Source organism: Anolis sagrei, chromosome 6 (assembly GCF_037176765.1).
Source record: "Anolis sagrei isolate rAnoSag1 chromosome 6, rAnoSag1.mat, whole genome shotgun sequence".
NCBI classification, from domain to species: Eukaryota; Metazoa; Chordata; class Lepidosauria; order Squamata; family Dactyloidae; genus Anolis; species Anolis sagrei.
In genome coordinates, this window is record NC_090026.1 from 111,983,193 (window position 1) to 112,127,371 (window position 144,179).

The window sequence follows — 144,179 nt, forward strand, 5'->3', positions numbered from 1 at the left end:
CATAAGAACACATTGTTCCATGACATGCTATGGATCTGGAAGAGTAAGCCAAAATTAGGCACTCGGGACAGTAAAAGAAAAGCAGGGTGGGGACAAAGGCAAAACCCAAGAAGTTAGTTTCTTCAAGGGAGAGAACCAACAGCTTGCAATCAGTAAATAAACCATACTAGAACAACTTAGGTAAAGGTTTTCGCCTGACGTCAAGTCCAGTCATGTCCGACTCAGGGGGTTGGTGCTCATCTCCATTTCTAAGCCAAAGAGTTGGCATTGTCCGTAGACACCTCCAAAGTCATGTGGTCGGCATGACTGCATGGAGCGCCATTACCTTCCTGATGGAGCAGTACTCACATTTGCATGTTTTCGAACTGCTAGGTTGGTAGAAGCTGGGGCTAACAGCGGGAGCTCACGCCGCTCCCTGGATTCAAACCTGTGACCTTTCAATCAAAAGCTCAGCAGTTTAACCCACAGCGTCATTGGGGGCTCCTCACATACATAATTTTTATATGAAATCCCACATATAATTTAACTGGCCATAACAGGGCTTTTGATTTCCCCCAATTGTGGATCCATAACCTTTTTTTCAGTAGGCCATATTGGGGAAATTGTGGATTTGTGACTGCAAACTCCTGGACCAAAAATAACCACTAAAAAGACACCAGAAAAACCTGATTATTTGGCATCCCTTTGTAATTGCCCCCAAAGTGCAAAACCCAGCAATTCTTAGATCAAATTCCAAACGACATGATGCCAATTCTGGCCACATTGGTTGGGTTCATGATGGAGGAAGGGAATGGCCTTTGTATCCTTTGCAGTTGCCTCCCCACACCATAGAATTTGTCCACTGCCATTTAAAGACCATTTAACATCTGATGATCCATTGGACCTCAAGGTTTTATTGCTATCTGTTACATCATCTCTATACACTGAAGTTCTGCCACCGCCACCCTCCCATTCACTCTTTCAGAAAGGGATGTGCCATTTGAAATTTCAAACTTATTTTCCCCATAACTTTAGAAAATCCCAATCATATTTGAGATCTGTATGATCTGCAAAAGTAAGGGAAAAAGCAAGTCTTGAATTGTGGTGGGTCTGTCCCATTGAATTCAATGAGACCTGTAAAATGTGCATTGTTATCCAAAATTTGACATGGTAGCTATGAACTTTGGGATCTCCTTGTAATTAGGAGCCCCCAGTGGTGCAGTGGGTTAAAGCACTGAGCTGCTGAGCTTGTTGACCGAAAGGTCACAGGTTCGATTCCGGGGAGCGGCGTGAGCTTCCGCTGTCAGCCCCAGCTTCTGCCAACCTAGCAGTTCGAAAACATGCAAATGAGAGTAGATCAATAGGTACTGCTCTGGCGGGAAGGTAACAGTGCTCCATGCAGTCATGCTGGCCACATGACATTGGAGGTGTCTATGGACAACGCTGGCTCTTTGGCTTAGAAATGGAGATGAGCACCACGCCCCAGAGTTGGACACGACTGGACTTCATGTCAGGGGGAAACCTTTACCTTTACCTAGCAATGAAATACAGTATTATCTGAGCCTTACAATGGGGCTGTTAAGGAAGCAAACGTCTATTTACTGAAACTTACTGCCTTCTCACTCTATAACAACCACAGTAATCTGCTAATGGGATAACATTCTTGCAAGAAAAGTTTGCAAGTGGGAAATATTAATGTAATATAGTTTTTTGTGTTCAAATAAAGCCCCTTTCAAGGACAAATCATACATCATTCCACAGATTTAGGGTGGGGAGAGAGAAGGACCATCTAGTCTAGACTCCTACCACACACAAATAAACAAGGCACTCCCACAAGAAAACCACCCAACCACTATTTAGAGACCTCCGAGGACAAAGAATCCACCTCTATTCTACTGTCAACCAGTTCCTACTGTCATCGGCAGTCTCCCATTATCTCTACCTTCTGCACTAACCAGAACCCACTTACTTCCAATGGACGGAGACGACATATTGCCTTTAGTATATTTCAGCCATCTACATAAGTGGAGAGGAAGGGGGGTGTCTTAGTTCAGACTGCAGCAATCTTTATAGAAATCTATAAAATCTAAAATTAGGAGAATTCAGGGGTATTTTAAATTACTTGGTAACATAAGAACTTCATTTTATGTAATCAAGATTGCAAAGAGTTCATTTCCCACCCTCTCCACTCCAACAATATTTTTTCTAGAGGAAGGTTTCCTGGTTCACCACCACCAGGCATCCTGCCTCTCAGAGTGACTGATTAACACCAACTTCCTCATTTTTCGTTTCCGTCTTTGTTAAGAGGCTCCTTTCCTTCACTCTGAATAATGTTCAGTAAGCAATGGGCATCCAGAAGGCTGCACAATTTTGTGGGGTTGCTAGCCAAAAATACTTAGGAAGAATGCTATTTTTGGAAAATTACTGAGATGTTGCTGCATTGGACATTAAATCCAAAAGGATGATGCAAACAGTTGCCATTAGAAGATTATTGCTGAAACATTTACATTAGTGTTTCTCAACCTGTGGGTCCCAGATGTTTTGGCTTTCAACTCCCATAGTTGTAGGCCAAAACACCTGGGGACCCACAGGTTGAGAACCACTGGTTTACATGGTATGATCCTCTTTTCCACAGACTCGATTTCCACAGTTTCACCTACCTACTGTCACCACACATATTTGTGAGCCTCTCTAGGTCCTCCAGTGTGATTCTATAGCAGAGCTTTCCAAACATTTCATGTTGGTTTCAACCCTTTTTCGACATGCATCGTTTTGCGACACAGTAATTCAGTTTTACTAGCAAACCAGAAGTTAAACCAACTCCTTATAAGAGATACAGACACATACATAAATTGTAATAACAAAATATGTGAGGGCACAACATATCTCATGAAAAGCTCTCTCTCTCTTTCTCTCTCTCTCTCTCTCTCTCTCTATATATATATATATATATAGGGTTGCTTATTTCACATAGACTCAGAGATTTATTATGTTTAGGTGATGCACCTACACACTGCAGCTGACACACAAATGTGTCACAACATAGTTTTGAAAGCTCTGTTCTATAGTATTCTTCTGGCCAAAGCATGCTAACAAACAGCACTGGAGGACTCAGAGAGGCCCACAAACATTTCCCCTGATGATACAGGGGTTGTCCTGTACCTATCTGCCTTTTTAGACTTCCTTCTTCTTCTCTAGAAAATTAGGCACTTACATATGGAAAGTGGAGCAAAGTGTTATGGTATTATGGTATGTTCTATTTTCCCATTGTAAACTAAGTCTAAAGCTGGAGCTTTTTCTAGGAGGTACAGAGGTCCCATCTGCCTTGACCATTTAATTTAAAGTTAGCTTCAGTGGGATACTTGCAGCTTTTATTCCATTTGAGTTTGGACTCTGACTCTGACACGGGGGTTCAATTCTCCACTCAGCCACAAATATCCGCTAGGTGACATTGGGCAATTCACACAGATTCAACCACAGAAAACCCCATAATAGAATCACTTTAGGATCATCATAAGTCAGAAACAACTTGAAGTCCACAATAACAAACTTCTAATGTAAATAAATACTAGCATTCACCTGGGAGCCATGGGTAATCTGGTGATGAATATAGGAGGGAACAAAGCACTCCATGCAGATGTCTGGGCGAACCAGTGGAGGAGAGATAAAACACTCTAGTCTATTTTTGCATTCACTAGCATAGAAAGGCAATTTGCCATCTTTGGTCTGTCAGCATTCACTTGGTTGGAAAAGTGTTTTTGGTGTAGTAACTTGGGAAGAGGGAGCTTGTTTACAAGGCTGTTTCCTTTCTTCTCCCACTACTGCTAAACGGACACCACTAGAAATGTTCAGTCTTGCTGGCTTCATGTTCTTTCCCCCAATGCAATTCATCATCTGCTCTATTGCTATTCAGCGACAGCTGGCACTGCTCTGGGGCATGATTTCCACCACAGTTGCTATTGCTGGGAAGCAACCCTGGAAACTCCCCAGCACAGGCAAGGCTACTTGTGAAGCAGTTGGAAAGCAGGACACCAGAAGCAGGTGGCATGTATGCCATGGAGGATGCGACCCGTATCGAGCTTGACAAGGGACAGTGACGGGGTGTGAGTCATGTGCCAGCAGAGCAACAGCAGTGGCATATTAATTGTCACTAAGAAGACCAAATTGTGGATTCTGGAGAACAACACATAATAATAATTTTAAAAAAACCAAGAAAACTCCCTGAAAAACAGAATAAGTTTCCAGCTATGATGTTGTTTTTACAAAACTCATATACACTACAAAATCAGATTATCAAAGCAAAGTTAGAGTGCACAGATCATAAGCTACCAGACAAAGCTTTAAATGTGGCTGAGAAGTGAATATAATAACACCCATTCCATCTTTGTAAAGGCATGAATAAGAGCCTCTTCTGATTTCAGTGAGTGGGCAGCAGGCTTACACAGGAGAAGACAGTTCTTAAGTTATTCTGGTCCCAAGCCATTTAGAACTTTAAAGGTCATAAAAAACCATTGCTTTAAATTGGGGCCTGGAAACAAACCCAAGGACATGAGCTCTGCTGTAATGCTCCCAATATGTTGGTTTCAGTCAAGAGTCTTCCAGAGATTGTAGCAATTGAAGTATTATCATGCATTGATACATAAATTGCTTAAAACCTTTACTACAGCCATGTCAGGAATTCTTGACTCATATTTGAGGAAAAGACAGAAGCTTCACCAAACATGGAATTTTCTTCTAATTAAATGTGAATAGGAACAAAGTATACAAAGTGTATATACATGCTTATCTTTTCAACCACTATGAAGGTACTTATTTAATTATGTCTGAAATTACTGGGAGTTACTGTTGTTTCTTTTGCTTGGTCTCCATTACAAAGAAAAATAATGATTCAGTTATATACTTGTATTGAATAATGGAGTATGGAGACTAAGGGTGGATCTAGACAGCCCCTTTTCTGCGGGAGTTACCACTATAAAAAGGGGGCTGTCCAGATGGCAAACCAAGCATCAATCCACCACAAACCAGGAAAACCCTGGTTTGTGGCAAATTAATTTGAAAGTGGGTTTATTCCGCACCTTCTTGAAAGGTGTGAGATAAACCCACTGCTTCATGTCTGGACTGCAGAATACTGCAGTCCAGCCAGTCTTCCCTAAGTTTTCTGAGCTAAATTAGCCCAGAAAACTTGGGGAATACTAACCCACTCTTCAAAAGCCCTAAAAAGCCCCTTTAAAAAGAAAAGTACTTACCTGGCTCCACTGGAGAGCTGCCACAGCTCTCCTGGTTCTTAGAAATGACGCAACAGGAGAAGGGGGGAGGAGGAAAATCATTCCTATCCCCCCTTCTCCTTGAGAAGGGAGAGCTGTGGCAGCTCTCCAATTGAGACCGCGTAAGTACTTTTCTTTTTTAAAGTGTTTTTAGGGCTTTTGGGGAGGGGGTAGAGTGTCCAAGTGTTCTCCCAGGCCAGTCCTGGAAGGACACCTGGACACCCACCCCAGAAAGCGTGTGCTTTCTGGGGGGGGGGGGGGGGTTGGACAGGGCTCCAGGAACATTCACTTTTTTAAAAAAACACAAATGCTCCTGGGATAAAACTGTCTGGAAAGGCCCTAAATCTGTTGGACTGTAGTACCCAACAATGGCACAATGCTACTACAAGGCTAGTTTCACTAGCAGTTGCGTATTTTCAAATGTTGAACACCTAATATAGTTCTTGGTATGTCCACAGTTGTGAGAATTTGCCCAGCCACTTTTAACTATGGTGTAAACCAGGACAATTGCATTCACTACAGTTTCTTGCATTTGGCACTCTGAGTTTACTGAGAAAGATAGATCAGAAATGTCTCTATCCCAGAAAACTCAGGTCTGAACAGGTAGCGTATACGCAGCTTCCTTGATGCTCCAGCAGCTGTCCACATTTTCCCTCTCTCATCTATCCATCCATCCATCCATGGTCTGTCTGTTTCTCTACTGACAGTCTTGAGGGAGCAAAAAAGCATTTAATCTGGACATGATTCAGTTCTTGGCCATTTCGTTGTCCATGTAAGCACTGTATGTGGCAGATGATAACAAGATTCCTGATTACCGGATGTTAGCTGTAAGCCAACTGCAGCTGCTACAAGTTGGCACTATATGACTGCTTCCAACCCCACTCTGGTGGTAGGGTGCCGTGGTGCCAGATCCAGTTTTGGAGAATGTCAGGGCTGGTCCCATCAAAAAAACTTTGAAGTAAAAGCTGAGAAGGAAAGGTCCAGCTCAGGAGTTGTTCAACCAGCTTTATTCCCCAAGTGGCAGGAATCACACAATGGTTGATGCCGATGTCCATGATCACCATTCCTTGGTTTCCCCTTCCAGGTAGACGAACAGGATGGAATTATTGGAGTGGGCTGATGGTCCAATTCCATGGATCCATGCCTCATATCAGGTAAATTCTATGAACACAGAAAGTAATGTAACTTTTTTGTTATTTAATGCAATGTATGTATACTTTTTCCCTTCATTTGCACCTTGCTTGACCTGCAAACCAAGGATATAAAACTTGTGGCATGAAGTAGATTTCAGTAATTTTAGAGATTAAAATGCAAGAAAAACAATTAAATCCATTCTGTTGAATCACAGAGACATTGATTTTGCTTTGTCCTGTTCAGGTCTACTGACTTACAGTGAAATTATTGACTTAATATTGACAAAGTCATTATGTTAAAAAAAAATTAGAACTATACAGACAAAAATAGTTGGATTTTTGGATGAAAACTCAGAAATGTAGTTCAAATTCAGCCACTTATTCTTTCCTAGCAACTTTTCTAGTCACTTATTTTCTGATATTTCAAAAGAATGAATGGTTAGAGAATTGGAGGATCTTATTTTCTTTCCCACAATGCTTTAGATTACATGAGAAAAGCAGATTATTCTCCACTGAACTTCTCGACCATTGCTAATTTAGGCATACCTAACTTTGCTTAGAATACCATGCTCAGGTAGATTCCAAGTATATGTCTCTGTACATCTACTGTTTATGGCTGTGCAAAAAAAAGTATATATCAATACAGAATTTTTTTGGTAAACTCTGTTCCATGGAAGTCAGGTGGGCTCCATCCCTATTGGCTTTCCAGTGGGCAGCTAAAGTTGCTCTTTTGCTGGACTTCCGATCCTTAAAACCTGGAGTGGATGCAATGGTACTTTCAACTATCTATTATTTCAAAATGATTTTAGATCACTTGCTTCAATCACATTTAAAAATGTTTTTTCTCAAATATTTAATGTTTTAAATGTGTTATTTATTTATTTATGCTCAATTTATACCTCACTTTTCTCAACCCCGTAGGAGACTCAAGGTGGTTTGCATACGTAGGCAACGATTCAATGCCATTTATTTTATTTATTTGTTTCCTATATTTATACCCGCCCTTCTCCCCCCGAAGGGGGACTCAGGGCGGCCTAACGAAAGCATGATACGATGCTAGCATCATAAAAACAACCACAGTAAAATCAAAATATTAAAAATGAAAACATCAATTAAAACAATTAATTAAGACACACCCATTAAAATCAAAATCAAAAAACTAGTCTGAGTCAATTCATTGCCATAAGTTCTGTGATCTTCTTCCACTTGCTGCTCACTGATCAAACAGTTAGTACCATAACCAGGTCTTGATTTTCCTTCTAAAAGACAAGAAAGAGGTGGCCAATCTGATACAAGGGAGGGCGCTCCATAGGTGCGGAGCCACTGCTGAGAAGGCCCTGTCTCTCACCCGTATCAACCATGTTTGTGATAGTGGTGGGATAGAGAGCAGGGCCTCTCCTGAAGATCTTAAACTTCATGATGGTTTGTGGCAGGAGATACGTTCAGACAGGTAATCTGAGCCAGAACCGTTTAGGGCTTTAAAGGTAAAACCAGCACTTTGAATTGTGCTCGGAAGCTGATTGGTAGCCAGTGGAGTTGGCAAAATTGTTTTTAAAGTTTGATATGTTTTTAATGATTATTTTAATATCTTTATTTTTATGAATGTATGTTAACATGGCAGTTTGGAAGTGATCCTGGACTCATCGCTGAGCTTGGAACCACAGGTCTCGGCGGTAGCTGGGAGAGCTTTTGCACAATTAAAACTTGTGCGCCAGCTGAGCCCATTCCTTGAGAAGTCTGTCTTGGCCACGGTGGTCCACGCTCTCGTTACATCTAAGATAGACTACTCCAACGCACTCTACGTGGGGCTGCCTTTGAAGACTGCCCGGAAGCTTCAACTAGTCCAACAGTCGGCAGCCAGGTTGCTCACTGGAATGACGTACAGGGAACATACAACTCCTTTGTTATTACAATTCCAGGCCATTCCAAGATGTCATTGCACTATTCCATTATTCTCGTGGGTTACTAACTGAATGCTTGATCCCACATCCACATCTTTAGCTTTTTTTCTGAAGGTTGGGAGGAAGGTCGCTGATCTAAGTTCACTGGGGAGGGAACTCCATAGCCCAGGGGCCAGCACTGAGAAGTCCCTGTCTCTCGTCTCCACCACACCTGCAAAGGAGGAGGGACCAAGAGCAAGCCCTCTCCAGACGATCTTAACCTTCTAGTTGACTCATAGAGGGAAATACGTTGAACATTCCATGGATGAGAGCCAACAATGGATATCTTTTAAAATAGCCTCCCATAATCCCTAGAGAACATCAAAAGGCTTTTTTCAGTGGAAGACATTACTTAAAAAAATATTTTATTGATGTATGAAGAGTGTAGCCGTCTGAGCTCTGGTGAGGTAAGTATGCAATTCCCAAACCACATGCCTGCCCATAATAATGGATCAATAACATTTTCAATGATACCTACTTTCAAAAAAAGACGTTCTTAAAAATTAAAATTTGAAGAATTGAGAAAAGATACTTTATGGAAACTGTAATTAAGAAAATAGCTTCAAATGAAAGCCAAACAAGAAACATCATAATATTCTGGGAAAGCAATTAGTAAGAATTATTGTGTATAAAAGAATGAAGCCAGAAATAGCATGCAGATTGCAGAAGGCAACAAAAATATACCATATGGAGAAAGAGAAAACATATCCTCAACACATTAGTGTTTAATAACAAGGTAATGACAGTCTTTACAGAGAACAAATAAAATGTTTGCTTTGCATCAAGAAGCCTCTTTGTTTACAGCTAAATCTTGAAATAAAACCATTTATCTGCAGCGTTGTTCTTTTATACAACAGGTTACTACTAATTTTCCAAGGAGAGCTACGTGAGAATTAGAGGCATTTTGAGAATTACATTTTCTAGCAAGACACAAGTGTTTGAAAGACTGCAATGGCTATTTTGGTTCTGAGAAAGAGATGTGTATTATATTAAGGACAGTTATTTCATGTGGCACAGGTTTTCATAAACAAGAGCCTATTTATTTTAAAAAGTGAAGTGGACTAGAATGGTGAGAAAATCAGAATTAAATTACATGAATATACAGACAGCATAGGTATAGTCATGAGCAAAACTGTTCTAGTATAACTCAACCTCCAAACAATAATCTACACGGAAATATGCTTGAGCTACTGAAGAATTTCAGTTTTATCGAAGGCTTTCATGGCCGGAATCCATGGGTTGTTGTAGGTTTTTCTGGGCTATATGGCCATGTTCTGGAGGCAATTTTTCTCCTGACGTTTCGCCTGCATCTATGGCATGCATCCTCAGAGGTAATGAGGACCTCATTACCTCTGAGGATGCTTGCCATAGATGCAGGCGAAACGTCAGGAGAAAAATTGCCTCCAGAACATGGCCATATAGCCCGGAAAAACCTACAACAACCCAATTTCAGTTTTAGTTTCATTCAGTTTCAGTTACACAGGGAAAACTGAATGTCATTTTATGCCGGGATAGTGATCTGCACAGATACAACATTAATATCATTAGAGTATCTAGCTGCTAGATTCCCAGTGTGGAGCACATAACCCACAGGGGGGCAATTTAATTTTTAAGGAGAGCAATTTGAGACTGAGTTATTAACAGTGAACTTTTTTTGCTTTTATTATGATTTTAGGGGCTTCATATACAGCAGTGGTTTCCAGTCGGTGCTCCGTGGAACACCAATGGACCGCAAGAACTAAAATATGGTCCACAGCCTTACTACACCATTGCAATAAAAGCGACTGGTCTCATGAAAACCTCTTATAGTTCAAAGGCTTATTAAATATGATTTTCTGTGGACAAGCAGATGGTGACTACTGGATGGTATATGTTCTGTAACAGAAACTAGAGCTGATGTGGTCTACCCAATGCCATTCTCTGAATCAGCACCCCGAATAACCAAACCAAATCTAAAGTTGACCAAAAACTGATTCGTAACCCTTCTGGTACTAATGTTGGAGAGTGATCCTTGGTCAAAGTGGTCCCTGGTCAAGTGGTCCCTGGTCAAAAAAAGGTTGGGAACCACCGATATACAGTATGTAAACATATATAAATATATATTGTGATATACACATTTTAAAAATCAAAATCAAAATGTACATGGCGGTCAGTTGGTGACAATGGGGTGGGGAGAGGAAGGAATGGGAAGAGCAGTTAACTAGAGAGTGTATGAGCCCGGAAAAGTGAGGCAGCCTTCATTCCAAACACCCCATTCCTCTCAGTGTTCTTTTAACATTACAAGCTATACAAAATGTAAAAAAATGTTTTTTTGTGGACGCCATGTTTTTTGGACTCTATCATACGGAACTGGGATCAACTGTTCTTCTGATATAAGAGAACCACTGCTATTAAGTCTTTACAGCAACAGGACAGAAGATGTTATGGGAGCCCATAACATAATAATAATAAACCCATAGATCATCAGGCTCTTCATCTCTTCAAGCCTGCAGCTCACATAGGATTCAATTGGAGGGAAAAGAACATGGTTCTCTCCTTCTCTTATTCATGTACACAAGATTATTCTGCCTACCTGTTATCAACACAGTAAGTCTGAACAGAAACATATACAATTGCATTTCACGTGTTATATGCAGAGTTAACATCTCACTTGGAAACCATCTCCTTTATATTTCAAATAGGTTAAGGCACTAACAAGACAGTGCAACAATTTTAACAAGATCTATACATGATATGCTAAGAGCGAAGTTCTATTCAGCCTTGGAACTACATTTTCTTAAGCCAACAACCGGTTGTCATTAGTTGCTAATTTCCTTTATACTAAGGATGACTCATTTAATTATTCTGAACTAATTTTGTACACAATTGTTGCTTCTAGAGTAAACAACAACACTTGAGAGAATATTACTTGTCCTCACAATGACTGAATCACAAAAGAGCTATTTGGATGTGCCACCAGGTCAGAGCTTACTATATTACAGCAAAAAAGGAAAGCTCTTTATGTAATATGATTGCTCAGAATTTGTTCATGATTTTTCAATTATAGTAAAAAAAAAAATAAACCCTTGCACATTTGTCATACATTAACTAATTAATAATACATTAATAAACTTGATTATCTTTGTTACTGAAGTTATAACATCCTAACATTTTTTTGTATTTTGAAGGCTTTCATGGCCAGAATCACTGGGTTATTGTGAGTTTTCCGGGCTGTATGGCCATATTCCAGAAGCATTCTCTCCTGACGTTTCGCCTCAGAGGTTGTGAGGTCTGTTGGAAACTAGGAAAATTGGGTTTATATATCTGTGGAATGTCCAGGGTGGGAGAAAGAACTCTTGTCTGTTGGAGGTAGATGTGAATGTTTCAATAGTTTTTTTCCAACTACAATATTCACAAAACAGCGCAAAATGTATTTTAAAATACCACTCAGCTTTAATACATATTGCACATGAATATTTATTATGGGTCAAGAAAATCTCCCACTAATTCAAATTCTTTTTATAACATTTTGATGGAAGTTAAAAATTTGAGATCAATGTTTAATGGGGAGGTTGAAGAATCAAACAAGGATTAAGTAGCATTGTTCAAAACTCTGCCAAACAACTATTTGCATTAACTTTAATTAGAAAGAAAAGCAGCGAACAGCTCTTGTGTTTTACTGGAAAGAATTTACAGCCTTTTTGTATGAACCTATTGAATTCAGACCCTTCCAATTCACAAGACAATTAATATGTACTAGATTGAGGAATTCCACATTTTCAGTATTTTTCATCCAGTTTGTAACTGAAAGGAGATGAACCTACATTTGTACATTAAGGGAAAAGTAAAAAATACCAGTGTGTACTGGGGAATGTATACCAAAAAATCCATTATATTAGCGGGGAAAGTTTGTAAAATGTATATTCAAAAAATTTGTAAAATGTATATACAACAAACGTTTGTACCGTATTAGACTAAAAATGCATGATATTCGTCATGGACAACTTTTGGAGGCAAAATTATGGGTTTTAACATGACCTGTGGATAAGTCAAGAGTAATTCTATGAAGAGGTAAAAGGGGGTCAGCTGCACGGCCATTTCACCACTGCATAAAATTTCTTCACACAGATATTCAAAAAGGCCAGAAATTCCACAGGGGGGGGTCGCAAGGGGGCTTCAGAAGGGTTGCCAAAGACCATCAGAAAACACATATTTCTAATGGTCTTAGGAGCCTCTTTAGCACAGTTGTTTGAGTTCATAGTGCTCTCTGGATGTAGGTGAACCACATCTCCCCTAAATAATGGTCAATTTATCCCAAATCCCTCCACTATTTTCTGTTGGTCATGGGGGTTCTTTGTGGGAAGTTTAGTTCAGTTCTATCATTGATGGGGTTCAGAATGCTCTTTACTTGTAGATGAACTATAAATCCCAGCAACTACAACTCCCAAATGTCAAGGTCTATTTTTCCCAATCTCCACCAGTGTTTACATTTGGGTATATTAAGTATCCGTGCCAAGTTTGGTCCAGATCCATCATTGTTTGAGTCCACAGTCTTCTCTGGATGTAGGTGAACTACAACTCCAAAACTCAAAGTTAATGCCTACCAAACCCTTCCAGTATTTTTTGCTGGTCATGGGAGTTCTGTGTGCCAAGATTGGTTCAATTCCATCATTGTGTAGATCAGAAGGCTCTTTGATGGTAGGTTAACTATAAATCCCTACAACTACAACTCCTAAATAACAAGATCACACACACACACACACCCCAAATCCCACCAGTATTCAAATTTGGGCGTAAATATCTGATATGCAGAAAGTATTTTCATTCACTGGACCATTCACATTAGCATTTTCTATAGCATCGTTTATATATGTAGGTCCCATGAAGTGCAAACCTATCTTTTTATGTTACTTTTAAAAGCAAAATGTGTGCTGACAGTGCTATATAAAATGCTAATGTGAATGGTCCAGTGAATGAAAATACTTCCTGCATATCAGATATTTACATTACAATTCACAACAGTAGCAAAATTAGTTATGAAGTAGCAACTAAAATAATTTTATGGTTGGGGGTCACCACAACATATTAAGGGGTCGCGGCATTAGGAAGGTTGAGAATCACTGTCCTAGGATGAACTATGCTCTTGCCTTTCCTCCTTCTACTCAAGCGAAGGGTATGGTTCCTGTTTTAGTAAGCGTTAAGCTACAATACTCACACTGACCTGAGGATAAGTTGACTCAGGTTTTTTGGATTGATTTTCTGACTAACATTTCCAGACTTATACACAACTATATAGAATTGGTTTAGTGCCAGCTTTCAGCAAACAATGAAAACATAAGCCAAAACAAACCTGTGTTGAAGAAAATGAGAAATGTGGGAGAATAATGTGTAAACTCAGCCATTCCTGCTTTTAGCCATTTGCCCAGAAAGTATGTCTCCACAGTTCTACCACACAGCTTAGAAGGGGAGCACTACAGGGCAGCATTTGGGCAAAGGATGCTGCTTTTGTTACAGAATAAGAGCTGTTGTAGCCAAAAGAAAAATTAATCATAGCAGTTTTTTCCCACCTCACAACTGGATTCCATGGACAATTATAGAGAGAATGTATTATCTGTGCAATTGTCCCTGTTCTTACTTGAGGCTAAAAAAGGTCTCAGAAACAGGGTTTGCTGCTTTAAATTTAGTTTTAAAAATACTAAAATATTTAGTCTCCCTTGACCAATAACTAGGAAGAAAGGAGTGTGTTTGAACTTTGTGATTTGTTTATATATGTAGGTCCTATGAAGTGCAAACATATCTTTTTATGTTACTTTTTAAAGCAAAATGTATGCTGACAATGCTATATAAAATGCTAATGTGAAAAAGCTAATGCTTTGCAACTTTTCCATCTTTAGGGACTTGTTTAACTTAAACAGTGGCATATTAAACATGAAATAATTCTAATATGAGTGTATTTGTTCCCAAAGGGTTCCACGTTATGCTTCTGCCCCTGCAGTTTACACTTAATTCTTCAGAAAAACTGAAGTTGAACAAAAAAAAAACCCATTCTGCTTTTCAGAACATTTTACAGAAGTACATTTGCATTTATGCTTGTTACTATGGCAAAGTGTGATGTGAACACCCACAGCTGACTCATTATAATACTCATCTACCACCGGTAGAGAAATGGTCCATGCTTTGGCTCTGTGATCGCTTTGCAGAGGATGGACAATGGCAGTGATAATAACAGTAAATGTGGCAATTGGTATGGTCCTTCAAGTCAACTCTTAGAATGATCCTATCTTAGAGTCTTCTTGTTGAAACTTATCCAGAGGTAGTTTGCCATTGTTTTTCTATAAGTAAGAGGACTTCTTGAGGGTCACCCAGTAGGTTTCCATAGCAGAGCAGGTTTTCAAATCCCAATCTCCAGGATCCTTGTGTAGCATTGAAGCAGCTGTTTCGAAGTCTTGGAGAACCAACATCTCTGATATCTTTCCTCAACAAATCAGAAGATGAAACCATGCCTGTTAAGGTATTTCCTTTTTGTGCTGTCTTTTTGTTCATGGATCCTCATATCCATTGACAAAACTATACTCAGTTACTTTCCCTTCTTTATTTTTGTATCAAAAACTTGGGGGCCATAATCAAACAACACTGTTACAAGATGAACTTTCCAAATTTCAACCTGCATATAATGGTCACAGGCATTACAGATGGGGCATACACATCGTTGAGGTGCGTTAAATGCACCTAGTATATACACCACAAAACAAAACACTTTTATTTAGTGACTAGTGAGTGTGCAGAACTGGATTGATTAATAACTCCAGTTATGGATATCTCATTATAGAAATCTTTTAAATACATATCTTAAAGAAGCCACATTCTAAATAAATGTGTTATTGTTGAACAGCTTATCTGTGTTTCTACACTGATATTTTCTAAAATATATTTCCATTGCAGAATCTCAGATGGATTTCACCTCAGTTTCTGTTATCAGTGCTTGCATTTCTTTTATCGAATATGGCACTTTCTTATAGCTCTTCAAACGTCTAGACAAGGTTAGCTGATCTTTGCTCCAGCTGAACCAAGCACTGCAGAAAGAGTATTAGTTTAAATCAGTCTTCTGCAGAAGCCATAAATGGCATTTAAAGCACTTTAAACATAGGTAGAACTACTTGTCTCTAAGAGTTGTTCAACAGCGGATGAGTCTACCTAGGAGTCTCTTTTTGGAGGTCTTTGAACAGAGCTTGAGAGTGATTTGTGTGTAGCTCCCCCCACAGCAGGGGGTTGGAGGAAATGGTCTAGGACTCGTATTTATGTAACACATCTGATAGTAGCCTCTATTCTTGTAGCCCTTGAATAATTTAAGAGTAGTCTTATACATGAGGAGTAGAAGTCATATGTCTTACTGGGTTATTCCATTGCAAATTTAGCCACCCTAGCCAGCACAGCCAATGAAAAGCAAGTCTCATTAAGCTCAACAAGGTCTACTTATGATTAGACAGGTGTGCTCTCCAATTGGTGTGGAATATTTTATACATTTTTCAAGATACTGGCCAAATGTAACAGCCATCAATATTCAAAAAGAAAACCTAACACACTAGTGGCACTACCAATTAAGAGAAGTGTTCTATTGTACACAAATCTGGTTCTTCATGAAGAAATCTTGTTGCTCGATTTACCTGAGATGTGCAAGGAGGTGCTACCTTCCAGAAAACACAATCCATCCAGTAGTATTTTTGTTGTTGTGGATGCCTTCATTCACATGTGTGAAAAGCAAGGCCCATGAGCCAAATTCACCGCATTTTATATGGCCCTCAAAGTGTTCGGAACCAGGGCAACATAGTTACATTTATACAGTCTTACAATCACATACGGCCCTGTGAAGGCAACCATAAGATTGATGTGGCCCTTGGTGAAAATGAGTTTGATACCCGTCTTGGTTGACAATATCAAAAAAAATACTGTTCTTGTTGTGAAGACAGGTTTCTGAACAAAATGTATTTTTGAGTTAACTATTCGCAAAAGAAAGTGCTGAAATGTGAAAACTCATAAAAATATGCAAATCCTCTTGCCAAGTGAAATCATTCATTCTTGCATGCAATAACTAAGGAACAAAACATTAATCCCTGTCTAGAAATAACCATGTGTTCAAGGTGTTATTTTTCTGCCACTTTTGAAAGTTGAGTATGGTGCTATAAATTAACAAGGAGCAGCAATTGACTATTTGGTGGAATTGTTGCTCCCATTCGTGGAGGGAGTGGTCCATGACTCTTGGTAGGTCACCAAACAGGCTTTAGAGACCATGTACACACTGGAAGCTACATTTTCCATATTGCTGCACTAAACTATAGCTTATACTTGTGGGATAGAACAAGTATAAGCCTCAGGCTTATGTGCCATTTCCTCATCATTTCCTCCAATGCAACCATGAAATCATGAACACTAGCAGTATTCTGAAGCCATCCATGGTTTGGGTTCATGTATAAGCAACAAAACCCCATGCTTGACCTGCTGTCTGTCTTGTGGTTCTTCCCATGGTATGCTGTGTTTGATGTAAACATCTTAGGTTAAATTAATCTAGAATTCCCTGATCAGATTTTGACTGATTTCTGTGAGTTGACCAATGAACATTAAGCAACAGTTTTCCAGTTTCAATGTCCATATCAGCATACATTTAGGGGCCACCCTGGTTTACAAAGCCACACAAAATAGAACCACATATTAACTAATTTCCATCTGTTATTATACTTTCTACTTTAGCTGAAATTTAGGCCTAAACTGAAATTTCAACTAGAGTTTTTTTTTAAAGACCAGAATAATAATCACAAACTATGACTTGCTCAAACCACAGTGAAGACTCTCCATGGTTTGTTCTAGTACAGATACATTTCCCCCCAAAGTCTCTAGTAAAGACTGGTCCATGAGGTCCAAAAAGTTGGAAGCGATTGAACAAATAAACAACAACATCTTCTGGAGTTTTTTCATCTTTGAAGACTGTGTTTCCAACTCCTGACCTGTAGACTTAGAAAAAGATTTCATTATTAATAACAACAAAACCTTGACATTGGGCTTAATTAGCAATGGGAGATTGAACTTAATTAGATCTGTAACCTCATCTGTTGTCACCATAATTTACCTATTCTTCAGATTTCTTTCCTGAAAAATACTTCAGGGACAGATACCTGTCCTATCTCTTCCACAGAAAACACTATGGCAAATAATTCATTCAGCGTTTTTATCATGTAATCTTTTAATACATCTTCAACTCCCAACATTAACATGTTCCAGCTGTTAATGAATAAAACCAATGAATGCTTACAAATTCCTAAGAGTTCACTGGCATCTACGTTCTAGAAACATTTTTTAAGTTCTATAAAGTAATTAGTGTTGACTATGCAAATTATTCTATGGCAATACCTAGACTTTTAAGTACATGACAAGTAAATCCCTGTCACTAATCTATAGAGGAGGCGGAGGTGGCAATTAGACCAGATGAAGCCGCATTACAGATCAGAAGGAGGAATGATGCTCTAATATATTGCTTTCTAAGCAGCATAACAACTTCTTCATCATCCACCTAAGAAGTTGAGCTTTATTTTCCTTGTGAAGCCCAATACTGTGCATGCTTACTCAAAAAGAACTTTTACTCACTAGATTACCAAATTACATTTTTCTCTAAAGATGCAGTTTCCTTCTGAATCAAAGTCCCTCCAGTCCAGCCTTTAGTTGTCTACAAAGTCGCAACCAGAAATCAACTGCCACTTCCTCCAACTAATTTTCAAATACATAAAGTCAGCCCTTCACATTCACTGGGATTAGGGGCACAAGCTCTCTTGACATTGGGAAAAGCACAAGTGTAAAAAAAACCCACTGTTTATCTGAGAGAATGCATCTCAAGGAAACTCTAGGTCATCCAGAGATTGTCCACAGAATCATACTGGAGAACCTAGATATTCCTAAAGAAGTGTCCTCTCTAGAAATATGTATAATAGGTACACAGGACAGAAATGAATTGGGGTTTTAGACTTGCCTCCTATCTTCAAGCTGCTTTGCATCTCAATTAAGAGAAAAGTAGGTTTTTTTTAATCGTGTCAAAAGCGACTTGGAAACTGCAAGTCGCTTATGGTGTGAGAGAATAGGCCGGCGCAGAGACATTGCCCAAGGGACACCCGGAAGTGTTACCATCCTGTGGGATGCTTCTCTCATGCCCCCGCATGGGAAGCTGGGGCTAACAGATGGGATCTCACCCTGTCTCATGGGGATAAAATAATAATAATAATAATAATAATAATAATAATAATAATACGAAGAAGAAGAAGAAGGTACATACAAATATGAAGAAATCTGGAAAATGCAAAATGCAAAACACTCTCAAGCCTTTTGAATAAGGGCTATTCAATCTAAATAAAGTCCCTTCACCAAACTGCAATAGCAAAAATGGGTTTCCACTATGCTCCAAAGTCCAAAACTGCCTATATGGGTAGATGAGATATGGACTCCTTTGCTTTCTGATAGCTCAGTGAACACAAATTTGGTTTCATGAACAAAAGTATTAAAATATTGTATAAAAAAGTACCTCCAAGCTAAGTCTACAAAGTGTATATGAAGGCTAAATGAATGTCATGTTTAGGTTTGGCCCCCATCTCCAAGGTTATCTATATGTAAGTATTCAAAAATCTGCAGGATGGGGGAGAGCTCCCACTGTTAGCACAAGGTTCTGCCAATCTAGCAGTTAAAAAACATGCAAACATGAGCTCAATAGGTAACTACCTCAACGGGAAGATAAACAGCGCTCCATGAAGTCATGCCGGCCACATGACCTAGGAGGTGTCTACTCACAACAGAAGCTCTTTGGCTTAGAAATGGAAATCAGCACCACACCCAGAGCCGGAATGAAAGGAGAAGCCTTTACCTTTATTTATTTATTTATTTATTTAGAGCATTTATATCCCATCCTTCTCACCTCCAAAAAGGGACTCAGAAGGGCTTACAATATGCAACCATCAGGTGCCAACACAGTACATTAGAAATCACAGATACAATTAAACATAATTAAAAACAATTATAAAGCATTTAATTTAAAAACAGTTCACCGGTTCAAATCATAGTCCACTGTGGTCACTAAAACATTCTCTTTCCAATTATTCCATCTGTTGTTCAAAAGCTTGAACCCACAGCCAGGTTTTAAATTTTTTAGGAAAGGTCAGGAGGGAGGGGGCAGATCTGAGGGAGTTCCACAGCTGAGGAGCCACCACAGAGAAGGCCCTTGTCTCCCATTCCCACCAGACGCTACTGTGAAGGTGGTGGGACTGAGAGAAGGACCTCCCCGGATGATCTTAACATCCTTGGTGGTTTGTAGAGGGAGATACGTTTGGACAGGTAAACTGGGCCGGAACCGTTTATCTGTGTTTTGTTGTTTCTAGGAATTGCATGTTTGCCCTTGTGTCTGTATATGCTGGAATCCAACCTGAGTCCCCTCGGGGAGGCAGGGCGGAATATAAATAAAGTATTATTATTATTAATATACATTTTATTTGCTTATTTGGGCATCGGAATAATACTATTTGGGCATTAGAATAATAATGATACATTTTGTTTGTTTATTTGGGCATCAGAATAACAATATATGGGCATCAGAATAATAATAATAATAATAATAATAATAATAATACATTTTATTTGTTTACTTAAGCATTAGAATAATAATAATACATTTTGTTTATTTGGGCATTAGAATAACAACAACAACAACAACAACAACACATTTTATTTGTTTACTTGGGCATTAGAATAATCATCATCATCATCATTATCAAACATTTTATTTGTTTACTTGGGCATTAGAATAATAATATTTGAGCATTAGAATAATAATAATCATCCATTTTATTTTGGGGGCAGTAGAATAATAATTATAGTAATCATCATCCATTTTATTTGTTTACTTGGGCATTAGAATAATAATAATACCTTTTATTTGGGGAGGGGTAGTAGAATAATAATAATTATTATTATTATTATTATTTTGTTTATTTGGGCATCAGAATAATAATAATACACTTTATTTGTTTATTTTGGGTATTAGAATAATAATAATCCTACATTTTATTTGGGGGGCATTAAAATAATAATAATAATAATCATTATAATACATTTTATTTGTTTACTTGGGCATTAGAATAATAATATTTGAGCATTAGAAAAATAATAATCATCTATTTTATTTTGGGGAAGGCATTAGAATAATAATAATAATCATCATCCATTTTATTTGTTTACTTGGGCATTAGAATAATAATAATAATCATACCTTTTATTTTGGGGAGTATTAGAATAATAATAATAATCATCATACATTTTATTTGTTTACCTGGGCATTAGAATAATAATATTTGGGCATTAGAATAATAATAATCATCATCATCATCATCATACATTTTATTTGTTTACCTGGGCATTAGAATAATAATATTTGAGCATTAGAATAATAATAATCATGCATTTTATTTGGGGGGGGCATTAGAATAATAATAATCATGCATTTTATTTGGGGGGGGCATTAGAATAATAATAACCATCATCATCCATATTATTTGTTTACTTGGGCATTATAATAATAATAATCATACCTTTTATTTGGGGGAGGAGTATTAGAATAATAATAATCCTCATCATCATCCATTTTATTTGTTTACCTGGGCATAAGAATAATAATATTTGGGCATTGGAATAATAATAACCATACATTTTATTGGGGGGGGGGGGGCATTAGAATAATAATAATAATTCCTTTTATTTGGGGGGAGTACTAGAATAATCATCATCATCATCATACATTTTATTTGTTTACTTGGGCATTACAATAATAATAATCATACCTTTTATTTGGGGGGGGGTATTAGAATAATAATCATCATAAACATCATCATCCATTTTATTTGTTTACTTGGGCATTACAATAATAATATTTGGCCATCAGAATAATAATAATCATACCTTTTATTTTTGGGGGAGTACTAGCATAATCATCATCATCATCATCATACATTTTATTTGTTTACTTGGGCATTAGAATATTATTATTATTAATAATAATAATAATAATAATAATACCTTTTATTGGGGGGAGGCATTAGAATAATAATCATATATTTTATTTTTGGGAGGTATTAGAATGATAATAATCATCACCACCATACATTTTATTTGTCTGCTTGGGCACATTAATAATAATAATAATAATACTTTTATTTATGGACTTGGACAACATTAGGCCTAAGGGGGCTTCCCTAGAGTTCCTGAGAAGGGGAGGGGGCTTCCCTTCCTTTATCTCTCGCCCCTCCCTTATATACAATAATATATCTACTATGCTAGAGGCTGTATATTTTCAATCCCTCCCAATTTCCCCCAGAGCGGGCCCTCTGCGCCCCTTCCTCCTCCTCCTCAGCATTACCTGCCAGGCCCAGAAAACTTTTCCCTCTCCGCTGGTTCGAACGGACGCGCTGCCGTAAAGCGGGCCCGGTCTCCCTTGGCAACGAGGTTCCGGCGGCGGCAGCAGCGGCGGCGGCCAAGCAGCCACTAGGTGTGGGAAGGTGATGTAAAAAAGTGAAGAGAGAGAGAGAGAGAAGGGGGGGGAGCGAGGAGAGAGAGAGCCTGTCACAGGGAATCACACACATCCAGAGAGCACACCACCCAGTGTCGTAAAGTGTGAGGGAGGTGGGGGGGAGGGGGGAGGGAGGGAGGGGAGGGAGGAGGTGACTGGAGCGCGGAGACACCAGCGAGAGGATCATGGCGGATGGCCCCAGGTGTAAGCGCAGGAAGCAGGCGAACCCCCGGCGCAATCACGGTCAGTTGGGCCGCCAGCGGGGAGCGGGCTGCCTTGGAGCCGAGGGGAAAGGGAGCGGGAACAAGGGGAGAGAGGCAGAGAGGCAGAGAGAGAAGTCCGAAGTCTATTCCCTGGCTGCTCCCCCTGCACCGTTAGGTCCGCTACCTGGGCTGGCTGGGCTGCTGCCCTCGCCCGCCTAGCGGTGCCTCCGCTCCTTCATTCCCTCTCAGGCCGGGGACCGTTACTCGCCGGCTCCTGCCCTTCCTCCTCCTCCTCTTCCCTCTCAGTCCATTTTGTCCCTCCTTCTCTCCCTCCTGTGAGGGTTGTTTAGGGACTGAAGGGAGAAGAAGGAGGAGAAGGAAGAGGAGAGGAAGGGGAAAAAGGAAGGAGGCCGCAACTTGGAAACTTGTTATTCCCTGCCCCGAAGAGGGTCTCGGGCTGCATTGACGGGGAGGAACGAGGGAAGAAGAGCAAATAAGAACTTTTTTCTCACGGGAAGAAGAAGGGGGAGACATGAGAGGGGATCCCCCTTATTCCTCCTCCTCCTCTTCTTCTTTTTCTTCTTCCTACCCCTCCCCTCCTTCTCTTCCTCCTCCTCTTCCTCCTCTTCTCTTCTTGCTACTCTACTTCATTTTCTTCTTCCTCTTCTTTTCCTTTCTCTTCCTCCTCCTCCTCTTCTTCTCTTCTTCCTCCTTTTCTTCTCTTCTTCCTCCTCTTCTTCATCCTCCTCCTCTTCCTATTCTCCTTAATTCTCCCCTTCTTTTTCTTCCTCCTTTTCTTCTTTCTTTTATTCCTCTTCTTCTTCCTCCTCTTCTTCCTCCTCCTTTTCTTCTCTTCCTCTTCTTCATCCCCCTCCTCTTCCTCTTCTCTTTAATCCTCCCCTTCTTTTACTTCCTCCTCTTCTTCTCTTCCTTTCTTTTCTTCCTCCTCTTCTCTTCCTCTTCTTCTTCATCCACTTCTTCTTACTCCTCCCTTTCTTTTTCTTCCTCCTCTTCTTCTCTTCCTTTCTTTTTCCTCCTCTTCTTCTTCCTCTTCTTTTTCTTCTCATCTTCCGCCTTCTCTCCCTCCTCTTCTTCAACCCCTTTCTCTTCTTATTACTCCTCCCCTTCTTTTTTCCTCTTCTTCACTTCCTTTCTCTTCTTCCTCCTCCTCTTCTTCCTTCTACTCTTCATTTCTTCTCTTCCTCCTCCCCTTCTTTCTTCGCCTCGTCTTCCTCTTCTTCCTCCTTCTCTTTCCTCCTCTTCTTTTCTTCTCTTCTTTACTCTTGTTCTCCTATTCCTTCTCTCCTTCTTCTTCTTCCTCCCCTGGTCGCGCTTCCTTGCCCCCGCCCCACATCGCACACGTACGGCTCTCCTTTCGTTATTATTATGGTTATGGTTGGGGTGATTATTTTCCCCTCCCCAGGCAGAGTTTTGTTGTTGTTTGCGGTTGACTGGGAGAGCAAAGGGAGTCGGGGTGAATAAGCACAAACAGTTGGTGTGCTTCTATATCGAGTGTGTGTGTGAGATAAAATGTGTGTTTATATGTATGTATATATGTATGTATGTGTGTGTGTGTGTGTCTATGTGTCTATCTATCTAGCACACTCCCCACCCCAGAAAGAATTCTGTTGTTGTTTGTGGATTAGGAGGTCAAAGGGAGTGGGGTGAACAAACAATTGGGGTGTCAATACACAGACATATAGCGTTTATATACACACACACTCACTCACTCACTCTCTATAGAGAGAGCATACATATATATAATAGACACTATATCTAGAGTATATATATAATATAGTATATAGAGTGTATATATATAACACATGAAATATAGATAAAGTGTATCTATATAATATAATATATTATATATATATATATAATACTACATATAGAGAAAGGGAGAGAGACTATAGTTTGTGTGTGTGCACACCTCAAGCTGTGAGGAGAGGCGGGTAAGAACGAAAATTATTATTATTATATTTATATGTGTATATATATATATATATGTATATGATGAGCCCAGGTGAATAAGCACAAACACTTTGGAAATGTGTGTGTGCATGGAGAGTTTGTGTATGTATAATTTTTGAGTTTGTGTGTATAGATGAATAGATAGGGACTGAATAAGCACAAACTCTTTAGAAATATGTGTGTGTGTGTGTAGTTTGTTTATGTGCGTGTATACATTATGTATGTAAAGCGAGCCGGGGTGAATAAGCAGAAACACTTTGAAAATATAGTTATTTGTGTACCTAACTGTCTAGAAGTATGAGCGGTTTGTGTATATATGTAAATATTTGCGTGTATATATGTGTGTTTGTGTATCTAGAGTTTGTTTATGTGTTTGTTTGTTTGTTTAGAGGGGAGTGTTTGGGGGGGGGGGAGAGAGAGAGAGACCCATGCGTTGCTCAACCTTAGTAGCGGGAGGGGGCTCCTTTCTCGTTCCTCGAGGAGCGAGCGTGGCGTGCTTTGGGAGAAGGGAAAGAAGAAGGGGAGTGGAGGCCAAGCACTGTTGCTTGCTGCAGTGGGTATTGATTTTCCCTTCCCCCCCCCCTCTCTCTCTCCATGCTTATTTATTTCTTTTCGCGACGGAGGGGAAAAGGAGGGAGGAAGGAAAGCCCCCCCCCCCCGCTCCCTTTTGCGCCTGGAAAGGGACCCCTCCCCTTCTTTTCTCTTCCTCCCCTTTACTTTCGCCTCCGCCTCTTTGAGTGCCTGCAGTGCATGTTGATTTATCTCCGTAGCCATTGAACATATTGTTTCTCCTCCTCCTCCTCCCCCCTCCCCGCCAGCCTCCAGGTCTTGGCAGAAGTGTTAGAAGTGGGCTTCATTCCCCGCTTTTGTCAAAGCGGAGGGAGAGGGGGGGGGGGGGAGGCCAAGTTGCTCCCTTTCCTCGCCCTCTTCTTGGATGCCGAGGTACCTGTTTGTGTAATCATAACGGGTGGGAACGGCTTGGCCTCCTATCCCTCCTGCCTGCCTGCCTGCCACCGACTCATACCGCCTTATATAGGAAGGGCGCTTACTTTTCATTTCCCAGGGCTGCCTTTCGCCTTTCCTCTCCCCCCTCCCTCTCTGAGCACTACTTTGAAACTTCCCCCGTTGTTTGGTGGGGTTTTTTTTTGGTCCCTTTGCTCTGTCTTGGCAGATAACGGGAAAGCCGGTGACTTCATGGGATGGTTTTGTAACCTTTCTTGGCCATTCTGGAGCTTTGCGTGTGGCATTTCCTGTACTCGGTATATATGGTTGTGCGGATAGGAAGCCTCTTGGCCCAGGACCATGACTCTTTTTTTGTGCACTGGTGTTTTCTTTTCTCTCTCTCGCTCCAAAATAACTTCACCATACTGTAAACAAACAAGCAAGGGGTCTAAAGCAAGCCATATTTAAATATCTGAAAGGGTGTCATGATCAAGATGGAGCAAGCTTCTTTTCTGCTGCTCCAGAGACTACTACATGGAGCAATGGGTTCAAACTATAGGAAGAGATTCCACCTAAACATTATGAAGAATTTCTTGACAGTAAGAGCTGTTCAACAGTGGAAGATGCTGCCTCTGAAGATAGTAGGCTCTCCATCTTAGGAGAGCTGGGTGGTCATCTGTTGGGAGTAGTTTGAGTTATTCCTGCATTGAAGGGTTGGACTGGATGGCTCTTGTTGTCTATGATTCCAACTAAATATTTCAAAGGATTACTCAATGACTATAGACCAGGGGTCCTCAAACTTTTTAAACAGAGGGCCAGGTCAGAGTCCCCAAAATTGCTGGAGGGCCAGATTATAATTTGAAAAAAACATGAATGAATTCCTATGCACACTGCACATATCTTATTTGTAGTGCAAAAAACACTTAAAACAATACACTAATTAAAATGAAGAACAATTTTAACAAATATAAACTTAATAGTATTTCAGTGGGATGTGTGGGCCTGCTTTTGGCTGATGAGATAGGATCGTTGTTGTTGTTGTGTGCTTTCAGGTCATTTCAGACTTAGGTTGACCCTGAGCGAGGGCCGGGTAAATGACCTTGGAGGGCCACATCCGGCCCCGGGCCTTAGTTTGAGGACCCTTGGCATAGACCAAGGGTCCTCAAACTAAGGCCCTCCAAGGTAATTTACCCGGCCCTCACTCAGGGTCAACCTAAATCTGAAATGACTTGAAAGCACACAACAACAATCCTATCTCATCAGCCAAAAGCAGGCCCACACTTCCCATTGAAATACTAATAAGTTAAAATTGTTATTCATTTTAATTATTGTATTGTTTTAAAGTGTTTGTTTGCACTACAAATAAGATATGTGCACTGTGCATAGGAATTCATGTTTTGTTTTTTTTTTCAAATTATAATCTGGCCCTCCGACAGTTTAAGGGACTGACCTGGCCCTCTGTTTAAAAAGTTTGAGGACCCCTGGCATAGTCAGATCTTCTGATCCTCATCCTCGCTTTCTATAAACCAGGCATGAGCAAATATGGGCCCTCCAGGTGCTTTGGACTTCAACATCCACAATTCCTAACAGGCACCACATATTCGCCATACTTAACGTCTGAAACATGCATACATAAATATTGCCTTTCCAGCCGACACACACATGTTTTTTTTTTTTTGTCATGTCAGGAACGACTTGAGAAACTGCAAGTCGCTTCTGGTGGGAGAGAATTGGCTGTCTGCAAGGATGTTGCCCAGGGGACATCCAGATGTTTTTGATGTTTTATCATCCTTGTGGGAGGCTTCTCGTGTCCCCACATGAGGAGCTGGAGTTGATAGAGGGAGCTCATCCACACTCTCCGGATTCGAATCTGCAACCTGTTGGTCTTCAGTCCTGCCGGGACAAGGGTTTAAACCACTGCGCCACCGGTTGATCTAACCGTTCTGAACTACCACCAGGCTCCTGCCCCATGTTGGGTGGCATTATAGCAGGTATGGGCAAACTTGGGCCCTCCAGGTGTTTTGGACTTCAACTCCCACAATTCCTAACAGGTGCCACAACTTCACCATACTTAATGCCTGAAACATGCACACATAAACACTCGCCCACGAGTTGATCTAACGGTTCTGAACTACCACCAGGCTCCTGCCCCGTGTTTGCTGGCTTTATATCAGGTATGGGTAAACTTGGTTCCTCCAGGTGTTTTGGACTTCAACTCCCAAACTTCCTAACAGGCGCCACAACTTCACCATACTTAACATCTGAAACACGCACATATAAACACTGCCTTTCCAGCCAACACACAAGTTGATCTAACGGTTCTGAACTACCACCAGGCTCCTACCCTGCATTGAGTGGCTTTATAGCAGGTAGGGCAAACTTGGTCCCTCCAGGTGTTTTGGACTTCAATTCAACAACCGGCTGTTAGGAATTGTGGGAGTTGAAGTCCAAACCACCTGGAGGGACCAAGTTTGCTCATCAGATCTGTCTATGACATTGCAATGCTAATGCTTTGCTTTAGACCCCTCACTTGCTTGTTTACATGCGTTTAAGGTTGCGGCTCTATTACAGGTAAGTCCTGAAACTGCACCTTTCTCTCTACCTTATTGGAAATGTTAATGATAGAGCAAAAAGGGGCTTTTCTCTCTGCTGACGACACGTGTGTGACATGCGAGCCTGAACCACCCAGTCTCTGGGCAGGAGCTGTAAACATGTTTACCTGAGCAGGAGAGAAAATGGATTTCCCCCTAAAGATGCTCCCGACTATCGTGCCTCTAAAGCATATCAACAGATGCTTTGTGCCTGCTTGAATACCTTACCTTTGAAAATCTGAGGGGGAAAGGGAATCTGAAGGCTGCAGCAAATGGCAACTTGTGCAGGTAGAGAAAAAAATGGTGTGAGTGAGGTTTCTCTTGCATGCATGTCAGCCCTCTCCTGTCTGCTGCGTTCATTCTCAAGGGAGGGATTTATTTACCATGCTTGCTGTCAGTGTTTTTCCTTTGTGCTTAATATTAGAAAAACAGATTTAAGGCTGTGCGCAGCACAAACGTTCCCCCCTGCAGTATGCATGACTTGTGGAAAACAAAAGGTGTGCGGGATACAATGCCATTCTGGTTTTTCTCATGTTTGTGATTTTGGGTTGGAATCATCACACCTGTGTTCTCAGGATTTAAGGAGCATCTTAGTTGTATTATTAGGTGGTTCTAACCGTCATATAGCATTTTAACAGCTAAATAATAACTTGACTTTCCCTGTGTTAACCATCATTGGATAGGCTCGATAATAGATGCCAGATAATAGAGATTTCTCAGCAGTAGGTTCCTGTTTGACTTGCAAATGTTTACTGATCAAAATTGCTGGGGGAAGTTAACCCTTAAACCTTTGCCACAGATGGACAATTGAAATTGTTTCTCTGCCAAATCTCTGTCATAGAGAGGATGTTGATCTCTTGCCTCTGGAAGATAGGTACCATGTCTGCAGCTAATCCTATGCAATGATTTTTCTGTCATGAGATTTAAGGAGGACAAACTGTGATAAACTGACTTCCCTAACTGTTTTTTATCTCGTAACACCAAATTATGTACTGCTGTCTTAATGGAGTAGTAGTATACATTTCCTTTAAAGGGCAGATTTTAACAAAAGGATATATTAAAATTCTTTAAACAGAAATGATAGTTAGTTTTGTGTGTTAACACAGGTGTAGCTGAAATATATACGGTTTTAACTCTCTTAAGGGCCCTTCCACATAGCCTTATATTCCAGAATATCAAGGCAGAAAATCCCACAATATCTACTTTGAACTGGGTTGTCTGGGAGCCCCCGGTGGCACAATGGACTAAAGACCGACAGGTTGCAGGTTCGAATCTGGGGAGAGCGTGGATGAGCTCCCTCTGTCAGCTCCAGTTCCCCACGCGGGGACATGAAAGAAGCCTCCCAAAGGATGGTAAAACCTCAAAACATCTGGGCATCCCCTGGGCAATGTCTTTGCAGATGGCCAATTCTCTCTCACCAGAAGCGACTTGCAGTTTCTCAAGTCACTTCTAACACGAAAAAAAACCTGGGTTATCTGTGTCCACACTGCCATATATTCCAGTTCAAAGCAGATAATGTGGGATTTTATTTAGCAGTGTGGAAGGGGCCAAAATGTGTACTATGTGAACTATTTACCTAGGAGTCAGATGTGTTGAATTCAGTGAGAATTACTTCTGTGTAGAGGATTATGGTTTAAATATAATTACTGTGCTATATTCTTATTGATTGGCTAACACACAGTACTCATAAGAGTACTAATAGCCTCGTATTACTGCCAGAGGCATCTGTGGCCATGTTTAACATTTTGTGTCTGTTAGGCTAATCCTCTCTGTCAGGTATACATTTTTAAAAAAATAATGCTGTATAGCATACAATTCAGTATGAATTTACGATTTTGTGGCAATCGTTTTCTCCATCATATTGCTGTTAGATTCTGCGGCTTACCCCAATCCTTTCTTTCAGTAGTTCATGGGCAAGTAAAGTGTTGTGCTCAGGATACTTCAACTAAAATAGCTTTTGTACTTTGTACGGCTCAATTTGGAATGTGCATAGTCTATTAAATAGATTTGTAATGTAGCTCTCTGCCAAATAGGCCCTAAAGTTGTCCTGTGGTACATATACACAGTTGGGACATGACTGAGCTTCCATATATAGACCTTTCCTTCTGGGGAAAAGGGGAAATAGTTGATGTTCTGTCTGATGGTGGGGCAGGGAGCAGTGTTGTTGCAGATGTTCTCACTGACCAGATGTAGTGCTAGAGCAGACCTCTTCCTGCCATGAAAGCTCATACCTGCATGTGTATATTTGCTTGCTGGAAATATACTAAATGATTTCGGCCCATTACCAACTATCTAAAACATTATAGTATTTATATAATTATTTTTGAACATTTAAATAACTTATTTTCCATTTGCACACATTCTCAATAGACCTGTAAGGCTGGAGATAGAATTTTTCTATTTTGTTGAGTGGGATAAAGCTGGGAATAATTTTTCTAAGATTGCTAAGGGAGTTCATGACTGAGTGATGTTGAACTATCTACCAGGGCCTTCTTTTTCTCAGTCTCAAAGATTCTGAAAGATCCCTTTGCATGTTGATATAGGCAGTATGCCTTTTAAATGTAGTTAGTTTGCTATAGCCACAAAGGGTTCTTGGATCCCATGCAGACGAAAAAACCATAGATGATAATATCCCATATTCCCATATTTTTGAATGGCAGCAATGTGAACACAAACACTGCAGCATATCTGTGTTCATGTCATCACCATTTATTAATAAGAGGTGTGACAATCCATGATTGGTTGTATTTGCAGATCCGGAGGGCCCATTATACTACTATAAATTAACAGAAAACATGCAGCTGAGATTTGGCAACAGATATTAAAACTACTCTCTGATCTGCTGAGATAGCAAAATATAATTTGAAATGTATTGTCAAAGGCTTTCATGGCTGAAATCACTGGGTTGCTGTAAGTTTTTTGGGCAGTATGTTCATGTCCCAGAAACATTCTCTCCTGACATTTCGCCTGCATCTATGGCAAGCATCCTCAGAGGTTGTGAGGATACCTGCCATAGATGCAGGTGAAATGTCAGGAGAGAATGCTTCTGGAACATGGCCATACAGCCCGAAAAACTTATAACAGCCATATAATTTGTATTTTTTTTTTAACCTGTGAACTCCCTAGAGGCCCAGGTTCCAGGAACTTTGGCTTCACTGCTTCTTCTTAACCTAGGGACTTCCTTGCTCACAGTGCAAACCATTATTCTGTATCAGCTCTTATAATGACACTGGTACTGTATTTTCCACCAGATGCTTGGAGACTATCAGCACTTAAGTTATCATTTTGTACAATCCTATACATATAGGCCATGTTCTTACATAGAGTTAAACCATGGTTTAGTGTTTCGTCAACAGGCCTGGGACTTGCACGCTTTCTCTTTATTTTGGAATGGCTAAAGGGAAATTGGAAACTTCTGCTTTTATTTTAAGAAACTGCAGTTCTCATCACATCTAAAGTCTAAATATTAGTTAGTTTCAGCTAATCAATTGAAACAAGCCAGCTTCATATATATTGCCTTGAAGTTGACTTGTTTCAACCATTAATTGTTAAAGTTAATCACTATTTAAGTTTAGGATAACAGAAAATAGTTTTATGTTTGCACATGTCAGAGCAGCTCATAATTATAAACTTTCTCAAAAAAATAATCTTGATGGGAAAACTGCCTTTCTGTTGAACTTCTGTGATGCTTTATTAGATGTTGCACTCTTTCCTCACCTTTTGGACTCTTCCTTCCCTAAGAAAGTAACAGGTGCCTGGTTTTATTTTCTGTCTTTGGACTATTTTTTTTAATCCCATCATATCCCCTCTGGACTCCTCGGTTCCAACTAAAACTTTCCTCTCAATTTTATGGTGAAATCGATCCTTCCCTTTGCAAAATCCTGACACTGTTATACTATGTGGTGCGGAACAGTATGTGTTATAGAGCTTTATGACATACATTTTTTGTGTAATCTTCAACATGCCATTATTTTACAATCTCAGTTCCCTATCTATATATGATTATATTGTAATAAGGTGATGAAAACAAAATGCAGGTCTTTCAGTGTTTCATTCCACTGAATGAATTTGATAAAATGCCTGGCCTTTTTTTTTTTTTTTTTTTTTGCCCCAACAGACCCTAAGTGTGGCTAGTTAGATAAATGAGATATATAACACAATAAAATGTAAAATCAAAGCTCTATGGCCATTTACAGAGCAATTAAAATGGACAGCAATAAAATTACCACATCGTATTCAGATTTTCTGTCTGAAATATTAATGTCATGACCTATTGTCTAAGCCCTAACAAAAAGAGAGCTAGACAACTCTTGAAGCAAGAGATTTTGAAGTTAAAGTGATGCCTCTGAAAAGGCCCTTCCCTCATCCCCGTTTACTGTACCACCAGTTGGAGCAGTAAACTCCAACTGGTGGTGGATATTCAACTGAAATGCTTGGGTAAGTCCAAGCACTTCAGGCTGTGGGTTTGAAATATGGATAAAGACATTCTTCAGATAGCCTGATCCAAACTGTTCAAGACTTTCACGCGACTGTCCATCTCACTTTTAATCTTAGGGGAGTTGCATACATTGCTAAAGTATGCATTTTGCTATTCTAATACTGAAGTGTTCAATATAATCACCCATTGTTCAGATTACATTATATAAATGTTTAATTTCTGAGCCCACTCTTTAGTTTTATTTTCCTACTAGTTTGGGTACCCAGTGTTGCCCAGGTTATTTGAAAAAGTCATTTTTATTGTACAAAATGCATAAGGTTGTGGGTGAACTACAACTTACATCATGCCAGGTTAACCTTGAGAAACTCCATCAGTACTTAAAGTTTGTTATGTTGGGAAAGTTTACTCTAAATGCATCATCGATGGGGTTCAGTGTGCTCTCTGGCTGTTGAGTAAAGTACAGCTCCCACTATGATGAGTCAGTCCCCTCAAACCCCTCCAGTAGGTTGAGTTAATCATTGGGTTCTGTGTGCCAAGTTTGATCCAGGTCCATCATCGGTGGAGGTCACAGTTTCTCTGGTTGTGGGTGAACTACAACTCTCAGAAAGAAAAGTCGGCCCCCAACGCCTCCAGTAATCAAATTTAGGCATATCAGGTATGTGTACCAAGTTTGGTCCAGATCCATTGGTGTTTGGCTTCACAGTGCTCTCTCAATATAAGTGAACCATAACTCCCCCAAATCAAGGCAACCCCCCCCCCCAAATTTTTTGCTGGTCATGGGGGCTCAGTGTGCCAAATTTGGTCCAATTCCCTCTTTGGTGGAGTTCAGAGTGCTCATTGATTGCAGGTGAACTATACATCTCAGTACTTACAACTCCTATAAATCATGGTGAATTCTCCCCAAACCTCTCTAGTATGTTCAGTTGCTGATCAGTTCCTCTGTCTGCTGTATGCCATACGAAAAAATAGGAAAGGGTTAAGGGAGAGGCAGTGGGCGGGGTCATGCAAATTCCACACCAGTTGAGATAGTAAGAAACTCTGGAATGTCTGTGGTGGAGGAAACACATAAAATCTGTGATGAAGTTTTCCCTGAATGAAAACCGTCACTTGAGTAGTGGGCGGTATTGTGTTTGTGGAGGACTTTGACAGGGCTCTTAAACACATTCATGGCATCACTATAATCTGCAATTTCATTGGAGGAAGGGATTTTGGTGGGTCCTCATAGGTGGGGATCATAGCTGTTTGTGGAGGCAGGAGCTTGTCTGTGTAAGTGGACACCACAGACACACATACATATTTTCATGTGTATTTATTATGTGTATAGATGATAAAAAGAAACCTGTACTTTCTTAAGATATGGAAGCTTTACTTATTTTTGTAATTCATGTTTAAATAGAATGGAGGCATGTATCATTCTAAATTATACTGCAGAATATTATGTTCTAAAGAGTTGAACTTTTAAAAGAAAGAAGCATTTATTAAAGCATAATTCTTTTTGATTTACTTCTGAAGGAGTGAAGTATGAAGAAATGAGATTTGAACATTGAAAAGAAACCTGATCATTGCTGTTCTTGCCTTAACACAGGTGTGGACAAGGGTTATTTCTGGGCTATGCTTCCCTGCCCTATATCCAAAAATTAAAAATTGTCACCAACATGGCAAATTTTGCCTTCCAAATGAATAATTTTGGGACTTCTGAGGTTTCAAACTGAGCACAGGCTTTCCAGCTTATAGCATGATATCATATTAGAGTTCTAAAGCACAGACCTGTATTTCCCAATTGCCCTGTTTGCTACTTCAAATTCTGAGAGATGTAGTTTAGGGAAGCCAGGATCTCTCTGGCTGGGAATTCCAAAGGTGCAGCCCTAAACTACATTCCCAGAATTCTGCAGGAGCAAACCGGGTGATTTTGAAATGAGGATCTGCGCTTTAGAGCTCTAAAATGATATTGTCTATAGTCATTGAGTGATCCTTTGAAATTTTTAATTGGAATCATAGACAACAAGAGCCATCCAGTCCAACCCTTCAATGCAGGAATAGCTCAAGCTACTCCCAACAGATGACCACCCAGCTCTCCTAAGATGGAAAGCCCACTATCTTCAGAGGCAGCGTCTTCCACTGTTGAACAGCTCTTACTGTCAAGAAATTCTTTATAATGTTTAGGTGGAATCTCTTCCTATAGTTTGAACTCATTGCTCCATGTATTAGTTTCTGGAGCAGCAGAAAACAAGCTTGCTCCATCTTGAGTATAACATCCTTTCAGATATTTAAAGATGGCTATCATATCACCTCTTGTCTTCTCCAGGCTAAACTTACCCAGTTCCCTAGGGGGTTCCTCACAGGGCATGGTTTTGAGATCTTTTACTGTCCTTCTCTAGACACATTCCAGTTTGTTGGTATCCTCCTTGAATTGTGGTACCCAGAATAAGGGCTCACTTGGGCACAATATTAAAGGTGAGGTCTGACCAAAGCACACTAGAGTGATAATATTAATTGCCTTGATCTAATTGGTATAAATCAGTGACGATTTGAAGGCATGCAATAACAAATTTCTTTAGGAGTCCACAGGAAACACTATGGAGCTACTTTAGTATGTCTTGATGGTATCGGGAAGAATGCCAAAAATGAATATAGCTAATAGTCTTACACTTGTCACTGTGCAAACTCTTCCTTGACCAATCACAGTGATACACTGTGCTGATTTAGCTTTTGGCTTTAGAATATCCATTTTGCAAACATAGTAGGAAGAAAAGTCCTCAGAACCTAGTTCTGACAGTATTATCAGTATGTATGTACTGCTTTTGAACAACACTTATACAGTGATATAGTGAATGGTGAATTGTAAAGCCAAGCAGGGTAAAATATTAAGATTCCATTGTTGTGATTGTTTTGTGCTGACCAGAGTGCCATATAACGTAATCCTGGTGTTGATAAGTGAGCTGTACTGTCTTCTAACATTCTTAACAGATCCATTACTGGATCTATCAGGTGTAAGTGTGACTATCTAAATTGTAATTCTGTGCAATCTGTTAAAGCATAAATTGTTCCTATGGCAACCTCATTGGAAGAAGTCCAGTAAAAAAAAACAACCCCTCAAATCATGTCAGTGCTCAAGAACAGAAACTTTTCTTCCTTGCTATCTATAACCATGAACCATATAATGTGAAGCTGACTTTTTATGTTAGGTTTTAAGATCACATGACTAGGATTGTTCCGTGCTTAGTGCTTGCATATGAACAAGATTATTTTTCTTAGTTTCCTTTGTACAGATTTGAAAATAGGAAATATTCTGATCATGACAGACTCTTTGAAATATTTTTGTCACATTGCATAATTTTGTCATCCTTCTGGCAACTCTATTCTAAATATTTGGTGACTATAGGTTGCCACTGTACTGGGAATCTGTCACAAATGTAAGAAGAAGACGCAGAAGAAGAAGAGATGGCCTCTCTCCCCAAAGGGACTCACAGCAGTTTACAAAAATAACAAAAAATGGCAAATATTCAATGTTCCCAAAGAGATAACAACAATCAAGACAAAATAAGAAATAAAATAAACTCAATATAGCTTAGAAACAACTGAATATAATTGTATTCAAATGTTTTTAGAAGGTTAGGGTTTGGATAGTTTGATATTGTAGCTGTATTTATTGTTGTATCAGGTATTGGATGTTTGCCTTTTTGTGTTGGAATCCACCCTAAGTCCCCTCGAGAAGATAGAGCAGAATATAAATAAAGTTTATTTATTATTATTTATTTATGATTACTTTTATCCCATCCCATGAGCCACCTCATTCCCTTACCTATTTCAGTTGTGCAGGACACTGTAGAAATTAAATCATGAGAGTCTGGTTCATATTTAGGAAGTGACTTCTCCTTTTTAAATAAGATGTTTGTGTAGATTTCAGGTAGGAGGTCACATGCTTTTTGTGGGGTAGCAAGTTACTTTGACAGTTAGGTACCGGTGGGGTGAAGGTGGGAAGAAAACTGCAAAACAGTACCAAGAAATTGAAACTTGGCCTGCAGCGTGGAGACCACAGCTGAGGCTCTTCCTCTAATGACTCATCTGCATCAGGTTCAACCACAAGCAGGTGGGGTAACCTATGGAGCTGAAACCTTTCTTACTTGATTCCTGGCTGCATATCATACAGTATTTGGCCTAAGGGGTACTGCCTTAATACCTCAACCTGTTGAAGTGGTTTAACATTTGTGTAAATTAACATAAGAGTAAAGTGTGTATGTATGTTGCTTTTACAGTAGCTGGGAAACAGAATGTTTATTAAATTCATCTGTTCCCATGAGGCATTTACCTTAACTTCTTCCATCTGCAGACTTCAAATGGCTGAGGGGCTATTCTGGGTGGGGAGTAGTGAGTTTTTTGAAGACCTTAGTGGTTTGAACATTAGAAACTACTCTGGTGTTCAAGGTTTGAATCAGCCATGGAAACCTGTTGGGTGACCTTCAGTATGTCATATTCTCAACCTCAGAGGGAGCAAGGGCAAACCCCTTCTGGGGAAATCATGCCACGAAAACCCTGTCATAGGTTGGCTCTAGGATTGTCGTAAGTTGGAAGTTACTTGAAGGCACTCAACAACAATGTATTGTTTGATATACCTGTTTGTTTTTTGCTTTGAGTTTTGGTACAAGTGAACCCAATGAGACACCTCTTCCTCTTTCCTTTTCTTTTTTTGGAAGTAGTAGTTCTGGAAACAGAAGAATCTAAATATTTGTGAGAGAACTGAATGGTTTTGATGATGTGTTCTTGCCCCTCTTCTGCACCTGTTTGTTACTGCACCTTCAAAGTGATGTTAATTTTTTTCTAAGTTTTGATAAGGAAAACCTCCCTTAACTGTGATAAACTTGCATGCAGTTGTGCCTAAATGTGCAAAGTAATATGAAAACAACGAGCAACAAAATGAATGAGGCATTTACACTATACTTGACAGCTTATTCTATTAACAATTCTGAAAGAGACCCATGCTGGCTGTAAAACACTTGCTGCTTGTTGGCCTCTTAGTTATCTCTCTGAGGGCAGTAAGTAAGGGAGGGTTTTTACACAACAATCTCTAGTGGTGACTAAATTTAATGTGCTCCTTACCTTCTCATTTCTGTGTAAAATCATTTACAGTGTAAAATCATTAGGCTCCATTTGTTACAGAGTTCTGTTAAATAATAGCTTTGTCTTTACTTTTTTGTTTTGTTGAATGCATATCATATAGCCTCTGAAAATCATTTTCAGACTTCTAATCTACCTTTATGTCTTTCATAAATTCACATTCTGTGACCTACAGGGACAGGTGGGATGTTGCTTAAATATCCAGTATGCAGGCAGGTCTCAATTTACATTGCCCCATGTACAATATTTCAAATTTACAACATTCTCCAGAAATAAGGTTTTTATTCACAACACATAGCATTCCCAGTGCACCTGTGGGGAGAGGCAAGAGTGAGGAAGCGTGGGCTGCTTTGGAGTTTGGGTGTAAGAAAAACTCAACTGGTATTTTTTTTTTCTTTTTTATCTCTCTAGTTTGGAGGAGCAAGGAGGGGGAGAAAGCAACTGCAATCTTGACATTTCCAGAAGGAAAGGGTTGCCTGCTTAGAAAGGGTGTGTGTGAGGGGGAGGAAGAAAATGGAATCCTAGGGGTTTGGTGTGGCTGGAGGGAAGGGCTTCCTCTGCCTGCCCGTAAGGATAACTTTATTAAGCACACTGCACTAAAAATGTCAGGAATCCTGCCGTAACTAAAAGCTTGCTTATCACTGTGGACTGAGTGGGGAAAAAAGAAATCAATGAGAATTTTGTTCAAGCTTTTGTTTCTGTTGTGTGCTGTCAGGTTGTTTTTAATGTATGGCAACCTTAAGAAGGGTCATAGAGTTTTGGGGGAGGCAATATTTGTTCAGAGGTGGTTTGCCTTTAGCTTCCTCTGCCCTCCCCTTTTATTCTTTTTTAGTGCAGGTGATTTATATCAGGAGATGTGCTGTCTCTTCTGTTGTACCTTCTTTACCATCTGCAAAAATCGCAGCTAGGAAATGTACAGTACTGCCTTTCTCTTTCCCTTATATGCTTGTTCTTCCTGGGAAGCCTTATGAAGAGGACACAGTATAAGAACACAGTTCTTACCATTTGCTTTCTTTCTATGTGCATCTCTGAAAAGAAACTGAAAAAGTCTAGTTTACCCCAGCCAAGCCCATTTGGGTTTAGTTGTTGCTGTCTATTCTGATCCCTCTTGAAAGCATCTGACATTTCTCTAGCCAGGAATAAATGAGCACTAGTGTTTTGTGCTTTAAACCTCTTAAAATGGGTAGTGTGTTAAATAAAATTGCCAACTTTATGGCAACTTCAACTTTGTCAGAAAGCATCCCCCCACTCACCAGTTATTCCCAGTGAAATCTGCTCTCCCCTATTTACATAAGTGTAAGTTATATCTCAAGTCCAAGAATACAGCCCCAACATAAACTTCTATGCATTTCTCTACTATTCTGATAGGCAATTTGATTTCAACTAAGATGAGTGGCCATATTGAGTATCATTAGCATATAAACATCTATTCCAGCTGAAGTTACTTAAAAAGTTTGTTAAACTAGCTGTGAAAGAAATAGGGTGTGGGTTTTTGAAACTCACACTAGCTCAAGCAGAACATCCTTGTACTTCATATGAAATCTTAGGGCTCTTCCACACAGCTCTATATCCCAGAATATCAAGGCAGAAAATCCCACAATATCTGCTTTGAACTGGGTTATCTGAGTTCACACTCAGATAATGTGGGATGTTCTTCCTCGATAACCTGGGATATAGAGCTGTGTAGAAGGGCTCTTAGACTCACTTGTTGACCCTATGTAACTATTTGCAGAGAGGGTAACTTTTAGGGATAAAAGCCTGCTTAGTTCAAGTCTCCATCACTTTTTATAATCAATATAGTAAAGTAATTGGAATAGAGCACTGATAGTGAAGTACACTTAAATGAGAACGGTGTCCCTCTCTGCAACACTTTTTTCAGTTCATCTTTCACATCTGCAACCTCATCTACTAATATGTCGTTGCCTTTGATTAGAGCAAGATCAGAGTGAAAATAATTCAGTGCAACCTGAAACAACATGCTTCGTGTTGTTTCCTGTGTATCACATTTCTTCTCCCTCACTTCCTCAATTCAGAGTGAAAGAATTTAACTTTTCCTTTATTACTCACCATGTACTCAATTTATACAAAGCATGACAACATAATCAGAAGCTATAAAATGTTGCAAGTGCTATATACCAGGTCTATGAACTGGTGGGAAAATGTCACAATATTTTTTTTTTACTTCTCTAGGGTCCACATTTCAATCCCCGTCTCTGCAAGATGAAAGACAAAGAGTAATGTTTTTTAAGTTGACATAGGTTAAGTTTCCACGTGTAGTTCCACATTCTTTCTTCTAGCATGATTCAGTAATATTATCAACTTCCTCCCTGTAGTGTATTAATAGTTCTATCTTGAGAAGCAAAAATCTCTGGCATTTTTATATTAGATAAACTTGAAGAAATAGCTGGACTGGTTGCAGTGATGCTATATGACTCAATCATAACTACTTTCTTATAGAAACCAGTTTTAAGTTGTTGCAGAATATTGTCATTTTTGATATTGACCTACTTTTCAAAATCCCTAAACAAGGTCATTGGAAACTTTTGCTGCAGTGTCTTATTTCTGAAGTTTGTGCTGTAAAAACATGGATACTAGAGCTCTGTTAATATAGAAAATACTGTTTGTAACCAATCTTCTTTAGCAACTAATTATGGCATCTGCTACCTTTGTATTCCCAAAATGGGTCACCTTAATTATAGTGATAAACTCTTATTGTGAAGCTTGTGCTAAAAACAAAGTAGCATAAACGAACAGAATTTTGCAGTTTACTTAAGTAACAACAGGTCTTTCCATCTTATTGTAATTAGGAGTCCTATCATTTCTCTCCTTTAGAAAATCTTGTTTGTTCTGTTGAAGCACTCAACTACAATTGTGTAGTTAAAGTATGTTGCTTGCGTTTAAATATTGTTACTAAATACAAAATGAAAATTTAATATTTTTGTAAAAACCAAGATTTTCTTTACTATTCATTGTTGTTAATATTATTATTATTATTATTAAGGTATTTATATCCTGTATTTCTGAGGATCTCAGGATAGCATAGAATAAAACTTAATAATTTTTATTTTATTTTATTATAGTTGATGTCGTTGGATTCATGTGTTCATCCAGTTGGTTGCATATTTCCTGTGCTAAGGTTTGCTTCTACTCCAAACTGCATAGAGAATCAGTTTGTATATGAACTCACTAAAATCCATTAAACTTAAGTAAGGTTTCTTCACATATTTGGGTGAATGCCTAAAACAGAATACCCATTCTGTTACTACAGTTATGAATATATGTTTAAGTTTTCCCCAATATAACCTTAGGATCACCAATTTAGCAGTTAAAGTAGAACAGCTGGGATAGTGCTGTCCCCTTTGGGGAGATGGTGGCAGGTTATAAATAATAATAATAATAATAATAATAATAATTACTATTATTATTATTATTATTATTTCTTGAATACAGGAAGAGTGGTTTAACTCTTTCGACCTCATAATACGGGCTAATTTGCCTGGCCATACGCCAGTCCCTCTCTCCTTTTGCCATGGAGCCCATTGCATGATGGACATGTACTTCTGGTGAGGCTCTGTGGCTAAATGGGAGAGGAAGCACCGTACACCGCAGCAACACACAAAACTTCCTATATTGCATTTGCAACAATGGGGGGAAGCCAGGTGGCAGACGCTTCCCCCCATGGGATGAGCCAGCAAGTCAGGCAATACAGGGCATGGGGTAACGGGTTCACTACGCCCCTCGCTGGGCACCACTAATCTGCCACGATGCATGGGGAATCCCTATGTTAATATGATAGGGTCCTTTAGCACTTTTGTGGTGGCAGCTTTTCTAGCATTGGTAGCTGGACGTCTTAAAAAAAAAACAGAAGCTGATCTGGTGAGGTATTAACAAGGGTTAAATGGAATCTATTTAATATATATGGATTTCTAATTGCTACTTCTGCTCCTAGTCCTAAAATCAAAGAAATGCAATGATGAACTACACTGAATTAAATGCAACTTTAATTTGGTAAATGTCACTCTTAAGAAGGAAAGTTGGAAGCTGTATAGTATGTACATGTATGCCTATACTATTACCTGTTTAATATTAATCAGTTAACAAAATGAAGCTGATATAAAATGAAGACTTTTACAAAGTCTTTTTATGCCTCCCCAGCTCCCATAGCAACGTGTCTTCAGTAAATAAAGCAAGCAATAAAGTTTGAGCTGAGAAAGACGAAGCTTTTACTTTTGCCCATTTTACTATACAGCCATATGTGTCTGCCTGCAACAGGCAAGGTAAACTACAGCTAGAATCTCTTATTGATCACATGTCTGTCTCATTAGCTACCTGAGCATAAAAAAATGCACCGATCTGTAAATTTGACCTCCAAAATGGAAGTAATAAAAATGGAAGCAAGTGGGGAAAAATCCCTTGATGCATTTTGAATGAAACCTGCAAATGATCTTGGGAAGGTTCATAGTGCTTTTGTCTATTCGTACAAGGTTTATGTAATCCGCTTGTTTCATTCCACATGTGCATATTGTTAACTTGAAATAAAAACTTCACTGAAATATATTTAACTGGTCTTATTTTTATTGTGTCAGAACCTATCCCCATGCATTCAGTGTTATCTTTGCCTCTGGTAACAAATATTATGTTAAAGAGGTAATGCCCAGGGACACACCTACCTATCTGTCTCATACTTGTAAAGTGATCAAGGAGGGGATGTCACTTTCCCTAATAGATATGCACACATTATTTAAAACAGTAAATAATAAATAGAATTCTACATTTTTTACAGATACACATTATTCAAAGTTCCAAGTTTCAGTAACTTACTTATTTCTTAAGTATTCTATATACTCATGTATAAGTTTAGAAATTTTAATCAAAAAGCCAACCCTCAAAACCTAGGTCAATTTAGCCACAGATCAGTGTGAGTAGCGTAACCTTAACTCTAAAAAAGGGAACCAAAGGAAACTGTTGAGTAGAATAACCAAAGGCATGCACTTAATCTCTCCTGGGAGAACATAAAAGAAGTACCAGTTTCTTCAACTCCACCATGTCACTGCTTCTGGCCTGTTTAGGATGCTTGGGTGGAAAATGAAAGTGGCAGCATTGGTGCTTTCCCCTCTCCACAGAAGGACCTTTGACTTATCCATGGGTCATATCAAGATTCATAATTTAGTGCCCCAACATCTGCCCTTGTCTTACATATGAGGTTGACCTAATATGAGTATGGTATACCATATATACTTGAATATAAATAGATGCCAATAAAATTACATTAATTGAGGCATCAGTAGGTTAAATGTTTTGATTATTTACATAAAACTAATTTAAGATAAGACTGTCCAACTCTGATTAAATAATTATTCTAAATTTCAATGTAATTGTGCTTACGTATCCTTCCAATAATCACCATAGTTTATTTTAACTATACATTTTGGGGAAATGCTGTGTATATGTGGGAAAGCCTGGCGATGAGAGAGGAGGAGAGGAAGGAGAGCTGGGTTGCTGTGCGGAGTGGTGAGGGTCATGATAGAAAAGCATGGAGCTGAAAGAAGTCCTTATTTCAGCCCCATGCCTTCCCGCCAGGATCCTCACCCGAATATAAGCCGAGAAGAGCTTTTTCAGCCAAAAAAAAGACTAAAAAAACTAGGCTTACACAGTGTTCCCTCACTTATTGCGGGGGTTCCGTTCCAGGACCACCCGCAATAGGTGAAAATCCGCAAAGTAGGGATGCCACATTAATTTTAATATTCATACATTATTTTATATATTATTTTCTTACTTGCACTTCCTGATTCATGAGAATGTTCCTTTCTCTTACTTCCCTTAAGGATAGAAACTTACTTTTAACAAATGATTTCTCTTGCCAAATGAACATTTTGTGTCTGGTAACAAAAGTCCAACCCATCTCCAAGTAAAACAGAACAAAAAAAATCACAAAATAACTTAAATTTTTCCATCTTTCCTCATGGAGCACTAAACTTCAAAGACATATTTAAATAATTTGGATTGTAATTTTAATGTGTGCAGCTATTTCACACATTAAAATTTATAACAACCCTTTTATGTGCTCTGCTAATGTGGTACTTCTACTCTAAAATACTACTACTCAAAGTGATGGTCTATGGGCCAATGCTAGTCCAGATCCAGACCATGGCAAATCTCCAGGAAAACTGTCAAGGTCATAGCAATGTGGTAAAAAAATGGTATTGGCCCCTGGTACTGGGGCAGGGGAGAAACTGCAATCTACTGCTGCATTTTGAGCAACACTGCAGTACTGGTTTTTTTCCTTATTTATTTTGCTAAAGCTAATTAGAATCCAGCCATCTTTTGACATCAGTCCTATGTATTTTCAGTTGCTTGATCCTACTAGATTGGTGGAGTTTATGCAATGTATGCATGCAAACTTCTGGTATTTGCCTTCAGTTTCTATATACTTATCTGGTCTATGAAGAAATTTTGCTTCTTTCTCTTTACAGGAGTCTTAAGTAGTATTTACTTCTTGCTTGCTTGTCTTTTGAGTATCGAATATCCGATGTACAACCCCTTTCACTGTTTTCCTAAGTTTGTGGGCATTTATATAAAAGCAGTACAACTTAGAACTTTCCTGTGACTTGCATCCACCTTTGATAAATGTCTAAACCAAGTGTTTGGGGGAGTTTTACATATTCATAATGACTGGTAACTGTTCTAAGCTGAGGGAGCTGCAGTGTGTAGGAGTGTTGCACAAACGTAACAAGAAACGCCTGAGCCTACATGAAAAAAATGTTTTTGGAAATACACCTGAAATATAGATGGGAGAATGAGTATTTAATTGACAGAGCCTATGATATGATGTGTGTTTTCCATTTGCAGTTTGATGTTATTACATAGGGTTGTCAAGAAAACTCTTCCGTCAGGTGCTTGGCTGACCCAGATACCAAGATAACATGGCTTGTATTGTTCTCTTAGTTTTGTTTAGAGTCCAATGGTTCTCAATCTGTGGGTCCCCAGATGTTTTGGCTTTCAACTCCCAAAATCCTAACAGCTGGTATACTGGCTGGGGTTTCTGAGAGTTGTAGGTCAAAACACCTGGAGACCAACAGGATGGGGACCACTGGTTTAGACCGTGTGAACAAAAGCCACGCCTGGAGTTGATTTAAGTGTTTGCAAAATCAAATTGGTAGCTACTTTTCCTGTGATGTTGAATTAGCTTCTACAGCAGAGCTTTCCAAACTCTGTGTTGTGACACATTAGGGTACTTGCTGCAGTGTGTAGGTGTGTTGCACAAACGTAACAAGAAACCTCTGAGCCTATGTGAAATAAGTGATAAATCACATATATAAATGAAAGGGTTTCATGAGATATTTTGTGTCTCCATACATTCTATTATTTCCATTTATGTATGTGGCTGTATCTCTTATAAGGAGTTGGTTTAACTTCCAGTTTGCTTATAAAACTGAATTCTCTGAATTCTGTGTTGCAAAATGATGCATCTATAAAAATGGTGTGTCACAAACATGAATATACCATTTTTCTTTGGTCATCCGGCCAGAGTAGGTTGCTGCCAGTCCCAGGTTTGTTGCCCCAGCAGAAATGTTTACTCTTTATGTTTGCCACCTAACCTGACCAAAAAAAAGTCACATTTGACTTTACAATTTGTATTCCCAACCAGAGAAGTTCATCATCTCCGAACTGGCCCATCTAAGTTCTATAGATTGGTGTGAAATTATTTTTCTATATTTGCTTCCTGGTTTAAATTGTAGGTCATCTTGAGTCCCAATCCTCAGCATATTAATAAAGTTGAACATCATGGAATGACACAATACTAGTGACAGACTTAGTGATCTGATATAGTAAAATATCCATTTACATCTTGCAAAGGCACAAGACAAAAATGAAAAAAAGATGAGAAAGAAACAGTAAACTTTTCTTGGTTTTATTTATTTATTTATTGTGTCAGAAGCAAATTGAGAATACAGTTATAATATGTTAAAATGTGTTAAAACCACAAACAAAGTTAAAAACTTGGCATTATACTAAATTTTCTGTGACCAGAAGTGGCCACTTGGAGTGCCTCTGGTGTTGCTGTGAGAAGGTCCGCCATTGTGTATGTGGTTGGTCTCAAACTGCATTGTAATAAGTGATCTGTGGTTTGCTCTTCTCCACACTCACATGCCGTGGACTCCACTTTGTGGCCCCGTTTTTAAGATTGGCTCTGCATCTCGTGGTGCCAGAGCTCAATCTGTTCAGCGCCTTCCAAGTTGCCCAGCTTTCTGTGTTCCCAGGAGGGAGTTTTTCATTCGGTGTCAGCCACTGATTGAGGTTCTGGGTTTCAGCATGCCATTTTTGGGCTCATGCTTGCTGAGGTGTTCCTGCGAGTATATCTGTACATCATTGGAAGCTATTTCTTGATTTAAGACATTGGCCTGTTGGCTGGTATCCGAACAGAGGATGGGCCGGAGATGTCACTGCCTTGGTCCTTCCATTACTGGCTGTTACTTCTCAGCGGATGTCAAGTGGTGCGATACCGGCTAAACAGTGTAATTTCTCCAGTGGTGTAGGGCGTATTTTGTTGCTCATTTGTTCAGTCGTCTCCGACTCCTCGTGACCCCATGGACCAGCCCACGCCAGAGCTCCCTGTCGGTCGCCACCACCCCCAGCTCCTTCAAGATCAGTCCAGTCACTTCAAGGATACCATCCCTCCATCTTGCCCTTGGTCGGCCCCTCTTCCTTTTGCCTTCCACTTTCCCCAGCATAATTGTCTTCTCTAGGCTTTGCTGTCTCCTCATAATGTGGCCAAAGTACTTCAACTTTGTCTCTAGTATCCTTCCTTCCAGTGAGCAGCCGGGCTTTATTTCCTGGAGGATGGACTGGTTGGATCTTCTCGCAGTCCAGGGCACTCTCAGAACTTTCCTCCAACACCACAGCTCAAAAGCATCGATCTTCCTTCGCTCAGCCTTCCCTAAGGTCCAGCTCTCACATCCGTAGGTTACTACAGGGAATACCATGGCTTTGACTAGGCGGATCTTTGTTGCCAGTCTGATGTCTCTACTCTTTACTATTTTATCGAGACTGGACATTGCTCTCCTCCCAAGAAGTAAGCGTCTTCTGATTTCCTGGCCACAGTCTGCATCTGCAGTAATCTTTGCACCTAGAAATACAAAGTCTGTCACGGCCTCCACATTTTCTCCCTCTATTTTCCAGTTGTCAATCATTCTTGTTGCCATAATCTTGGTTTTTTTATGTTTAGCTGCAACCCAGCTTTTGCGCTTTCTTCTTTCACCTTGATTAGAAGGCTCCTCAGCTCCCCCTCGCTTTCGGCCATCAGAGTCCTGTGATAATGAGGAATGTATCTTGGTCTTATAAATTCCATAGACTAATTTTTTTAATCCCCTTTTTAATCCACCTGCATTTTAAGTGTAAAAATGAGTGATCTTACAGTTCCTACCCTTACCTTTTTTACATCTATTATTATTATTGTTATTATTATTATTATTATTATTCCCTGCTTTATCTCTCCCGCAGAAGACTCAAAGCGGCTTAAAATAAAAACATCAGTATACAGTTTAAAATATACAACTATTTAAACATACTAAGCATCAGTAGTATTAAAAACAATTCAGATTAGATTCATAAAAACATAAAACCACAGCAGACCCTCTTGGCAACCATATTTTATCATCATCCCTGTTTCCACAACATGCCATTTTTTTCAAAACCCAATTATCACAAGGACAGAAAGTGAGGTGAAATCTTCTGAACAGGGGCACAGACAGCAAAACAAACACCATAGGGGTGTTAACCCCTATGCTATCCAGTGTGAAGAAAAAAAGATATATTTTGGGTGGAGTTTCAACTTTTAAAAATTGCCTGTTCCAATTTAGAAATAAATTCAACAAGAACAAACCTACAGAACTGACCTTGTTCATAATTTAGGCACTGCCTGGAGTTTCAAATTCGAAACTTCTAAATTGCATCAGTATAGCACTGAAAGCCCTTCCTTTCTTTTATAAAATTCCGAATGCATTTTTTCCTGAAGTTTGTAGAACATGAACTATAAATAAATACTAATCAGTTAGAACAAGCTTCTTAACTGATACCTCCCAATATAGTCGATGCACAGTTTTTCAACTTCCAAAGATGTTAACTCGTTCCTAAGAAGAAATTTAAATCAAACACCCTACATAACCGGCAATATATATTGCCTCACAAGTATTAATGAGTTAAATATTATACTGGTCTGACTTGCTATCACTGGCTTTCCACATGCTTCCTTCCTTCTGCCCTGCTGTAGTCAGTCATTATATTATGAAATGTTTTCTGCACGGGTTTTATGGGACCATAGAAGCCTAAAGCCAAGAAAACACATTACACAGTGTGCAGACTCCAATACAAAATATAGCTCTGTGCACTGTAGTTATATCTAGAAATTCAAGTGTTTTTTTTTATAGAACTACTAGCAGATATCTGCCCTTTGTCCTCCCCTCTGCCATGGAGTGATGCCATTATTTTATAGTTATAGCTCTTGCAATTGAGCCCTGATGAGTGGAAATATTTAGCTACTACCTCTTTCCTATAGGAATAGGAAGTATTTGTTATATCATAACTCTGTGATATGACTTGATTTGATTTGATTTGGTTTGATTCAGCTAATCACCTGGATCAAAAAGCTGCCTCTGCATATCTGATTACAATAATCACTCCACTTTTTTCACAATTTGCTGTGTCATGCACTTTCCTCATCTATTTGAAGTCTCATTTGTTAAAAAAATTGAAGTATTTGATTTAAATAAAGAAATGCATACATTTTGACTGAAACAGAATTTTGGTCAACCCAGAACCATGGATCTATAACAAAAGCAAGATCTTGAACACAATAGCTCAATACTTGTGCAAGGTAGAACCAAGTACAAAGCCTCTTTCTTAACAGAGTGCAGAAATAGGATGCTTTATGCATACTGGTGCTGCATGTACTCAGCAAACTTGGGGGCAGTAAAACTCCTGTTGTCCTATAGGGTTTAAAGGGATTATGGATTGCCTCCCAATTTTAAATTTGGGAGTAAACCCTTTGCAGCAGGTTTCAAATTTGGGATAAAGTCTAGAGCTCATCCATGATTGTCTGATGTTGACTGCTGACCTTGCAAGTTACAGTTTGCTGAATCACAGCTGACACTGGTTTGGAAAGGAACCAGAGTGGTAAAGAATGTACTTTGCATATAGGCATTCCCAGTGCTTAATCCCAGGCATCTTCCATTGAAAGGATCAAACAACAGGCAAAATTGGAAGGCCTTTGAAGATGAACTGCCCAAGAGAACTGGACCTTGCAGACCTGTGCTGTGCTGTTTATTTTGTGTGTGAGAGTGTGTATAACACACACACACACATATATACACACACACATACATACACTGGTTTGAATTTTATGGAGCTTGAATTATATTTTTGAATTTGATACATTCTTTAGCTACATATAACTTGTGTAAGCACCCATGGATCCCAGGAAATAAATAAAAAACATAATGGTCCTTCTGATAGTCTGGATCTGAGCAGTGTTGCTATAGACAGCTCCTTTTTTTGGTGCACCTGCAGTATATCAGTGTCCTTTAGCTAAAATGGATTTTGTGCAGCCAAAATGGAAATGAAAACTAGATGGTGGTGGTGCAAGCACCACAGCAAGAAAAAAAATCAGAGAACTTTGGTGCAAAGGGTGTGGTGCTTGCTGTGGTGCTTGCACCACCACCATCTCATTTTATTTCACTTACTTATACCCTGCCCTTCTCACCCCGGGGGGGGGGGGGGACTCAGGGCGGCTTACAGTGGGGGCACAATTAGATTTTCATTTCCATTTTGGCTGCACAAAATCCAAAAAAGTTATATGTAGCTAAAGAAGATATCAAATTCAAAAATATAATTCAAGCTCCATAAAATTAAAACCAGTGTATGCATTGTGTGTGTGTGTGTATTATACACACTCACACACACAAAATAAACAGCACAGCACAGGTCTACAAGGTCCAGTTCTCTTGGGCATTTCATCTTCAAAGGCCTTCTAATTTTTTGAAAAAGTCTTAACCTGTCTTCCGAAAGAGAGCAAGGACAGTAACTTCTCTCGGAAAGATTTTTTTTTTAATGGGCAGACTTATAGGACAGAATACAGTTCTTTAGATAATCTGGACCTGAGTTGAATAGGACTTTAAAAGTAAAAACGTACTTTGAATTGTACCTGGAAATTTTCCAGCAACCAGTAGAGCTGTTACAATAAGACAGCTGTGTCTTCCTGTAGCCAGGTGCAGTGAAGAACCTGCTGCAGCTCTTTGGACCATCTGTACTTTCTGAACATACTTAAAATTGAGCCTCATGTTACAGCAATCCAACTGGAATGTAACTAAGGTACCATATATCACCGTGACTAGTTCAGACATCTTGAGCTGGTACACAAACCATTGTGCAAAGGTACTCCTGGCCACCACTTAAATTCTAGACTCAGTGCCGAATCCACAAGTAAATACAAGCTGCAAACCTTCATGGGGAATATATTCATGGGGAATATAACCCATCCAACATAGACCAAGTCCCTACCGCATCACCTGTCTTTTCCAGATTGAATTCAATTTGTTTGTCTTCACCCAGTCCATTTCTGAGCCTAAGTGTCATCTTTATAGTGATGACAACATACCTCAAAATAGTATAGTGACAAAACAGACTCCCATGAGAGCCCACAGACTGACAGCCAAGGGGTTGAACAGCAGTCACTCAGGACCACATTCTGGGTTCACCTCTCCATATTAAATTATGTCTGCCCTATCCTTTAGAAAAATGTTTCTCAACCTTCCTAATTCCACGACCCCTTAATACAGTTCTTTATGACCCCCAACCATAGCATAATTTTCATTGCTACTTCCTAACTGTAAATTTACTACTGTTATAAATCGTCATGTAAATATCTGATATGCAGGATAGGGGTTTTCATCCACTCGACCAAATTTGGCACAAATACCCAGTACGCCCATATTTGAATACTGGTGGGTTGATTTTGTCATTAGGGAGTTGTAGTTTCTGGGATTTATAATTCCCCAACAAAGGGCATTCTGAACCCCACCAATGATGGAATTCAACCAAACCCCCCATTACCAACAGTAAATACTGTGTTTTCTGATGGTCTTTGACGACCCCTCTGACATCCCCCTCGCGACCCCCACAGGGGTCCCAACCCCCAGGTTGAGAAACGCTGCTTTAGAATTTGATATGAACCTTACTGAGCTCTAAGGTTTTGGAGTTGGGGTGCTTCTCGCTGCCTCAGTACCTTCCAATGCATGCTCAATAAGAACAAAGGGGACAACCCTCTCAGTGGTTGTTTCCTGACTTTGTAACTTCCTCTTTATACAGTTGGCATGGCTCCATCAAAGCTGTCCTTCTGTCAGCAAATGAAGTCTTTTTCTGTTCTGGCTGGGTTTTTGTTTTGTTTTCCAAATTGACTGCCAGGGCTTTTAGTAGTGTGCTGTTTTGCTGATCTTAATTAATCTTAATGTTTTAAATGGATTCATTTTAATTGGCATTAATTTCTGATTTTTGCTTAATTTTATCACAGAATGAGGAGACATGTGGAAAGTGGAATGGGGAGGGTGTGGAGAGAAAGAGGTAGAAACCTAAAGAAGCAAGTGGGGGTACTGAATATGTTCTACTTCATTATCCAAGCCATTACCAATCTGTGAGTAACAATAAACATACAAACGTTTTGCTGCTGTTCATCTTAAATGATAATGTGCAATGAAACCAATAAATCGCTAGAAATCATTAGAAGAGAACAAAAAGGATTTGCAGCACACAAATACCTTTCGGAAAACACATAGAGCTGAAGAGATGATGCCAAACACCGTAAGATTCCATAATAATTAGGGCTGCTAGAAAGCTAATAGATTGCTTCCTTTTCAGACCAGAAATTCCTTGTTTTCTTCCTTTTTTACTTTATTGTGTTCCAGCTGTTCTTCCACTGGTTTTCCTGAACCCTCTCCCTTATTTTCTGCTCCCAAAGACAAGCACAAAACAGTAAGCAGATACAAATATATGATATATTCCTCCAGTTCTAATCCTTCTTCTCCTATCTTATTGAATCTTCAGATAGAGCTATCCATTGTCATAAATTCTCACATGCTAAAAATAATTAACTTGTTAAAGTACAGGATTAACTCTGGCCTTGATCGGGAAATCTAGTGTCTTAAGTCACGTTAGGGGAAAAATCTAATGAGTTAACAACTTAAGATAATTGACTAGTTATTTCAACTCTCTGCTCTAAGGGAGGGCAGTTGTTCCACTCTTGTTCCACTCAAGTTGAAGACTTAGTCAAGAGCACTTGGGAGACACAGATATACTTTTGGTGTTGTCTTTTATTTATTTAACACAATCTTGTTTTTGTTTCTGCCCTTCAAAATCAGTTCTCATGGCAAGGGTGGCATTTAGACTTTAAGAGACTTTTGGGGTTTCTCCAACTAAAGCTTCTTACATCAGCCACTGTTACATACACCGAAAAATCAAGCACAAGTGTTTCAGGACTAGGGTTGAAAAATTACTATGTACAGACTAGTGTGATCAAGGCAATAGTTTACTGATTTGAGGCAAGTTGTAATAATTCTGGAAAACAAAGTACCTCCTCTAAATGATTACGTAAACTGCTATTGATGCACACCAAGAAAGCTATATTAAATTAGAAGTACTATAAATCTTGATCTTTGTCAGATGCCTACAGGTGATTGAACTTGTATATATTTCTAATCTGGTCAGACTGGGAAATCACAGCTCAATGCAAATTTGGAGTTTGAAATTGGCTATGTATATTCATAGCAATGTCCATAAGATAACTTGAAAACATGAAAAATCTTTGCCATTTGGCTTTGCTAAAGGTGTGATAGTCTTTCTGCTTCATTTCCTGCTGAATAGAGCCTGAATGAGTGCTTTGATTACTTTGTGTGACCTATGACTTGTACAACCATTTAAGAACTAATTAACCTGCTGGAGCCAATCCGTAAAATTTAGGTGACTTTTCAGTTGTAACCATGCAGTTGAAAGTGAACGTGAAGTTGAAAAATTCATATAAAATATATGTGGTTATTCTCCAGACTTATTTTTGATGTGTTATAGATAAGTTTACAGTGTTTTACTAGAGAGGCATGATGATTTTGTTCAGCATTTTGAAGCAAGACCACCAACCCCCCCCCCTCCCCGAGATCCACAGCTCATCACCTAACGTAGGTTGTAATGTGGGTGTTTTATTGTTATTGCTTTAATGTTTTTTGGTTTGCTTATGAGTTTTATTATGTATTTGTTATACTGTTGTTTTATTGAGGCCTTGGCCTGTGTAAGCCGCATTGAGTCCTTCGGGAGATGTTAGCGGGGTACAAATAAAGTTAATAATAATAATAATAATAATAATTCTTTGCAACTTTTGAAACTGGCAATGCCGTTATTGATTCTACAAAATGCCAGAATGTTTATTTCATGATAAAATAAGGGAAATATGTTTTGCTACCTGTCCGAACATATCTTCCCCTACAAATCAGATTGTGGACTAAGATCACGGGGGGGGGGGGGCTCCTCTCGGTCATACCTGCCTCACAAGCATGCCTGTTGGAGACGAGAGACAGGGCCTTCTCAGTGGTGGACACTCAGTTGTGGAACTTCCTCCCTAGTGACATCAGATTAGCCCCTTCCCTACTAGCCTTCAGGAAGAGAGTGAAAACCTGGCTCTGGGAGCAGGCTTTCGAAAATTAGAGCAACACAGTATTCCAAATATAGAATTATGTGCAGTTTGACTTTGGAATGGCCTTAGACCATGAACTCTGGATGGCATGTTTTTAACTTTGAATGTATTTTAATCATGTCTAATAAGTTGTAATTTTAAATTAATTTTAGGTGAATTTGTTGTTTTGAGGCACTCTCAATGTGCTATTGTAAGCCGCCTTGAGTCCCCCTGCTGGGATAGAGAAAGGCAGGGTATAAATATGGCAAATAAATAAATAAATATCTAGGTATGATTTTTCCAGTTTTAAAAAAATACTGTATATGAAAATATTCTTGGATAGATTTGGGAATTAATCCACATGAAACTGACATGGGCTAGAAACAGATCAATTCATCCATTCCCAATATACATTATTGTATACAATTTTTACCCGTCTTATCTGCAAACTAAAAAATACTGCTGCCTCGCAGCCCATTTGTTTGGAGGGGATTATTACAGGTGACTGGTCAAGTGGGTATTTAGAAGCCTCTTAAATTCATAGCTTGTGACCATTTGGTAATTAAGTAGAGTCATGCAGCAGTTTGGTCTACTTGCTCCTTTGAAGAATTTCTTCAGGTGGAAATCTCAGGCGTGATTAGTTGAAGGGGTTTTAAAAGAACATACTCTAGAATCTTTCATTTTAAGCTTAAAATTTAAGCAGGGAGTACTTCAGCTGTTTGTTGTCAAATGAATGCTCCAGAACACAGCCTCAATACAGGACTACGCCTTTTGAGTCTGGACATTAGAAGCCTTGTACTGAATCACACACTGGTGTACCTGCCTTTCAGCATTGTGTGCAGAGCTGAGCACTTCTCTCTGAGTTTAGATAGGACTCTTCCCCAGCCCTTATTTGGAGATAGCAGTGAACATAGTTCAGTCTGCTTTCATAGATTGTACTTTACAAGTGAGCTATGGTTTTTTTGGAATGTTCATATCGAGTGATTGGAATCTGGAGGTTTTGCAAGACTTTTAGAGAGAATAAAATAGATCTAAGTTGATCAGAGTGGCTTTTGCTTTTCTTTTTCTTTTTGCTAACAAAGCGCTTTCTTGGTTATATGGGTAAATTAAACCTGCAGTTGTTAATAGTAACAGCTTAACAGATAATTTAATGAACAAACTTCACTTCTGCTTCACTGAAAAAAACATTTGCTGCTCAATCAATCAGAACCCCATTAAATGTTTTAAAGTATATAGGCATACTTCACGTAACAAAGTGGATGTGTTCCTTGGCTTTACTTTTTTAACAGAAACTTTCATAGCACAAGTAGAAACAACACGGAAAGAATGTGGATAGGCTCCTACACTGCAAAAAAAGGAGAGCAGTTCAATATATTTCAGCAAGCTTTTTATTCAAAGGTAACATTATGCACATGCGAAATGAATCAACCAGGTCAGGTAAATCTTGCAGAAATATTTTGAATCTTCTCCCAAGTCATTTGAAAAATTCTTCCAGAATCCATCCCAGGATTATTATTAAATATACCCAGGTAGTTGCTTTCTTTCTGATTTACTCATCATATATGCTAGTGGTTCCCAACCTTTTTTTGACCAGGGACCACTCTCCAACAATAGTACCAAAAAGTACGAATCAGTTTTTGGTCAACTTTAGATTTGGTTTGGTTATTTGGAGTTCTGGTTTACAAAATTGCATTGGATAGCCCACATTAGCTCTAGTTTCTGATACAGAACATATGCCACCCAGTAGTCGACATCTGCTGTCCCACAGAAAACCATATTTAATAAGCCTCAGCACTATAAGAGGGTTTCATGAGACCAGTCACTCTCATTGCAATGGTATAATAATGGTGTGGTCACCATTATTGGTATAACAATGGTGAGGACCGTGTTTTAGTTCATGCGGACCTCTGGTGGTCCATGGACCACTGGTTGGGAGCCACTGATACATGCTCAGCAAGTGATTCTGGAGGAAGCTCTTTGCCTGTTGTACTTAAGCACACACAGCTACAATTAGATCGCTAGACTAGAACCCCATTTTTCCCAGGTCAAGCTTTATTGCATTATTTACTGCAGAAGATTTATCTTTTCCAGCCTTTTTTTACCATCCTCCTCATGCCAAGCTGGAGGGGAAACTTTCCAGCTAAATAGAATATAAGAAAAAAGGGGCTAGGATTCTGTGAAAATACTTTGTAAAAGGGGCCTTCTTTTTCAGAGGCTTTTAAAGCTAAGGTATGCTTTTATAGTACACACATTATTTATTTTAAAAGCATCAGATATCTTGTTACCTGGATTATCTGAGTAATAATGGCTCTATTGACTAATCAGCATATGCAAAATAGGTTCTTCCCTACTAGCCTGTAATGTAGCCTTCTACCAGACATTAGCAATAAGAACTATTATATACATGGCCTTCTCCGTTTATTGGTTTGACTTTTTAAATTTGATTTGTGGATTTTATTAATACATTCTTTCTAGGAATTTCTGAGTCATCCATGGTAACTCTATGGTATTTTTAAATTCACATTTTTTTATTACAACTGAGGGGGGGGGGGTTCTTCTCCCCTAATCCCCACAGAAGCAAGATCATGTATTGTAGAGCCTTGGTAAATCAATGAAAAGTGGGATTTCAGTTGCAGAAATTAGTAGTGCTGAAGTGCCATGTACACAAGGAAGAAACTTGGTGTTCTGGTTTTGAATGAGCAAGCTATTCTAACTAACAGAAAGTTTTGTTTTTCTAATGTCAGTACATTTGTACGATTCTTTGTAAAATAGAGGTTAAGGCAGTCTGCACAGGTAAATATTAAATCTTCATAATGGGAGAAATTTGACTCTAAAATGTTTCATAAGCCAAAATAAACTTTGACAGTAAGGCACATCAATCAAACAGTTCTAGGGAAATTGTGTTATAATTCCCGGGAGCTTAGCTTTATTCTCTTCAATCTATTCCATAGATTTCATGCATTTGTCTTATTAATACTCAAGAATAACTTTACAGAATTTATATGGGTGTGAAAGGAGGGCCAGGAAGATTGCCATATCTTCCAGATATACAAATTGTATTTTAAAGTTGGTTGGAAATATCTCAAGATAATATTCATAAACTGTAAAGAAACATGAATGATACTTTGACCACTGGAGGGCTCCCATATTTTCCTGTTTTAACAGTGAATTTTGAATGCACAGATCATTGCAGTAATTTCAGCAGAATGATTTCATTATCTATATGCCTATTTGCCATCTCCAAAAGTGCACCCTTTGTAACTTTATCTCAAATGGGCTGGACATTTTCTGGTTCTTATAGATATGTTACTTTTAAACATATTACGCTTTTGTCCAAAAGCGTGATGGAATTTAGGTCTCCTAGAGACTCCATTGTGATCAAGCTGGAGAAAAAGGCTATTTGGTTATGACTTAAGCCTTGGTACCTCCAGTTCCAATATTCTTACCATACCATAAAGTACTCATCTTGGACAGAGAAAAAACCACAGCAATACAGGAATCTTCTGCTGCATCGGGCCATTGGTCCGGCTTTTCTGATACAATATTGTCAACTTGTCTGCTATTGAGTCTCCAGAGTAGGATTTTTCCTAGCTCTGTCTGAAGAATAATGGTATTTCTTGATAGTCTCTAGCACAGTGATGGGCAACCTTTCGAGCTTGGTGTGTCAAAATTTGCCAAAAACCTGAGCATAACTTGGGTGGAGCGTCACTTTGAGGAAAAAAAACCCCATAATTTTGCAATATTTATAGTTTAAATAAGAAAAATGTATAATCAATGCTGAGTTATGGAGTGAACAATGCTCAAACGTGCAGATGTTAAATTTGTAGAGCCTTTTACAAATTTAAGGATGGAATTAGATTGGCTCATAAGGTGTATTTCTCTGTATGTGGCCACATGCGTCTGCGTGTCATCAAAAATAGCCATGCGTGTCAGTGCTGACACACGTGTCATAGGTTCACCATCACGGCTCTAGCATAATGTAGTGGTTTCAGCAATGGAGACCCAAGTTCAAATACTGCTCAGTCATGGTAACGTTGGCCACTCTCTCAGCCTTTGAGGAAGGCAATTTGATACATTTGTAATAATGGTGACTTCATCGTTTCTATTTATATTATTTTTTATAGCTGTTCTTGAGATGTAAAATGAATTGACTTTTGTATAATGAATCTCTTTGTTGCTTTTCAGTGGTTAGAGATGTGCAATATTTTAACATACAGTAGAGTCTCGCTTATCCAACATAAACAGGTTGGCAGAACGGATAAGCAAAAATGTTGAATAATAAGGAAGGATTAAGGAAACGCCTATTAAACATTTAAATTACGTTACGATTTTACAAATTAAGCACCAAAACATCACATTTTACAACAAGTCAACAGAAAAAGCAGTTCAGTACACAGTAAAGTTATGTAGTAGTTATGAGTTTAACACCAAAACATTGCAATGTATTGAAACAGCTGTGGATCCAGGAAGGAGACAGACTGCGTTGGATAATACAGAACGTTGGATGAGCTAAGGTTGGATAAGCGAGACTCTACTGTACTCCTTTTTTAAAGACATGCAGTGCTCTTGCTCCTCTAACACCAGTAGCCCTTCTTTTGCAGTGTATCTGCACTTTTGTTCCTGGATTCTGATAGTATCATCTTTGAAATAGCTGAACAACAAAGAAGTGTCTTTCTAATTGGCCTTAAGAGACCAGCTGATTAAAATGTACAACAGCTTTGTATCACAACTATTTTTAGAACTTGGAAGTTTTTATCTGATGTCCTTTTTTGTAGATAATAGCTGCAGGTTAATTGTGAACACTTTTTAAAGATTTTAATGAAATTCAGGTTAAGCATGGTTAAATGGCTGAAACATGTGCTTCGTGTTACCTTTTAACTATACCTCAGTTCTGTCTTTTACACACACACACACACTTTGACATTAGCATAAGTTACTTGAAGCAAGAACCAAAGAAGCCTATAACATAAGTACAACCCCTCTCTGCCTGTCTGCTCCGGTTACCTGGCTCAAAAGAACAATAATGTTGCGGCAATGCTGTGAGTGATGGCTGTAGCTTGGCAGTACATGCTTTGAATGCATAGAGTCAGGCATTTCAAATGTAAAGGATCACTCATAGCAGGGTTGGAATAATATGTCCAAGATACGGTAAACTGCTTGTACCTAGTATACTGATTAGATGGATTGACAATCCGAGTAGCTGCAAAGCATTTTCATATACCCAGATGTTATTGGTGTCCCTTGTTTGAAGCGTCATTGTTCATGCTGTAACAAAACAGTGCACATCTTTCTCTTTTCTGTTAAAGAGCCATTAGGGTCTGCCTCTTTGTCATTGTGCAGCCCTGTTGTGCCTTGCAGATGTATTCTCCTTGGACTTTTCCATGTGCTGGAATAGAAATGGATTACAGTGACATTGCTAATACTTAGCATATATAAGATACTCAATGCTGTTAAGGTATACATTAGTTTTATTGCACAAACATTAAGCCAGTGGTTCTCAACCTATGAGTCCCCAAGTGTTTTGGTCTTCAACTCCCAGAAATCCTAAAAGCAGGTAAACTGGTTGGGATTTCTGGGAGTTGTAGGCCTGGGGACCCACTGGATGAGAACCACTGTATTAAGTAAATGAAAGCAAACTGTAGCACTTGTTGACTTCATAAGAAATCACTGCCTTTCCTATGTGCCTATGTGGACATTGTCATAACTCGTCACAATTACAAGATTAGTTGAATGGAGTCCACCTGTGTGGAGTTCCAATGCCACATGATCTCAGATTAAGTGCACCTGTTTCTTGAAGGCTCTATAGTTTTCTCTTTATTTTGCCAAACTATCATGAAGCTCAAGAAGCTCTAAACAAGTATGGAATGAAGTAGTGCAAAACCTTAATTGGGGTTGGGTTATAATAAAACTATCCCAAGCTAAGAGGTTAATCCATAGCACAACTAAATCTATTGTTAAAATTGGAAAGAGTGTGGCTCAGCCATGCCTTTAACTGGGTAAGGAGTGTGTTTGTCTGTGGACCCACCAAGGCTCCAATTTGCACTACCAAATAATGCAGTTTGAAAGTGCACTATATGGTTAGTGTAGACTCATAATTCAATTTAACTGCATTATAAATCTACATTGACCATATCATGCAGTTTCAAACTGTATTATATGATAGTGGAGATGGAGTTGCAAAGGCAGTGATAACTCTAAATGATGTGAACAAAGCATCAGCTGAGGCTGAAGAAACTATCCATCGTATAAAAAATCACAGTAATACTCCGCAAAGCTGGAATTTGTGGAAGAGTATTGAGGCAAAGCCACCGCTGAAACAAACCCAGATCAAAGTTGATTCAGCTACTGCAAAAGTGCATATCAATTATGTGGAGAAAAACAGTTCTGTAGACTGGTGATACCAAAATTGGACTTTTGAGCCATTCCATAAAGTGCTATCTATAGCACAAAGCCAACACTGTTTGTTGTCCTGAAGATATCATCGCCATGATTATGCATTATGATGATACTTTTCCTCAGCGGGAACAGAGAAACAGAACAAGTTGAAGGGACCCAAAAACTGGACAGTTCTAAAGGAAAACCTGTTGTAGTCCACAAGGGCTTGGGTCTGGAATTATCCAGCAGGACAGTGGCCCTAAACAGAGGTCTAAAGTCTAGCAATCCTGATGTACTCTTATCATACAGGGAAGCCAGTGGTGGCAATACTGCTCCTTTAGAACTAGGGCAGCATGGAGCCTTTTCTTGTAGACCTATAGTTGAGTCTTTTCAGCAGGCAGTTGCGAGTCCTTCCAAAGAGAGGGTGATGGAAATGGTCACCACCTCTGGGTGAGTAGCAAGGGTAGGTCTGCTCTGATGTGTTGGCTCTTACAGAAAATTGAAACTTAACATGTGATGGTATCAGCAGCAGAACAATACCTTCTTTTGTATACAACTTACTGAGATTTTGTGTTCATGTACATTCTGGAATTTGCCTTAGAGCATTAAAATGAAATGTTCAACTCCCATGAATCTATTTGTCTTGTTTGTTGGCTGAATGTCATAAGGATAGTTGCTGTGTGTGAAATGGCAGACTTGTCTTCCACTTAAACCTGTCACGTCAGATTTCTTTGAAGTGGGTAGAAGAGGCAGTCTCCAACCCTTTTGGGTATTGAAGTAAGAAGATGTTAAATGCAATAGAGATACAACATATTTGCCAAATTAATGTCGTTTAGTTTCTCTAGTAACAGGCAACATTTGATGAAATTATAGTCAGTTGAGAAGACTATTCAAATACTAATAGAGCTTTCTGCACAGGTTACTTGTTGATTGGAGGTTGAGTGGGCAGCACTTGCCTTAAGGACACATGTTGAAGTACCTAATAGTGTGGAAATCATTCTGTTGGCACTCTGTACATATTTTTTCATGTGCTTCATAAAGTTTAAGATGTTCATTTGACTCTTTTTGAAACTTGACATTACTGCTGTCAATTGTCCCTGCTTAATTATCTTCCTTAATTATTGCAAAGTTTCTGATTTCAATGCAAAAAGAATTGAAAACCACAAGCAGTCCCCAAATTGCAAACATCCAACTTACAAATGACTTATAGTTAAGAACAAGGGTGAAACAGGAAATGAGATGGAAGGGAAATTCACTCCTGAAAGAGTTATCACAGGGAACAGGTTTCTTCACTGAAGCTTTATCACCAATCCTTCTTTCCTCAACAAGCCAAATTTTCAAAATCCAATGATTACAGGGTCAGAAAGTGAGGTGAAATCTTCTGAACAGGGGCACAGACAGCAAAAAACAAAACAAAACAAAAAACCACCACAGGGGTGTTAAACCTTACCTTCCCTATGCTATCCTGTGTGTGTGTGTGTGTGTGTGTAGGTGGAGTTACGCTTTTAAAACGCACCTGTTGGTTTGTTGAACTTTAGAACAAACCAACAGAACTTATTTTTTTCATAACTTGGAGACTGTATTCTGAATCTGAACTCTATCTCAAATTGGTAAAATGATATGAAACACCAACATGAACAATGTGTTTTGTCACTTTGTTAAATATCTCCATCAATTTGGGGAGGAGAGATATGTCCCATCCTACCTTATTGGTATTAAACATTAATACAGTTCATTAGATATTACTAGTGGATCAACTAACATTTTGGACCTATGGAATGAAAATCAGCCGAGTGGTTTTCTGTTTCAACTCAAATCTTTTTTTTATTTCATATTTATGCAAAAGTAACATCTTACACAAAGCATTAATTGGTCTGTGAATAATGGCTTAAAAATTGCAACTTTGCAAAAGGACGTTTGTTTATAATTCTCCCTTTTATTCAGAGATGAGCACACTGGGTGGCTTACTTTTTGTCACTTTTATGGTTTATACTGTGTATTGCCCTTAGATTAGACATGTTACAGTTTTTTTTAATCATGTCAGAAGCAACTTGAGAAACTGAAAGTCGCTTCTGGTGTGAGAGAAGTGGCCATCTTCAGAGACATTGCCCAGGGGATGCCCGAATGTGCTACCATCCTATGAGAGGCTTCTCTCATGTCCCCGCATAGGAAGCTGCAGTTGATAGTCGGTCACTACTTTGGCTACTTTATAGCAGCAAAAGTGCTTCATTCGTAACGTAGCATTTAAAAATATATTACTCAGCCTATTTATGACATTACAAAATATAGAAGTTTTTAATTAGATAATTGTGGGTATACATCCTACAACTGCTGTCAACCTGTCCTATTTTTCTTATTTTTTTCATTTGAGAAGAAAAAAATGATAATTACAAATTCATAATACAAAAAATAAACTGCATTATTTTGATAAAAACAATCAGAATCTTAAGGATACAGCTATCTGCATATATGAATGTGAAATGTGACTCAGTATTGAAAACACTGAACTTTTCAGTAATTTATTGCAAGCAACAAAGGCATTCTAATGTGCTCGGGTTATGAAGTTGGTAGAACCCAATGAGTACAGAAAATATTCCTTGGATTTGAATATTATGTATGTATAATATTGCACAGAAATTTTATCATCCCTATACTACCATTGGAGCCCCCGGTGGCGCAGTGGGTTAAAGCACTGAGCTGCTGAGCTTGTTGATTGAAAGGTCGCAGGTTTGATTCCGGGGAGCGGCGTGAGCTTCCGCTGTCAGCCCTAGCTTCTGCCAACCTAGCAGTTCGAAAACATGCAAATGTGAGTAGATCAATAGGTACCGCTCCGGCGGGAAGGTAACGGCGCTCCATGCAGTCATGCCGGCCACATGACCTTGGAGGTGTCTACGGACAACGCTGGCTCTTCGGCTTAGAAATGGAGATGAGCACCACACCCCAGAGTCAGACATGACTGGGGACTACCTTTACCTTTACCTTTTTATACTACCATACTTACAGGTCTTTATATTATGCTGTTCCTGGCATTTTGAGTGCATAAAACTCTTTTTAAAAAGCATTTCATTGATTACAGAGAAAATGTATTATCAGAGTGTTTTCCCAAGGTGTCCAATTTCTTTGGGTGGGAATATCGTTTCAGCCACAAATATTGCTATTAATTCTTTTCTCCTGGGCTTTTACTGCTCTGCTCTAGATAATCTATCTCTCCAACTATTAAAATAATACTTATAACCAGAATGGCCAGAGGATGTCTTTGAGCAGATTATTTCTAACCGATTTTCAAATTGGGTAATCTGTAAAGAATATTTCAAAAATAACTCTTGATACGTCCAATAATGTTTGGGGAAGTCATTATACATTTTCCTGTTCAATGGAATTAGACATCAGCTGTATTCAGACAGAATCCCATGGTTTAGTGCTACAAGAAAACTCAAGAGGTCTGTCTGCCTTCATATTGCCTTCTCTTTCCTTTCCGTGCAAGGAGTTCAGTAACATCTGGTGCTGTTTTAGATTACCAAAGTTTAGTATGCTATCTATCCTCGTAGTAATATGCTACTTTCCCACAGTGGACTGTGGACAAAGGGTCACAATAAGCATGGTTTGAATAAAATCCAACATTACTTTTGACAAAGCAGTGTTACAAGCATGTCAAGTGTAATGAAGTGAAATAACTCCATAAGCACAGCATACATTCAGTATTACATACTCTAAATATAATATGGAAGTACAAAGTGAAATAAAAAATAAACTGGAAAGTAACCCAGCCTCATTGCTAGCTTTGCTTTTTTTTTTCCCCAGGAAGCTATAGAAGCCTGAGTTAAATACCATTTAGAGATCTTAGGGATGGGGTCTTCTCACTCAGCTTAACATACCTACCAACTTTTCACATATGAAAACTCAAGCATGCATGGCCAAATAACATCAGATTGAGTTAACCTGGGTTATCAATGAGAAAAGGTACACAAGCTAGGAGATGCTGCCATGGTTTTGCTTTTGTGTTTTTTACTGTTTGCACTAGCAGAAGTAAATGTAAAAGGATTAGAGGGGGACTGGGAGGAAAAGATAACAACTGAGACATTTTTAAAGCAGCTGAAAACATGGGAATTGTAGAGGACCAATAAGGGCTGTCCCTATCAAATCAGGATAGTTGGAGTATATAGGCTAAATTGTAGACAGCTGTGTCCTTCTTCTCTCCTCCTAACGAAGTCTGGGAAGCAGCTAGAAGGAAATGCTTGAGATAATAGTAGTAAAACCCTTTTTCCCAGACCTCCAGATCGCCTGGCTGCTAGTTCCTCTCATACTTGTTGACAAAGATATTTCATATAGGATTAAAACTTGCATGGAAAATGTATTTATTATACATAGCCACAGAACTTTATGTATGCATGCTGAAGCTGCTTTCCACCAAAAAAGTACTCAAGGCAGTAGTACAGATTTACAATTAAAATATAAATTTAAAACATAAAAACAACTATGGCAACAGGGAAAATAAATATAAAAATCAATTAAAACTTCCTTAAATATCAAACCAGCTTAAATGCTGGATAAAAATATATTTGACTGCCAACAAGATAAAAGATATTATTTTCTCCCTTTTGATTCTTTTTCATTTTACCTGCTCTGAATTGTGGTTGTTTTTTGAGTTGGGTTTTGCATAGCAATATTTATAGCGTTTTAGATCAGGCCAAGAGCCACGGTGGCACAATGGGTTAAACTCTTGTGCCAAGTAAACTGCTGGCCTGCAGACTTGGAGGTCCGCAAGATGGGGTGAGCTCCTGTCTGTCAGCTCCAGCTTCCCATGCGGGGACATGAGAGAAGCCTCCCACAGGATGGTAACACATCTGGGCATCCCCCTGGGCTATGACCTTGCAGACGGCCAATTCTCTCACATCAGAGGCAACTTACAGTATATTCTCAAGTCTCTTTTGATATGATAAAAAAAGGCCAAGAATGGCTTATGGGGTTCAAATTATTGGTTCCAGAACATCTTTTCTCAGGATTTAGTTTTTGCATCTTGGGTCTGTGGCATGTTGAAAGCCCTGCATGCAGAGCAATTTGATGAAGCCGACTTTTTTGGTAGGTCGCAATTTAGGTAACACTGTAGTCACTGCACTCGTCTCTCATTGTTTCTGACTACATGTATTCCACCAAAGCAGCTATATTTTTATCAGTCTCCTGCTACTCCATAAAATTGTGATTGCAAAGAACTTGACATAGTTCGACAGAGTTTCGTACAGAAATTTACTTTCAAAAGACAGCAGATCTCCCTGACATTCATTGCTTATTTACAAGTTATTGAATAGAGGGAACCATACTGAGAAACCCCTCTCCAAACCCTCAAAAACCTTCGCCTCACTAAGAAGGGGGGTGCCGAGGATATAACCTATAAGGAATATACTTTTGAAGTTGATCATTTGAATGAACAAAACAGGCACCTAATTGTTTACATGAACTAATTTCTGCTTGTAGAAGTTGTTGAACTTCCCTAATACTGTAAATGATGCTGTGTGATTTAAACTTAGCTAGTTTTGTACAGCAGGAAGTACTTTCTAAAAATATATCTTAAGATTTCCATATGCTTTCAGGGATTTTCAGAAATATCTATACTGCCCTCCACTGTTCTTCCAGCTTTAAAACATTCTTGCAATAATCCAGGTGTCAAACGGAATCCTAATTCACAAATCTGATTTTCTGATTGCAAGTCCTGGATAGTATATTTAGTTAAAGGGACTGTATTTTCTATCCAGAATTGAATTATTTGACATATTTACCTATCTAATAGTTCTTTGCATGAATTTCCTTTTACAGAGATCAAAGACTGGGCGCAAAAATGTATCTTACAAAGTCTATACTGCAAACCTATCCAAACATGCTTTGGAACAAATCCTCTAGAATTTGGTTTAGAATTTCATAGGCTAAAAACCTTCGTTGTTGTTTATTTGTTCAGTCTTTTCTGACTCTTTGTGACCTCATGAACCAGCCCTACTCCTCTTTAAAGTGTTTTTCAATTAACATGTGTTTGGTTTACATTTACTGTATATTCCGGCATATAAGAACACTGGGCGTATAAGACGACCCCCAACTTTTCCAGTTAAAATATAGAGTTTGGGATATATTCGCCGTATAAGACTACCCCTTTTCCAACGCACACCAAAAAAAAATTTAAAAAGATTTTATTTCAATATGGTAATTTCCTATTACTGTACCTCCATCTCTGCGTCTCAGATCTCGCACATGCGCACCTGCACCACTTCACTGCAGTCTTCAGAAGTGAGATCTGAGAGGCAGAGGAGGAGGTATGGTAATAGGATACAAGGGCGGGCCAGACAGGTAAAAGAGTTGTGTTTTTCTGGTCCCAGAGGCACTCTATCTCTTTTTTCCATACCCCGGGCACCCCGGACGCCTTCAGCTTGCGCCGCCCTTCACTTACACCTTCCTGGTGAGGCGCCCCTTCACCTCACCATTGGGACCGCATTAAGTTCACGAATCCTGATGAATGGATTTTCTTCTACTGTACTTGTACAGCATCGTCCTTAATGCTTTCATACAGTCGATGTATACAACAGGGACACGGCCATTGCCATTTTTGAGCTTCCCCCACCATATATGGCAACCACAGATTCTCCAATCCGATTGGAAGTTTCAGCACCCGCTCTATAAGACGACTCCCATGTATAAGACTACTCCCACATGTAAGACTACTCCCGTGTATAAGACTGCTCCTGTGTATAAGGCTACTCCTGCCTATAAGATGACCCCCTATATAAGATGACCCCTGACTTTTGAGAAGATTTTCTTGGGTTAAAAAGTAGTCTTATACACCAGAATATATGGTAATCTTAATTTAAAATTTCCTTCACCGTCTATATACTTATCTATGGATCTTCCTAATATTACTAAACCTATTTGCTTGCATAGCACTGGAAACTCAAACCACTAATGGTAGCACAATCTGTTCAATGTGGCATGTTAAATGTGGCAATACTTGGTTAAAGTAGTATACACAAAAGATGTATTTTCCAATTGATTTATTCTGTATATTGGTTTTGCTGTGGAGGAGAGATATATTAATAGCACAGTAAGACATATGTAAGTCTATTCCCTCTTCCTGGTTAACAGTGAGCAATTTTACTCACATCAGCTAAAAAACAGTGGATGCATATGCTGTATGAGCTATCTCAAGTATATGTTCTCCTGGATTAATAACCAAGATGTGTATATAACGTCAGCATTGCCCGTTATATACATTCATTAGGATCCAGACCTAGTAGTATGTAGTTGAACCTGATTTGACTTAATTTAGCTATGACATAAGTTCCATTGATTTAAATGGGTCTGTTGTATGCATGACCAAATCTGGACTTGACGCACTACCGGGAAAAATCTTTAATTATAGAAAATGTGACAGTGCATTTCAGGATGATTTGACCAATTTGTACTGATACATCATTGACTCAATCATTGGCTAATAAGATTTTGCTCTCTCTTTAAACTAAATTATGTTGAAAATGTTCAGTCTTCTGTATTTTTTAAACTTGAACTGGTTATATTCTGAAATATTTACTTCTTTTTTTCATTTCAGAATGACCTTATTTAAAAATGTATGAGGCTATTTATAATTGACTCTGTGGCAGTGATTAAAGAGGTGTGAATAATAGGTTATTGGACGTTGACAGCTCCTTGTTTGCTAGACTGCTGTTAGAACAGTTATGCTGCTCAATCTTACCTCATTTATTCTGAGGTGATATCTGCATTGTGACATGTGCATAGTAAGTTTATGTATTCCTGGAAGGGGGTTGAGTTTGGGGTTAGTGAATTTTATTTTATATTAACATGACTATTTCAGTGTCAGTTTTCATTTATGGGTCTAGTGATAATGTGTTGGTACTTATTCTAATTTTGCCTTTATCTACAAATTAGTAAGTAAATGTGAAATTTGCCCTTGAAATATACTTGATTTGGAATATCTAACGATATATCTGTACCACAATACTTTCACCCTGAAATACTGATTATTTGGCTCTTTTTTCCTGACCAAAATAAAATTGTTAATCCAATTTCCTATCAATAAAGAGGAATTGTAATAGCAAAATAACCAGAAAGCAGTGAATTACTAGATTTGGTACTACTTTCTTTTTTCCTTCTCTATTAACTTCTTGCAAAGTCTTGGAGATGAGAAAGAAAGTACTGTATATATTCAAGTATAAGCCCCCTTTTTAGGCTGACAAAGTTCACCTCGGCTTATCCTTGAGTCAAGATTATTTATTATTTTACTCTGTTATCAGTATTATTTTATTACATTTATTATTTTACTCTATTATTATTATTATTATTATTATTATTATTATTGCATTTACATTATTTTACTCTATTATTATTACATTTATTATTTTACTTTATTGTTTGTTTTTATTACATTTATTATTTTACGCTATTGTTTTTATTACATTTATTATATTACTCTGGATAATTATTATTACATTTATCATTTTACTCTATTATTACTACTATTATTACATTTCCATTATTATACTCTATTATTATTTTTATTACATTTATTATTTTACTCTCTATTATTATTGGAAGGATACATAAACACATTTAGATTGAATGTTAGAATAATGGTTGAATCAGAGTTGGACAGTCTTACCTTAAATTACAGTTTTATATAAATATTCAAAAACATTGAACCTACTGATACCTCAATTAATGTAATTTTATTGGTATCTGTTTTTATTTTGAAATTTACCAATAGCTGATATATTTCTCACCCTTGGCTTATACTCAAGTCAATATGTTTTCCCAGTTTTTGTGGTAAAATTAGGTGCCTCGGCTTATATTCAGGTCAGCTTACACTTGAGTATATACAGTAATGATCTTCCTTGCTTGAGATTAAAGCAGAAAAGTAACCTCCAAAATGCTGGTTTCATTATACACAGGTGGTTGTACATCTGACCACTGTAGCACTTCTTCTGGTGTTCTGTAATGACTGCTAAAAAATACAGCAACTCTTGTTCTCTTCCTCACTATGGTGGGAAAAGCAATGGGGATCTGTACTTCTTTTAGTTTACCAGGACGGACTAAGTTCCCTTCCATCTGGGCTGCTCAGAGTAGGGAAGGAAACACCTTACTTGAGTATCACTCTTTCCCCCTCTTTTGTCCAGGCCATGTCCTGTCTCACCTGTTGCAGTTATTGTGGCTTCTGCTACCATTTCCTCCTCTGCCAGCAAAGCCCAATGCTTACATTCCTGTTACGGTTACTTCTCTTGTGAAAGCTGTGCACTCCTGTCCTCCAACTTTTAGCCTGCCAGTGACATTGTATGGCTGCTCCAGAGCCACCAATACAGGACATGGTGGCTGCAATCACTAGACCTTGGGTCCACTATTGCTCTCCTGTTGTATGAGAACCAGTGGCTGCCAGTAAAGGAGCTGGAATAGGAGCTTTGGACTTGATGGCCGAGGAGGTGACAGTTGCAGTAGCCACAGAAGGACAGAATTGGGTGAGAGAACACAGTTTGAGCAAAGGAGTGATATTTCACTTGTGAGTAAGCCACCATTTCAGACTGTAATTCATGTGTCAAAGCTTGTTGTGATTTGAATGGCAACAAGATCTAACATGTAAATTTGCACTCTGTATGAATAAACTGTTTTGACCCTCTAGAGCAGTGGTTCTCAACCTGGGGTCCCCAGATATTTTTGGCCTTCAGCTCCCAGAAATTCTAACAGCTGGTAAACTGGCTGGGATTTCTGGGAGTTGTAAGCCAAAAACATCTGGGGACCCCAGGTTGAGAACCACTGCTCTAGAGGCACGTTGTGAAACTATTTTGATATGTGGACTTTGTATTAATATACACTACGGCACCCAAATGTACTAGTGTTTCCAGAAGTCTATCATATAGACCAGGGGCCCTCAAACTTTTTAAACAGAGGGCCAGGTTACTGTCCCTCAAACTGCTGGAGGGCTGTATTATAATTTTTAGGAAACATGAATGAATTCCTATGCACATTGCATATATCTTATTTGTAGTGCAAAAACATTTTAAAACAATACAATAATTAAAATAAACAATTTTAACAAATATAAACCTATTTAGTATTTCAATGGGAAGTGTGGGACTGCTTTTGGCTGATGGATTGTTGTTGTGTGCTTTCAAGTCATTTCAGACGTAGGTTGACCCTAAGCGAGGGCCGAGTAAATGACCGTGGAGGGCTGTATCTGGCCCTCGGGCCTTAGTTTGAGAAACCCTGATATAGACCTTATGCTGCAAATAAATGGCTAGATAGTTTCATGATGATCTTTAGAGATACAGCTACCTTTGTTTTCTTTACAGCTCCAACAGGCAAGCTTGGTTCATGTTGGGTACCCTCTAGCTTTATCTAGTTGTGCACATACTGGCAGATAGTTTCTGAAGAAATCTGCAATAAAGGTACAAAAAGGGCTGACATATTTTGTTTTTTATATATGAGTATGTTTACTTAAAGACTTGAATATTAGAATACTGTTGATATTGCCATATTAGAAATCATTGTTATAAATGAGTTCAGAATAATTAAACGAATGGCAGTACCTATTGAATGGTGCTTGTATTTTAAATTGATGGGTAACCTGATGCTTTACGAATTTAAAAGAGGCCTGTCCTGTAACTTCCAAACTGCAGTGTTTGTGGAGACAGTATACAGCCCTTCGTTTCTAAAATTATTTCACCTACTCTTCATAGTCCTTTCCATAGTCCTTTTGGAAAGCCTTTCTGCTTTCTTCATTTATCATATCTCTATAGAAGTACTCCAAAATCCACCGTATAGGACAACATTCCTATGTGCTACATACACACTTTTAATGACGATCTGCCTAGTGCTATCCTGGTACAAGGAAATTGGTCACCACTCAACCAATTGTAGAATTCTACATTTCTTAGTTGTAACGTGTAGAATGATGGTATATGTACATAGTTTATAGAAGCTGCTATCAGTGTTTTTGTGTAATACTGTTTTTTTAAGATAGATTAGTGATATTAGCATGCGTAGAGTTGAAGCTGGTCTTTTCCCCAGGCTGTGTCAGTGCAATTATTAGCAGTCTCACTTGTACAAGTTGTTGTTGTTGTTCATTCATTCAGTCGTTTCTGACTCTTCGTGACCTCATGGACCAGCCCACGCCAGAGCTCCCTGTTGACCGTCACCACCCCCAGCTCCTTCAAGGTCAATCCAGTCACTTCAAGGATGCCATCCATCCATCTTGCCTTTGGTCGCCCCCTCTTCCATTTTCCTTCCATTTTCCCCAGCATAATTGTCTTCTCTAAGCTTTCCTTTCTTCTCATGATGTGGCCAAAGTACTTTATCTTGGCCTCTACTATCCTTCTGTCCAGTGAGCAGTTGGGCTTTATTTCCTGAAGTATAGACTTGTATCTTCTTGCTGTCCAAGGCACTCTCAGAACTTTCCTCCAGCACCACAGTTCAAAAGCATCTATCCTCCTTCGCTCAGCCTTCATATGGTCCAGCTCTCACATCCATAGGTGACTATGGGGAATACCATTGCTTTAACTTGTACAAGTACTTGTAAGCAAATATTCCACCAATCTATCTAGGAATAGTAACTGAGTAATTTTGATTTCTGCTTCCACTATTTGGGTAATTGTGAATCCTATGCAGCAAGTAGTTATAATCCACTGGTTCCCAACATTATTGTGACCAGGGACCACTTTGACCAGGGACCTCTCTCCAACATTAGTATCAAAAGGGTTACAAATCGGGTTTTGGTCATTTTTAGATTCAGTTTGGTTATTTGGGATGCTGATTCAGAAAATTTCATTGGCTAGGGCACATCAGGTGTAGTTTCAGAAACAGAACCTTTGCCATCCAGTAGTCGCCATCTGCTCGCCCACAGAAAACCATATTTAATGATCTAGAGCTGATATGGTAGTAGTAATCTTTCGTGGATAGTCAGGCTTTCCCCTCCCGACATCACCATTGCCTTGGCACTATAAGAGGGTTTCATGAGGCCAGTTGCTCTCATTGCCACGTGGTTTTGAGGCAACGCTATAGCAATGGTGAAAATAAAGCGGGGGAAATACAACAAGGCATAAATTAATATAAAATAATAATAATAATAATAATAATAATAATAATAATAATAATAATTGTTTTTCTCCATTGGAGCTTCTATGGACAGAGTTGTCAGATTGGGATAACAAATAAGCATCCTTTCCTGTAGTTTTATGGGAAAAGATTGCAGGGACAGTGTCTTGTGAGGAATATAGCAAAGGAAAGTATTGCTACTCACCTAGTCAATGTTCCTGAAACAAAAGAGAAATCATCTGGAACTCTAATGAAAGATAATTCCAGAACTGGGATTAGTCAGATTTTACCAGCTGTTTCTATAATGCTTATCTGTTCCGAAAAAATATAAATGGCTGCAGATTTTGTTTTCAGTGCATTTCAATACGCCCTTGGAACATGAAGTAATTAAGGAATTAGTTAAAGTGAACATAACTTAAAGGCTTTTCTTCTTTCATTAATAACTTTAACATACTACCAAATGTCTAGAATTGGTATTTGGTACTCTTACTAGAAAGTAACCACTGCTGAATAGCATAGGTACATTTATCTTTCTTCCTTGTATCTCTACAGTTACCAATTACAACAACATCGTAGAAACAAATTCAGATTCAGATGATGAAGACAAATTGCACATTGTTGAAGAGGAAAGTATAACAGATGCAGCAGATTGTGATAACAGTGTGCCAGACGATGACTTGCCAAAAGACCCTACAGTATTACCAGAATGCAGTGAAAGTGCAAACAGTTGCTGGGAAGATGATGGTATGTGTCAAGGTATGTGTCTTTACCTTATGTCATACCTATTGTTTTTTTAAAAAAATGTATTGCATTGAAATGATTGCTTTCATTCCATATTAAAAATGAAGAAAAGGAAACTGCTATGATTACTAAATTGAAAATTAGTCATTTAACACCCTAGTTCAAACAGCACTTCATACATCCATCCTATATAACTTGTGACGGAAATTAACACAGCAGGAAATAAATTACCATCACATAGAACAGGTGAACTATGAATTCCCCAGGTCAAGAATTTGAGGTGTACTTCATTGTGGAAAACTGCACAAAATACATTTTGTAGATAAGTGAATGGGGAACAAATGAGAAAGGGACAGGCGGCATTTCAAGTGACAAAGTACAAGGTGGCTACTATAGATGGTGAAATGAACAAATGTTGGGCTTGCCACAGTCCCAAAATTTTGATCTGTATTTGTATCAGTTGGTGAACATGGCAAATTCATCCAAATAGGTTGCGTTATAGTTTGATTATTATTTCTCTGAACATTTCTCAAAAATAAGTAGACCTCGCTTAACAAAGTAGACATGTTTCTGTGCATTTGGTAGAAGAGGCAGAGATAAAATGGAAAGAAAAGAGGTAAATTTATCCACAGCAAAATAAGAAGAGACGTTCAAACAGCTACAGCAAACCTTTTATACAAAACTAAGTAAAAACATGAACATATGAAATGGTCTGATTAGTATGGCAGGATTTAAAAAGACTTTGGCAAAAGGAGCTTTACCATCATCAGATGCATTAACTAAGGTACCTCCCCCCCCCTCCACCTCAAAAAAAAAAAACCCTTTTCCTACTATTCACACTTTTGCAACCATTTTTCCTTGGTACAAGTTATTTATCATTTCACTTACAAGTTTTATGCAGACCGTTCCCTAAAGTTCATACTTTTGAGTTGTGAACTGCAGAATGCTGAAAAGTCTGGGTTTATTTATTTATTTATTTGAAATTTATTTCAATTCCTTTTAGGTTTTTCAAGTCCAAATTTAGTGAGTTTGAACAAAAGGCAAACTTGATGACTTGCTCCTATGTCTCTGTGAATTGATTGGCTGCTCAGTGTGAAAAATAGGCTGGACAGCTTCACTCCAGCAAAAAAGAAAACAGGTCTCACAAGGCAAGGTCTGCGGTTTGACCGCCTTGTGGCAGCAAAATGGAAAGGGCTACTCATCTGGAACCTATGCATCCCATACCTCAGGAGGAGAAGGAAGAAAGTCTTGTCCAGATTTCAGTAAATTCCTCGTATGTTTCATCCAGGACTCCTAGCCATATGGCTGAGTACTGAAAGAGGTATATGTGGAGCTTATGGCATAGCATAAAAGAGGTCCCTAGTTCAGTTTCATAGAATTGTATCCAATTATATGCAAACACACCTATACAAGCGGGGAGTGCACTCCTGTAGCTGCATTTAGGTATTGATTCATGGAGCTGGTGAATAGAATAAGGGTCCTTGAGTTGTTGCGCTTCCCCCTCATTCTTGCCAAAGCTCAAAATAAAAACAAAAAAAGACCACAGGCACAATGCAGATCCTACAAAAAGGTGTACAAACGCCCTGTCCAGCACTGTCGTGTTGATAAAACTACGCCTGTTTGTCTTCCAGCAGTTATCATACGAACATCAAAAGAAGAAGAAAAAACGATACATTCTGGTAGAAAAAACGATACAGACTGCTAGACTTAGAAGATGCCACCACATAGCTATTTTCTATTCCATTTTTCTCTAGTCTCTGTGGGCAATGTTCTCACAGTGACTCACATTTGTACTCACATTAGAAAGGTATTGCAATCTCTGCCAAAGCGTGTGAAGTCACCTGTTTAGGGAGATGATTGCATCATAAGGGCTAGACTAATTTATCTATACAGAGAGAATGATGCTGTTTCATTCTACAGCCAGGTATTTCATTTTGATCCCGTAGATTAAAATATATCGCAAATGTTTGGTCAGTTTTCTTTAACAATATATTTTTATCAAGGCCAAGAAGACAAGGTCTGGTTTCTTCAGTGGCAGTTTTTTTTCAATTAGGCCACCTGTTTACTTGTTTGATTTTTATATTGCTGCAGGAGCCAGAATTGTTTCTAAAGAAGCCTTAGAACTAAGCTCCTTTATTACTATGCAATGCCCCTGGCATCTATTAGTTTACCCATTCTGTTGATGGTATTCTAACAGCATAATACGTGTGCCAGATATCCTGCAGCTAATACAGTGGCACTGTTTTGCCAGAGGTTATTCACTGTGCCAACATGTCATCTTATTCTGTCAGTTCATGGGGATTTATTCGGAATCCCATCTTCATTCATTCAGCCAATGTATTTTGAAGACAGGATTGAACTGTCATAGAATCTCAGATACAAATTCTGTGTAGGAATTATCCCTCCAAACCTTTATTTTCTAAAACCCAGATTTCAGGATGTGGGTAATAAAACTACACAAAATATTGAAGACTGCATGTGTTTTTCAGTCAGTCAATAGCCTTTTTTTCGGTCAACAAACCATCAGCTGAAGTCAAGTGAGAATAAAATGGTGGAATACAACATTTGAATAATTAATAACATAGCATTTGGCTTATAATTAATGATTATAATTAATAATTAGTAAGAACATCACCCCTAGCCTTGTCTTACTCAACTGCCAAGTATGCCTGCCCTGTTTGGCATAAGTCTGCCCATGCTAAGCAGGTGAACATAGCATTGAATGAAACATGCAGAATAATCACAGGATGTCTTAAACCTACACCTTTTGATAAACTCTACAAGCTAGCTGGCATTGCCCCCCACCCCCACCCCCGATGTGCGACGGGAAGTTGCTGCTAAATGTGAGAGAAATAAGATTGAACACTGTGAAAGCCATCCACTACATGGCTACCAGCCTCCTCCCAGTAGACTCAAATCAAGGAAAAGCTTTATGAGAACTACCACTCCTCTTTCCGTCCCCCCAGCAACAGCAAGGGTATCCCTCTGGATAGCTAAACCAGGAAATCCCAACTGGATGGCCCCCCATGAGGGTCTTCCTCCAGGGGCAAACCAAGAATGGGCAACTTGGAAGTCCCTGAACAGACTCAGAAGTGGAGTGGGCAGATCAAAAGACAACCCGGCAAAATGGCACTCCACACCTTGTGTGACTGTGGAGCAGAACAGACAACTCCACATCTGTATGCTCGTCCACTATGCCATGCCTCATGTACAGAGGAAGAATTGTTGGAGGCTACAAACAATGCCATTGCTGTTGCCCGTTTTTGGTCAAAAGATATTTAGCTCAGCCGCCTGCGCTTCTTCTATTTTTATCAATTTTATACTAATTTATGCAATGCTTTAGATACGAAATAAATAAAAAAATAAAAAATAAAAAATGATAACCAATATCTTCATTCTCCATTGTGATTTTGTAATTCAGATGTTGTCTACCTGCTTGTAAAGAGCCATGTCATTTCTGATGTGATTCTTGTTGGAATGGAAAGAATGATAAAAGTCAATATTTAAATCCTTTCAAATAGCCATGCCTTAGTTAACAACACCTGTGAAACGGTACTTTTATTGCTACCCATTACCCACTTTTCTTCTAAGTCCTCTGTCTCTAGCTGGACTGTTTTTAGCTGCATCAACCATAAGCAGATATTGAAGGAATTATGTAAAAACACAGACTAATGATTGCGATTACAGCAGTCTTACCAGCTACTCCCAGCATATTTTTTAAAAATAATGATATATATGATATGTTTGTCCACCAAAAGGAAATTATAAGTAAAATGGAGGCTGGTAAAAGAAAAAAATATCTCTAGATGCATTTTGGAAGAAGATTTCAAATGAACTTTATGTATTCTTCCAACAGGCTTTTGGGGAAGGGTAAAGGGAGGCTCTGTGAGTGTGGGTGGGATTGAGCGATGATAGAGAGTTTTCAAAGCCATTTTAATGTATTTGCTGTATTTTAGTTCTGTTTTTACCACACTGTTACTATTTAATTGATTGTTTTTTTAGCTTTTGTATTGCTGTTTTTAAACTGTTAAGTGTGGATAGATGTTAGCTGCCTTGAGTCCCTATGGGGAGAAAGGTGGGATATAAATAAAGATAATAATAATAATTATGTCCTTTACTCATATGCTGACTTTCTCCTGAAGTGGGACCCACTTCATTGTGTTTTGTAATTTAATACAATTAAAAACAGTATGAAATTATTTGGGGGAAAAGATACGAAAGGTAAAAACACACTAATAACATGGAACTTTTTAATTTTTTGGCAGCTCGGGGAGTTTTATCACTTAACCAGGCGTGTTTGGTTTTTCTTCAAACTATTTTGTTTACTATTTATTTATTTGTCGTCTCAGGAGCAACCAGACATTTGTATTATATTTTTAACAAAACAAACAAACAAACAAACGGACAAAACACAAAGTTTGCAAGCTTGGTAGTTGATTAAATGTCCTTTGACCAGTAGCTGGCCACTTGGAGTGCCTCTGGTGTTGCCGCAAGGAGGTCCTCCATTGTGCATGTAGCAGGGCGCAGGTTGCATTGCAGCAGGTGGTCTGTGGTTTGCTCTTCTCCACACTTGTATGTCGTGGATTCCACTTGGTAGCCCCATTTCTTAAGATTGGCTCTGCATCTCGTGGTGCCAGAACGCAGTCTATTCAGCGCCTTCCAGGTCACCCCGTTTTCTGTGTGCCCAGGGGGGAGTCTCTCATTTGGTATCAGCCATTGATTGAGGTTCTGGGTTTGAGCCTGCCACTTTTGGACTCTCGCTTCCTGGGGTGTTCCAGTGAGTGTCTCTGTAGAATCTTAGAAAACTATTTCTTGATTTAAGCTGGCTGATACCCAAACAAGGGATGAGCTGGAGATGTCACTGCCTTGGTCCTTTCACTATTGGCTGCTTCCAGGTGGTGCAATACTGACTAGACAGTGTTGTTTCTCCAGTGGTGTAGGGCACAGACACCCTGTGATAATGCGGCATGTCTCATTAAGAGCCACATCCACTGTTTTAGCGTGGTGAGATGTGTTCCACACTGGACATGCGTACTCAGCCGCAGAGTAGTATAGCGCAAGGGCAGATGTCTTCACTGTGTCTGGTTGTGATCCCCAGGTTGTGCCAGTCAGCTTTCGTATTATATTGTTTCTAGCACCCACCCTTTGCTTGATATTCAGGCAGTGCTTCTTGTAGGTCAGAGCACGGTCCAGGGTAACTCCCAGGTATTTGGGTGTGCTGCAATGCTCCAGTGGGACTCCTTCGAAGGTAATCCTCAGAGCTCGGGATGCTTGTCATTTTGTTTATTTACTCAAAGCTTGTTGTTTCATTTCACTTGGTCATATTGTTAGTTTTGAATTAGAAATTTAGCTGAAACATGTGGAACTGTTCCTCTTTTTTGTGATGTAGGTATTGATCCTTATTCTTTCCATGTTATGTCTACATCTGGTATCCAGTTTTCTGTTAAAGAAGTAATGCTCAGGAACACATCCACTACATTTACTGAAGAGTATTTGTCCCTAGTTTAAATTGCCATCACCATGATTATCTCGATGTATATCTCAATTCCACCCACCCATCCCCCTTCAGATTATTTTGTGGTTGAAAAAAGGGTGAGAGCGGCTGTGAGAAACAAGCTGAATGAATTACTGATGTCATCTAGTCACAATGTACAATTCCATGAATGAAGCAGAGTGATTGCATATTAGAACCCTAGGTGTGGAGGGGCATTTATTTCCACTTTAAAATACATATTTGCAATTCTCTGCAGGTCAGCGAGATAAGAGGGCATTATCTATGTATTTGAGGCATATATATTTATACTGTATATATCTCAGGACAACTTTCACTGGTGAAGTTGATTTTTGTTTGAATAATTTGACCTTAAACAACAGCTCTTTTAATAAAAGTGCTCATCTAGTAGCTAGGTCATTTTCCAGGGAAGAAAGTAGAATTTCTGAAATGTGGATGTTGCCCGGGAATAGTTTCACATCCTCTAGTGTCATGTTCAGGTTTGTGCTTAAACTTAATTTAATTTCCAGTCATATGTTTAAGGCCAAGGCTATTTACAGAGGTATGCTGTGAATTTTTAGGGGTTGTCATGCAAATGGCATCAGCAACCTTTCCAAGGCCTTTTCCATAGTCATCCCTGCACTCTAGTATGCTTTTTCTGCCTTTGGTGGTCAAACAAGCCATTTTAAAAATATATACATCAGTAAGAATAGTGGATTACTGAGTGGAATCTCACATATTATTCCATTCTCCATGTCTACATACTTATGATTTAGAGGATTCCAGATTTCAGCTGCCTTGAAAACATCTTTGTTTTGGGGTTTTTAAAAAAAATTATAGGATGACATATAACATGAATAAACAATGCTTAATATTGAGAGGTGGGGTACATGTATCCATAATCAGTGTAGGGTTGGTATTCAACATGCAATAGGTTTTTGGGTTTGTTTGTTTTTTCAGATTACTACCAGCATTACTTAGAATTCAGTTTTGATCATTATATCTTATAAAAAATGTTGATTATGGTTATTAAATTTATTAGCACGTATAAAGGTAAAGGTTTCCCCATGACATTAAGTCCAGTTGTGTCTGACTCTAAGGAGTGGTTCTCATTTCCATTTCTAAGCCGAAGAGCTGGCGTTGTCCGTAGACACCTCATAGGTCATGTGACCGACATGACTGCATGGAGCTCCAGAGCAGTACCTATTGATGTACTCACATTTGCATGTTTCAAACTGCTAGGTTGGCAGAAGCTGGGGATAACAGGGGGAGCTCACTTGACTTGCCAGATTCAAACCACCGACCTTTCAGTCAGCGGGTTCAGCAGCTCAGCGGTTCAATCCGCTACCTCCTAGCATGTATATTGCATACTTAATTATATTTGGGTCCTGTCCTTCATTCAGTATTTTCCACATTTTCCTTTAGTTCCTTGGCTTTAAGATAATTAGAAATCATACACAATGTTTTGTTATTGCACTAAATACATACATTTAGTAATCTGAAAATTTCCTAACGCAGTATCAATCAATCAATCAATCAATGATTTATTACGGTCTTTGACTCACTAGGTTGAGGGTCTCTTTCCAGTAGGATTTGACATGGAATGCTAAGCAGTGCTTTGCTGCTGCCTTATGCAATAGTCTGGTGAATGAGCCAAGGCCACGGGGTTAGTGGCAACCACCATTCTTATTGTTTGCTTTCTATTAAAATAGCAAAATCTTGTGTTTCTAAAAGCAGGATGACCGAAAACTTCTGCTCACATGATGATCATGGGCATCCACAGTGTTGCTGCTTCTGAGGGAGTAATTTTGATTTAATGAGTCTAAAATGATTCAGAAAGAGTTTCTGAATTTTGCAAAGGTTTTATCTTTTCTTCTGTTGCATTTTAGGTAGCAAAGAAGCAAAAGAAATCCTGGGGCCTGAAGCTCAAGCTGATGAATCTGCATGTGCAGGTATTTTTTTCCCAAATGCCTTCATTTCTGTTTGTGATACCAGCATATCCTTGAGCTTTGCATCATTACTTGAGAAGGAAATTCCTTGAGAACGGAAGGAATTCTTCCTTTTGATCTCCTTTCATCTGTCTTCCTATCTGATGGTGTGGCTGTGCACGCTGCACTTAAGGTTTAAGCTGCAGAAATACTGCTATTGAGGATGCTCAGCTTAGGCTCCCATTAGAGCAGTTTTGAGGCGTTGCTAATAAATTATGCAATGCAATCCCTTCTCCTCATTGCTATAACTCTGCAGTCTCTTAGCTGCTTTTTTGGTTCAAGGAGCAAGTGCGCTATATGAACAGTTTATTTCTGGTCTGCTGCAGATAACAACAGAGCACTGAGTAGCTGAGGTAATATTAGCTATAGTGTTTTAATATTACATTTTAAGCTCAACAGTGTTCATAAAATTGGCTTACATAATCAGCCACCCTATGACAGGACTGGTTTATTTAGTACTTTTCTTTTTATGTATTCATATGGAAAATAATGAATCATTCCATATTTTTAAACTAGCTCTATATCATAATTCTTGACTGAATAATGTACCCCCAACATATATGCGATCTCCTATTGTCTTGATGTATGCTTCAAGCTCTTGTGAATATCTTAAGAATGAACACACTGATTATGAAAAATCCAAAGTGTTAGAAGAAAAATAAGACATTAAATACACAAAAAAGGAAAATCTACCAGAATACAATTTTTTAGATTTTTCTCAGGAGTCATGAAAGGTAATGAACTGTCTTCTTTAGAAATGAATATTTGTTCCTAAATATTGGTTTGCTATAACATCTGTTAATGTTTACATATGGTCCCTCCTAGCTAAAGAAGATGAATGTGATTCTGATGCAGAAAATGAACAAAATCATGACCCTAATGTTGAAGAATTTCTGCAGCAAGAAGATACAGCGGTTATCTACCCTGAAGCACCTGAAGATGATCAAAGGCAAGGCACGCCAGAAGCCAGTGGCCAAGATGAAAATGGTAAATGACATGCCAGTTTCTGATTCTAAGATGGTTTAATTGGAAACGTAAATAGTGTATCTGTAATAGTAGAAGAATATAAGAACTGAACCAGATTGAGATATTGGCAACTAGACTAACAGAAGTGATGTCTATGCCCTATCCTCCCCTCTAAGTTTCTGAAAATGGTACACAAAGTATGTGTAACCGTGATGAATGGGGTGACCCAGAGAGAGACTGGATAAAGGCAGCTTCCATGAACTTCTGCATTCATGGTCCAAAGATCAGCTGCCAGGTTACTAACCGGAGCCAGCTATAGGGAGCACACAATGCCCCTACTCTACTCCATTAACTGCCAATAAGTTTGTGGTCCCAATTCAAAGTGATAGTTATAACCTATAAAGCCCTAAACAGCTCAGGTCCTGCCTGTCTTCACGACCACATCCCACCCTATGAATGACACGGGCTCTAAGATCTGTCGGGGAGGCCTTCTCGGTCCCACTACCGTCACAAGTGCGGTTGGTGGGGACAAGGGAGAGGGCTTTCTCAGTGGTGGTCCCACAACTTTGTAACTCCCTCCCCAGGGAAATTAGATAGGCTTCCACACTGTCCTCCTTTCGTAGAGACTTGAGGACATGGCTCTTCTGTCAAGCCTTTGAGAATATTTAGCCCCTAGTTCTGCACTTTATCCCATGCCCTCTCTCCATTGTGGCAGCTGGCACTTACCTTATTCCTAATGTTTAGAGCCCAGCCATGGTTACAGTAATTTACCACCACGGAGGATCACAGCTTGATTGAGTCTGAACTGATGTTTTTATATGTGCATGTGTTTTATTTTATTGTATTTTATATTGTGTTCACTTTTATGTTTTTTTTAGGCTGCCCCAAGCTGCCCCAAGTCCCTTTGGGAAGATGGTGGTGGGATATAAGAATAAAGTTATTATTATATTGTGGGAGGTAGAGGCTTATGGAATATGTCTTCATGAAAGGCAGATTCTGGGCCTAGCCCACAATACTGTAAGTGCAGAAAAGATCTCCTTCATGCTTGAAATTTTTATTTATCCTTAGGAAGGCCTATTTAGAATTTCCTTTCCCAAAATTTTTGTATAAATTCATAAGGAATCCATACATCTTGCCACCATAACTGTATATTGAAGAGGTCTTCCATAGTCTGTTGGTCTATGCATTCCTAAAGAAATAATTCTGGTTTTAGCTGTATCCTAGACTTCAATATCCTCTGAATCAAAGCATGTATTTGAACCCAGAATTTTTTTTCTCACACAAGTCCAGGACATTGCTGTTGACATTTCAAACAAATATTTGAAGTTCGATTATACATTCTTTACAACTTTTAATGTAAGCCGCTTTGAGTCTCCTTTGTAGAGAGAAAAATTGGTATATAAATATAGTAATAATATAATAGCAACATTTCTGGGATCGTGTACTACTAGTACATCTTTTTGTAGAAGATATTTTTATTATTGCAATACTATGTGAAATTTAAGCCCTTTAGGCCCATCGTTTCTCCTTGTTCCATTTCAGTATTATATAGGAATTTTTTAAACTCATTTTATCATATATTTACACTTTTTAAAAATTCATCAGCCTAGTTAGCAAATTATGTTTTGGAGTACCACAGTGCAAATTTTGGCTGTCATCTTCATGGAAGTATTGATTATTGTACTTCTCTCTATGTGGTAAAAGTGTGGAAGTGTGGACAAGTATTTCTTTACGTTCCAGTTGGATGATTTCACCAAATATTAGCCTAAGAATTCAGAAGTTTTTGACACCTTGCACAAGTCCAACAGCCATCTGAGAACCACATCCAGAATGTCATGGTACATTAGTTTCTACCCTGTTCTTTAATTAATTCCAAAGGAAAAATGTTTGTTTGTTTTTCTTATTCAGGCACGCCAGATGCATTTTCCCAGCTGCTTACATGCCCTTACTGTGATAGAGGGTACAAACGCTTTACCTCTCTGAAGGAACATATCAAATATCGCCATGAAAAAAATGAAGATAACTTCAGTTGCTCTTTATGCAGTTACACATTTGCATATAGAACGCAACTTGAACGCCATATGACATCACATAAATCAGGAAGAGATCAAGTAAGTGATACCATTGTATATCTATTGTGTGGTTAGATATTTACTGTGTGGTTAGATATGATTGTCTTAAACGTTATTGTTTTTGTGCGTGTTCTAGTTTGATTTTATGTATGTCTAAAAACACCACTGTCATTGCAGTGTTCTGTACAAGAGTATATTTGGTTATCTCGGTATTATCCTTTCCCTAGCCTCACTGACTAATCAACTTGGTCAGCTCACCATGCTTTATCATTTAGGAATCAGAGAGTTGAAAGAGACCACAAGGCTCCCTGCCATGCAAGAAAAGTACAACCAAAGCATCCCCATCTGATGGCCATCCAGCCTCTGTTATGAAGATTCATAATGTTAAATATTCACTTCACCCCATCCTTTATTCAAGAAAGGCTCATGGTTCTGATTTCTTTGTTTGAAATTTACTCGGGTCCTTCATGTGAATATGAAAATCATTATTTTTCGGTAGTGATACAATCCACAACAAATCCATGAAACGTTTTTTAAATGTTTAAAAGTTTTTCTATGTGAAATAACAGGCATTTCAAACATAATATGTCCAACTCTCCAAACCAAATTCTTTTAAGAATCATGAGTATGCTACATCTTTCTTGCATCAAATTCAATCTAGACTCCCATTTGAGTGAACCATAGCTTGCTTTTACCTTTGAACCAGCTAAACATCATCTTGGACCCCAAAACATGGAATTAAACTACTTCAAACCATGGTTTTATTCCTTCATTTACAGGGGAAATAATATTTGCTAAAATCATGGTTTACTAATAAGCTGTGTTTCAGTAGCAAAGCACTGTTCACTGGAAATCAGAAGTTGAGTGATTGTTTCATCAAATGAGATAAAGTATTGATGATCAGGTAGGAAGTTGGGAATAGAGACGTTAGAAGGTGTTACATCAAATCCAAACTGACTGGGAATGTTAGATGAGAGGTAACTTGTACCAGAAGATACCAATTTTTGACATTCTAAATTTTTTTAAAAGCAGATATTGACATTTTCAGAATGTATAGCCACTGCAAGAATTTTGGAACAGGATGTGAGAGTACTAGTTATTCATAGAGTAAAGTACAAAGATTACTACTTTTATGGATTAAAGCTAAGAGTTTAGCATGACAAGGATCCAATAATTCATCAGCCCAGCTTTTGGCTGATACTACCAGCCTAGCCCACATTCTGTGAATAAAGTTGATAGGAGTGGCAAGAATCTCAGCTGCACTGCGGTACAATGGATAAATCAAAGAAGTTGTGCCATGTAGGTATGTGGCAGACACACCAGCTGGCCTAGGTTGGCTGAACTTTGAAGCTATACTCCAAAATTGTTTACAGGACTTCATAGAAGCAGGCTAGGCCCAGTTCTTCCAGCATCATAGGAAAATAACTGAAAACAACTCAACTCAGTGAACCTCAGTATGGTCCCAGGTGATGAACACAGTCTGTCCTGCACAAATCCGTCTTTTTAAAGGACATTCCTGGGTGCTGTGTTACATCACCATCCTTTCGATCTATAGAATGGCTTAAAACCATGCTTATTTTCTTTCTAGCTCCATTCACACTTGCAAAATCAGTGCCCCATTTCAATGGCTTTGAATGCCAAGGTGGCCATAGAAGAAATTGTATATAAATATAAGGCTATATTTTCTAGTTATGGCTTAGTAGTAGATTTGAGAAAGATGCGTAGTTCTGCCACACGACTAGTGTGAAGTTTTGTATTCAGGAGCTAAGCTGCACCGCTGATTGCATCCAGGTGTAGGCTCTGAGCATTTGCAGAGTCATTACCCAGGAACAAAAGAGGATCATATCTCAGACTTCACAACCTCTGAGGATGGCTGCCATAGATGTGGGCAAAATGACAGGAGAGAATGCTTCTGGAACATGGCCATACAGCCTGGAAAACCGCTGGTAAACCACCTGGGATTTCTGGGAGTTGTTGGCCAAAACACCTGAGGACCCACAGGTTGAGAACCACTACCCTAGAGGACACCAGGGTTCAAGGTGGGGTTGTATGGGAGAAGGTGGTCCTGTAGATAACCTGGACCCAAACCATGAAGAGCTTTAAAGGTCAAAAAATATGTCTAGATATCACACTTCAGAGGTGATCAGACAGGCCTCCAGCATACAAACAATACACAATATAATTGGATATCAGTAGTTGGTCAAGATAAAAAGAGTTAGGCCCAACTAGAGAAGATTTACTGAATTATTGGCCTTACATAATTATAGACTTATCGAATTGCTGTTAATTCAGCAAGTCTTCTCTAGCTGAACTAACAATAATTCAGTCTTCTGATTATCTCAGGATTGCACAACTGAGGGCAACTTAGATATCTTTGATTCAAGACCTTACATGCTTGACTTTTATTTTATACTTGGCTACTCTATGGTGGCACAGCAGGTTAAACTGCTAAGCTGCTGAACTTGCTGATCAAAAGGTCAGCGGTTCAAATCCAGGGAGCAGCATGAGCTCCCACTGTTAGGCCTAGCTTCTGCCAACCTAGCAGTTCAAAAACATACAAATGTGAGTAGATCAATAGGTACGTCTTCTGCGGGAAGGTAATGGCACTCCATGCAGTCATGCCGGCCACATGACCTTGGAGGTGTCACAGACAACGCCAGTTCTTTGGCTTAGAAATGGAAATGAGCACCACCCCCCCAGAGTCGGACAGAACTAGACTTAATGTCAAGGGGAAACCTTTACCTTTAACATTTACTCTATGGATATATTAGAATCCAGTGGAATCGTCCCTTGGGGATAAGCATGATAGGGGTTTTTTTTTTGCTAAAAAATAGCCTTGTCATAAAATGAAAGGGATAACAGTAAGTCATATAGAGTATGACCGTAAGTCATGTAGACACAACTCTATATGATATTGAAAGCAAAAAATGGTCTGGTTGTTTTCACAGAAACTGACATTTACTCCCTATTTGGAAGTTCTCATTTTTAAGAATAATACCTTAAAGATGAAAAAAAAATCAACCTGAGCTGTGGTTTGGAGCTCACTTACTACATCTGATGAAATGGGCTGAAGGCCACGGAAGCTCATGCCAAATGTGTTAGTCTTCATGGTGCCACAAGTCATTTTGCTAGTTTTGCTGCCAAAGATTAACAAGGCTACCCTGCTGGAAAGATTCCTCATTTTTCACAAAATCACAGCTCCTGAGGCTAATTGGCTGGCAATAGAGAGCTATCATACCTCTAGTTTCCAAGATGCCAAAATGATTCTGGTAGCTGTGTATGTCAGCCCCAGACTGACATTGTAAAAAGCTGCATGTGGTGAGCCTCAGTGTGTCTTTGCCATACTCTTCAACTTGCATCATTAAGTTATCTTGACTGCATTGTTAATGAATGTATGGACAATGATATTCATGCCTGAAGAAGACCGATTTCAGAATAAAAACAATAGAGACAGATTTTGCTTTTAATGTTTTTGCCATTCTTTTTAGTTCTGCTTTTACAAATAAACCTAGGTTGCAACCATACTATGTGGTCCTGCCATATATGTTGTATTGTGTGGTGCATAGTGATTTGATTTTCTGGCATCAATTTTTTTAAAAAAAAACCTTAAAACTCAAAAACTAAAATTCAATTTATTTATAAATAAATACACTATGTTGGTTTATTTGTGTGAAACTAAATATTTGTAATTTGTAACATACCTCTTTCTGTCAATAAATACCATCCAAATTTCTTCTACTCTTGGCACTGGAAACTTTTTGCCTAAACATATTCTAGTTATTAATCTGTAAGCAAAGGATTCCAAGAAATCTTTTTAATAGAATGATGCATTCTCATAAGATCAAATTGTCAGTGTATGCTTTTCCCCTCTTTATTGCTGCTTTTCCTGCTCATTTGTTACAATGCATAATGAAGGTGTTGAGAAAATGATTACTGTATGTCTTCTAAATTAAGATATAGCCTTTTAGCCCCCGGTGGCACAGCGGGTTAAACAGCTGAGTTGCTGAAGTTGCTAATCAAAAGGTCAGCTGTTCAAATCTGGGGAGTGGGGGCAGCTCCCACTGTTAGCCCCTGCTTCTGCCAACCTAGCATTTTGAAAATATGCAAATGTGAGTAGATCAATAGGTACTGCTTTGGCGGGAAGGTAATGGAGCTCCATGCAGTCATGCTGGCCATATGACATTGGAGGTGTCTACGGACAATGCCGGCTCATCTTAGAAATGGAGATGAGCACCACCCCCCAGAGTTGGAAACAACTAGACTTAATGTCAAGGGGAAACGTTTACCTTTAACACAACCCAAGCCAAAATAAATTCATAGTGCTTTGGCTTTTAGGCCAGTTCCTGTGGTTATTTGGGGCACTGATTCTGAAAATTGCCTTGGATAGACCACAACAATTCTAATTTGTTCGATATTATTTGTTTATCTATCTATCTATCTATCTATCTATCTATTTAAAACTTTTATGTCCTGATCTTCTCAACCTCCATAGAGGGACTCAGACTGGCTATATGGTTATCATGGAGGGTTTTGGCAACTGGTAGATGACATATATATCCCAAAAACCCAAGTTGATTGGAGGAAACCGATGCCACCTTTGGAATGAGCAGGTCAAGTATATCCAGAAACAGGGCTAATATTTGAAGCACAACATGTGCTGGCCAGTATTTCATCTGATTAATAGCATTTTGTGATTTATATTTCATTGGCTACCAAAGGTCTGAATTAGTGCCTCTGTCTAAAAGCCATAAAAGGGCCATCTCTAATCTGAGACTGAAAGTAAACAGCTTGCCATCCCTTTTGGAAAAGAGTGACGTGCTGATGGTGCCCATCCAGCCCATCATCACAGGAGAAGACAGGAGTAGTACCTGCATTCCCATGCCCAGAAGAAGAACAAGAATGAGGAGGATGAGGAGAGAGAAGCAGCCATAGTGCCTGCCACAGCCAGTGGCTGCTTCCTGGTGGCAGATTCTTAAACGCCTGGATCTGTGCTGAGTTCCAGACATTTTGGGAATAGTCAGGAAAATCTAGGAAGTCTCTGGTCACCCCTCCTTCCCTTTCTCTGAAGACTCGCAGAATCAGGCATTCATGAAGCAACTGGTGCTGCAGGAGCTGCTGGATGCAATCACCTTCGACAAAACCAGCAGTGGTAGCGGACTTTGAGCCACGATCCATGTGCAGTGACAACCTTATTGAGCCTCAAGGCAGAGCCAGATCTAACTAATGCATTGTGAAATTAGCAGCCTGAAAAGAGGCAGGAGAGTGTTAATGCTATAATGTGAAAAGACATGTTTACAGCCTCCGGTCTTGGTTCAAAGACCTCCATGTGTGCTTTCTAAAAGCTCTACAAGTGCTCAGGCAGGAAGCACTGAGGCAAACCTCAGTATCTAAGAAATGGGCTTAGATACAACACAGAAACACAAAAAAGGCTCAGGGATAAGGTTCTGGTTAGCTAGATACTTTTTATGTCCATGTCATCGGAATCAGAGGTAGGTAATTACATAACTTCCATAGTTTCAATGCATCTAGTCTAGTTGGGACTAGCAATTGGATTTAAGGCCATATTACAGATGCTCTTAATTGCATTATGTTAGTTGACTGGTAGCTTTAGGTCATAATTTCAGTGTAGCAACCTTAATTCCACTTGTTTCTTTGTCGTTGTCAGGTATATTGAGCATTCTGTCATACAAACTGCAGGTGCAATTCAATTCCATTAAAGTTAATGGGGGACTTTTCATTGCAAACCTTTGGTAAATGCTCTTTACACTAAATGTAGATTAGTATTTATAGGGACACAAGGCAGCTGCAATTAAGCACGTTTAAGTTCCATTAATTTCCATAGAGGAGCTAAACATATGCCATCAATGTCAGTGGGACACATGCTACTCAGTCATTTTGCCTTGATCTAGTGTGGTATACATCAATGGGATTTTTAAAAAAACTGAATGTTGGCTAGATCGTTCTCTAATAAATTCATACTAGCAGTAAAGTAACACTAGCTCTGAACATTTTATTTCTTCACACTGTTTTTAATGTGAGCTAGTTTTATTTTTTTCAATAAAGCACATTAAAAAGAGATAAAAAAATATACTAGCCTTGGAAAATATGTGGCCATTCAGTTGTTTTTGAGCTGCCATTCCTATAAGCCCCAAATCATTTACTGTTCTGAGGCCAGTGAAAGTTGATGTATAATCTGGAAAGCCACACATTCCCTATCCACGCTGCACACCATTAATCTTGGCTCTCTCACAATGGACATGAAATTTGGTGAACTGAAAAAAAATACCAAACTAAACATAATATGGAGTAATCATTCCAGATATAACAGCTTTTCTAAGAATGCATCTGCACGGTAGAATTAATGTAGTTTGGCACCACTTTAACTGCCATAACTCAATGCTATGAAATCTTAGGAGTTGTGTGTAATGTTGAAGGCTTTCATGACCGGAATCACTGGGTTGTTGTAGGTTTTTTCCGGCTATATGGCCATGTTCTAGAGGCATTCTCTCCTGACGTTTTGCCTGCACCTATGGCAAGCATCCTCAGAGGATGCTTGCCATAGGTGCAGGCAAAACGTCAGGAGAGAATGCCTCTAGAACATGGCCATACAGCCCGAAAAAACCTACAACAACCCACTTAGGAGTTGTAGTTTAACAAGATCTCTTTCTTTCTCTGCCAAAGAGAGCTGATGCCTCACCAAACTACAACTCCTAGGGTTTCATAACACTGAGCCATGACAGTTAAGGTGGTGTCAAACTGCATTAATTCTACAGTGTAGATGCAACCTATGACCAATGGGGATTGAACCCCACCCTCCTTTGTGTAGTGCTCATTTGAAATACCTTATTGTGTTATCTCCTGTTCCTGTAGTGCTCTGCATTGCTATATACTGAAAGAGACATTAATGGATACAAGCACTTCAGATAAGGGATGCTCAACCTATGTCTCTATTGCAAGCATCTTAGATATCTCTCTGTTAGCTGTGACTATCCTAAAATAAGTGTGACTCTAACACTAAGTCTCATTGGAAAATTTAATATGTGACAATATGCCCTCTTTTAAATGCAATGATTAATTGTGGGGGACATCATTTATTAATATCAATCTTTAGTTATAAGCGCCACTAACTTTTGAAGTATATTTCTGTGCATTTACCTGGAGAATGCTTTGTGACTGAGTACGTTTGTTACTGGCCCATCTTCCCTAGAGCAGTCCTGTGATGTCGTTACATAAAGGAATTCAAGAGCAACAGTAAGAGCTGGAAGCATGTAAATGGAAAAATCAAGTTAAATAATTAAAATTTAAATAGGCTGAAATGTTTCTTTCTCTCGTAACCCAGATTCTTCGGTTCTCTTTTACAAACAGAATGAGGGAATGTCTTGCTGAATTTCCTAGGCATGTAAAAATGGCAATTTTCCTGAAATTTTGATACAGGGCGAAGTGATTTTTGCAGCTTACTTTTCTAACTTTGCTCACCTGTTTTCTTACTTGTTTATTTTTCACAAGCAGTACCTTCAATCATCTGATGATTCATTTCACTCTATTAAAATTTGAATTTATCTTTTTCTTCTGCAAATAAAGAGATTGTCATATGCCTTTTCCTTTGTCTGCTGATTGAGCTTCCCATTCTGCTTTTACAGAGACATGTGACTCAGTCTAGTGGTAACCGAAAATTTAAGTGCACTGAATGTGGAAAAGCTTTCAAATATAAACATCACTTAAAGGAACACCTACGCATCCACAGTGGTAAATATCCTATGCCGCTTGCCAGTATTGTTCTAGTTTTCCTATTACTTATAGTGCTATCTGTCTACCTCTACATTGCAATTTAAAGCTGTGTATTAACAGGTAGTCAGTAATCAGATAAAGTAAATGAAGTAGAAGTATATGGATAATATAAGGAGATCCCATACAAGAGAGAACTACAGTAGAGTATCAAAACAGTTAAGATGTATAGCTGATTTATTAGCTAAGCAGCAAAAAGTATGATTGCTTTTCATGATGATAAATCTTAGGTTTTGCCATTTTCTAAAACTTTGTTCTTTGGGAAGGAAGAATTAACAGTAACATGTTATTGGTTTAGCTGAGCTGGTGGATGTGCATAATTCTTTTAGAGGCTTAACTTTAATGATGTAGAGTTCATCTAAATATTTGGAGCCCCTGGTGCCGCAATGGGTTAAACCCTTGTGCCAGCAGGACTGCTGACCAACAGGTTGGCAGTTCGAATCTGGGGAGCAGAGTGAGTTTCAATCTCAGCTCTAGCTTCCCATGCAGGAACATAAGAGAAGCCTCCCACATGATGGTAAAACATCAAATATCCAGGCTTCCCCTGGGCAACGTCCTTGCAGATGGCCAATTCTCTCACACCAGGAGCGACTTGCAGTTTCTCAAGTCACTCCTGACACACACAAAAAATCATCATATAGAGGGGAGCCCCCGGTGGTGCAATAGGTTAAAACCTTGTGCTGGCAGGACTGGTCAACTGATGGGTTGGCAGTTCGAATCCGTGAAGCAGGGTAAGCTCCCGTCTGTCGAGCTCTAGCTTCCCATGAGGAAACATGAGAGAAGCCTCCCACGTGATGGTGAAACATCAAACATCTGGGCGTCCCCTGGGCAATGTCCTTGCAGATGGCCAATTCACTCACACCAGAAGTGACTTGCAGTTTCTCAAGTTGCTCCTGACACAAAAATAGCTTCTAGCATTACAGCTTGCATGAGATTTCAGACATAGTTAGAAAAGTTGGGATCTATAGCATTTGTACTTGTGAGACTGTGTGACACTATACACATACACACCAGACTGTCAAGAAATTTTGAGACATTATTACTTGTATGCCACTTTCTGTCTCTCAAAAGAGACACAACACAAACAATCCTGTGAATCTTGATTAGGAAGGAATTGCATTTAAAAAGTTGCTTGAACTTTTAACCGTACACTTCTTCACAGATATGAATTCAGATGAATTACTACCCAATTCTTCAACTATATGATTTTTTTTTCTGCGTCAGAAGTGACTTGAGAAACTGCAAGTTGCTTCTGGTGTGAGAGAATTGGCCGCCTGCAAGGACGTTGCCCAGAGGACGCCCGGATGATTGATGTTTTTACCATCCTGTGGGAGGCTTCTCTCATGTCCCCTCATGGGAAGCTAGAGCTCGACAGACAGTAGCTTACCCAGCTTCCTGTATTCAAACTGCCAACCTCTCGGTTGACCAGTCCTACCAGCACAAGGATTTGCGCCACTGGGGGCTTCCCAATATTTGATGATATATTTCGATTTTTTTCTCCCCCTCTCTTGGTTCTTTGGAGCCAAGCTCCAACTTGTTAACTGAGATTGCTAGAATTGTAAACTTAACTAAGATTATATTGTCACGGTATCTCTTGTCTGTTTGTTTGTTTATATTTATATAGGAGAAAAGCCATATGAGTGCCCAAACTGCAAGAAACGTTTTTCCCATTCTGGTTCCTATAGCTCCCACATAAGCAGTAAGAAATGTATTGGTCTGGTGCCTGTGAATGGACGAACACGAACGGGACTGAAGACATCTCAGTGCTCTTCCCCTTCCCTTTCTGCATCTCCGGGTAGTCCAGCAAAGCCACAAGTACGACAAAAAATAGAGAACAAGCCCTTACAAGAACAACTCCCTGTAAACCAAATTAAAACTGAACCTGTGGATTATGAATTCAAGCCTATAGTGGTTGCTTCAGGAATCAACTGTTCGGCCCCTCTGCAAAATGGGGTTTTCAGTGGTGGTAGCCAATTGCAGGCAACCAGTTCTACTCAGGGTGTGGTGCAAGCTGTTGTTTTGCCAACCGTTGGTCTGGTGTCTCCAATAAGTATCAACTTAAGTGACATTCAAAATGTACTCAAAGTTGCCGTAGATGGCAACATTATAAGGCAAGTATTGGAGAACAGTCACGCCAATTTTGCATCCAAAGAACAAGAAACAATCAACACTGCATCCATACAACAAGCTGGACATTCCCTCATTTCAGCTATCAGTCTTCCTTTGGTTGACCAAGATGGAACAACCAAAATTATTATCAACTACAGCTTGGAGCAGCCTAGTCAGCTTCAGGTTGTGCCACAGAACCTGAAAAAAGAAAACCCTGCCCCGGCAAACAGCTGTAAAATGGAGAAGTTGCCAGAAGATCTTAGAGTGAAGTCTGAGAAAGAGAAAAGCTTTGAAGGAGAGACAAAAGATAGCACTTGCCTTCTAAATGATGACTGTCCAGGAGAGCCTAATGCACTTCAAGAATCAAAGCACTATAATATCAAAAATCCCACTCAGCCGTCTCAGCTCAGTGACGTAGACGCTGAGAAGTCCGAATCCGCTGTTTCAACAGAAGCAGGGGAGGCTAACCTTTCCCCTGGTCAACCCCCTTTAAAAAACCTTTTATCCCTTCTGAAAGCCTATTACGCATTAAATGCACAGCCAAGCTCAGAAGAGCTCACAAAAATTGCCGATTCAGTAAATTTGCCATTGGATGTAGTAGAAAAGTGGTTCAAAAAAATGCAAGCTGGCCAAATTTCTGTACCATCATCTGGACCATCTTCTCCTGAGCCCGACAAATTGAAAGATACTGTTGATAAAGATGACCATACAGGACTTACAAATGAACATCAGGACAGCACATCTGGTTCTGTGAGCCCTCTCAAGACAGATAAACCACCGGCTGTTTCAACAGGATCCACTCAAAACGGCTCACGGAATAACACACCGCCCCCATCACCCCTTAACCTCTCTTCCTCTAGAAATTCACAGGGTTATTCGTACCTTAATGAAGATACCCAAGAAGAGCCACAAATAGAACCTCTTGACCTTTCACTACCAAAGCAACATGGAGAGTCATTGGAACGATCTACCATAACTAGTGTTTACCAGAATAGTGCTTATTCTGTCCAAGAAGAACCTTTGAACTTGACTTGTGCAAAAAAAGAACCACAAAAAGACAGCAGTATTACAGACTCTGAACCAGTTGTAAATGTAATCCCACAAAGTGCCAATCCCATTAATATTGCTATACCTACAGTCACTGCCCAGTTACCTACAATTGTTGCCATTGCTGACCAGAACAGTGTTCCATGCTTACGAGCTCTTGCTGCCAATAAGCAGACTATTCTTATCCCACAGGTAGCTTATACTTACTCAACCACAGTTACTCCTACAGTTCAAGAAACACCAAAACAGATGCAGGCAAATGGAAGTCAGGTACCTAACCTTATATCTGTTTATATGTAAATATTCAAAGGTCCACTTTAAAGAGTCACAAGATATAGTTGAGGAAGTGCAGTATTTGTTTTCTTATTTTTTATTGTATGTGGCCAGATAAAATGTGTTCTTTTTGCCCATGCAAATATAGGCCTTTCCCCTCATCTGCTAGATACCTTTCAGTTATATCATGTCACCTGTTATCTGAAGGACTGGACACATATTAGATTCAAAATTAGAAGCTGATGTTGTGTGTAATATCACTCTTTCTTGTGGAAATGTCTATATAATGTTACTTTCAAGCCTCCAAAACTGGTGATATCACAGACATGCTTTATTTTGTATTTATTCCATGCTAATACGCTTCCAAAAATATCTCAGTGTAACACTAAACATGTATGGTACTTTGTCTGTCTCCACAAAATGGCTGCTTTTATCGTTATATAGCAAAAAAGATAGTATGCCAAATATTCTACTAATTGACAGAATCCAACTTGAAACACATTATTGCACCAATAATTGAATTGTTTCTAGACTTTTTGGCATTGTTTCCTCCATAGTGCTGCTTTGTAAGAAATGTTTTTCTCTCTGTCATCTCTACCTTTATTGTTCTTTGCTTCGTTTGTTACACTTCTGCAATATCTTGTAATCTACTTGGGTGAGCCATATGATTTTTCTACAGTACCACAATACTTGTAATTATGTTGTGATGTTGTCAAAGCCAAATAGTTTAATAGCAGTATGGACAGATGAGGCTAAAAATAATGTTGGCACAAAGAAATGTCAATGTGGGACATGAGATTTGGATATGTGATTACTCAGGTGTGTAATGGAAAGCACAAAAAGGCATATCAATTGTAGCTGCAAAGCCATCGCCATGGTGTTTCAGTACAGATTTGGCTTTGGAGGACTGTAGGGCTTCTGCTATCATCAAGCCTTCATCCATTTGAAACATGGAAGCCGACCCCGGTTATGTCCAGCTGGAAAGCAAGGGAAAAGAGCCTTTATTGCCACATCAGTTTCTGCTGTGCAGTAATACTCATAACAAGCTGAGGGATAAATGTACAGTAGAGTCTCACTTATCCGACCTTCGCTTATCCAATATTCCATTTTATCCGCCCCCCGTTTCCTCCAGCATTTCTCCTTCAATTAAAGTAGCACTCCCCAACTCTCTCTCTTACCAATAAGTGACAAGGAAAAGGGAGAAAAGGGGGGAAAGAGGCAGGATTGAAAGTGGAAACGTCCTCCCTCCTTTCCTCTGTGATTTCCACACTCCTCTTCCGCATCTGGGTACTTCCTGCTGGGCCGCTCTAGCCTCGAGGTGTTGCCATGTCTTAACCCTTTGAGTCCCTGTTATTAGTATTCTAGGTGTCTAGCACCACGTTGGACAGCTGACAGTAGGAGACTCTGTGTTATCTGACATTTTCTTTTATCCAACATTAGACTGGCCCGTATATGTCGGATAACTGAGACTCTATTGTGTATGTTTGCAAACCATAAACCCATTTTGCAAGGTTCTTTTTACACAGCATATGTGGTTGAGGGCAGAACCCTGTCCAATGAATCCAGTTTTTATTTGATTTTCTGCTCACGGGGGAGTTCTTATTCCTTCATAAATATTGCTTAGCTTTCCCACTCATCCAGCAAGATGCAACTAATATTATTATGCATCTGGTCTAAAAACTAAATCTAATCTTACGTTATGAGGGAAAAGACAGTTTGTAAATGGATGATTATGTAGTGAGCACATTCTTATGAGAATTTATTGTTATCTGTTTTCTTTTTTTAGCTTCTTGATAACATTAGAAAATGCTTACATAAGCTGAAATTTAAATGATTTTCTGGACTTTGCCTTAATGTTTGAGCATGGAACCCTAATGCAGATCCATTAAAATGCATACAGATTTGTTAAGGAGAAAGTATGTAGTAGTTAAACAGATATTCAATGTTTCTAGCACCATAAAATAAAGGGATTTTTTCTTGAGAAACGACAAACAAAAGTAATGTGATCTGGAGCAATAAGATTATATATTACTATTAGATAGAGTAAAACAGATACTAAGTGGCAGATGACCCAATTACCTCAGTCTGGAAACTCCTTTCCTGTGAAATGCTCTTGTATTGCATTGCTATTTCACCATAGCTTCCACTTACAATAGCATTCTCTGTACTACCTGGAAGTCCTTCTTTCCTATAAATATCTGCTACTGTGAATGCACCGCTTTGTGGCTTTTACAGCTATTAACTATTAGGAAGGCTCGTGAGAACAAAGATATTTCACTACACAAATGTTGTCTGGGATTTCAACGAGTTGCCAAAGTGTAGTAAAACTAAGCATTGATTTTGCTCTTTATTGTACAGCCTTCCATGAACACTGCATTTTAATTAGTTTGAGAATGTTGTTCCTTGACTTCTTAGGATGAAAGACAGGACACTAGCTCAGAAGGGGTATCAAATGTGGAGGATCAGAATGATTCTGATTCCACACCGCCGAAGAAGAAGATGAGAAAAACAGAAAATGGAATGTATGCTTGTGATTTGTGTGACAAAATATTCCAGAAGAGTAGCTCTCTCTTGAGACATAAATATGAACACACAGGTATGTGAATAAGAAGGTCAATGTCTAAAGCTTATTATTGTGGTGTAGGTCAGCCTCCTGATATGGACAAATAATTAATTAATATAATAATAGTAATAATCATAATTTTATTTCTTACCTGCCTCTCCCAGTGGCTCAAGACAGTTACAACATAGCTAAAAACACATATAAATGCACATAAAATGTAACAGTAAAGGTTTCCCCTTGACATTAAGTCTAGTCACGTCTGACTCCGGGGGGTGGTGCTCATCTCCATTTCTAAGCCAAAGAGCCAGCATTGCCTGTAGACACCTCCAAGGTCGTACTAATTCATCAAAATTGTCCACCTGAAATTATCACTTAAACCACTGATTTCTCAATCTTTCTCTAAGGAGAATTAACAACTTTTTAAATTAAGTTTAAAGTCTTTTTCTTTTGAACCATCCCCCCCCCCCCCCCCAAATTAGGTTAGTTATCATTGTGTAAGAAAAGGTAAAGATTTCCCCTGACATGAAGTCTAGTCGTGTCTGACTCTGGGGGGTGGTGCTCATCTCTATTTCCAAGCTGAAGAGCCGGCGTTGTCTGTAGATGCCTCCAAGGTTATGTGGTCAGCATAAATGCATGGAGCGTCTTTACCTTCCTGCAGAAGCGGTACCTGTTGATCTACTCACATTTGTATGTTTTCAAATTGCTAGGTTGGGAGAATCTGGCCCTAAGAGAAGGAGCTCACCCACTCCCTAGATTCGAACCACCAACCTTTAGGTCAGCAAGTTCAGAAGATCAGCGGTTTAACCTGCTGTGCCACCAGGGGGCCCACCTATCATTGTGTGTAATTTCCAATTAATGATGGCCCTAAGAGTTTTCTCAGCAAAAGTTGTTCAAGGGGGCTGAGAGATTGAGCTTTCCAATGGGCATCCAGTGAATTTCCATAGCCCAATGGAAATTTGAATGCTGGTTCCTCAGAGTCCTGGACCAACACTCAGACCACTAGATTACACTGATTTTTAAATTAAGTAGTCGTTTTTTCTCAAAATATTGCTTTGTGAGGTATGGTTTGTACCTGTAGCTCAAGCAGGGTAGGGACTGCTTCATTGAGTAGATTGTGATCCCACTTGGGTTACACAAGGACACAAAACGGTTGTGAGATACAATTGTTTTTCTTTTTCAGGTAAAAGACCTCATGAATGTGGGATCTGCAAGAAAGCATTTAAACACAAACATCATTTGATCGAACACATGCGATTGCACTCTGGAGAAAAACCGTATCAGTGTGACAAATGCGGCAAGCGATTTTCACACTCGGGGTCTTACTCTCAGCACATGAATCACCGCTACTCCTATTGCAAAAGGGAAGCAGAGGAACGCGACAGCACAGAGCAGGATGAGGCGGCACAGGAGCACCTGGGTGGGGAGCACGGTGAGGCTGGCGCTTCTCCCTCGCCACTCGACTCGGACGAGAGGGAGAGCTTAACGAGAGAGGAAGACGAGGAGGAGGAGGAAGAAGACAGTGAGAAAGAGGAGGAGGAGGAAGAAGAGGAAGACAAAGTGGTGGAGGGGCTGCAAAACGAAAAAGAATGTGGAAAACTACAAGAGGAGGAGGAAGGTGAGGAAGAAGTAGTAACTGAAGGTAACTTGAAGGTTGAAGAAACTGTAAATGGAGAAAGCAGTATTAAACAAGAAGTTGTACAGAAAGAGGAGCCATTGTTAGATGAAGCAGCAAGTGAAGCTTAACTGAGGATGTGGTTTTGTACAAGGAAAAGAAATCTCAACCGGTAATGAAGTTTGTTCTATACTCTACATGCTTTTCATGGAAGCACAGTAGCCTGTGCACTGTGAGTCCTGTTCACTACTGTGTAACAAAAATGAAAAAAAAAGAAACAAGAAAATATAAAATATATATATATCCAGGTGTGCCTGAACCTCAAACCTAATAATTTTTCACACAGTTTTCAAAAGTTAGGAACAAGTTTGTGACCTGAAACAGATTAGAAGAACATGGTGGCTCTGGAAGCAAATAGTTAACATGTTGTAGGAAACATGTTTTATTTGATACGTGTTGGACATCAGTTGGTTTTTATCAGTATTATTATTATTATTTTCCTTTTTTTTTTGTTGTTGTTGGTTTAATTTTTCAATTGTACAATTGGGAGAGATTTATGTTGTTGTTTTTTTAAAAAATATATATCAGTGACAAATTCTGCTAATTCCACTTCAGTATTTTATTATATTTTTTAAAAAAATGTGAGAACTTCTGCACTACAGAATTCCCTTAAGCAGAAAGGTATGATGCAGTTCCAAACAGTGCTTGACTACCTTTGTAAATTGAGCATAGAAGGTAGCGGTTTATAACATTTAGATGTTGTTCGTAGATACATTTTAAAGTGTATTGTTAGCCTTAAGAAAGCAGCTGATAGAAGAACGGAAGTTTCTTACTCATGTGGTTGAAAACGTAGTTTGAAAAGATTGTGGCGGGCTTCTGATTGCAGGGACTAACAGTGTTAATACTGGTGAGGACAGCCAAGTTGTCGAAATCAGTGTTTGTAATTATGTTCTGGGCTATGTCGTAAAACACAAAAGAAAAAAATATATATGAAGGATATGACATGAAGCTTTGTATCTCCTTTGGCCTTATGCAAGACCTTGTGTGCTGTAAGTGCCATTTCTCAGTATTTTGAAGGCTCTGACCAGCCTTTCTCCAATGTGTGGCCTACAATAACTAGCATTTGTTGATTTGTATTGAACTTCTGTAAATTAAATCATGGGGGGAAAAACACTCAGCCATTAGAAAAGCAAAAGCACTGGTACATTTTCATAATGCAATTCTTCAGTATTATTATTATTTACTTTAATAATTTACTTGGAGAATTTCTCTAGAGTAATTAATTACGAAGGGAAATGTCTAATCTGTTTTATCGGTTCACTTAATTTCAGACACATACGTAATATGTTATTGGGCTCATATGTTTCCAAATGTTAGTTATTCTGGACCCCATTTATTGACAATGTTAGCTGATTTTAACCTATCAGTATTATTTTATTTTCTTTTAGTTTCTAGATCTGTGCAACATTTTGTACTGTATGTTTTCAAACCTGGCAGTATTAATACCCTTCTTACTGACATATGTACCTTTTTAGTTTTAGAAAACTTTTATATTTATGTGTCTTATTTTTATATTTCTTTATTTATTACACAGTGTAGTGTATAATACGGTAGTTTGTATTAATACAATAATATATTTTAGTATGAAAATTTGGAAAGTTGATAAGATTTAAAGTAGAGATGCAATTGGTTCTCTTGCATTGAGATTTGATTTAACAGTGTTATGTTAACATTTATACTTGCCTTGGACTGTAGAAGAGAAGAATTAAAACGGGAATGTATCAATTTTACAATTGCAATCAATTCATTTTATCTTTTCCCAGTTTTTAATATAAAGCTCTTAAATTTCGGAATTCACTGTGTGTAATAGCATGATGCTCTGCGGTTTTATTAAGAGATTATCCTAACCATAAAACACTCATTTTCTTAGGTAAGCCAAGCTAGAATAATCTTCTAAACAGTGTTGGGAACAATGTTTAACATTTCTGTGCCAATTTGTTCCTGTTTTCATGTATGTGAGTTACAAATCTGAAACTTTTTTTTAAGTTTCTTGTTACATCATGGTCATTTTCTAGTTTTTTACCAGACTCCCCATCTCACAATAAAAAACGTCAACAAGCCTGACTTACTGTCATTATTGCCATAATTAAGTTAAATGAGTTGACTGCTGAAATGAACAACAAAAAATATATGTGAAAAGTACATTTTAAAATTCTAAAGCAGTGGTTCCCAACCTGTGGTCCATGGACCACCAGTGGTCCACAAGAACTAAAATATGGTCCACAACCTCACTGTTACTACACCGTTGCAACAAGAGCAACTGGTCTCACAAAACCCTCTTATAGTGCCGAGACTTATTAAATATGGTTTTCTGTGGGCAAGCAGATGGTGACTACTGGATGGCATATGTTCTATATCAGAAACTAGAGCTGATGTGGTCTATCCAATCCATTTTTCTGAATCAGCACCCCAAATAACCAAACCAAATCTGAAGATGACCAAAAACTAATTCGTAAGCCTTTTGGTACTAATCTTGGAGAGTGGTCCCTGGTCAAAACAAGGCTGGGAACCACTGCTCTGAACCAATATGTTCAAATCCATTGAATCTGTAATTCTGTCTAATAGCATCTGCTAAGAGCTCCAAGCACAAATTGTGTATAAAAGGAGACAAGGACATCCCATTTCATTATGAAAAAAAAAATAAGAAAACATCAGTCATAACCTTGGCCCTGAATATAAAAAATGTACCCATTTCAAAAATACTTTAGGAAATTTGTTTCAAAAACCACTGCTTCACATTTCTTTTCCTCCTTATTCTTTTTCTAGAGAATTGATCTAAGAAATGCATCATAACTAAAAACAGAATAAAACCAATGTTAACGAAAAACACTAACATATTTTAACCTTTCTGAAAATCACTATGTCTTAAGAGGGTGAAGAGAGATTGGAGAAAAACTGAAAACCGCCAACAAGTATTATAGCAAAGAAGGAGTGATGTTTGGAACTATCCCTGTGGCTTAAATTCCCTTCCTTGGTCTTTGATTATTTTTTTTATCATGTTAGAAGCAACTTGAGAAACTGCAAGTTGTTTCTGGTGTGGGAGATATGGCCGTCTGCAGAAATGTTGCCCAGGGGTCACTCGGATGTGTTACCATCCTGTGGGAGGCTTCTCTCACGTCCCCGTATGGGAAGCTGGAACTGACAGACAGGAGCACACGCCATCATGTGGATTCAAACTGCCGACTTTCAGGTCAACAGTTTAGCTGGCACAAGAGTTTAACCCATTGCACCACCGCGGCTTGGGTCTTTGATTCACAACCTCCCATTTACAAAGGCAAAAGAAATAATGTCGTAAAAGTTGGGAAAGAAGAATATTTGGAAACAAATGTCCTCTGTTGTAGTCTTCTGAATGAATACTACTAGTGACATCTATAACTCACTCCACGTACTCACAACTGAAATATGGAATCTGGTAAGTTTTGACCTAGAATGTCCAACAAGGGAAAAAATCCCAACATTGCATCCCAAAAATCAGCTACATGCCAACTATATAAAGTCTTTGTTGTTGCATATGTATTTGTGTAGAGAGAGAAAAGAACAATATGTACAATGGAGGTTTTTTTTCCTATACTCCTTCCACATTCACCTTTATCTATCTGTTTGTTTGTTTAAATATTTTTAGCATGAGATCTCAGAGTATCAAACAGTAAAACAACATACAGGCAGTCCCTGAATTACTAACATCTGACTTACAAACAACTCATAGATAAGAACAGGAGTGAGACAACAGGAAGTGAGAGAAATCTACCCCTTAGAAGGGAAATCCATTCCTGGAAGAGTTATCATGGGGAAAAGGTGTCTCCACTGAAGCTTTGTCACCAATCCTTGTTTCCACAACAAGCCAAATGTTTCAAAATCCAATCATCACAGAGACAGAAAGTGAAGTGAAATCTTCTCAACAGGCACAGGCAGCTAAACAGGAGTGTTAACTCTAAACTACTGAACCATCTCCAAATTGAAATTAATAGATAATTTAAAGAAAATAAATACATATTAAGCCATTCAAACAATGTCAGTAAGAGTTTAAACCATGCCTGTACTTAGAACTAAGTCAGATCCGAGTGAGTTTAATAAAAAAAAAGTAATGTTTGGATCTAGTATCAAATAGCAATATTGGTGAGAATCAGGGCTTCACTGATGGATGAAGGGATTAGATAAATGGAATGCAAATGCACTGATTTTCTTCAATCCTGTTTTTAATGTTTTGACTACAAAGAAGAAGGAAATTGTTAGAAAACAAGGTTGATACTTAGAAGAATATAGAAATCCCAAAAAGGTAAGATTGGAGGGTTGAAATTGAAAATAGTGTCATGTACATTGTCTTATGTTCTTTATTAGGAAAGGAAAGTTCTACATGAATACATCATAACTGAAGTCTTCAATTGCCAAATAATGCCAAGTAGCATTGGATTTGTATAGCTGTTTTGTCTGTATATTGCAACAACCCTTTTGAGCATAATAGGTATAAAAAAAATCATGTCAAGAGTGGCTTGAGAAACTGCAAGTTGCTTCTGGTGTGAGACAATTGGATGTCTGCAAGGACATTGCCCAGTGGACACCTGGATGTTTTGATGTTTTATCATCCTTGTGGGAGGCTTCTCTAGCATGGGAAGCTAGAGCTGACAGGGGGAGCTAATCCGTGCTCTCCCCAGATTCGAACCTCCGACCTATCAGTCTTCAGTCCTGCCGGCACAAGGATTTAACCCATTGCGCCACTGGAGGCTGGTGCAATAAAAATGAAGAAGTGTAATAATAAAGCAATCTTCTTTTCCTTATACGGTGCTTTGAGGTTAAGGAAGAAGATCCATCACGCTTCCCATCTCACATCATGACTTCTTGTCTTCATTTGTCATCTCTTTTGCAGAGTTCACCACACAATTGAGGCCATTGTTTTCATGATCTGTAGCCAGTTTTCATCTACCTCATTTCTGACCCACAGTCACTTTGTTTAGTTTTGATTTTGTTGTTTTCAGTGACACTCGTTCTCTGAGTTATATTAAGCATCTTCACTATGAGTTTTCAAATTTCCTATTCATTTGTTCTGTCATTTTTTCAATATAGTTCTTCAATCTATTGCAATTTCTTCACCATAATGTTTTTGCTCATACTTATGCTTTTTCAAAAAAAAATTCAAGTTGCTTAACCCTGCTGTAAATGGGTGGTTATTTCACGTGCGCCTTACGGCTTTTTATTTCATAATAAAGCTTTGAGAAGAGACTTGTCATGAGAGCTGATCAGATTGGAAATCAGTCATTCCTATCTTATTCATTAGAAGAGCTTTTAAAATTGTAATTACAATTCTGCTGTGGCATTCAACAAGTCTTCAGTATGACAGATTATTTAATAAAAGCAGGATAATGCTAAAACCCTCTACGGCATCTTTTCATTCTCGCTTCGTAGTTGCAACTACGCAGATTCAGCATAAATTGGCTTTGCTTTCATTTGAATGAGGTGTTCTCCAAGATATTTACACCTATGCATTCTGCCAATCAAAAATTCAATCAGAATTGTAAACTTGATTTACTTTTAGATTCATTCCCATGACAGCTAGGTTATCTTCACAGATAGAAGCTCTTGTGTTAGAAATAAAAATAAATAAATTAAGGATCTTTCCCATTCCTGAATTTATCCTAAATCCAAAATCAGAAGAGTGCCCAATAAAACACCATCTTTTCATCAAATGCATCTCATGTGTTTGGTAATCCTTAATTGCCAAACTTGGATTTCAAAGAATCTTCCTCACAAGTAATTGTTGTTGTTGATTATTATGATTGTCTGCCTTTATAGATCAAAGAAAATTCAAAAGTCCACAAAACACTCTCTCCCTTAAGTGCCCTTATTAAGCATTAGTGGCTTTTATCAAGAGAGCATTGTTGACGGCTCTCCGATATCGACACTAATGCCAACAATGTGTTGTTAGCGTAAGACTGTGACCTAAAGGCTAGAATGATCTTGGTGACAGATCCACACAAATCCAGGAGTAATGCAAGTATCTTTTCAGAGATTGCATAAGGATTTATACAGGGGGGAAAGGTTAAGGTTTCCCTCTGCCATTAAGTCTAATCGTGTCCGACTGGGGGGGGGGGAGTACTCATCTCCAGTTTTAAGCCATTGTCCTTAGACGCCCCCAAGATCATGTGGCCAGCATGACTGCATGGAGCACTGTTACCTTCCCACCAAAGCGGTACCTATTGGTCTCACATTTGCATGTTTTTGAACTGCTAGTTTGGCAGAGGTTGGGGCTAGCAACGGGAGCTCACCCCGCTCCCCAGATTCAAAGTGCTGACCTTTCAGTCAGCAAGTTCAGCAGCTCAGCGGTTTAATCCGTTGAGCCACCGGGGGCTCCTATTAATAAGGAACTCCCGGTTGCACTTACTATGCAAGGTACCTCCTTGCATAATAAGTTTTCCTGAGACCCCAACATGGCGATTAAATGGCTGCTAAGCACATCTCCATTCCCCCATCTAAAAGGGTACATACCATTACTTCATTAATTCATTCAATTTATAGCCAACCAAGGCAGCTTACAAAAATGAAAATAGTTGACTAAAATATATACATTGCAACATCAATATTGCCATTGAAAACAGTTAAAAATGAATTAATATAAATTTAGAACAAAAAGAGGGTAGAAACATATGTTTCCCACCATATAAGTTAAAATCACTTGAATGCCTATCTCAGTAAGATCTCAACCTGCCAGAAAAAAGACAACTGGGATGGGGCGTATTGGACTAGCCATGGACAGGGGTTCTGCAGCCTGGGGGCAGCCGTGAAGAAAGCTCTGTCTATTAGGGCTGGGCGGTTTCGTTTCGTAATTCGTTAAAAATTCGTTATTTTTTTTATTACGAAGCGATAACGAACCATTCAGGAGCAACTAAAAAACGAAACAATTTTTAAATTCGTTTCGGAATTGTTTCGAATTTGTTATGTATTTGTTTCGTTATCGTTTTGAAATCGTTTCGTTATTATTTCCGCATGTCTGGGGCAAGTTTTATAGTTGTTTGTTTAATCAGTGAAAAAAATTATAAATATCACACCAACAGTCAACAACAGAGGGAGAGGGAAGCTTCAGAAGTTCCCCCTGTCCCATTTGGAGGTTTTTTTAGCGTATTGCGCGGTCGCGTCCGCCATTAACGAATCGATTTGTTATTGTTTCGAAATTGTTTCGTAATTGTTTCGTATTGTTTTGTAATTTACGAAATTTCGTAAATATCGAACTTTTTAAAAGAAAAATTTCGGAATTCTTTTAAAAATCGAAACGCAAAAACCCCCAAAAAACGAATCGATTTTAGAAACAAATTTTTCCGTTGTTACCCAGGCCTACTGTCTATACGATGGTGGCAGGACCAAGAGAAAGCCCTCCCTTGAGGATCCTGAGACTCAAGGTGGTTCAGATATCAGCCAGGGGAGTCACGAAAGCCCGCAGCCACCATTGCCACAAAACAAAACTCACCTTCGTGTTTAATTCACATCAGGGAAGGACTCCATCAGAATTGCTATTCAATTTAAAATCCAATCATAATGTTACTCTAATCCACTTGACTTGATCTAAAGTTTGTTGTTTATTCATTCAGTTGCTTCCGACTCTGTGACCTCATGGACCAGCTTACGCCAGAGGTTCCTATCAGCGATGGCCACCCCCAGCTCCTTCAAAGTCAAGCTAGACACTTCAAGGATACCATCCATCCATCTTGTCCTTGGTCTGCCCCTCTTCCTTTTTCCTTCCATTTTCCCCAGCATCATTCTCTTCTCTGAGCTTTCCTGTCTTCTCATTATGTGGCCAAAGTATTTCATCTTTGCCTCTAATATCCTTCCCTCCAGTGAGCACTCAGACTTAATTTCTTGGAGCATAGACTGGTTGGATCTTCTCACAGTCCGAGACACTCAGAATTTTCCTCCAACACCACAGTTCAAAAATGCCTATCTTCCTTCGCCCAGCGATCCTTATGGTCCAGCTCTCTTCACTCTTCTACTCTTGATCTAAAGTAGTCCAGTTCAAATTTTAATATGTTGGCCAGGGCAACTAAAGGGGCAGTGTGTACACCAAGATGAAGTGCATTTAGCATTTATGGGAAAGAGAAATGCAGTGTGTGAAGAGGTTTTCAGAAAACAGAATGAGAAGCACCCAAACATCGATATTCTTTTCAGATAATATCAAGGTCCTCAAAACTAGTCACAAGGTTTGTTTGTTTTAAAGCTTTGAGCTGGTTACAATTTCAACATAAATTGCCAAACGCTGAATCAGAAGGTAATGGAAGTTTGGGACAAACTCTCCTAGAGCTGATGTAAAATTTAACATTACATCAAAGTCCAGGTCTTTTAAAGCACGTTAGGCTTTTAGACCTTTGAAGGAGACAGTCTCCTATTTTTATCAATTTTATACTTATTTATGCAATGCTTTTTACACAAAATAAATAAATAAAGGAGCCAGTCTATACATTGGCTGATTATGCATGTCCCAAATGTCCTCTCTAAAACACTGAATAAAACTTAGCGATGCACATTTGGGATGATATCCCTTTGAGTGGAAAATGTTTTACGTTTCCTATGCATTCTCCCCTACTGGGATTATTCATACTCTGGCAGTAGTTTTGTGTTTTTGGCATTTCAGACTACACCACCACCTGTGTGTATGTTGCTGTGTTGGAGCCAAGAGGGAATGGAATAGTCTCATTTCTAATCTGAATGCACTTGCTCCAATCAAAAGTCCTTGGATCACATACGGTCCATGGAAATTGGACATGCATTTCAACCCTTTTTAAAATCATTCTGGTGTGGCAATATAGAAGTGAGCTCAACAGTTCCACACTTTCCTCGCCTCCATATTAAAGGGTCCAGAGATACTATTTTTCCCTCTTTCATAGACAAAAATAGAACGCTGAAAGCCACGTTTTACTTAATTATTAATTTTTCTCCATTTAGACATTTATTCTGTTTTTTACTACAGTGTTTTGCCATCTAAAAGCAATACAGGTTGAGTATTCCTTAGTCGAAATGCTTGGGACCAGAAACATTTGGGATTTTGGAATACCTGTCTTTGCATACAAGTGCATAGCAAAATGCCTTGGAGATGGGTCCCAAGTCTAAGCTCAAAATTAATTTAGTAACATATCCACATTAGACATATAGTCTAAAAGGCTCATAAAGGTAAAAGTAAAGTTTTTCCCTTGACATTAAGTCCAATCGTGTCAGACTCTAGGGGGTGGTGCTCATATATATTTCTAAGCCGAAGAACTGGCATTGTCCGTAGAAACCTCCAAGGTCATGTGGCTGGCATGACTGCATGGAGTGCCATTACCTTCCCACCAGAATAGAACCTATTAATCTATTCACATTTGCTTGTTTCGAACTGTTGGCAGAAGCTGGGGCTAACAGTGGGAGCTCAGCCTGCTCCCCAGATTCAAACTGCTGACCTTTTGGTCAGCACGTTCAGCAGCTCAGCAATTTAACATGCTGTGCCACCGGGGGCTCATACACTACACAATATTTTTTAATAATTTAGTACATGAAACAAAATGTGTACACATTGAACTGTCCAAAAGCAAAAGTATCAGTATACTTTACATGTGGACAGTTTTGGATTTTGGAGTATTTGGGAATTCCGGACAAGACATACTCTAACCTAAAAGCAAGATTCACCGTCTCACACCACCATGTGGTTTAATAAGCTAATTTGTCTGTCCTGTTTTGTTACTGCAGCTTTTCCATCATACTGCTTAATATACAGTATTTCTCTGCAGTGAATTCTCTCATATGACTAATTCACAACTGTTAAATGAGACTGTTGAACTCTGGCTTTCTCTTTTGCAATTAGCATTCTGTCAAACTATATTTAACAGGTACGTATTAGTGTGATGACTAGCCCTTGAAGATGATGTATCAAATGCACCTCTTTTAAAATGATGTGTACAGGGCGCTGAAATTATGGATCTGTTGTTCTTTCTACAGAAATGTTTCCTGGCAATAAAGTAGACATTATTTGACAGGACATAGCACATGTCCTCATGGCAAGAAGCTTGATCAGTCAGTCTCCTAGTCCTTCTGAACCCAGGTTCACATATCACAGTATTTCTCAAACTGGGGGTTAGGACCCCAGGGGGGGGGGTCGCAAGGGGAGTTCCAAGGGGTCGCCAAAGACCATCAGAAAACATATATTTCTGATGGTCTTAGGAACCCCTTTGGCAGAGAAGACTGAAGATCTCTCCACCTGTCCATCTCCACCTGTCAATGCCCACCAATGCCTTCCAGTGTTTTCAGTTGATCATGGAAGTTCTGTGTGCCAAATTTGGTTCAATTCATTCATTGGTGGAGTTCAGAATGCTCTTTGATTGCAGGCAAACTATAAATCCCAGCAACTACAACTCCTAAATGACAAAATCAACCCCCTTCTCCTCACCACCCCAACAGTATTCAAATTTGGGTGTATCAGGTATTTGTGCCAAATTTGGTCCATTGAATGAAAATACATCCTGCAGATCAGATATTTGCATTACGATTCATAACAGCAGCAAAATTACAGTCATGAAGTAGCAATGAAAATAATTTTATGGATGGGGGTCACTACAACATGAGGAACTGTTTTAAGGGGTCATGGCATTAGGAAGGTTGAGAAACACTGACATATCATGAAACAAATGTTCTGTTTGCCAAAGATTGGGACTGATTTCACTCTTCCTGGGCCTCTCCTATAAAATCCTATTTAGCGATGGGAGAAAAACTTTATATAGATTGAAAAAAGGTTATCGAAGTCATGATCCTGTCCTTGTTTCTTCTTTGCTACATCACACCAATACATTAGATAATATGGAGCTCCCGGTGACGCAGTCGGTTTAACCCTTGTGCCAGGACGACTGCTGACCAATAGGTTAACGGCTCAAATCTGGGGAGAGCGGGTTGAGCTTCCTCTGTCAGCTCTAGCTCCCCATGCAGGGACATGAAAGAAGCCTCCCACAAGGATGTTAAAACATCAAAACATCCAGGCGTCTCCTAGGCAATGTCCTTGCAGACGGCTAATTCTCTCACACCAGAAGCGACTTGCAGTTTCTCAAGTTGCTCCTCACACACAAAAATAGATAATATATTGCTCATATCTTCACAAAGGAAGGCTATATATCACCATTGTACGTCGTTCAACATAACACATTACATAAAATTCATTTTAATTAGCTATAAGCCTAGTGTTAGGATGGGCTAGGCTGATCTTTCATCTGAAGAAAAGCAGGGACCTTAAGATATATTATAAAACATTATTTTAAAATGTTGTGAGTAAATACTATAAACTGTGTCCCTGGTATCAATGGATAAATAAGATTTCATAACCTCTATGGGTTATATATACGATGATAAAGAAGACCATTTGCCATAACGGAGTGGAAGTCAGTCTGGGTTAATTGCTGCAGTGGAACCACATAATGCATCCAGACATAAATAATTGCTTTGAATTTCATTATTATCTGTTCTGCTTTATTTAAATGTTGTCCTCAAAATCCATCCTTAAAACTCCCTTGTCATGTCCAGCATGATTCTCAATGAACAACCAGAAGCTATCCGACTATTTTGCATCATGTGTAACACCTTCTAAATCAATATTTTGAAACTCTCCTCAACTGGCCTTCCTCTGTCTCTCCTTTCCTGATGATATATGATGGCAAGTCAAGAATCAGCAGTACATCAAAACAACTTTATGGCTTAGGATTTTTGATAGATTTATGGGCTCTGTTATAGTTCAGCTGCCTTGCTTTTAATTAATTGATTAAACTAATTAAATATCAGCAGCTCTCTATTTCTTAATGTAAGAGGTGGGTTGCAAGATACTTAATGTTTTGTTGGCTACAAAACGTAGACAAAATGTTCTCAGATGCATTCCTGAATTAAGTCATCACTTTATATAGGGAGAGATAAATGGAATCGTTGTATGACATTATTTTTTTCTAAGTCAGAAACTTTGTTTAAAACAGCATGCTTCATATTTATCTTCAAACACTGTAGTTGATTTTCTCAATCCGTATATGGACTGTTTATTGATAACCAACTTACCAAAAAGAACCATGATGTATCTATTAAAACAGGAGCAGGCCACTTTTTCAGTTTGTGTGTGTGTCAGGAGCGACTTGAGAATCTGCAAGTTGCTACTGGTGTGAAATAATTAGTCATCTGCAAGGACATTGTCCATAGAATGCCTGGATGTTTTACCATCCTGTGGGAGGACTTCCCTCATGTCTCCCCATTGGAAGCTACAGCTGAGACGAGAGCTCACCCGCTCCCTGGATTTGAACTGCCAACCTGTCGGTCGGCAGTCCTGTCAGCACAAGGTTTAACCCATTGCGCCACTGGGGGCTCCTACTTCTTCAGGTGTAGGAGACTGAACTGAAATCCTTTAGACTAGTGGTTCACAACCTGTGGATCTCCAGGTGTTTTGGCTTACAACTCCCAGAAATCCAATCAGTTTACCAGCTGTTAGGAATTCTGGGAGCTGAAGGCCAAAATATTTGGAGACCCACAGGTTGAGAACCTACTTTAGACCCTACTATGGCATCAGTTAGCACCTATGGTTTCTGATGCCACTACCTAAACTCATTGTTCAGGTTCCAGCCAAAATTTCTCAGTGGTGCTGGATAGTCCAAGAGCAGTGGTTCCCAAACTTTGGTCCTTCAAGTGTTTGGGACTTCAACTCTCAGATACCCTACTTAGTCTGGTCAACAATATGGAATCCTGGGAGCTGAAGTCCCAAGTGTGAGAATCACTGTGCCAGAGTGTCCTTTTGTACCGTAGCCCTACCAATCCATGGGAATGTTTATATTTATTCTTTCTGGATATAAGGAAGAGAAGTTTTGTAGGGACTGCTCAACCACCAATTTTCCTTAGAATTATTTCTTTGGCAGTGACAAGCAAGAGTGACAACTGCTTTGCTGGTTCATTGACCAGTCGTTCATATTTTATTTTCATCCATTTTAAAGACAATTAATTGGAAAATGGGTTTATATATCTGTGGAATGATTCCGCCCAGGCACTAACAAGCCACACCAAAAAAACTGCCAGGCCATCACATGCTAATCAAGGTGGTCAGTTGAAACATTCACACCTAGCTCCAGCAGACAAGAGTTCTTTGTCCCACCCTGGTCATTCCACAGATATATAAAATCATTTTCCTAGTTCCAACAGACCTCACTACCTCTGAGGATGCTTGCCATAGATGCAGGTGAAACATCAGGAGAGAATGCCTCTAGAATATCGCCATATAGCCCCAAAAAAACTACAACGCAGTGTAATCAAAAGTTAAATTACCACTCTTTGAGGTTTCCAAAAGAGGTCGTGCCCCATAAGAGGCTGTAGTGTTGTTGAAATTGTCTGTATAATTAGAAAATACTAACGACTCAGCCTAGACTTCACAGTGCCCACTTTTTTCACCTCTTCTACGTCAGTTCACTTTCTGGGTATGTTTTACTTAGGAAAGGGCTGTGGCTCATTCTTTGGATTGACTAACAAGAAGTTTGGATATTATTTTCTCCTTTGTGCTGTTTTCTGTTTTTCAGCCACAATGAAATGAAATGAATGGGAATGTTTTCCATGTGTGGTCCCTTGAAATGGTGAATATGGGGAAAGATGTCATTGCATAGCAAAAAATTAAAGCATGAATGTCTATGCTCTTTTCCCGTCTGTAATTAGACCAAATTAATAATCTCAGTTTGATATTCTCTGGTTTTTATATTTCGGTATAATAAAATATATTGTCAGGGGAGCAATATACTACAAATTAATCAGTTTTAATGTCTGTGAAATTGCTTCTGTGTGATCGTTTGGTTAGACGGATCTTCCTTGACAGTCTACAAGAAATTCCGATATTTAACATTTCCAGGCCTGAAAAGTTGCATGTATTCACAATGTGGAGATAAAATGGAGATGGAGCCCGGTGAGATGTTTGAGTGCCAGGACACAGCAATCAAATTAATATTGGTTCGGAGTAGGCCCCCCACATGCTGCTAATTCATTACCTGCAGCTAAATTGCAATCAGAAAAGTGCAAAAGTTTTTTTTTTTCCTGTCTGGAGGAGGAAGGGAGTTGGAATCAAGTTATAAAAATGTTTTTCTCCTTCCAGTACTAAGCCTCTGTGGGTTTTTAAAGCACAAAATGTGAGCAAACCTGAACCCGAGGGAACTAGCTTTCAGAAAGCAAGCCGTAATCCAAGTAGACATTATCTCAGACAGTGAAAGCAATGGGAATTGAGCTCCACTTGGAGGAAAATGGAAGAAGTAGTCATTAAGAGCAAGGTGGAAGCATGGCTTGTTGCTTTTCCTGCAAACAAAGGCTGAGGTAATAAGAGTGTGTATGTGTGTACATTTTATTCTACAATGGCAATTTCCTTGTGAAGGTACTTCAAAATATAGAGGTAATCTTATAATCCCCACATTCATTGTATGAACAGCTAGAACTTTCTAATGCAATGGGTTAAACTCTTGTGCCAGCAAGACTGGTCGACCGAAAGATTGGCGGTTCGAATCCGGGAAGCAGGATAAACTCCTGTCTGTTGAGCTCTAGCTTCTCATGTGGGGGCATGAGAGAAGCCCCCCACAGGATGGTAAAACATCAATCATTCGGGTGTCCCCTGGGCAACATTCTTGCAGACAGACAATTCTCTCACACCAGAAGCAACTTGCAGGTTTTCAAGTTGCTTCTGACATGAAAAAAGCATGACCCCAATATCCATGGATATATAGGTTCCCAAACTTACAGTGGAAATAGGAAACTGTGGATAACAAAGAACCCTATTAAAATGATCAAGTTCTGCCTGAGGCTACCTGCAATGACATTTAAAGCTCTAGGTGTCTTGGGACCTTGTTGCTTGAGGCCTCTCCCTATGTGTGCCTGTCTGAGGATTGAGGTGTGTTGGGGAGTGTCCTCTCAGTGAGGTCAGTACAGTGTGTGAAGACGTGGGAGACGACCTTCTCAGCCATGCCATACAATAGTGGAATGTCATCCCCTTGGAGGCCCAATTGGTGTCAAGACTGGCTTCCGTAAGTGCAGTGTAAAATGTGGCTATTGATACACATCTGTATGGTGTGGAGCAGTGTGAAGTCTGTTGGAGGAAGTGAAGGGGATGGGAGGTATGACAGATGTGTAAAGGTGCAAAAGAATATGTTCTGGGTTGTAGGTTTTTTGGGCTGTATAGCCATGTCCTAGAAGCATTCTCTCCTGACGTTTTGCCTGCATGTATGGCAGGCATCCTCAGAGGTTGTGAGGTCACAACTTCTGGGGATGCCTGCCATAGATGCAGGCGAAACATCAGGAGAGAATGCTTCTAGAACATGGCCATACAGCCCAAAAAACCTACAATAATCCAGCAGTTCCAGCCATGAAAACCTTCTACAATATGAAGATAAGTTCATCAACAAGAGGTGAAGGGAAAGGAGGAAAAGATGGAAAGGAAGATGTGATGTACAAGTGGCAGAGAGTACATCTACACTGTTGAATTCCTGCTGCTTGAGACCACTTTAACTGCCATGGCTTGATACTATGGAATCAAGGAAGCTGTCATTTTACAAGATTTTTAGCCTTCTCTGCCAAAGGGTGCAGGTGTCTTACCAAAGTACAAATTCCAGGATTGCATAATGTAACGGAGATGTACGGGGGAATTAACGGTGATGAGAGAGAACGGTGTGTATGTAATGGTAGGTTTGCTGCCACCACCCCAAATTACAGTTTGGGGAATTGTCTGGTCGTTGTACTTGAGGTAAAATGTCCCTATACACCAGTTATTCCTTTTGGCTCCTGTTCTTGTGACTGAACTGTGGAGATGTGGAGGCTGACTGGATCTAACTTTTTATGATAAAACAAGGCTGAGGCAGATTAACGGTAAACTAGAAAACAGGTTTATTGAAATATTTGAAGCAGACAACTCATTACTGAGAGGTACAACACGTAGTTTGTTTCTGAGGCACAGACTTATCAAGCAAATGGTTTCTTTAGAAGGAGTAACTTTTCCTTAACGTGAGCTACTTTCGTCACACTATCCTGTAACATGTAACAGTGCGAGTCTTGGACCAGCCGCCTCTGGCTGCCTTCCTAGAGTATCTAGGTTTCCACTAGTCTACTCTGAACTATAGGGAAATAAACCCACTTGTATAAAACTATAGGGAAAGAAACCCACAAGTAAACAAGTCTTCACTTTGACTGCCCTAGTCAAACTACAAAGAAGCCCTTGCTCTTTATTATCCCCTAACAGTCTAATTCCTAGCTCACTCAGAAACTCTCTTCTTCCTGTCTGAAATCCTAATCTTTTCTCCTCGATCAAATCCTTCTCTCCCAGATCAAATCCTTCTCTCTCTCTCCTGTCAGAAATGACCGTCCCTTACACTCTCCTTCAACTCCTCCCCTTAGGGTCTGAACCAATCAGGAGTTAGCTGACTCCTCCCTTTGCCTCTCTGCCTTTACCAACATGTCAGCCATCCTGAGCTGCCTTCCCAACATGGAGGCCAGCTCACTGATTCCCAGGCTGCAGCCTACGAAGCAAAGGTATGAGTTCATTACACATAGCAATGAGCTATGACACTAAAAGTGGTGTCAAACTACATTAATTCTACAGTTTAGATGCACCAGAGTGAAAGAAGAAAGAAACACCCAGAGTAGAAGAAGCAAGAAAGTAGCATAGCAAAAATGTTAGGTCAAGTGAGGGAAGAAAAGATGTCTAGTGCCAGAAGAAGTGATGGAAGTGGTGGTGACACAAGGTGAGCCAAAGAAGGGAAAGTAATGCAGTTGATGGAGCAAGAAGAGAACACTGTGAGATGAGAAAGCAGAAGGGAGAGCAAAGAAAGAGAGGCAGTGTAAGAGGGTGCAAGAAGTAAGACAGTGTGAGATACAAGGTAAAGCAAGTGTTTTTACATTTGCCTTTGCTCTTCTCATTTGCTCTTCTCATCATTGTGAATCAGATACCACCAAGCGCAAAAATGCTACAGTCAACTGATCAGAACAGCATAATTGACAAAATGTTATTGCCATTGCACCAGGAATTTACACAGCCACTTTGCACGGTTCCTGGCTTGCTGTTAATCTTCCAAACAATTATTTAAAACCGATTTGCTGAAAGGCAGTGATGCCCCAAGGTCATGTGGTAAATTCCATGACCAAGCAGGAATTTGAACTTGGGTTCCAAGCCCAACCCTTAGAAATTACTGTAGACTAATTTTCTCAGGTAAGTAGTTAGTTACTATAAAAAAATGATACCAAGGCTAAGACAGTGGTTGTAAACAGGCAAAGATTAATGTGCGGCATTTGCATAATTGAAATGCAAATCAATAACAGGTATAATTAGAAATAATATGCAAATCAAATATACAGCTTTGGAAAACTGAAATAATGTAATCCTGGTAAGGTTCAAATATTCAATTTGTCCAGTGGAGGGTGCTTTCCTTGTCAAAACTAAGGAGATCTTCCATCAAAGAAAAAGAACATTGGGATTGAACCGACTATGGATAATGACTGCAGCAGTTTGTACCAGATATGTTTCCTCAAGAATTATTGGCAGTAACCAAGGCACTTTTTCAGTACTGGGACTCGGACCAAGACATTCATTTAACTGACAGATGTTATGAGCAGCCAAGGAAGTCACACATGCATTTGAAATTAGTAGATCACTTGAAACTTATTAACCTCTCCAGTCCACTCCCTGACCCTGACGTAGGAAATGGAACATGATTTTTTAAAAAATGTAAAATGTGGCTCTCTGTCCTTGAATGGTCCTAGTGTTGTTTTTTATTTGGAGATCCTCCAGTAAAGACAGCACATAAAAGGAAAGGATTAGAAATGTGCTTTCACAATTTAACCAGCAATTTATAGCTGTTCTTGATTTGAAGCAGATTCTAGCTTAAATGTGAGATAAAGTTGTAAAACTGAAAATACTGTTGCTGTTGTTATTGTTGTTGTTATGTGCAAAACATTTGGACTTATGGTAACCCTAAGGTAACCCTATCACAGGGTCTTCTTACAAAGATTTATTCCAATGAGGTTTGCCATTTCCTCTGTTTGAGACTGAGGGCCCTTCCACACAGCCATATCATAGAATCAATCATATGTTGTAGATCAGCCAGAGGCTGAGAGGATTGTGGGCTTTCCTGTGGAACGAAGTGATGGGGGCTCAAGTCTGGGAAATTCAGGTCTGGGAAATGATATCTCTCTCTGTAAGAAATCTGGCTTGGAAGGTGCAGGACATCAAGGCCAGTCCGAGAAACCAGAAGCAGTAACAGCAGATAACGAATCGAGTGAAGAGCTGAGTGATAAGGAGCTGTGGAGATCAACAAAAGTCTTTGTTTACAAATCGGAGCTGAAAATAGATTACACCAGTCTGAGAGATTACATGAGAAAGTTGGGGAGAAAATTCATGGGAGAAGTAATGCTTTCATGGGTGTCTATTAAACAACAAGTTGTTTACCTTAAAGGCAGTTCAGGCAACACTGTGTTAGAGCAAGAAGCTAAGCCTGAGTTCTCTTGTTCTTGGATTTTAATTCTAGAAGTTTTCTACGTTCCCGTTTATGTACTCCTGTTCAAGTTCTATTAGTTATACATTTTTGCTTGTGGACTTGTACTGTACCTGTAATTTCTGGCTGTTCCTGAAGCTTGTTACCTCTGGAACTTTATGAGACATTTGGATCATTGTTTGGTTATCACCTGGAGAGGCAGATGAGCTCCCTCTATCAGCTCCAGCTCCTCATGCAGGGACATGAGAGAAGCCTCCCACAAGGATGATAAAAACATCAAATCATCTGGGTGTCCCCTGGGCAACAACCTTGCAGATGGCAAATTCTCTCACACCAGAAGCAACTTGCAGTTTCTCAAGTAGCACCTGACATGACAAAAAAAAAACAACCAAAAACCTGTTGTTAAACCTTTTTGGATTGTATATCTTCCTTTCCTATTCCTGCTTTTTATGTGTTCTACAATAAACTGTTTTCTTATATTCCTGGACTCTTTTGTGGTGCGGTGGTCATAGGTGTTTCTAGGCCTGGAGTGAAACATCATATAACCCAGAATACCAAGGCAGAAAATCCCACAATATCTGCTTTAAACTGGGTTGCATGAGTCCACACTACCATTTATTCCCATTCAAAGCAAATAATATGAAATTTTATTCTGCTGTGTGGAAGGGGCCTGAGAGAGCTAAAGTCACAAAGCTGGCATTAAAACCTTGGTCTCCAGTGTCAGAGGACTTTATCATAGCAACGCATTATTCTATTGCAATCAAGTTAAAGTAGATAATGGACACATGTGACATTAAGCACTCTCAGTATTACACCTCTCTTCAGTAGTGCAAACTGTGCCAGTTTGCTAATCCATGATCCCACAATCAGGCTTCCGTACATTTTTGTAACCCAGCCTTCCTGAAATACTGCTGTTCCTTTTTTATTTGTACTTTTTTTGTCGTGTCAGGAGTGACTCCTGGTGTGCTTATTTGTACTGCAATTGAAGTATAAACAACAACAAAAAAGCAATGATACAGTATGTAAAGGAGAAACAAGCAGCTTTGTAATATCAAGTGGGAGGAGGAGTACTCCCGACTTGCCAACACAGAAATGTAAGCAACCTATTGCACAAGGTAGTGGCAACATTGCACGATGGGAAGCTATTGGCCACTCTTAGCATCAACAGATATGGATGGGTGAATCACAGATGGAGGAAAACCAATAGTGGGATGTACATATGTTGCATCAGGGACAATATTGAAGGTACTCAATTTAGCTATTCTAATTTGCCCGCCTACCGTGATAAAGTCCATAGTGCAATGCTCAAAACGCCATACCACATTAGCTCCCTGATTTAAGCTGCCTCTACCTTAGGGGGGGAATTTGCAAGATTTATTGACAGGAGATTCCCCTTTGCCTTTCTTAGAGGATTGGAAAAGTTACTTTTTTGATTATGATTACCAGAATGTCCCAGCTATCAATTAGTGTAGTCTATAAAGCAACTCATCTTCCACCAAGCTCTATCTTTTTCATGAGCCAGAAAAAAAAGCTCTGGCAATCTCAAAAGTATGGTCAAGTGTGCCAAATAAAGACTGTAATAAATTGATAAGTAGACAGTTTGAGAATGGCACATTATGTTACCCAGACGACATGGAAATTGATGGAAATTGTCATCCAAGGAGGAGCTCTATTTCTGAGGGTTTACTGTTTCTTTCTGTGCTTATTGAGACTCAGAATATGTTAGGTTGTCATACCAGAATTGTTTTTCTTGTTTCCACACCTCTGCTTTTTTATTTATTTTGTATCTTGCTCCAAAACCAGGAGGAAAATTGTGTTGAAGACAAGATTAGGTTTGCCACTATCATCCTCAACTCCTTCTTGGCATCCCATACTAGAAAACATCATGTCCGTTAGAGCTTGGATGTGGATATACTTGGCTTAAATAATGTGACTGTATCCTTAGATCTTTCCAGAATGGTTAATTTCTTTTTCTTTCCTTTTCCAACCCCCTTCTCTTGTTTGTCTTTATTTGAAGTTCCAGGAACCAGAGATGCTGTGCTTAACCCACATTGCCCTTTCTGCCTGAAAGCAAAAGGGAAATGTTTTTAAAATGTTAATATATTGCACAACAAATCAAATATTTTTTACCTACACACAGCACAGCGGATCACAATTTTTTTTCTCTCTCTCTCTACAAAGCAATATGCACACATTTGAAGCCATACATCATGAGAACCTGACAGAAAAACTGTAAGTTTATGCTTAAATGTCTGAATTTTTGCTTTGCTCGATTTTGGTACATAGCCAACAACAGCAATATATGAGCTGGCTTGAAACAGCCACCGTCAGCAGCTGCACTGCAAATACTGGGCACAATCCACCAAAACATAATGCATAATCTCTGTTTGTATCCCTTGTATGATGGGGCACTACAGACACAATTAATATAATTATGAGAATGGTAAAATTATGAGAGACCACAGGGTCATCTCCATTCATGTGGCAGTCGCGGGGATGGAGGGGGGCAAAGTTATTGCTCACCCTCTTCACATGTTGATAAAACATCCTTAACTTTTTTTGTATCAGGAATGACTTGAGAAACTGCAAGTCATTTCTGGTATGAGAAAATTGGCCATCTCCAAGGACGTTGACCAGGGGAAGCCCAGATGTTTTGATATCTTACTATCCTTGTGGAAGGCTTCTCTCATGTCCCCGCATGGGGAGCTAGAGCTGACAGAGGGAGCTCATCTGCGCTGTCTCCGGGTTCAAACCTCTGACCTGTCGGTCTTCAGTCCTGCCAGCACAAGGGTTTAACCCACTGCAGCACCGGGGGCTCCAACATCCTTAACTAACAAGCACATAAGGCTTATCTCTCCGCCCTATCTATCATATGTAGATTATAATGCTGATCTACTTTGTATGGATTAATGAAATGTTTGAAATCCTTTTTTTAAAGTAGGTATGTAAGTGATTAATACTATGACTGAATTGCTCACTAACCTTGTCAGTTAGATGTTTAATTTATTCTCATTTTCTAAACACTGCAGCTCTTTCATATATCAGATCTATGCACTTGGCTAGCTCTTCCTTTAGTGGTGGGTGAACAAGAAGAAAGAAGTTTAGCTAAGAAGAATGATAGAGTGGAAAAACTCACCTGGGCCAATTTATTAGGCTACAGTAGCAGTGTAAATATCTGGAAGCTTCCATTTTCCTCTTTCTGGACCTCCTTGCTATATGATTTCGCTTTCTCTTTGTGGGCTCACTTGTGCCATTACCACCTGGATAAAATTAACCAACCAGTGTGTATGGCTGTCGGGGTGAGTGCTCCCCAGGCACCTGACCTGCAGAGCCTAGTTTTCCCTCTGGCGCATTGTCAGAGGGTTTGGTTTGGGGTGCTTTCATGCCCACCTTCCCTATATCATAGACCCTAGCATTTGTCTGAACTGTCCGTTTATGGAGTACTTTTCCTGTTTATTAATGTGTGCCCAGTGGTTTGTAACTTGATTTGATGATCACTCTGGCCATTAGTTAGGTCCCTGGTCTGCACTCTACCCATTTCCCTTGCCCTTTGCTACCCCATTGTATTAGCCCTGGTCCAGCCCTATTATAGCTATTCAGCAGGCCCTGAAAAGGAATAGCCTCAGACACTACCCTGGCCATGAGTTAGGGCCCTCTTCTGCACTTTATCCACTTCCCTGGCCCTATGTGTTCCTGTTGGCCCAACCCTCTTATAGCTGTGCAGCAGGCCTTGGAAACAATTATCTCTAGGTCCCACCCTGACCATCAGGCAGGACCATGCTTGCACTTTACCCACTCCCCTTCGTTATACTAGCCCAGCCCTCTCATAGTCGTTGAGGCCCACTCTGGCATTCTGGCCATTGGAAGCTGAACTTGCCCAATGGAAACTGGTACTGAACTGGCTTTTAATTTTAAATATGTACAACTGTTATATAGTATTATGCCTATGTTTTATAATGATTACTTTGTAAGTTTTGTGTCGGTAATTGAAATTGCTTTACTTACGTTGGAAACCACCCTGAGTCCCCTCAGGGAGTGCGGTATACAAATAAAAGATGATGATGATGATGATGATGATGATTATTATTATTATTATTATTATTATTATTATCAGCTGTCACAGGTTTGGGGTGATGTGGCAAGGAGCAAGATTGAGGTTCAAGGTAAGTTGGGACTTGCAGCCTATCATCCATCAGTACATGGAGTCCAATTATAGAATGGGATGGAGGGTAGAGGCTTGCAGGTAACACCCACATTGAGTGGACATGCCTCACCTTCTAATGGTGGAGAACCACACCTGAATGGCTTTGCAGTTAATGTCTTCTTTGTTGATTCCTGTTTCAAGTCAGGAGTCCAGTAAGTGGATGCTTCTGGTCATTGCCGGACACTGGATGTGTGTCTCTGGACAGGCCAAGCTATACAACTGTAATCCATAAAAGTTCTGGCCCTTTCCTACCAACACTTGTGTGGTCTAACTGTGTGTGATATGCGGATTGTGTTGGCCTGCACCGATCTCTTGCCCCTAGACTTGCAAAGCAATCCCTGCACTTGAGAGCAGTTTTTTGCAGCCTTGGCTTTGTGCATCCCTGAAACCCAACACCTGTAGTACAGTTTAGTTTTGTCTCCTTCCAAAGAGTCAGACATTTGACGAAGGTGTCTTGACAGTCACATTCATTTTGGGGACAGACTGTGAAAATAATTCAGCTCAACTCTCTTTCATACTCTGTCACATGCTAATAGAGGGATCCCACTCACATACTTGCAAATCAAGCTTGCTAATTGCAGTCTTCACACTTGGTTAACAGACACTGGCTCTTTCTCCCACCTTAGACATTCCACAGGTATATATACTCCTCTTGCTTTATCACCATCAGATCCTCTGAAGATGCCAGCCACAGATGCAGGCGAAATGTCTCCTTCATGGCCATGGGTCATGCTGGAGTTGCAATCAACAAAACCTAGAATACTGTGGGATTCCTGCCCTTGTGCTGTATTGTGGTCTTTGCCACATCTGGATGATTTGGGTCAGGTAGCTTCTGATAGGAAAGACTGAGTTATGCTCAAACATGCCCATAAAGCCTTGAAAACCACACAAAACCCCAGTGTGTTGGTATTCTTATTTAAAGAGCCTCAGGTCAATGTTCTCCCGTTCCTCACACCAGCCATGGTTTTCCTGTGGGGCTAAAACCATTGGAGCGTTCCCAATATTTTGAACAGTGGAATCATATATTGGGAACCAGATCGGCTTCATTCAGTCTCAGCTGGAGAAAGTCTGTAAATAAGCGTATCCTCTGCCTTCATGTGGTTAAGAAACATTTGCTCTGGGGCAGAAGTGGTTGGGAACCTATTTTACCATCATATTCCTGGCTTTTAGAGTGCCGATGTTTTAAACGTGAACATTAAAGACCGCTTCAGACTGTGAAAGCTGTGATAATTATTCCGTTTCTCAGTTTATCACTCCTCCTAGCAGATCTCTCCAGGGATGCGACTGCAGAGGAAATAAAAAGAGAGAAGATGAGAAAACAGAGCAAAGAGAGGAGTGAGGAAATAGGTAACGCTGCCGCAGTACAACAGGACATGCTGTGAAGATCATGCCTGGAAGAGATCTGTCAGAAACAGACTATTTTTTTAACCTGGAAAGATCTGATTTATAAATGTGTATATTGGTATTATTTACATACTCACATACCCATATAGACACAGATGCATGCATACATTCCACCTTTAACAACTGAAGAAGGTTCATGTTTTTGCTCATCCTATATTTTTCAGTTTTGTGTCTTAGTCACTTCAATATATACATAGAGAGAGAAGGGGAGATTAAATGCATTCTCTTGGGTTCCAGGACAAACATGAGATTTTCTCTGCAAGATTTTTTAGATTTATTTTGCTTTTGCCTCCCTCTGACTTGCCCAAGTCAACCAATGGGTTTCCATGGCTGAGTCGCAACTTGAATTCTTGTTTTCAGAGTCCAAACCGTTACACTACTCCAGCTCTTACTTTTTAATCATACACACACACATGCATATATATAAATGCCTGCATTTGTTTTAGTGTAATAAGACAATACCAACTCCTTCATGGCTATTGGTCATGCTGGAGTTGCAATCAACAATACTTAGAATACTGTGGGATTTCTGCCATTGTGCTGTATTGTGGTCTTTGCCACACCTGGATGATTTGAGTCAGGCAGCTTCTGATGGGAAAGACTCAGTTATGCATGCTGACTCCACTTTTCTAGTAAGCCATATTACTCACCTTTGGGAAACATGTACATTATTTATTATGTATATCAAGGATGGGCAACTTGTGAGTGCCAGGTATAATTTGATAAAAGTTCCCATCATTCTGTAGGCCAAAGAAGCCTGAAGAGAAACATGATTTCACTGAGTTCAAATGTAGAATGACTTCCATCATAAGGGGTCAAAACAGTTTGTGTGTGTATGTGTGTAATAACTATAATATGTATGTGTGTGTGTTGTTTTATATATATACACACACATATTATACACACAGAGAGAGAGTTTTCCCCTGACATTAAGTCTAGTCATGTCCAACTCTGGGAGTTGGTGCTCATCTAGCCATTTCTAAGCTGAAGAGCCAGCATTATCTGTAGACACCTTCAAGGTCATGTGGCCAGCATAACTAATTGAAGTGCTATTACCTTCCCACCAAAGCGGTACCTATTGATTTACCCACATTTGCATGTTTTCAAACTGCTAGATTGGCAGAAGTTGGGACTAACAGTGGGAGCTCAGCCTGCTCCCCGGATTTGGACCGCCAACCTTTCAGTCAGCAAGTTCAGCTGCTCAATGGTTTAACACGATGCACCACCAGGGGGCTGTGTGTGTGTGTGTGTGTGTGTTACAATCAACACTACTGGAATGGAGTTAAGAGATCTTAAATATTAAGTTCTTGAGAAAAATGAGTCCATGGGCACATCTACACTTTAGAATTAATGCAGTTTGGCACCGTGGCTCAATGTAATGAAGGTACAAGCACTATTTGGCAGAGAAGACTAAAGATCTTGCCAATCTACAGCTCCCATGATTCCAAAACATTGAGCTGTGGCAGTTAAAGTAGCATCAACCTGCATGAATTCTACAGTATAGATGCACCCTCAGATGTCTTAGGACACCTGGCCCTTAAGATAACCTTATTCTAAGACATCTATTTTTTTCAATGTGCAATGGAAAACTTTATTAGCATTTACACAAACAAGTCTAGAGGCTCCGGGAACCTGCATTCACCTTACAATATTAAGACATGAAACTGCTACAGTGCAAACAAATGCTATTGGCAACTTGCAAAGGTGTTTGTGAATCTAACAGCCGCCTCTCAGGCGCAGCACAAGGTGGAGGGTGGACTCCTGGATATTCGGAGAGCACACGACCATTTTCAAGTTGCTTCCCAGCAAAGATGAGCCTCTGCTGATCTGGGGGGATGCCTTCTTGGTCTTGGATCTTGGCCTTGACGTTCTCAATGGTGGCACTGGGTTCCACCTCGAATGTAATGGTCTTGCCAGTCAGGGTCTTCACGAAAATCTGCATGCCTCCCCTCAAACGCAGCACAAGATGGAGGGTGGATTTCTTCTGGATGTTGTAATCGGAGAGAGTGCGGCCACCTTCAAGCTGTTTGCCAGCAAAGATAAACCTCTGTCGGTCTGGGGGGATGACTTCTTTGTTGTGGATCTTGGCTTTCACGTTCTCACTGGTATCACTTGGTTCAACCTCGAGTGTGATGGTCTTGCCAGTCAAGGTCTTCACAAAAATCTGCATGCCTCCCCTAAAGCCATCTAAGTCTTTAGGAGAAAATATTGACACCCTGAATTATACATGGAAGCAATTTGATACAGCAAATTTCATTTCTGTCTTGGGTCAAGGGTGGAGATTGAACTTTGCATGTTTTCTAAGTGTCTTTCCTGCCTCGCAGATATCAGGATTGTATTTCTAGGCATTCAACTATTCTAGCAGGTATGAGTTGCAGGTATTGCTTTTTTATGCTGGTGGTACTCAGATGTTCTTCACAGTGGAGGTTACAATAAATTGTTGTGAGTTTTTTTTTAATGTATCTTAGATGTGAGAAACACCACAGTCTTAAAAGTTGCCCTCCTCAGCCTTATTTCTGGAACTCTCCCATTCACCTGCTCATTTCTAACAGAACAGGAGAAAGAGAAGTTTATAAAGAGGAATGCAGTGGGGTGAGGGGAAGATGTGTGAGGACAAAAGGTGGGCGTCAATTGAAAGCAATGGAAAGAAGAAGAAGAAAAGCAAAGCGAAAAGTGTGAGAAAGAAAAGAGACCAAAAGCCAGCCAAGACTTCAGAGCCCCTGGGCTCTAAAGAGCGTGTGATGTATGTTTATTCTTACCACAATGTTCCCGTTTGAAATGGTTGAATCCACAGCTGTTTTGAAATCCCTCGGTACTTTTGAGACAAATGATCCAAGTCAGACTGTGCTAACAGGGTCAGCTTGGGAGCCAAGCGAGAGCTGTGACTGATGTCAAATCACAGCAATTCCATCCCTTTCCGCATCAATCACTGCTCAGTGGAAATCCTGGGGGACGTCAGGCTCTCATACAATACTGTTTACATTAGAAGATGATGTAAAGCTCCTCCTGAGCTCCTCTCGGATTATAATCCAGGCCAACCGGACAGGGACAGGTTATTGTTGCAGCTGTAGCGGGACTGACGGCAGGCATCAGAGAGCAGCTTCCCTCAATCTCTGTTTCTGAAAGGACGACCAATGTTTTTATAGAACAGGCCCATTGTGTCATCTCTGGGGGGCAAATATTATCTCTCCTTTCCAATTACTAGGGAGCGCCCCAGGGGTGAGTGTATGCCCCAAATGCTCCTTACAGTAGCGGCTCCTCACATTGCTGTAATTGCTAAAAGAGCTTGAATGCTTTTCTTCACAATAGCCATTGTAATTCGCTTCCAAAAGGAGTTCACTGTCAGGAAAATAATATTTTGCTCCAGAGATTCATGCCCTAAGGTGGCAAATGTGCCCTAAATGCCAGAGCTAATCTATCATGGAAGGTCTTTTTTTCTCCTCCTCGTTTTCTCTCTTCCATTATTTCTTGATCTATTTTCTCGTTGTCCCATATTTGGATGACAATCTTCAGCAGAAAGGCAAATAGAGACTTGTGTCTGTGTCCATATATACAGTAGACTCTCAGATAGCCAGAACTCAAGTAACCAGCAAAAACATCAAAGAAATGACATTTTGAATAAAAATAAAAATTAAATATTTTTTAGAACACAGTGGCATTTTTATAATACAGCAAAACTATATTACATTCTGTTTGTCTCTATTTGCTTTTAATTATTATATTGTAATACTAATATCAGAGTTTATGACATGGTATAGTATGGAGTATAGTATTAGTTGGACATATTTTAATAGTAAATCTCAATAATATCCAGAAGCTACATTTATCTGGCATCTACCAATTCCCATGAGTGTTGATTAACTAAGAGTCTACTATTAGTGTGTGTGTGCGTGCGCGCGCGTGTGGATGCTTTAAGGATCAATTTCGGAATTAAAAACAATAATAGCAGCAAGTAAACATTGTAATTCTATACTGGATAGATTCAGCAGTTTAAGCAAAATAGTGTACTCTTAAAACCAGTATTCAGGAACAGGCTTTCATCAAGCCTAGCCATTGTGGATACAGGTAAGGGATGATGTATTACATGCATAATATGGATCTACTCGTATAATGCAATTCCAAACTGCATTAAATGGCAGTGTAGATCCACCCTCAGTCAAAGCTACTTAAACTATGGGTTGCAACCCCAAATGGGGTCCCATAAGTGAATTGAGGCTGGCTGACTCATCCATCTACTCGGCACATCCCGCAGTCACACAAGGTAGAAGGGGCTGCTGGTGTTGTTGAAGGAAAAGAAGGAGCAAGGTCAGGGCCATATGGATGAGGGAAAGAAATGGAGCTGCTGGCAGCAGAAGAGGAGGAGCAGCAGCAGGAGGGTGTGGGTTGAGGAAAGGCAAGGGAGATAGGTAAGAAGGAGGAAGTGGAAACCCCAGTAAGCCCCTCCAGACATTCACTGCCATTCTTTTTCCCCGAACTGCACCTCCTTGCTTGAAGGAAATCTTAATATTTTTGTTGTTGTTGTTTTAAGGATTGTGCCTTTGTCTTCAGCAGAGCTTGGCTTGGAATAGGGTTTTGTTTTTGTTTTTTTGTTTATGTCAGAAGCAACTTGAGAAACTGCAAGTTGCTTCTGGTGTGAGAGAATTTTCCATCTGCAAGGACGTTGGCCAGGGGACACCAGGATATTTTAATGTTTTAGCATCCTTGTGGGAGGCTTCTCTCATGTCCCCGCATGGGGAGTTGGAGCTGATAGAGGGAGCTCAACCATGCTCTCCCCAGATTCAAACCTGTGACCTCTTGGTCTTCACAGTCCTGCCAGCAGAAGGTTTAACCCACTGCACAACCGGGGGCTCCTTGGAATAGGGTGACCCCTCTGTATCCACGGATTCATCCATTCAAAATTTGTACACACACACATATATCCTTTCCTTTGTCATTTTATATATGGAATACCATTTTACTACACCGTTGTATATCATGGGACGTAAGCATCCACAGATTTTGGGAAACACGGATGGTCCTGGAGCCAAACTCCAGCAGATACTGTATTTTACTTGAGGGGCTTGGTTTTTATATACTTGGGACTTAGACATGCCCTAATTTTTATTCCTGTGGTACAGTTGGCCCTCTGTACCCAATGATTTAACCATCTGATATGTTTTAAATTTTGATTTGTATATTTATTTTATATACCCCTATACCCGGGATCACATAAACATTTCTCCAATGAAAAGGGGTTGCAAGTGGAAAAAACTTAAGAGGCTCTGGTCTAGATGAACAACAATTCTGAGTTTGCATAAAGCTGCTTCCTATGTATCTGCTCTACCTGTTTAAGTATTAACTTAACTGTTAAGATGAAAAGCTTGCTTTTCTGTGTCCTTTATAATACGATTGTTTAATGCCTGCAAATTTATCACAATATTTTAGATGCAGACCTCTGTAACAACAGTCAAAGCACAACTAGGTACTTCTAGAAGTATTTTAATTCTTTTTTTAAAAAAAATCAGGAAAAACACACTGAGATATTGAATTGCTTTAACTGTGCCATGAACGGCATAAGGTGACTTGGCAGTGTTATCTTAAAACTCACACAGGGTGATTCTTCACCTTGCCATATGTCTGATCAGACATTTGTTTGTCACTTGAACAAACTGCATGGCACCCTGGAAACTTCATAAGAGCCGCATTCAATTTGCCTGAAATGTAATTAAAATGCCACATTTATGTATTTATTTAGCCAGCATTGCTTCCTCCTCCTGGCCTTTTATGTGTTCAGATCAGCACAACACTCTTTCCTGATGGTGGATTCAGGGTATCCATAGGAATACCTACATAAGACAGATATGCACACTTATGGGATAATTCATATTCATTGAAATGGATGTTTTGCAGGGGAAAAATATCTAATCACTTATTTTTAATGGCATGAAACACAGCAGCATGGGGCTGCTGTTTAAGAAAAAGCAAATGCAAACCCCCATGGGTTCCCAGTTCTAATTTCATGGTTCTTTAGGTCTAAGTGTAAGGCTGGGGTACAAATTAAAACTATTTTATACATGAATGGGACAGACAAGGGAACAGCAATCATCATTGCCCCCATTATGTCTAGTCTGAACCTCATCCTCCCCTTTTCTGCACTTAAACAGGTGACAGTCTTCTAGTTGCTGCTCATGAGATGAATTCTCCACTTATTTGATATGCACATTACATTCAATGTGATGGTAGGAGGTGGTCGCTATCTAAATTGACCTGCTTCGGACTGATGAATTGGATTAGAAAAAAGTATTTGGCTTTTGCATATTAGAAGAAACACAAACACCTTATAGGTAGTAAACTGGTCATTTTAAAAGAGCATTGAAAGCAGTCTTCGTCGTTTTTTTTTTTTATCTTATTATATGCAGAGAATTGTTTTAATGTGACCACATGACATGAAAAGGATCACTTTTCATCTATATTTAGATGACATCCAGATTCTTGACACTTTAGGTATCATATATTTTTCTGCATATTCCATGAACCCAAAACTGCTCCTTCTTGTGGACTGACTTCATAAAGACATTAGATGGTACTTTAAACTGAATCAGATTTTGTCCAGAAAGTTTACTCAGTATTGTCTGCTATCAAATGCCTGATCACCGTCTCCCAAAGCAGTTACTTTATACCCAGCTCAGGAACAGAAAATAGAATGTCAGTGGACAGCAAAAAAGATTTAAAGATGGGCTTAAAACTAACATAAAAATGTAGGAAGTGAATTGGGAAGCCCAGGCACTTGAGGTGGAGGTCAGCTGTTATCAACAATGTTATGGATTTTTAGGAGGCACAAATAGGTGTGAAAGGAAGAAATGTGGTAAGAAGAAGGTGCCTCAAGCAAACCCTTGTTGGGACCAACCTATGTCTGCGTCATGAAAGACCTTGCAGATCCAGAACAGGTCTCTACAGTTACTTACCAACCCATCGAGAAGACTCTACCCTTGGAAGACTATCATACTTGACAACACAGGATACCAGATAGATGGATGATGGATGATAGATAGATAGATAGATAGAGTGTCCAAAAGCAACGTTTCAGGCAGAAGTCCTTCTTAGCTCACCTTGAAGGTGCCAAAAATTGACCATGACATCTTGTGTAGGAAAAGCATGTGATCTATCAGTCACTGTTCTCCATGATTCAAAGAATGACAACAAGAACACAGAGTATCGGATGTGATCTTATCATGAAAGGATGGCATGCCTTTCCATCTGTTTGGAAATATATGATATAAAGCAGGTAAGCATTTCTGATACATCTTTTCTTCCCATATATTTTTTACACAACACAGTTGCTGGTGATCTATTAGGAGAAATATCGAAATGTTCACCAATTATTCTACATTGGCTACAGGCTGGATATCTCTCATCCAAAATGCTTAGGACCAGAAGTGCTTTGGACTGATGATTTTTTTCTTTCCGATTTTGGACTACTTGTACTTTCTCTCATACACACACACACTCACATACATAAAGACTAGGCCTGGGTAACAACGGAAAAATTTGTTTCTAAAATCGATTCGTTTTTTGGGGCTTTTTGCGTTTCGATATTTAAAAGAATTCCGAAATGTTCCTTAAAAAAAGTTCGATATTTACGAAATTTCGTAAATGGTAAAGAATTACAAAACAATAACAAAACAATAACGAATCGATTCGTAAATGGCGGCCGCGATCGCGCAATACGCTAAAAAAACTTCTGAAGCTTCCCTCTCCCTCTGTTGTTGACTGTTGGTGTGATATTATAAATTTTTTTCACTAATTAAACAAAAAACAACTATAAAACTTGCCCCAGACATGCGCAAGTAATAACGAAATGACCTCAAACCAATAACGAAACGAATACATAACGAAATACGAAGCATTTACGAAACGAATTGAAAAATTCGTTTCGTTTTTAAGTTGCTCCAGAATGGTTCGTTATCGCTTCGTTAACAAAAAAAATAACGAATTTTTAACGAATTACGAATTAACGAAATGAAACCGCCCAGCCCTAATAAAGACACATCTTGGAGATGGGACCCAAGTCTAAATTTTAAATTTGTTTATGTTTCCAAAACACCTTATATACCACATTTTAAATAGTTTTATTTATGAAAAAAAGTTTATGTACATTGAACCATCAGAAAGCAAATGTGTTACATCCATTGTTTTAACAGGATAATTTTAATCCTATTTTAATTATTGTAATTTTTTAGGTAATAAATTGTATATTCTATGATTTTTAGTGTGACCTGCTTTGGGTGGCTTTTTAGAGAGATAAAGCAGGATAGAAATAATATTAATAATCATCATCATCATCATCATCATCATCATCATCTTCATCATCCCTGTGGACAATTTTGGATTTTGGAGGACATTAGAATTCCAAATTAGGGATTCTCAATCTGGTTCTAAAAACAAGATCAATTAGCTTTCACCATCATATGGTTTTAATGAGCGACTAATTTGGCGCAGTGGGTTAAACCGCTGAGCTGTTGAGCTTGCTGACCAAAAGGTCGCAGGTTCGAATCCGGGGAGCAGTGTGAGCTCCCACTGTTAGCCCCAGCTTCTGCCAACCCAGCAGTTTGAAAACATGCAAATGTAAATAGATCAATAGGAACCACTCCAGCAGGAAAGTAATGATGCTATATGCACTCATGCCGGCCACATGACCTTGGAAGTGTCTATGGACAATGCCGGCTCTTTGGATTAGAAATAGAGATGAGCACCAACCTCCAGAGTCAGACACGACTGGACTTAATGTCAGGAAAAACCTGTACGTTTAATAATTGTCTGTCATGTTCCTGACTTTAACTTTTCCATCATGTTACATAATATACAGTATCTCTCTGCAGCGAATTCTTCTCATATAAGTAATCAACAACTTTTAAATGAAAGGGTTTGGGATTCTGTGGATTTTAACATTCTGGATAAGAAAGCCTCAACCTGCATTTTGTTAATGTCTCCTGCAATCAGGGAGTTTGGACTGGATGAACGTTGTAGTCTCTTCCAACTTATGATTCTACGAAAAGCAAGAATTTCAGGGTAGAGGAGGAACAGAAGGTTTTGGCCCAGAAATGTCACAAACATAGAGGGAACAGAACATATAGATAAGAAGCTTTCACAACTTGTTGCAAAGGCCAGCAAAGAAGTATAAACAGCTGAATTAGAGGATACTAATTGGAAGAAGTTCAAGAAGGTTTGAGAAAATGGGAAAAAATATAAAAGGCCAGATTTAAGGCAAGGGGAGGTTTTTGCTTTTTGTGTTTCTGTAAAATGGGTATGCCAATTTTGGTCAAATCAATAAAGAGCTTTGATGCATTAATCTTTCGCCTGGACATTCAATTGAAGCAGCAAGTTCAAGGCGCATTTGCGCTAATAGGTGACACACTGCGATACTCGCCGACAACAGATCTCCAAAATAAAATCAGAAAAAAATAGGAAGAAAGTCTGGAACTTTTTAACCTTTTAAAATCAGTGTGAATGCACTCTTATTTATACTAGCTATCCCCTGCCACATGTTGCTGTGGCCCAGTCTGTGTATATGTGTTTTGTGTGTCTATATGTGTATCTATCTATTTGTGTATATATGTGTGTTTGCATATATGTGTGTGGTTTTGCATGGTGAGTTGTAATATAATTTTTGTTTTTTGGCTTTTTACAGCTCTTCTGCTGTGATTTTCAGTATTTTTATGAGTAATGGTCACTCGTTGGCCTGATAGACATATTGTGTCCAAATTTGGTGTCAATTTGCCCAGTGGTTTTTGAGTTATGTTAATCCCACAAACGAACATTACATTTTTATTTATATAGATAGGCAGTCCCCGAGTTACAAACATCTGACTTACAAACAACTTACAGGAAGTGAAAGAAATCTACCCTTCCGAAGGGAAATCACTCCTGGAAGTTATCATAGGGAAAAGGGGTCTCTAGAATTCAATAAACCACCTGTCTGGCCACATGTTATCAAATCTAGCTTTCTGTGAGTTAAAACAGCTTCTCGTTTCGTTTTGATATCATTCATTCTCAGTTAACTGGAACTCAAGCAACTGGAATGCTCCAGCAACAGGCCAACAATGAAAAGAAATAATACTTAAAATAAAAATAAAAATGTCATAATAGAGTAAAATCAGTTTTCATAATACAGTGAAACGGTGTTACATTAGGTTTGTCTTAATCTGCTTTGTCTTAATTGGCATTATTTTAATTGGAGTATATTAATTGGTGTTATGATGTTTTATTGATTGTTATAATGTTATTCCTTTAAATTGTTTTTAACTGTTTTTATCATGTTTAAGTATTGTATTTGCTTTTGTTAACCACTCTGAGTTGCCCTGAGGGCTGAGAAGAGTGGTATACAAATATAGTAAATAAATAAAATTATTTGTGTTGATTTTATTTACTGTATTTCAATATTAATGTCCGGTCAATACAGTTTATAGCATAGCATAGTATGGAATATAATATTAGGCCTATTTTAATAGTAACTCTCAAGCAACCAGAAACTGCATTTATCCAGCATCGACCAATGCCCATGGGGAATGGTCAACTGAGAGTCTATCTATCTATCTATCTATCTATCTATCTATCTATCTATCTACCTATCTATCCATCTATCTAAAATACAAAGTATGTATACATGTCTGTTTGTTTGTACCACAAAAGTTGCTGTTAGGTGAAGCGTGTGATGAAATGAAAATCATGTATAGTTCATGTTTGATCAGTCCAAACACTGTCTTGCCAGAGAAAAATAATATGCCACGCAGGTGAACAATAAAGAACAAGTAGTTTACTCTTCTTAGTTCAGAACAACATATGTACAATGTGATTAGTTGTATCAACTCACATAATCTCTTTTTATGAGAGATTTAAAGTGGTCTTTCTCTGTCCATGTGGATAAACTCCTTCAGCAGCTCGTGAAGCAAGAGAACACTCCAAACTCTGTCTCTCTTTCTGCTTCTCTTTTCAAACTGTCTCTTTCTGCACTTGCATAGCTCGAGCCTGAACAAAAATGTTACAGTATCCAAAAGTTCCAGGCTCAGCCTGCTTCCCCTGGCATTGCCCGACCAATCAGCTTCATGCATCTTATACAGTTGGCACACACACATTAACTGATTCCTTGCATACTGCAACAAAGTGGCTCTCTGTGACGTCACATTAGGAAAGAAAGGTGACATGTATGAAGAAGGGAAGAGAGGGAGGAGAAAAGGAAGGAAAGAAGGAAATAAAGAAGGGAAAGAAAGGAAAGAGCAAAGGAGAAAGAAAGAAAGAAAGAAAGAAAGAAAGAGGAAGGAAGGAAGGAAGGAAGGAAGGAAGGAAGGAAGGAAGGAAGGAAGGAAGGAAGGAAGGAAGGAAGGAAGGCAAAGGAAAGGAGGAAATATATGAGGGGAGAAGAGGGAAAAAAAGAAGGGATGAAAGCAGGGGTCCCTTCGAAATCCGGGCAACACTGGGTTTCAAACCAGGCATAGACAAACTTGGGCCCTCCAGGTGTTTTGGACTCCAACTCCCACAATTCCTAACAGCCATAGGCTGTTAGTTGGAGTCCAAAACACCTGGAGGGCCCAAGTTTGTCTATGCCTGGTTTAAACACTAGTTGACTACAAATGTCATTGAGTTCAGTATTTGTTAGGTAAATAGCCACGGAAATGTGTTCTTCATCTCCTTTGAATTGGTTCACGTTTGGTTCCTTAGCAAAATCACCACCACCATCCTCATCCTTATAATATATTTTAAAATACAGGTGCAAAGCAAAACAAAATCTGAGTTGCTAGGTCTGTGGCAAAGTTTGGGGTTCTCTTTCCAGTCCGAAGGGAATGGCCTGGGAGGGCCTTCAAGTGTTTCCAACGCAGCCTGCCTGCCCTAAATTAGAACATCAAGACAAAAGCGGACATCTGAATAAGCACAGTCTTTTCAACGCCTCCTCTCCCTCAGCCAACTGAATGGCGGATAAAAAAGGAGGCCCGGGGAGAGTGTGGAGTGCATTATTTATCTATCCCCAGGGGCCCTATACATTGGGCCAGGTTGGGCTTTTAAATGCAAGGCTACAGGAGGGCCGAGCGGCCCAGAGCGGAGCCGGGAGCAGCAGTGACGACGCTCCCAAAGCAGCGCTTTAGAGGCCGAAACAGCTTGCTCCCCTTTCTTCCCCCGAAGGCCATTGTGAAGGGGGCCCAGGATGGAAGGCTTCAGCGCCATCCCGGTTGCCTTGGCAACCAGGCTCCCTAGGAAGCCGTGTGTAGGCCTCTGTGTATTTGCATGTGGAGCTCCATCTCATGATCATAGAAGGGCCATCCAATCCAGACCCATCCTGCTATATAGGAAAACACAATCAAAGCACTCCTGACAGAGGTTTGCTTAGATACATCCTGAGAAGGGGACTGTGCCACACTTTGTGCCACAGTTATAATAGTTAGGAAGTTCTTCCTAATGTTTAGGGAAACTTGGGCCCTTCAGGTGTTTTGGACTTCAACTCTCACACATTTATAATAGTCAGGAAGTTCTTCCTAATGTTTAAGTCAGGCATGGGCAAACTTGGGCCCTCCAGGTGTTTTGGACTTCAACTCCCACAATTCCTAACAGCCGGTAGGCTGTTAGGAATTGTGGGAGTTGAAGTCCAAAACACCTGGAGGGCCCAAGTTTGCCCATGCCTGACTTAAACATCATAATGTATTATAAATCCATAGCAGCTGTTCTCAACCTTCCCTTTAATCCAATTCCTCATGTTGTTGTGACCTCCAACCATAACATTATTTTCATTGCTACTTCGTAACTGTAATTTTGCTACAGTTACGAATCGTAATGGAAATATCTGATCTGCAGGATGTATTTTCATTCACTGGACCAAATTTAGCACAAATGCCCAATATGCCCAAATTTGAATACTGATGCAGTTGGGGGCAGATTGATTTTATCATTTGGGAGTTGTAGTTGCAGGGATTTATAGTTCACCTACAATCAAAGAACATTCTGAACTCCACCGACAATAGAATTAATCCAAACTTGGCACACAGAACTCCCATGACCAACAGAAAATACTGGATTGGTTTGGTGGGCATTGACCTTGAGTTTTGAAGTTGTAGTCCACCTATGTCCAGAGAGCACCATGGACTCAAACAATGATGGATCTGGACCAAACTTGGCACGAATGCTCAATATGCCCAAATGTGAACACTGGTGAAGTTTGGGGAAAATAGACCTTGTAGTTGCTGGGATTTATACTTCACCTACAATATTCTGAACCCCACCAATGACAGAATTGGGCCAAACTTCCCATATAGAACCCCCATAGCCAACAGAAAATATTGTTCTCTGATGGTCGTTGTTGACCCCTCTGACACCCCCTCGTGACCCCCCCCCCCCCGGGGTCCTGACCCCCAGGTTGAGAAACGCTGATCTATAGTGTTGATCAGGGTTTGCAAATTGTTTTGCAACACGGTAGCATGTTGCCTGCAGGGTGTAGTTGTGTCATGCAAACATAAGGAGAAACCTCTGTGTGAAATAAGCATTGCCACTGAAATGTGGGTGTTTAAATGGGAATGCCTTTATCTACCATTCAAAAGCTGTGCTCATCCCATCAACCTCATCCATCTCATTAAAATGGTAAGTTATTTTATTAGTATCATACAATTTCCTTTTTAAAAAATTCTGCATATATTTACTTATTGGTACTCATAAATGACAAAACTCTTGGAAATGTACTTCATTGTCTTACAAATAATATAGCTTTAAAAATATAATTGAAAGGTTTTCATGAGATCTGTTGTGTCCCCAATTTATGTATGTGTCCATATCTTTTATAAGGGGTTGGTTGAACCCCCGGGTTGCTAGTAAAACTGAATTACTGTGTCACAAAATGATGCATGTATAAATACTTATTTATTTATTTCCAACGTTTCTACCCCGCCCTTCTCAATGCTCAAGGAGGGACTCAGGGGGGCTGAGTGTCACCAAAAAGAGTTTCACCAAAATTAAATGTTTTGGAAACTTCTAGTGTAGATGCACCCTGTGTCCTCCAGCGTGGCTCTATGACAGTGGTTCCTAACCTGTGGTCCATGGACCACCAGTGGTCTGCAAGAACAAAAACATGGTCCACGGCCTCACCATTACCACACGGTTGCCTCAAAACCACAGGGCAATGAGAGCGACTGGTCTTGTGAAACCCTCTTACAGAGCCGAGGCAGCAGGGATGTCATGAGAGGAGAGGCTGATTACCCACAAAAGATTACTACTACCACATCAGCTGTAGATTATTAAATATGGTTTTCTGTGAGCGAGCAGATGGCATAAGTTCTGTATCAGAAACTAGAACTAATTTGGTCTATCCAATGCAATTTTCTGAATGAACAACCCAAATAACCAAACCAAATCTAAAGTTGACCAAAAACTGATTGGTAACCCTTTTGGTGCTAATGTTGGTCCATGGTCAAAGTGGTCCCTGTTCAAGGTGTCCTTGGTTAAACGAAAGGTTGGGAACTACTGCTCTATGATCAAACTCTGGAAAAGTTTATATTAAGGTTGTAAGATAGGACTGAAATAGCCCCACAGTATCATCCCAGATGAGATATATGTAGGAACCCAACCACAACCTGCACAAGCTTGTAGTTCTCATCAAGGATAGGCAGATGAGTTCGTTGGCAAGGAGAGACCCTTCTCCCATGGCAAGCTTCTCAGTCCATTCTGTCCTCCTTTCTTTTGGTCTTCTTCTATGAACATGGAGACACAAGGTGATGTGAGTATGATTGATAGATAAATTAGCCCTGTTAACTTTCCTATCTAGATCTTTGAATACAGCCTTTTCTAACTTTTTTCAAAGCTTGCCTCTCTCCCTGAATTGCTTAAGCTGACTCTAAAAGCTCCCAAACTGTTGCTACTGTTGTTGCTGCTGCTTTACCATTTTCAATGCTTTTTCTTATTTTTGCAATGACCTCCACCCTGCCACACATACACACACAACATGAAGGTAGATTGGGGCCTAACACTGAGCAATATTGCAAACTGGCTACAAACAATAAACTCGACCAAAGGAACTACCAAGCCCATTGCTCCTTTCAGCTCAATATACTAACGACACTGGTTAAGACAGACTTTATTTCATGAATCAGTGTTAGACTTTATTTAATGAATTAGTGTTTTATAGTTCTTCAGAACTTCAGACAAATTGCACATGAAAGAATAGTATGTGCCTGTTGCTGGAACAAATCTCACTAGTATGCTCATAAAAATATAGTCCCACATTTACATTTAGGCTAAGCAAATAATTGTGATGCTTGACTAGAGCAGGACAAACAAGGATGAGAGGAGAGGAGAAGCAGGGAGGGGGAGAGAGCATTTACTTGTGTTGCAACCGTTAGTTGCATTAGCAGTTAACCAGGTGTAGGCTGTGTGAATATCTTAAGTCTAATTTAATTTAGCTCTTGTATGAGGTGTATTCTATTTATAAGCAAGCAACACCAAATGCTTCCCCAGCACTCATAGCAGGTGGGAGCCAATTTAGTTCCAAGCCAGTGCACGTGGTGCATAATTCACAATTTTGTGTTGTTGCCTTGCATGGCGAATCTGGGAGACTTGTTGCTGGACAAACGCAAATAACTCAGCTCAAGTCAAGAAGAGATCAAAAGCTGCCTTGTTGAATGAATGGCCCCGAGAACAATTTCCAGGCATACAGCTCCTCATCTGCATAGTCCCAGGGACATGAGAAAAGTCCAAGTGGTTTATATTCCTCTTGGATATTTGTCCCACGTTGAGAATAGATTCTAGAGCTTTCCCTGGGACACAAGGAACGGGTATTCCGTTGATCATGATGAAAATTTGGGAGAGCAGTCGTGGATACTCTGTGCTCTGTGACTGATGAAGGTTATGCCTGGGGATGGAGCTGTAGCTTCTGGCCTTAAAGCAGAGCAGCGTCTAGACACTCCGACTTTTATTAGCTCTAATTCAAGCTGGAGTCATTTGTGGCTCCAGCGGAGTAACCAAAGAAACAAAACAGAAGAGGGACAGAAGGCTGATAGCTTTAGACTGGAGGATTCTTGCCTGCTGAAATCTCAGTGGGAGACAGAGCCAGTACCATCAAGCAAAGGGTAATAATTGGATTGTAAGCAGAACAGGAGAGCTGTTGATTTTGGATAGAATACTTGGCACATTGGATGAAGCCAAATTGCTCTTACAGGAACGATTGTTTTTCATGATAGCTGTAACATTTGACTAACAAATACAGAAGAGATCAATTCAAGGCAATTTGTAACTCTTTGTATTAATTGGTTGTAATATTTAAGTTCCAACATTGAATCAATTTACTGATATTTAAATTGCACAAGAGTTACAATGCAAGGAATAGGCACCTGAGAGAAAGGCTCATTATAGTGAGTGGGTTGACATGTTCCCTATCCACACTAATCTTCTACTTCAGGTGAAGTGCAATTTGGATCAAGTTTACCATTACTTACCTCCAGACAAATGAATATAGGATCAAGAGGCATGTGACATGAAGGGACATGTTATTAAGCCTTCTGATATGCTTTCTCCATGTGAATTTGGATTATTGGTGAATTATTTGCTGCTGCCTCTGCTGTCTCTTACACCAGTTATCATGTGGGTTTATAACTGGCTCCTCATTTTCTCAGTCTTTCTGCAAACTTCTCAAGGCTTGAAGAGACTATGAACTTGAGAGGAAGCTTATAAGTCCTTATTGAGTTTCCTAGTTGGAGAGAAAAGCAAAGTATAAATAAACATAATAAACATAGTAATAACAATATTAATAATAATAATTGCATAGGGCAGCAATGGAAGTAGTCTGCAAGTTCTGCTAGCTGCTCACTTCTGCCTTGTGAAGAAATGTGGATTAAATTTGCAGATCATATTGCATTTTGGGGCTGGACTCAAGATATTCCCAGTGTTTCCACTTTCATGAAAGCTCTATGCCATTAACCCCCATGGAAGTGGAGAACCGAGTGTAAATGAACCAAAGTGCAAATCAAGCACGAACTCTCCCAAGAAACCAAGATTATTAAACTGAGGTTGTCGTACTTTGGACATATCATGAGAAGACATTGCTCACTAGAAAATACAATATTTTTTGGTAATGTGGAAAGCAGTAGGAAAAGAGGAAACCACATCCTGGTAGTTTCAATTAAGGAAGCCACAATTCTGAGAACTTTGAAAATTACCATTCAGCAAGATCCAGGGTTGCCATCAGAATTACATCACTGTAAGTACATTGTCACAATATTGCAACTTGTAAAGGTAAAGGTTTTCCCTTGACATTAAGTCTAGTCATGTCTGACTCTGGAGGGTGGTTCTCATCTCCATTTCTAAACCAAAGAGCAGGCGTTGTCCATAGACACCTCCTAGGTCACGTGGCTGGCATGACTATTGCAACTATGATGACATAAATCCATCATTGTGGTTCCAACTGCCATGTCTCCCCGAGCCTATCTTTGCAGCCTTACAGTGTCTTCTCTGAAGTATTTCCAAGACACTGGAGATAAGGGAAATGACTTCTGAGCTACACTCCCTTTCATAAAGTGCCTTTAAAGCAGGCAACTGGAGAGACTGTCTGAAATCCGGCCATAACTGCTTGTCCCATGGCATCCCATAACCAGGAATACATTGGAGATGTTGTAGCACCCCAGTCTTCAGCACCCAAAAAACATTTCAGGCAGAGTGCTGGTAGACTGCAAAGGTAGGTTTTTTGGGGTCACATTTAGTCATTAATGACCACAAGCATGAATCCCCAACAGTTACAATGTCCAGATAGATATGTCCAGATATATATATATAATCCACTCTGAGTCCCCTATGGGAGAAGGGCGGAATATAAAGTGTATTATTATTATTATTATTATTATTATTATTATTATTATTATCATTGTATTTATTTTATTTGTTGAGTGGCTTCCCAAGGTCACATCTACACTACCATATAATGCAGCTTCAAACTGCATTATATGGCCAGTGTAGACTCATGCAATGCAGTTCAATACAGTTAAATTGATTATATGAATGTACACTGACCATATAATGCAGCTTCAAACTGCATTATATGGTTGTTTAAATGGGGCCTTAGTCCCGTATTGAAGAAAGTTGGGATATTTCGTAACAAATAATTATATTCACAAGTGACTTCCGATCATCTTGAAAATTAAAATACTCCATGTTAACATGACACCTACATAATGCTCTGAGGAGATGAGAGCTCTAATCCAGTGATGGTCATCCACAGGCGCAGCTCTAAAAAGGGACGGGATAAATTTATAGCATAAGTTATTCATGATACTACTCCAATGCCAGAGATAGCATGCCTCTGTATATCATTTCCAGGGAGCGTGAGCAGGAGGGTGCTGTAGAAGTCATGTCCTCCTTGTGAATTTCTCATAGGCAATCACTTGACCCCTATATAAATAGAATTTTGGATTAGATATCCTTTTTTCACGAATAGCAAGTACACAGAGTACGCAGATAGCACTAGTTGTGGTTTGAGCCATTGTTGTTCTTAGAAGTGCTTTCTTAGAACTGCTGAAAAAAGACACCCACATTTCTCTGGTTCATTCAGTTTTTTTTCTTTCCTGGCAGTCTGTACAGAGAAATTATGCAGACTGCGATTACATAACAAAGCTTTAGAGTCTATGCTTTCCTCAGTTAACTGTCGGCTTCATTCAGTTTATTTCTATGCATACATTTGTCCTTTGGAAACGTCTAAAAGAACACTGCTTACCAGGAAAGTTGGGAGGCAGAAGAAGTGAGGGATGGGAAAGAGAAGAAAAAGGAAAAGCAGGTAACTAAAAAGTGAAACACTGTGTCAAAAAAAGGTGAAGGTAGCTTTGATGCATGTGAGGAAATGCACATTTTCAATATCATTTCTGATATAAACCCCATTTTTTGAAACTATCAGATATGGACCAGGACATATATTCCCATTATGAGAGAAAGATGCATATTTGTTTATTTATTTATTTACAATATTTATATTCTGCCCTTCTCATCCCAAAGCAGACTCAGGACGGATCACAATGCACATATACACGGCAAACATTCAATGCTGTTTTAGACATATAAGATAGACAGACAGAGGCATTTTGGCATTTTTCCAATTTCAGCGCCTGGAGGTTATGCATGATTCTGGCCACAGGGGGGTGCTGTCGCTCCATCCGCTGTGACAACGAGCCCTTTTTTATTGTAGAATTTTCCTCCTTGTTCTTTGATCTCCAGCATTTAATGGTGGTATAAAATACCTCCACATCAAAGTGGTGCCTAATTCCTCTACTCCCAGCTCAGCTGTTTTCAAACTGCTTAGGTGGACAGTGGGTTTAGGATGATGGTTGGATGCTCGATCTGACTCAGGTTTCAAACTTGCCACCTTCCAGTCGGCAGTGATCTATTGCTGCTGGCGATTAACAAGCTGTGCTACAACCACGCATATAAAGCCAATAAACAAACAAATATTCCATGCCCATGCAAAGCAGGTGAACATAGCATTGAATGAAACATGCAGAATAATCACAGGATGTCTTAAACCTACACCTGTTGATAAACCCTACAAGCTAGCTGGCAAATGCCCCCCACCCCCACCCCCGATGTGCAAAGGTTGAACACTGTGAAAGCCATCCACTACATGGCTACCAGCCTCCTCCCAGTAGACTCAAATCAAGAAAAAGCTTTATGAGAACTATCACTGCTCTTGGCATTCCCCCAGCAACAGTAAGGGTATCCCTCTGGGCAGCTAAACCAGGAAATCCCAACTGGATGGCCCCTCACGAGGGTCTTCCTCCAGGGGCAAACCAAGAATGCGCAACTTAGAAGTCCCTGAACAGACTCAGAAGTGGAGTGGGCAGATCAAAAGACAACCTGGCAAAATGGCACTACCTAAAAGAATCCCACACCTTGTGTGACTGTGGAGCAGAACAGACAACTCCACATCAGTATGCTTGTCCACTATGCCCTGCCTCATGTACAGAGGAAGAATTGTTGGAGGCTACAGACAGGCCTGTAGCTGGGGGGGATAGGGGTTCAACCCACCACCCCAAAATTTTTCAGGTTAAAAAAAACTGGTTTACTCATGAATTTTAACTGGTTAACCAAATCCCCATGCTAAGTCTAAGAGATGCAAAAAAGTCCCTCCAGAACTGCAAGCACTATCTCAAGCAAATACTGACAATTTATTCACACTGTCATTACTTGCAGCAATAGCCAATGTAGTGAAGCAACCAAGTTGGGGGAGGAGGGTGTTGAATGCTCTCATTAAGGAGGTCAGACTTGGTGGAGGTGGTTGACAGGGGTGGAGCTGCAGGCTATTGAAGGCTGCTCTGCCCCCTGCTGTGCTGTTTGCTTCAACGTGAGCTAGGGGGCAGGTTTCAACCCCCCCCTCCCAAAAATTTCAAACCCAGCCCCCCCCCCCCGAAATTTTCAACCCTCCCAAAACAAATTTCTGGCTACGGCCCTGGCTACAGACAATGCCATTACTGTTGCCTGTTTTTAGTCAAAAGATATTTAGCTGCCTGCGCTCCTTCTATATTTATCAGTTTTATACTAATTTATGCAGTGCTCTTGATACAAAATAATAATAACAGTTGTGGTCACTGAATGACCTGAGGATAGTCAGTCGTCTCTTCACCTAATCTGTCAAACAAAACTGTTGTGAGCATAGACCTGGAGGAACTGGTTGTCTGTACATTGCTCCAAGTTCCTTGGAAGAATTGAGGAATAGAAATGTGATAGAGTAAGAAAATAGTGATTTTCAATACCTCCTTTATGAAGAGTGAAAGATAAAGTTGCTTTTCTCAAAAGTAATTTGACCAAGGGATGGGGAGATAATCGTTGTGCGATGCACCCAAAACAAAGGGTCTGAGACAGATGTAGCTGTGGGAAGAGACGAGGGCAGTGCCCTCAAATAAGAATTCTACCCTCCCAAATGAAAAATTCCAGTGGGGCCAAAATTAGAAGCCTTGTAGTAAAAAAAACTTCAGTTGAGAATCAAGAAGTGTTTAGGCATCCCAAAAATGGGACACACGGCAAATAGAGATATTCTAGGTGTGAACAGTTGTCAAGATCTCACTCTCTGCAATGCCAGATGTGGGGAATCAGAGAAAAATGTATTTCCTGGGGCATTATTCCTGCCCACTTTTTGCCCCATTCCACAGCTATAGCTGGCCAAACTTTCAGTAGGCTATGCAGACAAATTCTGTTACTACATTGAGCCTTCAGGCTGAAGGCGCTAATCTACTCACGCCTAAAGCCCAGTCTGCATTCTGCTTGTAACTGCTTGGCCCCGTAAACGTGACTGTCATGCTGCCTTGGTCTTTAAATATCTGAACTCGAAATAGATGTCTATGCAACATGTTGGGCCCGGCCCCATTGTTTTGTGAGGCAGTGTTATTCATTTAGCTTTAGCCAGCTGCTCTCTAAATTCAGCTTGGAGGAACGGGCTGGAATTTATAACCAGACAGACAGGCTCAGAGGTTACAGGCTATTCTCTAAGTTGATAGGAATACAGCAAACAGACACCCACTGGGAATGTGTGTGGCCTCCAGAAAAAAAATATTTGCAAAGTAAGATGATTTCCCCCACCTCATAAAAGATGAGATAAAACTTTATTTTCAGCACTGGAACCCTAGTGCCTACTGGATGTTGGACAAGGCACGTTCCAGCAGGATATGGTAGTGTGAACAGATATTTTTAACCAACAGGGCAAGGAAGTGCACTCTTGTTTTGTTGAATGGGAAGTAGAATCCACTGAAGCGGTTTTGAGCAGGGTTCCCCCTCGTGGTAGACTCACAGCAATGCCAAAATTTTCCCACTCTGATTCCAGCCTTAACAAACACGAGTTTCCTGCAATACCCATAGGATGATACTGCAAGTATGACTGCAGGACCTTGAACTGGCAAATTCACATAATACCACTCAATGCGGTATGTATCTGCTGTCAATCATAATGTGGGTGTAGTGGAGTAGGAGATTTGTGTGATAAAGTCCTAAATCCACTTGGGAATATTTATATTCCTTGACCAGCATATAGGATCTCATCCTATATATGTTTATTATTTTAAATATACAGGCAGTCCCCAAGTTACAGGTGCTGCAAGTTTATTCTTAAGTTGAATT

General features: G+C 39.4%; 2 protein-coding genes across 7 annotated transcripts; one reads left to right on the forward strand and one right to left on the reverse strand.

Annotated features, from left to right (window-relative positions):
* The first annotated feature begins 6,087 nt into the window (after positions 1–6,087).
* ZEB1 (zinc finger E-box binding homeobox 1) lies at positions 6,088–100,073 on the forward strand. 6 transcript variants are annotated; one of them, XM_067470352.1, is made up of 9 exons: positions 6,088–6,397; positions 71,855–72,058; positions 79,424–79,486; positions 80,348–80,509; positions 82,397–82,599; positions 90,201–90,306; positions 91,970–93,771; positions 96,190–96,370; positions 97,518–100,073. In XM_067470352.1, exons 1-9 carry the CDS (start codon positions 6,376–6,378, stop codon positions 98,078–98,080), a joined length of 3,306 nt encoding a protein of 1,101 aa, XP_067326453.1. In that variant the 5' UTR covers positions 6,088–6,375; the 3' UTR covers positions 98,081–100,073. The 6 variants fall into 6 exon arrangements, with proteins under 6 accessions (XP_067326453.1, XP_060638470.2, XP_060638471.2 ...); XM_060782487.2 differs by lacking the exon at positions 6,088–6,397 and adding an exon at positions 22,016–22,126; XM_060782488.2 differs by lacking the exon at positions 6,088–6,397 and adding an exon at positions 22,016–22,126 and having other exon boundaries at positions 71,855–72,046.
* Positions 100,074–123,652: 23,579 nt separating this feature from the next.
* On the reverse strand, positions 123,653–124,288 carry LOC132779784 (polyubiquitin). Its single transcript, XM_060783454.2, is given in 2 exon segments — positions 123,653–123,852; positions 123,854–124,288. Coding segments are annotated over 2 exon segments (453 nt in total). The 5' UTR covers positions 124,258–124,288; the 3' UTR covers positions 123,653–123,803.
* Between the last annotated feature and the right edge of the window lie 19,891 nt (positions 124,289–144,179).

Coding starts and splice junctions, on each gene's coding strand:
- ZEB1 (XM_060782487.2), top strand. CDS start 22,069: ATGGCGGATGGCCCCAGGTGTAAGCGCAGGAAGCAGGCGAACCCCCGG. Junction 80,510..82,396: donor CAGTGGCCAAGATGAAAATG/GTAAATGACATG, acceptor TTTCTTATTCAG/GCACGCCAGATGCATTTTCC. Junction 90,307..91,969: donor ACACCTACGCATCCACAGTG/GTAAATATCCTA, acceptor ATATTTATATAG/GAGAAAAGCCATATGAGTGC.